This window comes from Vipera berus (genome assembly GCF_964194415.1).
Source record: "Vipera berus genome assembly, chromosome: 3".
In the NCBI taxonomy this organism is placed as follows: domain Eukaryota; kingdom Metazoa; phylum Chordata; class Lepidosauria; order Squamata; family Viperidae; genus Vipera; species Vipera berus.
The window spans coordinates 122,407,104-122,551,282 of record NC_138204.1 but is presented as its reverse complement, the minus strand read 5'-3'; the positions used below and the strand labels follow the sequence as shown (position 1 = coordinate 122,551,282).

Sequence of the window (144,179 nt, the reverse complement as noted above, 5' to 3'; positions counted from 1 at the left end):
TCTAGCACGGACCTGTTCACCCTCAGGGGTGCCCCCCTCTCCTGGGTGCGACCCGCCTTTTTTACTACCTCCAACCTCGATGAAGGGCCCGACTATTGGGACCCTGAGAGATGGCCGGGCAGGGGCAGGGGCCTCCAGCATAAATTTAATAAGAGGCCCCTGGTTAATTTTTTAGTAAATTTTTTTGTGGGGTTAGGGAGGGGGGTGGGAGTGGGCTGTGGTTGTTTGGCTAAGGGGGGTGGTCCAACAACCGTTGCTCAGGCCAGGCCTGGGATTGATCGCGAAGGGGGAGAGCGGGGTGCAGTTGCCTCTGGGGCTCGGGAGCGGGTTGTGGGACTACCGATTCCCAGGACGTTGGGGAATGGCAGCAGGTGTATGAACAGAGGGCCATATCGATACCGGGAGGGTCATCTCCGCTATCTACAAGCGGTGAGGCGCTCCGACCCATTGTCTCTTCCCCGAGGTCCCGGGAGCGAGTATGTGCAGCCTCCTGAGCTCCAGCTGGTCTACCTGAATGCCAGGTCCGTTGCTAATAAGGCTCCCCTTGTTCGGGATCTAGTTGAGGGTGAGCATGCGGACCTGGCTTGCATCACGGAGACTTGGTTGGGCCCAGAGGGTGGTGTTCCTTTGGTTGATCTTTGCCCACCAGGTTTCCGGGTGCTACACCAGCCCCGGGCTCATGGTAGGGGCGGGGGAGTGGCGGTAGTTATTAGGGAGACCCTATGTCCGCGGGAGACCACCATTCCTCAGATAGTCGGGTGTGAGTCTCTCTTTTTGAGATGTGGTCCTGGGGCACAGTTGGGCTTGCTGCTGGTGTACCTTTCGCCTAGTCGCGCAGCGGCAGCCCTGCCTGAGCTACTCGATGTCCTCTCGGGGTTGGTGATTGAGTTCCCCAAACTTATAGTTTTGGGTGACTTCAATCTACCATCCCTAGGAGGATCATCTGAGTTAGCTCGGGAGTTCATGGCTTCCATGACGGCCATGGACCTGACGCAAGTAATTCTTGGACCGACTCATGAGGGAGGCCACACCCTTGACTTGGTTTTCTTATCTGGACGGTGGTTTGATGATCTTGGTGGGGGCTCTCCAACTGTTATGCCCCTGTCATGGACCGATCATCACCTCCTGCGGCTGGTCTTCCGTTTTGCCACCCCCCGCCGTGGGTGTACGGAGCCAACTAGATGGTACCGCCCCAGGCGCTTAATGGATCCTGACAGGTTCCAGGCAGCGCTTGGGGCCCCACCTGCCTCCCCTGCTCACAACTCGGCGGATGCCTTAGTGGAAGCCTGGGAAAGGGTGGCCACGGAGGCACTTGACCGAGTTGTACCCTTGCGGCCCCTGACCGGGTGCAGATCCCAGCGAGCTCCATGGTTCTCTGCGGAGCTCCGGGAGATGAAGCGTCGGAGACGGGGCCTAGAGAGCCGTTGGAGGTCCAGCCAATCCGAATCCGACCGGTTGCGACTAAGAACCCATATTAGGTCTTATCTCGCAGCGATGAGAGCGGCGAGGTCTAATTACTTCTCCGCCCTCATCGCGTCCGCAGATAATCGCCCGGCCGCCCTGTTTAGGGTGACCCGCTCCCTCCTCAATCAGGAGGTGAGGGAGGAGCCCTTGCAGGGTCGTGCTGAGGAATTTGGTCAATATCTGTTGGATAAAATCGCTCGGATTCGGACTGGCCTGGACTCCAACTGGGCAGAGTCTGACGAACAGGACACGGGCGGTCTTGTCGATGTTATCTGGGAGGAGTTTGATTCTGTGACCCCTGAGGAAGTGGACAGGATTATGGGGAGATTGAGCTCCACCACATGTTTATTGGACCCGTGCCCTTCCTGGCTGGTTTATGCAGCTCGGGAGGGGACACGAGGCTGGTTCCAGGTGGTTATATCTGCTTCTTTGAGTGAGGGTAATTTCCCCGCCGCCTTGAAGGAGGCGGTGGTGAGACCTCTCCTCAAGAAGCCCGCCTTGGACCCAGCTGTGTTAAATAACTTTCGTCCGGTCTCCAACCTTCACTTTCTTGAGAAGGTTGTTGAGAGTGTGGTGGCGCATCAGCTCCCTCTGGTCCTGGATGAAGCGGATTATCTAGACCCGTGCCAATCGGGTTTCAGGCCCGGGTACAGCACGGAGACGGCATTGGTCGCTCTGGTGAATGATCTCTGGAGGGCCCGGGACAGGGGATATTCCTCTGTCCTAGTCCTATTAGACCTCTCAGCGGCTTTCGATACCATCGACCATGGTATCCTGCTGCGGCGTCTCAGGGGATTGGGAGTGGGAGGCACAGTTCTTCGGTGGTTCTCCTCCTATCTCCTGGGACGTTCGCAGTCGGTGTTGGCAGGAGGGCAGAGGTCGACCCCAAGGGTCTCTCGTTTGTGGAGTTCCTCAGGGGTCAGTCCTCTCGCCTCTCCTGTTCAACATCTACATGAAACCGCTGGGTGAGATCATTCGTGGTTTTGGAGTGGGTTATCATCAGTATGCTGATGACACCCAGCTTTTCATCTCGACCCCAAACCACATCAGTGATGCCCTCAACGTGATGTCCTGTTGCCTGGAAGCGGTCCGGGAATGGATGGGGAGGAACAGGCTTCAACTCAACCCGGACAAGACTGAATGGCTGTACATACCGGCATGTCAGGATATTCAGAGTATTCCATCTCTTAATATCGGGGGCGAGTTATTACCCCCCGTAGATAAGGCTCGCAATCTGGGTGTCCTCTTAGATTCACAGCTCTCCTTAGAAGATCATATAGGAGCTGTGACTAGAGGGGCCTTCGCTCAGGTTCGTCTGGTGCGCCAGCTGCGACCCTATCTGGACCTGGATGCCTTGCGTAAAGTCACCCATGCACTTGTCACCTCTCGTCTTGACTACTGCAACGCTCTTTACATGGGGCTGCCCTTGAGAACCACTCGGAAGCTTCAGCTGGTGCAGAGTGCAGCTGCACGAGTGCTTTTGGGGGTCTCCCGATACTCCCATATTACACCTCTGCTCCGTGAGCTGCACTGGCTTCCAGTTGCCTTCCAGGTGAAATTCAAGGTGCTAGTGATGACATACAAAGCCCTACATGGCGTGGGTCCGGATTACCTACGGGAGCACCTACTGCCAGCGTCAACATCCCTCCGTCCTGTGCGCTCCCACAGAGAGGGCCTCCTCAGGGTGCCACCGGTCAGAGAATGTCAGCTGGTGACCCCCAGGGGGAGAGCATTCTCGGTGGGTGCGCCAATCCTTTGGAACCGCTTACCAGCTGAAATCTGGATGGCCCCCGACCTTCGCTCCTTCCGGCGTGATCTAAAAAACGTATCTATTCCAACAAGCCGGCCTGGCCTGATGGATTTGGGTTTTAAAATTTTTTCACTCTATTGCTTTATTGTATTCTTACTTTATTGCTCTGTACACCGCCCTGAGTCCTCCGGGAGAAGGGCGGTATATAAAACAAATAAATTATATATATATATATATATATATATATATATATATATATATATATATATATAGGGACGCGATGGCTCAGTGGGTTAGGACGCTGAGCTTGTCGATCAGAAGGTCGGCAGGTTGGCGGGTCGAATCCCGAGTGCAGCGTAACAGAGTGAGCGCCTGTTACTCGTCCCAGCTTCTGCCAACCTAGCAGTTCGAAAGCACGTAAAAATGCAAGTAGAAAAATAGGGACCACTACGGTGGGAAGGTAACAGCGTTCCGTGCGCCTTTGGTGTCTAGTCATGCCGGCCACATGACCACGGAGACGTCCTCGGACAAGCGCTGGCTCTTCGGCTTTGAAACGGAGATAGCACCGGCCCCTAGAGTCGGAAACGACTAGCACGCATGTGCGGGGGAACCTTTACCTTTATATATATATATATATATATATATATATATATATATATATATATATATATATATATATATATATATATATATATATATATATATATATATATATCCAAAAACACAACATCAAAACAGCATTCTACACAGACAGAAAAATATCCACCATCCTAAGAAACCCCAAGGACATAATTGGGTTAGAAAACCAAGGAGTATACGAAATCCCATGCACCACCTGCCCCACCACATACATCGGACAGACCAACAGAAGAATAAGTGCACGCATTGAAGAGCACAAAAACTCACTCAGAAAGGGAGAACAAACGTCATCCCTGGTCCAACACTTTGAAGCCACGGGACATGAAATTGATTTTAAAAAAACCAAAACTATCGCCAAAATTGAACATTTCAACAACAGAATAATCAGAGAAGCCATTGAGATAGAAAAACGCCCCCACAGCATGAATAAACGAGATGATACCTCTCGCCTTCCAGCCATTTGGAAACCCGCCTTAATTGACAGACGAGGCCCAACCACCAAGAATGATACCAGACCCAAACTCATGATAACATCACATGACATCACTACCACACAACCATTCAAAAAGCAAATCCGAACCCACAATGATAACGAGGCACAACCACAAAACAGAAACCTAACTACAGCTGCAACATCAGCCACTTTAAACCCCTCCAAACCACACAATAAGCAAACTGACACCCACTATAAAAACATGGCACCACCACAAACACGAAGCCGAACAAAAGCAGCACAACTCACCAGCTCAGGTCTGGAGCTGGCAGCTGAGACCAGCCCATCCACTCAGAACACACCCCCACCCAATCAGAACACACCCACCATTCAAAACACACTCCCACCCAATCAGAACACACTTGGTCCCCCACCCAATCAGAGCACACCTCCACAGAACACACCCCCTCTGGCAGTTTAAAAAAGAGGAACAAACAGCCACATGCTTCTCCCAGAAGAAGGAAGCTAAAGCCACCAGCCTGATGATGACGGATGGGATTCCGTCGAAACGTTGCGCCTACAACTTTAGTTCTACGCGGGGAAAAACCCGAATAACCAAAGATCCACATACAAACACCCGCGAAAACCTCAGAAAACATATATATATATATATATATATATATATATACCCCACACATGCGTGCTAGTCGTTTCCAACTCTAGGGGCTGGTGCTCATCTCTGTTTCAAAGCCGAAGAGCCAGTGCTTGTCCGAGGACGACTCCGTGGTCATGTGGCCGGCATGACTAGACGCGGAATGCTGTTACCTTCCCACCGTAGCGGTCCCTATTTTTCTACTTGCATTTTTACGTGCTTTCGAACTGCTAGGTTGGCAGAAGCTGGGACGAGTAACAGACGCTCACTCTGTTATGTGGCACTCAGGATTCGACCCGCCAAACTGCCGACCTTCTGATCGACAAGCTCAGCGTCCTAACCCACTGAGCCACCGCGTCCCTATATATATATATATATATATATAAACAAAACTGTGACTGAATCTGGATGTTCTGCTTCTGAGACTGAATCTGGATGTTCTGCTTCTGATTCCACGAGGCCTCCACCCAGAAGGTAACAAGGAAACCAGGTTGTGAAGAGTATGTGTAGTGTCCCAGACAATCTTGCAGACCCTGCTCAAGCAACGCTTTTGTGCTATGTCCTGGATGGAAGCAAGGGAACTGCCAATAATCTTTTCAGCCATCCTCACCACACTCTGCACTGCCTACCTGTCTGAAGCAGTGATGCTTCCAAACCAGACTGTGATGCTGTGATGCTCTCGATTGTCCCTCTCTAGAAAGTGGTAAGGACAGGGGAAGGAAGATGTGCCTTTCTCATGCGATGCAGAAAATTCAGGCGCTGCTGTGCCCGCTTCACCAGTGTCTCGCTGTTGAGCGACCAAGCCAGCCTACTTGTTAACTGCACACCCAGGAATTTGATGCTGGTAACCATCTCCAAAGGTGAATCATTGATGCACAGAGAAGTGCCTGCCTTTTCTGAAACCAACAATGATCTCTTTGGTTTTTCTAATGTTTAAAACTAGGCTGTTTTCCTTACACCAGTTCACCAAACCTTCAATCTCCTTGCAGTAAGCACCCTCATTGTCATCTTGAATAAGGCCCACTACTGTTGTATCATCTGCAAAGTTCACAATATGTTTGGTGGCAAACCTAGCACAACAGTCATGGCAGAGCTATTGCTGTGGGGGTTTCTGCTTTGTGGCATTCATGCATCCTACTTTGTTTTCAGGGTTAATTAATCAGCTTTCCTGAAGCTGACATTTGTTATTCCATGTCCTGGTTTCTGGAATAATTCAGAAGTATTGTATGGCAACAGGTGAAAGGCTGCTTCATTTATCCAGCTGCAGCTATTGGCTCTTTGGCTGCTCCTAAGCTACAAGAGGAAAATATTTCTTTTCTCCAGTGGGTAAAAAAACAATTACTGGACTGGATATGATTGAACAGAGCTGAAAGATGGAGTATTCTTGTCCCTTCACAGCTTTGATTTGTCACCTCTTATAGCACCATTTAGCTTTTTTATAATGTTTTATAGTCGGCTTGAATTTTCTCTTCACCTTAATATGCTCTCACTTGTTTAATTTTCCTATTCACCTACTTAGGAAGAAACTATTAAAATCTTGCTAATTCTTACTTTAAGTTTAAAAGGTAGTCTTGACATAAGATTTGAAGGGCAGCCTATGAATATTTTAGGAATCTTCATTGCTTGACAAGTCAAGACAATAGTTCTTTGAAAATGACTTTGGCAGACTTTTTCATCTTTTGCTATGAAGGGTGAGATATTGTATTTTTAAAATTATACTCTCTTATGTTTCAAAGGTTTTATTACAATTAATATTTTCAATAGCAACAGTAATGTTTGCCAATGAAAATTGCCTACTTAACAGAAGAGGACACAACGCTTTATAAATGTCTTAATCTTATTTGTTCTAAGGGTCTGTTTAAAATTACTTTTATCTGCCTTTACCTGAGTATTGCCACTGCCATCCACCAGTGAATTGCCTATTGATTCAAGGACTTTATGCAAGCAAAATATGCTAACTCTATTGCCAGCCGTCCTTAGAACTGCTGCCACAAAAATGTGACATACAGAAGTGCTACTGTCAAATGGGTGCATAAAAGATAAAAAAGTGCAGGGATAATAGCTTGTGGGAGACAAAGACAGAAGACTGCATGAGACAGTTCTGTTTATCTACCAAAGTCTATGTGTCTCGTCCACCTGCAAAGGCAAAACTGGATTTTCTTTAAGCTGGCCAATTTCGCCCCAACCTCTCTCTATCCTGAAAGGAAGCCATAGCTTCAGGGTATTGCTTATGACCCACAGTGCTACCACAAAACCATCTTGCTATCCAAATAGCATTGTCCCCTTATTTCATTGGGAACATTTAAGAAGATGACATAAGATGGCCGCGGGAGACAAAGAACAGATTCCAGCAATGGGGCTTTAAGAGCAAGTGCTGGATGGGTCTGCTCTATATTGAGAAAACTGTCAAGGGATGGCCAGATTTGGCTCTGCCTAGGATGGGCTCCATTACTAGGACAGGGAACAGATAATCTTGTTGGGGGACATATTTTGGGAAGGTCTTGCCTGAAGAATATAGAAAAAGAGATGCCAAATATGCACCTGCTCTCCCACAAAATCATACAGGGGGTGATAATTTTATACTAGGTATAATGCCAGAAAAGATTAACAAACAAAGCCTATATTTGATTTAACACATTACAACAGCGGCAAGAATAATATTTGCACAATATTGGAAAAATGAAGGAATACCACCAGATGAAGAAATAATTAAAGAAAAATACTGGAATTCACAGAGATGGTCAGACTGACTATGAGATTGAAAGAAAAAGAAAGAGCCTTGGTGGAGCAGTGGGCTAATGCCTCCTTAAGTAACACCAGCTGCCTGCAATTAGTGCAGGTTCGAGTCCCACCAGGCTCAAGGTTGACTCAGCCTTCCATCCTTCCGAGGTAGGTAAAATGAGGACCCAGATTGTTGGGGGCAATAAGCTGACTTTGTAATAATGCCGCTTGGGGTGTGTGTGAAAGCCCTAATAAGCAGGCATATACATAGAATGAAGGCTACTGCTAAGCTTGTAAGCCGCCCTGAGTCTTCGGAGAAGGGCGGGATATAAATGGAATTAAAATAAATAAATAAAATAAATAAATAAAAAGAAGAAACAGAATATTATCAAACATGGGACTTACTTTACCAATGGTTAGAGGAAAGAATAAAGGATTAGGAATTAAACATGTGTTAGCGTTTTTAAATTCAGCACGTTGGTTGAAAAATTACTATTGCATGTAAAGAAAAATGGATAAAATCTTATCCATTACGGCTACTGCTAAGCTTGTAAGCCGCCCTGAGTCTTCGGAGAAGGGCGGGATATAAATGTAATAAAAATAAATAAATAAAAATAAATAAATATAAAAAAGGAAAGAGGTGGAATTTGGTGGCAAAATAGGCTCTTTTCAATTCAGGAGGACTTCTGCTGGCACTGTTTCTGAAAACACACCTGGTATTGTTGTGAAGTTGCCTCATTGTTCCAGTGCAATAACTTGGGTTTTGTTTTATTAATTCAAAGCAGGAGATGTAAGATAAGCTTTGCATGGCTTAGATGCTTTGCCTTCTTGGTCACCTGAGGAAATGAGCAGAGATGGGTTTATTCAGAGAAAGGCCAGGAACAGAGAAATCTCTGTAAAAAAAGGACACTGTTGAAAAAAATTGAATATAAGTCTCAATGTTCTACACCAGGGGTGTCAAACTCAATTTCATTGAGTGCCACATCAGCATTGCGGTTGCCCTCAGGGGGCTGGTTGGGTATGGCCAGGGTGGGCGTGGCCTACTAGGTGGGCGTGGCTAGAGTGCATATTGCCTACTGGGTGGGCGTGGCCAGCTCTACATCGTTCGCATCAAGGGTGCCTGTGGGGGCCTGGGCAGGAGTGGGACAGATCTGAGGGTCTCTGGCAGAAGGAGGGTCTCTGGGCCAGGACCAAGGCAGTGGGGGCCGTTCCCTCACTGTTTCCAGGATGGCTTCGTGGGCCACATGAAACCACTTCGTGGGCCGGATCCGGCCCCCGGGCCTTGTGTTTGACATGTCTGTTCTACACAACACAATACCAACCACTCATTCAGCAACTGTTCAGAGTTGCAATGGTGCTGAATGAGTGCATTTACAACCAGTCCTCAAAGTTCCAGCCACTCCAGTGTTCCTGCAGTTAGGTGCTCACAATTCAGGGACTAGGTAACCACTCCACTTATGAAGGTTGCAGTATCTTATAATCGCCATTTGCAACCTTCTCTGCTGTCTTCCCGCAAGCAAAGGCAATGGAGAAGCCATCAGGGGAAAGTTGCACGTTGCGCTGGTAAGTCCCCTCTGCTTCCTGTGTGCTGTGTTACGCCTTCCCATCCCTCGGTCTCCCTGCACACCAATCTTCCCTCAACCTCCCTGGGCTCACAGAGACCCTCACCTTCTTTCCCTTGGCCTTCCTGCACTCACTCCAATGTGTATCATCCTTTCCTTGGCCTGTCTGTCTTCACACTAACCCCTATGATTGTACCAACCCACGTTCTCCTTCCTTCAGCCTTCTTGCTCATGTCACAGGGCTTTTCTTCTTAACCTTTGAATTTTAAACCTCACATAGCTTTTATCTTCTGTTATTGGGTGTTTTATTAGTTTTGTTACGCAAAAAGGTACAGGCCATTCTTGCTTAACAACCACGATCCATCACTAAATGATGCAATTAACCGAAAAAAATCATGTGATCGCATCTTGCAGTTTTACTGCCACCTTCTCCCCTGACCCTGCTTGTTCGAAAGCTGGCTGTTCCAATATCTCAGGGGCTGCTACAAAGAAGAGGGAGTCAAGCTGTTTTCCAGGGCACCTGAGGGCAGGACAAGAAGCAACGGATGGAAACTATCAAGGAGAGAAGCAACCTAGAACTAAGGAGAAACTTCCTGACAGTTAGAACAACTAACCAGTGGAACAATGTGCCTCCAGAAGTGGTGAATGCTCCAACACTGGACGTTTTTAAGAAGAGACTGGACAGCCATTTGCCTGAAATGGTATAGGGTTTCCTACCTGAGCAGGGGGTTGGACTAGATGACCTCCAAGGTCCCTTCCAACTTCTTCTTCTTCTTCTTCTTCTTCTTCTTCTTCTTCTTCTTATTATTATTATTATTATTATTATTATTATTATTATTATTATTATTATTATTATTATTATTATTACATGCAAATGGCAATGGTGTGACTACAGGATGCTGTGTCAGTTGTAACTGCAAGGACTGGTCATAAAATTTCAACACCATTGTAATTTTTAATGGTTACTAAACAGGGCAGTCATTAAGCAATACTTCTAATGAAATCTTTACAAAACGTAAAACAGAGGAAAGTGTGCTAGAAATATGAAACTCAGATAAATCCCACCCAAAGGATCAACAATGGCAGCAATTGTCCAATGAGTCTGAAGTCAGCTTTAACCCCTTTTTAGACAGTCAGTTTTTAAGCCCACAAACTGTTGGAATTTCTCCATTGTTGAAGCAGAAACATCTTTAGCTCCTAACTTTTTCCTACATGTTATACTTTGGATTAGATGGATTTCTAGCTTTTCAATGTTGTTCCATTCCAAAATGACTGAGCAGCATACAAGGCAAAACACATAATGTATTAAAAGCAAACAAAAACAGACAATCAACAAAAAAGAACAATTACATTTTATCTCATCGCCATTCAGAGCAGCTGTCTGAACTTGCAGAAATCTGCCAGTATTTTCGTGAGTTGGAAGAGAATACTTAACCTTGCTGTGTGTTCCACTTTTCCTCTGTATAATCCAAGGGTCTGAATGAGATGGTATTCCTGCTTCTGAGCTGCTGGCATTCTGGAATCGAACCCTCCAATTAAGCTTCAAGGTCCTACTGTTGGCATATGGGCAACAATGGTATCATGCAGGGGTGAGCAATTTGAGGTCACATGCAACAACTGAACCTTCTTTTGCTAGCTCTCAGGCTATCTGATCAAAATTGTCACTGCATGATGCTTTGCACATTTGAGGAGAGGGGAGAAGCCCTGGAAAACTGTAATGTAGGAAATAAAATACTACATTTGACACTGTTTTTAAATGAAAAATAAATCTGAGCTGATATAAACAACTTTGGTCCTTTCCATAACAGCCTGCATAATTTCTAAGTGACCCAATCAATATTAGAAATCTGATTCATGAAATTCAATGTAGAGAAAAGTAAGGTTTCACACTTACAGTAGACCAGAAAAATCAAAGGTACAGATTGGGTGAGACATAAGAGAGGGATAGAATCAAGGTCACATGAAGTATTAGTATCACTTTATAAAAAACTTAGTTAGACCAGACTTAGAACATTTCATTCAATTTTGGTCACCACAAAATAAAAGAGTGGAAAGAGGTCAGAAAAGAAGAACAAAGATGATTAGGGGGCTGGAGGCTAAAGCACATAAAGAATGGTTGCAGGAATTAGGTATGTCTAGTCTAATGAAAAGAAGGACTGGGGTGACATGTTCCAATATTTGAGCGGTTGTCACAAAGAAGAGAAAGTCAATTTATTTCCCAAAGCACCAGAAGGCAAGACAAGAAACAATAGATGGAAACTAATCAAGGAGAGAAACAACCTAGAACTAAGGAGAAATTTCCTGACAGTGAGAACAATTAACCAGGGGAACGGCTTATCTTCAGAAGCTGTGAGTGCTCCAACACTGGAGGCTTTTAAGAAGAGACTGGACAGACTGTCTGGAATAGTATAGAGCAGGGGTAGGCAACCTTGGCTCTTTTATGACTCGTGGACTTCAACTCCCAGAATTCCTGAGCCAGCATGGCTCAGCTTAGAAATCTCTCCCTTTCCCCTCAGCATGGCTGGCTCAGGAATTCTGGGAGTTGAAGTCCACGAGTCATAAAAGAGCCACGGTTGCCTACCCCTGGTATAGAGTCTCCTGCATGAGCAGGGGGTTGAACTAGAAGACCACCAAGGTCCATTCCAATTATGTTATTCTGTTATTGTGTTATCTGTTGATACTGGATTGTTTTTCCTTAAGAGAATTCAGCATTTTTTTAGCACAGTCACTTACCATTTTATATAAGAATTACAGCATCCTAAAGTAGAGATGAGTAATGCGCCAGTTTTAATGTTGAGAAAGCTGCTTCTGTAGGTGGCCTATAATTAGCATGTACCACATGCAATGCAAGAAGATTTAATAAAGTTTTGAATCTCTGCCATATAAAAATCAAGTCTCTTTTAAGTCATGCTCAAGTCCTGCTTGAAGTCACAGGTACAACAATATAATATCCTTGGAATCGAAAAATGGCTTGCTACTGAAGCATTCTGGAATGTTTCTTCTACTTATCTGAAAGATTTTCTTTCAAGACCCAACTTTCCCAGCTTGGCAAAGTCAACCACAGGGACAACCTTCAGCAGTAGCCAAACAACTACTTTGCGCTCATACTGAAGTCTCCTGGCTAAAGTAACATCGCCATATACTAAATAAATAAACTGTGACAGCCTACACAAATGCCAAGAGGAAAGCTGTCCACTTGTAACTTATCCTTCTTTTGAAATACTCTTCAGTGGGCAAAGCAGAAATTGTTCTTGGCGGCTCATTGCAATCTGTCAAACTTTCATCTAGCATTCTAGCTCATTTAATTTCATCTTGGAATCACATATGTGATATGGGTAAACAAATAAATTAATAAAATATTCCTGTGTTGTTCCTTAACATTACATTCTTCTTAGATTTGTGGGGTATTTGTTTTAAGTGCTGACTCAGGTTTCAGATTTTGTGAGGCAAAATACAGGGCTTTTGTGATTGTTAGAAGAGCGGGCTATGTCGATGCTAATTGTCATAACAATGCTCTTTCATGTTTTATAGAAATATAGTGTTGGATTGATCATCAGCTTAATATTACTCATCAAGCTACCCTTCAAACACAAATAACATAGGCTGTTTCTTCTGATGAATTATGTGACATTGTCAAACTTATTTAAAAAAATGCCAAAAAATGTTCAAGACACTTCCTGATTGTACTTGAGAGCAGATGGAGATGGCTTCCTGATATGACTGGGGGTTTTTTTCCTCACTTTTTAAAATCTTGGTATGCTTACAGCAATTACAGACTTTTCCTAGATGCTTCTTCCCAAGTGGTTCCTGGAATAGCCTGTGACCACACAGTGTCCCAAACAAAATGTTACATTTGGCCTGCTTTTGGCTTCTTAGCCCGACTATTTTTATTCTTTCTATTCTAAGACCAAAAGGACTTGTCAAGAACAAATAAGTGTATGCTGAAATGAAGGATATGTTTAAAATAAAGATACCTATAAATAGGATCAGTTTCTGAAAAAGAGCATTTATCCAGAAAGAGTTGGAAAAGTGAAAAATTCATCAAAATGTGTTGGAAAGAGACTTTACAGTGCAGTCCTCTTTAGAAGCAGTCTGCATTGTGTTTCACCGAAGGTCATTCCAAGTTAAATGGTTAAAGAATTGTAACTTACTGGTATTACTGTCATTAAAATATAACTTCCAAAACTTAATTTTAGTTATAGTACAATGCACATGCACAATTACTCAGAAGTGAGTTTACTACATCCCAATAAGCTTACCCATAGATCACTTATTTATTAAGCAAATTTGTATAGGAGAGTCTGGACGGTTTACAAATTTTTAAAAATCCACCATATAATAAAACCCATTTAAGAAATTCACCCACCCCCATGGCAGTAATAATGCAATCAAATCAGCCACTTGGAGGTTTCCTCTCCATTTATGGTTCCCAGGTCCACTGACGAAAAAATGTTTTAGGACCTTTCAGTAAAGCAACAGGATGAAGGTCAACCATACCTCAGAAGGAATGATGTTCCATAAGGGGGCCATCACTGAGAAAGCTCTTTTCGTGGTCCCACCAAGTGATTTCAGCTATGTAGTTAATATATGTGTCTACAAATAGGGAGAAATTAATGCCAATTTTGCAACAGCATTTTTTGGAAAAGTTCTTTATTCAGTATAGTAGCCACCGATCAGTACAAAATTAATGAATGTGCGGAACTGAGGAGCAATACACTGGAGTTGTGGCTGTCCAGACAGGTTTGTTTTTCTGCTTCAGCGTGGGAGTAATGTGTTTGCAACACAGAGTCTGCATATTCAAGAGCTGCAGCATGTACCTTTCAAAAAAAAATTATTTCATCTTCCTATTTTCATTAAGCCAAAAAGGTTTTGCAGGAAAGACCAAATAACTTTAAAAATGTTTCTTTATACTTGGTCAAGGGGAGGAGAAATTGTGAATGCTACTTGATCCTATTAAATATCTCAGCTTAACATCTCTAGAGGTGACTTTTTTTCCCAGAGGGAGAAAACTCCTATGGTGCTGCTACAGAAATTTTACATGAAAGCTTAAATAATGCCTTCTTCACATCTAAAAGTGAAAAACTCTGTGGGAAGTCAGCCCCCCCAGAGAAGGAAATATTTAAAGGGCAGAAAAATATATTTCCTCAAAGGATCTTAAAGAGGCAGAAAAGCATGCCCAGTTTTTCTTAATAGCCCCAAGTCTCCCTCCCCCAAGCAGAAACCAGCTCTATAGAAATGCAGATGTAAACCATCCAGGAAGGTTGGAAGCCCCCAGCTAGAAGATTAAGAAGACAAAGACACCTAAAATCTACATACCCCACCCAGTCTAGGTAGGACATAATAGGATTTAACCCACAGATGCCAAAGGACACACCCAGACTCAGGTCAGAATACATGACACAGGAAATACAAAGCCTCAAACAGGAACAGGAAAGAACCTCAAGAGCCCCAGAGGGTATAAAAACCCACTCCCTACATGTGCTGGTCTCTCTTTTCTTCCAGAGCCATCTTTCTGTCTGGCTCTCCTCTTCAATAAACTGCAACCTTCTTTCTAAAGCAGTCGCCATGTTGTTTATCCCCAGCTTGGACTGAACCATGAGGAAGACTTTTCCCTCAACAACTCTTTTGCATTTGGTCCTCTTAAAGCATTTTTCCATTGCCATCCCAGTTGCTTAGAGCAAGGCTTTTAAACTTCAACATTTTATGGACTGAGGAACACGCTAGTTAAAAATAATTGTCAGAAAATGGCAAATATAACATTTTTTCCCTGCTGGAACAACTTTAACCCTTTTTTTTTTAGATGGACACTCCACCTCGATTCGAGAGACCCAGTTTGATGCAGTGGTTAAGACATTGGGATAGAAACCAGCAGACTGTGAGTCCTAGTCCTGCCGTGGGTCCAAAGACAGCTGGGCAACCTTGGGCCAGTCATTTTCTTTAAGCCCTAGGAAGGAGGCAATGGCAAACCACTTTTAAGACTAAAATATTTTGCATGTTACTTGCAGGGATCCTACTTAGGCACTCAAAGCCTGCCTGTGGAACTCCGGACCGCCCCCGACCTTCGTTCGTTTCGCCGGGACCTGAAAACCAGGTTCTTTGATCTATCTGGCCTGGACTGAGGGGTTTTAAGTTTTTAAACTTTGTTTTAATTTGTTGGGCTATTAATAAATGTAATTCATTTTAATTCTATTCTATTTCAACTTTTATATTGTTCTTTTAAATTTTGCCCTGTTAACCGCCCTGAGTCCTTCGGGAATAGGGCAGTATAAATAAATAATAAATAAATAAATAAATAAATAAATAAATAAATAAATAAATAAATAAATAAATAAATAAATAATAAATGTCCCATTCTCTCATATCTGCCTAGGAGCCCATCCTCATGTTCCCCTAACTGCAGCATAAAGATATTCACTGACTGTATATAGAGGGCACATACTTATTAGATCATCTTCAACTATGGAAGAAGCTTTTACTTGTACTCACTTGTTCCAGTTTCAAAATATGTAGCATTTTCTGTCTTCCTCCCATGCAAGTCTTGCTGGGTGAATGATCTGCAGTGCTTCATTAACTATTTGGGCAATGACACAGTGAGTGGCTGGGACATGCCCAGTTGCCTGTGTAATTCTGATCAAACATTATGCACTCTCCTGGTATACATGGATGTTGTGGTATTCTAGACAGGAAGTGGCCCTCTTTTGAAACATATAATTAATAGTTTTTTTGAAAGAATATTAAACTGATCTTTTAAAAAGGTCTGGCACTGGGATCATTGAACAGGAAAGAGATTTTCCTAGTCTAGATTCTGTTTCTGCACTGCAGGTTTTCTGCTGTTTCTGCTGATAAGGATGTTTCCACGGTTCTATTTTTTATTGGTATTATGACACTAGGGAAACATCATGTTGCCTATCACAGATGTTCCTTTGCACCACATGCTGGTTTGAGGATATTCAGAATCTTTGATGAAATTGATAGGCAGTGCTGGGTGAAATGGGCTACCGGAAGAATCCATCAGTTCATTTTTTTTGTATTAAAATTGTAAAAAGCTACCAGTTTTATCACTGGGGCAAAGTAGAGCTTGACTATGGGAGGAGCACAAATTGTACCAGGGATGGGAGGAATGCATGATAACGTGGGCCAGGTACAGGTGAAAAAACTAGTTGTAAATTCCCACCATACAAGAGAATAGTGGAGAGAGTACAATTTTATTTTAAATTACTGAAAGAGGAGGGGGAGGATTGTCTGGCCTTTCTGAAACTAACTAAATCGTATATAGTTCCTTTTGCCTGTATTTATACTGAATCACTGCAGATTCCATGTATGGTTCTGTACAGAAAGTACTTTGTATTCTTTATGTGATCATTCAGGACTGCTTCTGATTTATGACAACTTCCCATCTGATAAATAGTTCTTGTACTCTGCCTGATAGACTTGCAAAGAAGCCTTCCAAAGTATCACAGGACTGGGCCTTAATACCATAAATCAAGGTGGATAATAATCAATGATTTTTTAAAAAAAAAAATAAAAATTAGGATTTTTTCTATTTTTATCAAATTTATTTTAATAAAATGCTTTTGGAATAAAAATCTATCTAAATGTAGTTTTCTATTTAAGATACATTAGTAATTTAGTTTATTCAGCATAAAATGGAGCTTAGTTACTGTATGTAGCATGAGGCTATATATCCTGCACTATTTACATTTTTGGTAAACTCATTCAATGAATCCAAGCTCTGCAAACTGAAATAACATGCACTGCATTGATCCATTCACACAATTTCACAGTATCCGTGAGATAAATCATAAAGCAAAGTTCAGGAATATTCCTTTATCCTATTGTTTTGCAAATCTATGTACGCTACAAACAGCATGATTGTTTGAAGAGAAATGCATCTGTACCAGGCTCTAAGTGTTTTAATTAAATAAATGAATTTGAGTAGTCCTCCAAGTATGTGTGATTAACCTATTAACCTAAAATCGCTTCTGATATTGCTGTTTTACTAACCTGACAGCTTATTATTCTAAATAGGAAATCTTCATTCTGTTTCCAAATAATAATATTAAAGGTTCTAACTACCAGCAAGAATGAGTCCTTACATTTAAAGAGCACCTGTCATTTTAGATCCATTATGGCAGCGCCTGTTAGCGGGCATCCCCTCACCACCACGTCCCTCACCTTGTTGTGTCACTGCCGCATCAACAGCTGCTCCATTAAAGTCAATGGGGCTGTTGGTGACTTAACAGCGGGTCAGAGGAGGAGCTGCTGCAGGACAGAGATGACAGTTGCTCCTTAAAAATTGATTTAAATTGAGTTGATTTAAATCAAGCCTTTTTACTAGTGATTTAAATTGACTTGATTTAAATAAAATCCACCCTGTCATAAATCAGTGATATCTGCAGCTGATTAATTCAGAGCCAGTGTTTCTTAGTCCTAAAAAAGTTAGCTTTAAAAGTTTACATTTTGTTTTCTGATCATACATTCTATTTTCCCCAATGTGTTTGTTATTTTATTGGTCCATATTGGTTTGTGTTGGTGCCCATTTTAAAATTATTTTTATACGATTTTTTAAAAAATGGATCTTTTATGTTGATGTTGGAAATTACTCTCCACATTTTGATTATGTGCCACCAAATTGGTATTGACTTTTAGAAACCACATACATTTCCCAAGATGATCTGCCCCCAACCTGGCCCTTTAGATCTTCCAATAACGCACCCTTCATTTCTGCAGCTGAATCTATCACCTTGCTCTTAATTGTCCTCTTCCCTCCACTTCCCTCAGCTTTTTGGACTTCTTAAGGAAGTTGATTTTTTACATTATGTGCCCAAAATATAAACATTTGAGGCTGGTAATTTGTACTTCAAGTGAGAACTCTGGATTCATTTGTTGTATGATCCATTTTTTCTTCTTCTAGTGTTCTTAAGAGCCTTTTCCAAATCCAAATCTCAAAAGCTTCAATACTAGAGAGGGCCTCCTCAGGGTGCCGCCGATCAAAGAATGCCGATTGGTGACCCCCAGGGGGAAAGCGTTCTCTGTGGGTGCGCCAGACCTTTGGAACCGCTTACCGGTTGAGCTCCGGATGGCCCCCGACCTTCGCTCCTTCCGGCGCGATCTCAAAACTTTCTTTTTCGAACAAGCTGGCCTGGTCTGACGGGATGGGGTTGGGTTTTTATAAATAGTTTTAATTTTAATATGTATTAATTTTATGGGCATAATGTTTAATGGCTTTTTAATTTTTGTATTCTATTTTTATTGTGTATTGCCCTGTTCACCGCCCTGAGTCCTTCGGGAGAAGGGTGGTATACAAATTAAATTATTAAATTAAATTAAATTATTTCTGTCCTGCTTCTCTGAAGTCCACAGAAAATCATAGGAAAACCACTGCCTGTACAATTCTGGTTTTTGTAGATATAGACGTATCATGGCATCAGAATACCATGGCCTTCATTGTTATCCTACTAAGTATCAGTCTATTGGTTCCTTTAATGTGGAAGGTTAATTCTAAAAGACAGAAGCAACCCACAACTTGTCAATCTTAAGGCTGGTTGCCGTAACTGTGGGGTCCCCAACCTTGTTGGTTCTGCAGACTGACGGCAGCTTCGGCTGCAGGGGGAGTGGTTTCGCACACACAACTTAAATCCCATGCATGTACAAATTGCACACTTGACCTGCTGCTTTAGCGGTCCAGTTCCCAAAAGGCTGTGGCTCAGTAGTGGGCCACGGCCCAGAGGTTGGGGACCCCTGCTGTAACTATTGTCATTAGTTCATTCTTTATATTTAATGGTAGTCCCTTTTTTATTATGATGGTCCTTGACTTTCCTTACAAAAGTTTGTACTTACATATTTCCATTATCAGAATAGTGCCATCAACACAGCACGTTGTTGATGTTTCATTGGAGGAAAAAAAACATGAATTGTTTTTCTTTCTAAATCCAAGTTCATCTTCTACAAATCTAGCCACTATCAATATATATTCAGCATAATAAACAAATAAGAAGACAGTATACAGCTTTGCTTCACTTTTTTGTTATGTCTAGACTAGGGGTAGGCAACCTCGGCTCTTTTATGACTCATGGACTTCAACTCCCAGAATTCCTGAGTCAGCATAACTGATTCAGGAATTCTGGGAGTTGAAGTCCATGAATCATAAAAGAGCCGAGGTTGCCTACCCCTGGTTTAGACAATGGCTTTCAGTCCTGTATATACGTTTTGCATACGGATGGTGAGATGTTCTGGGATTCCCCTTTTCCTAAGCTTGACATGGTTGACACATTGAAAGGCTTGGTAAAATACATGCCGACATTCTTTTTGGTATTCCTTGGTTTTCTCAGTTATAAACATGGATCAGCATTATGTCTTGTTTCTCAGCCTTTTCTAAAATCAACTTAAACATCTGGCATTTCCCTTTACATGTAGGGCTCTAACCTGCATTCCATGTTTCTAAGTATTAATTTGCTATCATGTTAAATTAAAGCTACTTTATGATAGTCTGCATTTTGTTAATTCTTCTTCCTTTCGCATTGATACATAGACTGACCTCTTCTAAAGTTGACCATTATATCATTCCTGAGATTTGCTGGCACAGTTTGGTTAGAACTTTTACTGATACATTTTCTGTTACTTATATTTCTGTAGATATTCTTGTAATCAGTTCTTGTAATCTTCTAATCTCGTAATAACTGGAGGATTGATCTAACTTCATCATTTAGGACAACAACAAAAAAACATTAAGTTATCCTGGATGATGACATTTCTATTGTACAGAATTTCAGTGTACTCCTTCCATCTCTATGATCTTAAAATCATTTACTATTTGTCCATTGATTGTCTTTAGCATAACAGACTGAGGTTGGACCCTTCCCCCTTCTGAATTCAGAGATCTTTTGGAAATCTTTCTTTACTCTTATATTAGTTTCATATCTTTAGAGATGTCATAATGCTGATCCTTGTGTCTTTTAATAGGTTTTTGAAATTCGCGGAAGTTTCTTTCTGAGATTTTTTTTCTTGGCTTTCGCTTCTTGTCTCAGCAGTTTCCACAGTCTATTCTGAGGGTTTGTTTTCTTTTGTTTTTTGGTGGTTGACAGTCTCTTTTCTCATTCATCCTTTAATTTCACATCACAGTTCCTCTATTTCCCTACAGTGAGATCCAGGACTTCAATGCGGTCCATGATTATCTCTCTGAAAATGGTGGATATACGGTGAAGATCATGTCACGAAGACTGTCTTGTTCTTCTTTACCTTGACTTGGAACTTGCAAATGAGTAATTTATGATCTGGGGCTTATAAACCTATGGTGTTGTTTTTATGATTATTATATCATGTGATTTGCCATGCACCTCCTCTTTGCTTGACAAAAATGTTGAATCAAAATTATATATATTATCTTACTTCATGGTGTTGTGGGAATAATGATTATAATTTGATCGGCTCAGCATGTCCCTGTACAGCATTGTTTCCACAATATGCTAATGTCAATTTCTAATTATACTCAGCCAACAGCTGTTAGAAACTTCCAGCCATCTGTAGTATAGGAGCAGCATTACTTTTAAGGTGACTATGGAAGCAGTGCAGTTCTTCCTCAACAGGGGTCTTCAAACTCGGCCCTTTTATGACTCATGGACTTCAACTCCCAGAATTCCTCAGCCAGCATGCCTGGCTGAGAAATTCTGGGAGTTGAAGTCCATGAGTCATAAAAGGGCCGAGTTTGAAGACCTCTGTTCCTCAATCACAGATCACTGAAGAAGCACAACATGATAGCTACAGTGTCAGTAACCAGTAGTGTTACTAGTATTAAAAGTTACCATTACCAGTCAGAGGTCTTAAGGGCAGCCACTGTCTGACTTTCCTTCATCTGTTTGGCCCATCCCCAGTAGAATCTGTAACTATATGAACGGGCAAATCCAACCAAGGTATTTTCATTAGTTGAGTTCAAGAACTGATACCAAACAATGTATAGAAGAGTGGGAAAAAGCTATAGTTAATTAAACCAAGCTTGTTAGTAAAGCCCAGATTTTGAAAAGAACTTATATTGGTACCTTTTGACTTGATTTGGTATTTGAACAAGATTTCCTTGAAACCTCAACCAACCACTTTGCTTTTCCCAATCTAAACTACCATTGAATGGCAGTTTGGACTCGCAGGCTTAGCAGCATTTACAGAGAATATATTAATCCCAAAGTAAACAAATTTTAAACAGCCTCCAGTGTTGAAAATACCTTGGATTAATGATGTTGATAAAAAATCAAGACAGATACCATATCTCATTGCAACGAATGGTTTTATAAGATTCTGTAAAATGCCACGTGAAAAGATTGCTTCAAGACAGCAAAAAGACCATTAGAAGAGATATGTAGCAGATTCATGATTTTTAGACAATTTTTAATATTAAATACATTCTTTGCAATATGACCATTGCTTATTCAGGTTTTGTACCAAGAGACGTATTCCAACATATTCCAGCTTTGCTCAGATGTGAGTCTGTAAGCTGAGAAAACATTTTTGTGCCGGTAGGCTGGTTTCTCAGTGGTAGATACTTCATGCTTTGCCATCACATTTATGCATGGGTTTCTTATTACGGTATTTACTTGCTGAAAAATATCCTCTCCGGAAAAGAGATGCTGCCAGAAAGAATAGCATGCTTTGCAAGCAAGTTTTTTTCAGAATAGGAGCAGGGCCAATTAGCACAAGATGCTTTGACTTCAAAGATGTTCAGTGAAATCATTTATGAACAATCCGTGTAGTAATTATCTGTGTAAGCTACACTGAGGCAAAGAACCACTGTTTTATGTGTTGTACAGCTTCTGTGTATTCCAGAGCAGTTTATGCAAAGTATGTAACAACTTTATACTATAACTGGAACCCTCACTTTACCATTCTGCTGTTCCTTACAATAACAAAATCTGCCCCCTCAGCTACTGCATTTCATTTGGCTCAGGGTTGGCCCTTTTCTGATTATGATTGAATAAAAGAACTGACAGTCCCTTGCTATCCCTACATTACATTGATTCTGCAGCTTTGTTTGTATTTTGGTTATGGATAAGCACTAAGCCAGTTACTAGTTCTTAGTCATCCAAAATCCAGAATTAGCCTTTCTGGAATAGCAAAACAACTTTCAGATTCTCCACCTTTATTAGTTTTTTTCCTTCCAATGTCTCCTACTATTTGACCGATGATCCCAAATTTGGAGCTGAGTCTAATTTAGACCAGAAACAAATTATAAACAAGGTCCGAAGCGAACTTTTGATATTTGGAAATGTCCATGGCTTTCTTGGGTTTCTTGCAATAACAGTTTTGCCAATACTAAAAATAAATCAGAAAAGTAAAAAAAAAGAAAGAAAGAAAAGATCCAGAACGTTTCTCTCGGAATTCAGATTGTACAAATTTATGGCAGCCCTTCTCACTTTCAAAACTGTTTATATTTGAAAGGTACAATATCATTCCTCTGTAGCTTTCTGTAGCAGTCTAATTTGTCAGCTTTCATATGTGGTTGTTTTTGGACAGATATGCTATGAGTGCAACAGCAACTCCTACATAAATGCCTGTTCCAATGGTGATGGATAGCACAGCCAAGAAGAGAGCTCTCCGAGAACTGGAACTTGCTTGGTGGAAATCCCCTTTAGCAATGGCTTTGTTTGTCTGCAAGAATGGATAAGGTTTGCATTAGTCAGTGTGGATATGGCAGCCAGTTAACAGGAAATAACATGAAGAAATTTGAAAAAAACCAAACATAGGATTTGGGGTTTTAATGGGCATTATTTTGTCTGAAAGACACATTTTTTTTCTGCAATTCATGGACAAAACTGTCTTTCATGTACTTCACGGATATAAGTATTTGCGTTTAAGTCCAACATTTTCAATGGGCATAACATCGGTGATTGGCACTCCTATCTTAGAGACAATAACAGCTGACCTTTTGTGAGTACAACCAGAAATGTGTTTTGGCCATACTGGATGGCACGGGCACATCTCCTTTCTTGTGATCACTGCCTGGACCCCACATCAGCTGTTTTTCTTCCAGCATTGGTCCTCTAAGGCAGACATGTCAAACACAAGGCCTGGGGGCCGGATGCGGCCCGCAAAGTGGTTTCATGTGGCCCGCAAAGCCATCCTGGAAACAGTGAGGGAACAGCCCCCACTGCCTTGGCCCTGGCCCAGAGACCCTCCTTCTGCCAGAGACCCTCAGATCTGTCCCACTCCTGCCCAGGCCCCCATAGGCACCCTTGATGCGAACGATGTGGAGCTGGCCACGCCCACCCAGTAGGCCATACGCACTCTAGCCACGCCCACCCTGGCCATACCCACCCGGCCCCTTGAGGGCAACCGCAATGCTGATGCAGCCCTCAATGAAATTGAGTTTGACACCCCTGCGGTAATTCTTTATTAATTCTTTTCTTATTTATCACCCCCCTCCAATACAATTATTATTAAAATCAACATCATTTCACATTTTCAGAATCAAAAAGGCCACTATTGTTATCAAATAGCAATAGAAAAGCTCACAGAGACCACAGTATAGTGGACTTGAGGCCATGAATTTAAAAAATATTTTACAGTTTATCCCAACAGAATACAATTGTAGATATCTTTTGAATAGCGCTTTATGGCTAAGTTAGAGAAATTTGTGATTAGGGTCCTTCTTTTTCCCCTAGTAGCAGCTTGGTTGAAATTACAGGACTACAGAACAGGACTAACATTTTTATCCCATACTATTTGATCAACAGAAATCATTGTTCTGAAATTTGGCATTGATAAAAAAAGTATGATTCCAAAAGGAAGTGATCTTCCTTAAAATATATTATAGTCACCAGAAAACCCTTGTGCACTTTTTTGCATAAAACAGAAAAAGTGAACTTATGATTTATAATTTTGATGACTAGACAGGATAAATTATAGAAAGAAAAGAGTCGTGTTACAAAAGCCCAGAGTAAAAGGTGAATTTATAATTGCATTTATAACTACTGTAAAAAAGATCAGAAGTCGCTTCTTTGTGGGGGGGGGGTTCTTTCTTTACTATTGTATATTTCCCCTTTCTTGCACTTTTTGCTTTCTTTTTGATTTTTTCTCTTTCTTTTTTCCTTTGGATTTTATTTAGTTTGAGTTTATATATTAGCCAATACAACCAAATTAGCCCTAAAAAGCGCACACTGAAATGCTGAGTCCTTTCTTAAGAACTGGCAAGGGAGACAATCCTTCAGAAAACTCTTCATAATGCTCTCCATCTGAAAAGACCATGGGCGAAGAGGGTTGGTAGAACAAATAAATTATTCGCCTAATTAGCCAGTGATATTTGAGGAAAGGGTGTGTGTGTGTGAATTTTGAATAAAAAATCTAGGTGAGCAAAGCAAATGGAGCCTTGGTGGAGCCTTGGTGGAGCAGTGGGCTGATGCCTCCTTAAGTAACACCAGCTGCCTGCAATTAGTGCAGGTTCGCATCCCACCAGGCTCAAGGTTGACTCAGCCTTCCATCCTTCCGAGGTAGGTAAAATGAGGACCCAGATTGTGGGGGGCAATAAGCTGACTTTGTAATAATGCCGCTTGGGGGGGGGGGCGAAAGCCCTAATAATCAGGCATATACATAGAATGAAGGCTATTGCTAAGCACATTGTGCTTTAGATTGTAAGCCGCCCTGAGTCCTCGGAGAAGGGCGGGATATAAATGAGATTAAAATAAATAAAAATAAATAAAAAATAAATAAATGTTGAAACTGAAAACAAATCTTAAGATTAGAATATGTCCAGCTAAATAAAATTAATGAGTAATGTGGCTTCAGTGAATGTTAACATTTTGTTATTAAAAATAAATCCTTTCTGAGAAATTCAAGGGCAGCAAAATCTTGATACAGAATATGCTCTAACACTGAAGCAGCCAAGCTTAATGCAAATTCTCCCACCAGAGACATGCATTTCATACGAATGAAGTAAAACCCCCAGTTCTCTTTTCTTTGCTGTTCTGAAGGGCATTTCTGCAATAACTATGCGTTTCAACTCTTTCCTCTTTAAAAAAAAACATAGTGAGGCTATGGTTGGCATCGAAATGACTGATGAGCCAATTTAAAAACCTCTCCAGGCCCGAAATGTTTTCAATGGCAGACTAAGAACTTTAATAAACAAAAGTCACAGCAAGCACAAGAATGCTAAGTTGAGACCGCTTCACAGCGCAGGGCAAGCTAGCTTGTTCAGCAGGAGATATTAGTAGAGAGAACAGTGCAATTCCCTTGTAAAACTCCTGGATCCTTCAGCACCAATCATTCTTCATCGTCTTTGTTATTCTCATCTATCTGCAGAGGATGTCTCTGTGGTTCTATAGGTTTCTCTGCACTACTACACTATACACTGTATTTGCAGTGTACAGAAAATATATTCTGCTCTGAAATCATAATATCAAGGGTGAATGCAATTCAGAAAAAAAATAAGTGTTAAGTGCTTGTACAGGCTAAATGAGTGAATTTCTGCAGTGCATTAGCAGAAAGAAGCTAATTGATTAACAAGTAGCAAGAATGTACTGTATATTTGAATTGTATTCCTATTTATTTATTTCAAACACATCTAAATAGCCTTTCCACGCTTGCTGAAAAAGTATGGAAACTGTAACCCAATACCTTTGAGGACAACTGGGGAGGCTGGTCCAAGTACGCATTCTTCAGTTATATAATCAAGGTACAAATCATAGTTTGGATACACATATCACGCCATATCATTATTTGAATCATAGTTTGCTGAAGAAATTACAGTGGCCTGGTTCACATTGCATGCTGCGTCTTTCACACCTCAAAGGCCAGGTTTACTTCCCAAGCCAGAAGTGAATGAGCCACCTTGTAAATAAACAAAGTGAATATTTCTGGAGTAATATGAAAATTGCTTGAGATTCATGCATTCCTATGAGATGAAAATGTATATGTCAATCCAATTTTAACAGATAGCTTCATTCATCCCGTTCCATAAATATATTTTTTTAAAATCAAGGACAAGCAAAAGGGATTGATTCACATATAGTAGAAATGAAAATAAAGATCCAGTCAATTTAAAACAGATGCAGGTTACATAGAGAGTGAGAAAGGATGATCAACTGATAAGAAAAAGTAAACATGGTAAGGTAAAAGAAGTTCTAATTTTGCTTTGCTGATCTCTGACAATCATATCTTCTACTGGAGGAGCCCTGGGACAACTGGTCTTTGCAGGGAACTCAGAATATTTTGGATCAAATTGTATTCAATAGCTAAGCATCACAACATTTTAGAATGTATGCAACTGTGAAACAAATGGTTAATGACACCAGCATGACTAGGGCAACCAAACTAGATCTGGGAAGATGCTGTAAAACAGACCTATTTCCCCTTATTGAATATACAAGGGTGTTTACTTTGTAGACCACAGCATACTGTAGATAGCCTTTAAATTTCTGGTAATCAACAATTACAAAAGAATATGTAACAACTAAACATTGGTCCAAAAATGAAAAAAAGAACAGTGCACTAAGACTGCATACTGTCACCTTGTGTTTTAATTTATATGCAGAATATATCATAAGAAAAAATGGACCAGAAGACAGAAAATAGAATTAAAATTGCTGGGAAAAACATTAACAACTTCAAATATGCTGATGATTCTTTGATAGATGTTTTAGAGAATGTCTTGCTGAAAATAAAAGAATGCAAAAATTGATTGCTGCTTAAAAAGATTATTTCAGCAGACAATTGAACGCTTTTATCCTGCTGGGCTTAAAAATTTACCGGGATTGTTGCTACAACCATTAAATAAAGAGGTATCTACTATTTGGAAGAAGGTCTGTAACAACTTTAGACAAAATATTAAAGACATTACATTGACAGCAACTGTATGCACTATTAAGGCTAATTTCCTATTTGTAACATACAGCTGTGAAAGCTGGATCATGAGAAAGGTTGAACAAAGAAAAATTATGACTTTGTATCATGGTGCTAGGAAAATATCCTGCACTGTAGAAGAATAAATCATTCAATTTTAGATGAAATAAACTAGGTCCCTCATTGGAAATTAATAAAGAAGCAAACACTTAGATAAGTTGGAACATAATGTGAGAAGACCTTGATGTTTAGAAAAAGCCAGTTGAACAAGATGCTGACAGAAAACAAGGTAAATAGATACTATCACCAATGACAGAAGCTTAAACCTATGAGATGATTCTTTGATTATATGAAGAATTCAAGGAAATAATACCCATTCGGTCAAAAAGATTAAAAAGTGACTGAATAATAATAATTTTAGGATGCAAAAAACTTCAGTGTAAGAGGAAAGGTAAGTCAATTACCAATTCACTCATATACCAACAAGGATGGAAAATACATTATCAAAACACTCATGTATGTGATGCGTATTTTGTTAAACCTTAACTGAATTCTACAGCTATTCCTTCTTGTTTCATATTCCCCAAATGTGTTAAGACCAATTCTCAGAATTACCTGGGAACTGCTGAAGTTTTGTTCCCAACACATCAGATCAGATCATATTGGGAAAGCTATTTTTCGATCTTGTACACCACAGGTTAGCCCCCAGGGGGACGACAATTTTGCTGGTGCATTCTTGTGCACATTTAATCAGACGTAAAGTTAGCAATGTATATCAATGTTTATGACGGTTTTGTGATCTGCTCAGATTTGTGACATATAAAATGGGTGGCCATACAGGTATTTTACATTCACACAGTACATAGAAGCATGCAAATTTCTCACTTTGTGAATATCTGGCATTTTGATTAGTAATAAAAGGATTGTTCAACGGTGACTGGGTTTTTTCTCATGGACCAGCATGTTTAAATAACTTTTGTTATTAAAAAAATATTTTTTATTTTATCATATCCCTATACCAGGGGTAGGCAACCTTGGTTCCAACCAAGCTGGCTCAGGAATTCTGGGAGTTGAAGTCCACGAGTCATAAAAGAGCCAAGGTTGCCTACCCCTGCCCTATACTAATGGAATACTGCCTATCTGCCATAGGAATAATAACATTGAATAAATACCTCATGTGAAAGATAGAAAGCAGCTATTCCCAATGGCCAGAAACAACAGAGCATGGAGAACACACTAAGTCCAAGATGATCCCTGGGAGGCATCATAAGGAAATGGTCTTCACTGTCAGTGTCACTTGAGTAATCGCTCTGAAACAGCAAGAGAAAAAGACCATGAAGTAGATACGTCACTGGCAAGACCAGCCCTTTCTCTCTGCCTCAGGCATACCTATGATCCGTTTTCTTCAAAAGGCAACACAGAATTTTCTGGCTGAAATTACGCATGAAAGATATTTGTACTCTTCTGCAATGAAAGAACGTTTTAGAAGAATCATATTTTTTTAAAAAATTTTTTTTGATAGGACGATATTGTTAGGAATTACTTTAGAACAGCTAACTTTTCATTTCTTAAAATTATGATGGAGGGTCATCCTGTTCTGCAACGTAGTGACCACAGGGAGAACACAAAATCTTGCAGCAACAGCTTTTAAAAAGAAGGAAATCACCACAAGTGCCGTAACAGTAAAAAGTTATCCTACTCTATTTAAGAATGCTGAAACCTATCCCCACTACTGGCATTATGGGGCGATTTGTGATGGTTGTGACATTTTTGCTTATCTTAATCAGCATGTGACCAGGGCTATGTGGGTTCACATCAAGGAACACATCTACATGTATGTATGCCTTGGCACACACACTTGTATGTGTGAAGCCTTCCATTCTGCAAGCATTCTCTGTATATACAAAAGCAATAAAGTGGGCCAAGCCAAGAGATATATGCCTTTGTCATTAGAATTACTTACTCGGCTCTGCTCACATTTTAAGTCTGAATGGATCTTCTGAAGATAGTTAAAGTACCACTCATAAGAAAAGGCCAAATGCCAAACAACATTTAATTTGCTAGGGGAAAGATTACAATACCAGATGCCTCTCATCTACCAAATAAATTTTTTCCCCAGCTTTGTCAGCTGGCAACTACAAAAAAGGAATCCATTAAAAATCAAATAGACTAAATGAGTAAAACATAAAATATATGTTGGCCAACAGCCCAAACACTTGAAATAGTAAACTTATGTGGGGTTAAGATAATAATTCATCTATGTAACATGGAATACTCTTGCATTCAAAAGAATGTTTTAACGAGATCCTTGCACTGTGGCTATAACAGTATTTGACCAACTATTGAGGTAGATGAGATTGGAAGCAGATGATAGTGAGACACCGAGATGCTCAGATATTTGAATTCAATTCAACCTGACCGATGATTAGTAGCGAAAGGTAAAGGTAAACGTAAAGGTTCCCCCGCACATGCATGCTAGTCGTTTCCGACTCTAGGGGCCGGTGCTCATCTCCGTTTCAAAGCCGAAGAGCCAGCGCTTGTCCAAGGACGTCTCCGTGGTCATGTGGCCGGCATGACTAGACGCCAAAGGCGCACGGAACGCTGTTACCTTCCCACCGGAGTGGTCCCTATTTTTCTACTTGCATTTTTACGTGCTTTCAAACTGCTAGGTTGGCAGAAAGTAGCAAAAGAGACACTAGCAAAACAACAAGGCTAGGGAAAAGTCAGAAGCTAGATCTAAACTAGAAATACAGCAGTCTACCCTCGTTTAAGGGAAAAGCAGTAATATAAAATAGTGGTATGGTACAAATCCAACCACCATCTAGACCAGGGCTTTTCAAACTTTTCACCCATTGTACCACTTTTAGGATATGGCAACATCCAAGTACCACCAGTCGCCTAGCAAGGTGTCAAAAACTTGATGACCAAAAAAAGAAAAGAAAAAAGTGATGAAGTACAGGAAGTCCTCGACTTACAACAGTTCGCTTAGTGACTGTTCAAAGTTACAATGGCACTGAAAAAAGTGCCCCCCAAGCCACAGCTGAGCAAGACACCTGACTGCCCGCCCAGAGGCGCTCTTCCTCCTGTCCGAGGTTTTCAATGTTGTGAGCATTTCTGTTGAGGATTGGCAGCGGGGGTGGGGTGGGGTGAGTTTGGTTTTTATTCCTCCCCCCTCCATCTGCTGGGTGGTTGCAGCAGATTTTGGTCACTTCACATGACCCTGGGACACTGTGACCGTCATAAATATGAATTAGTTGCCAAGCATCTGAATGTAAACCACAAGACCCTGGAGATGCTGAAACATTCCAGCTGATTGGCGCTTCTTCTGGGCTCAGCAGAAGCGCCGGGATCAGTGCCGAGCTCCAGCTGGACCCTGGCACCGATCCTGCTGCTTCTGCTGAGCCTTGACAGCCCCGAAGAAGCGCTGATCCTGGCACTTTCGCTGAGCCCTGATAGCCCTGCAGCTCCAGCCATCTTTCGCTCAGGCTTGTGCGGTGCTGCCACCGGTTCAGCTCATTCCCCTCCCCTGCTACCACTTTTCTAGGATGGTCGCGTACCACCTGCCGGGTGCCAATGTACCACAGATGGTACCCGTACCACTGGTTGAAAAGCCCTGATCTAGACTACATATACTCTTATCTCTACTTCTATGTTTATTGGCCGAGTACACAATTGCACTCGGTGTATTCAATTTCATTTCACTTTAAGGAGCCTCCGGAAGGAACACCTTGAGTTTAATATTCTTACAACTCCACAAAACTGTCAGACTCCAGGCTCTTTACAATAATAAATATACAATAATAATAATAATACTAATATAATTAAAATATTCTAATGTCAATGTTGGTAGCTCTGTAATCAACTCAAAAGGTCCTTCGGAAGAGCCAGGTCTTTTACCAATTTCTGTAATGCAGTAAAAAATGGAAACCAGAGGGCAGGTTGTTACATAGGAGGGGAGCCCTCAATAAAGAGAGCCCACCATCAGCCCCCCTCCTATAGTACCTTTGTTAGCTGGCAACATTTATATGTGAACTCAGGCCATCCCAGCCAGGAAAGCAAAATTTATTTGGGAAAGGTTCTTTTATGTCTGACGATCCAAGCCATATAGTTTTAAAGGTCAGCGGATTTTATACTGAACTTGGACTGGAACCCAGTTCCTATCCCCAATCTAGGCTCAAAAATATCAAGTAATTTCGCTTATTCCTTATTATGCTTATGCATTATAAATCTTGACAAAATGCCTTGGACTGCATAGAACAGCTTTGCTTTCAATTTCAACAGCTTTGCTTGCAATTGCTTTCAATTTCAACAGCTTTGCTTGCAATTGCCCTATACCTCCCATAATTCCAAGTGTTAAGGTTAATTGATTTGATTAGGATCATGGGCTCTGCATTGGGGATACCAAATTGGGGAAGGCTAACGAAGAACAATCTGCAAGATTTTGGTTTAGATTGATAAACCACGGGAACATCTAATGGACTTGCCAAGAGGGAACTGTAGAACAGGGCTTTTCAACCTTTTCACTGATTGTACCACTTTTAGGATATGGTAATATTCGAGTACCATTAGTCGCCTAGCAAGGTATCAAAAACTTGATGACCAAAAAAAAGGAAAAAAGTGATAAAGTAGAGGTAGTCCTCGATTTACAACAGTTCGCTTAGTGACTGTTCGAAGTTACAACGGCACTGAAAAATGTGACTTATGACCATTTTTCACACTTATGACCAGTGCAACATCCCCAGGCTCACGTGATTTACATTTGGATGCTTGGCAACTGATTCATATTTCTGATGGTCACAGTGCCCCAGGGTCATGTGATCACCTTTTGCAACCTTTTGACAAGCAAAGGCAATGGCCGGGGGGGGCCTGGCCAGCTCAACGCCACTCAGGTTTGGGGGTGCCTGGGGGGGCAGGGAGGATCTGGGGGGGATCTGATGAAGGAGGATGGGACTGGGGTGGGCACCGGGGTATGGTCCACCTAAGGAGCCTCGCAGTCCCGCTTGGGCCACCGCAGGGGACTCCCGGATGGTGGGGCAGGCTGCCCAGAGCCCTGGGCAGCAGAGAGCAAACACCCAGCCCAACCCTTAAGCTCCCAGGCACTAAGACCCTGCAGCAAAACCCCACTTCCCTGAGGGGGTGCCCGGCTGCATTTACCTCCTCCTCAAGGGTGCCGCTGCTGCTGCTGTGCTCACTCTCCTCGGCCAGGTTATTTTTGGTGGATGCAGGAGGGCAAGGTGCGTGGGTCAGAGGGAGGCCCACTCCCTCTCCATGCGAGGAGATTCGGCTTTTTTAACCAAAGCTTCCTTCTCAATAGGATAGGAGACTACCAGGAGGCCAGGTGGAGGGGGCAAGGGGATGGCGAAAGGGCAGTAGGGCTGCTGGTGGCCAAGTGCTAAGGCAGGACTCTGGACTTCCCTCAGAGCCTCCCTCTCTCTCATTATAATCTCTTTCCTTCCTCCCTCCCCCTCCTCCCCCGCTTCTCATTCCCATCTCCTTCCTTCCCTTTTCCCTCCCTGCCTCCCTCCTTCTCATTCCTATCTCCTTCCTTCCTTCCTTCCTTTTTCCTCTCTGCTTCTCATTCCCATCTCCTTTCCTTTTCCCTCCCTCCCTGCCTCCCTCCTTCTCATTCCCATCTCCTTCCTTCGTTCCTTCGTTCCTTCCTCCCGCTTCTCATTCCCATCTCCTTCCTTCCCTTTTCCCTCCCTGCCTCCCTTCTTTTCATTTCCATCTCCTTCCTTCCTTCCTTCCTTGGTTCTCATTCCCATCTCTTTCCTTTCCTTCCCCCTCACTCCCTGCCTCTCTCCTTCTCATTCCCATCTCCTTCCTTCCTTCCTTCCTTCCTTCCTTCCCTGCTTCTCATTCCCATCTCCTTCCTTCCTTCCTTCCTTCCCTGCTTCTCATTCCCATCTCTTTCCTTCCTCCACGCTCAGGAAGGGATGATGGGAGGGGGGAAGAGATTGCCAGTGTTGCCAGTGGCCATGCTGCTGCCGGGCATAGCTATTCCAAATGGGCAGGGGCAGTTATGGGGAAAGGGAAGCCTCGTGGCTGGGACGCTAGGTCAGCAAGCGGGCGCGGTGCTGATCTACAACCTGGTGGCAGCCATCGAAGGTGGGACGCACTCAGCCTTAGATCCACAGAGCAGCCCTGGAGTCAGCAGGGGGCCGTCCCGCCATCTCTGCCCTGCTCCCTGGGTGTGCACACAGGAGGCAGCGAGTGTGGAGCGCTGGCATCCTGGGGGAAAGGGAAGTGCTTCTCCTGCCTCTTTTCTTTCTGAGCGGTCAGCAGGGACAGTCAGCAAGAATGCCAGGCACTTGCCACCTCCTGTGCGCGCGTCCAGGGGCTGAGGCGGGGGCAGCCCCTCGCTGGCTCTTTCCCGCCAAGACCTTCTTTTAGATCCTCTCCCCTCTCCCCCCCCTCCTCTTTTCTCTTCAGGACACCTTCAGCTTCCGGAAGCACCAATCAGCTGGAGCCTGGTGCTGATCCTGGGGATTCTGCCCAGACCCATAGCCCTGCAAAAGTACCGATCAGCTTGTAGCCACACGCACAAATCCTGGGGCTACTGCTGCTGCAACTCCAGCTCTTTCTCCATCAGGCTTCTGCGATGCTGCCGCCACTTCAGCTAATTCCCCTCCCCTGCTACCACTTGTCTAGGATGGTCGCGTACCAACAGCCACGTCTGAAAAGCCCTGCCATAGAAGTTATCTGAGTGATACTAAGAAAAAACTCTTTTCTTGACCCTGTAATCCCTTGGAGTACAGTCAGGGTGACTGAATGCAGCTGAGCATTTACTGGCTGGATGCCTTTCCTGATGCCACGTGGAGTTTGCAGTAGATATTTTCTCTTTGCTCCCTCTCCCAGAGAAATATCTGCCACTACCTAGGATTGAACTCTCAACCTTAAAAGTGGAAGGCTAGCATCTTCTCCTCTAGGCCACCACATCACTAGAATAGGAGCAAAAATAATGTAAAACAAGTGTATCAGATAAATCCCAATCAGGAAGGAAATTTGGAGCACAAATTAAAGAGTTCTGATCAATATTTCAAAATGATACAGCTCCTGGGACACGCTGCTGACAATGACAATGTCAAACCCAGCATCTTTTTTAAAAAAAGTAACTTGGAGCTATACATCAGTTGCCAACAGACTGAAAAAACATTATTTAAAAAATGTCCTTAGACTCCAGAATGAAATTAATGATAGTATTGCCAAATAGGCATTTGAGTGACAGCCAAATAGAGAAACTTGAGTATTTTCTTAATTTGAAGTGAACTGAAATTGAGTTGCAAGGGATTATTTTTTTGTTTTTGAAAAAGTGAAACTACAGACAGGGACAATGGAAAAGGAAAGCAATTTCATTATCTGACCATTTGATTACTTCAGTTCAAGTAAACAAGCAATAACTGCATCCAGTTTGAATGTACTGGTTACTAGCATTTCAGCAATACCTGTGACCCTTCAAAATATATTCAACAATTGACTTATCACAAGTTAACCACCTCTCCCATAGACATCCAATACAATCATTTTTTATTACAGTCATAGATTAGCATTACACAAATAAAAGCATTATAAACAACAATAATAATAGTAAATAAAAATAAATAAAAGACAAAATAATACATCATGACTGGTGATGGATTATCAGTGAGCATTAGAGTCTGCCTAATTTTGCACATAGCCTAACAGAATTTGGCCACATTCAGAGAAATTACTTTGTACTGACCTGATAACAGTTGTATGTAGAAGAGATCGGTATTTCCCGGATATTTTATTAGGCGAGTATTATAGAGTCTGTAAGTCCTTAAAGAGCCAATACAAGCCACAATGAGCCACACCTTTATTGCTGCAATCAATATTCCAGCACAAAGCCCAGCCTTTTATACTTGTTCCAACATACAATGAAGTATGTAAGTTATATGGTTTCCATCAAGAAGTCATCACCCTTTTGTGAACACTTATCCTTTTATTAAACAGCTGTCAGGAACCATCAATGCATCTTATTTCTTTATTTTCATTTACATTTTTAAAATATTATTTGATTGTATCTCCCACATAGAGACAAAGCTGGTTTCCACTTGGGGTGCCTCCCCGCAACATTTTAAGCTCTTTAAAGACAAACCCTTAAGTGATAGTGATGTCTTTGTATGCTTGAATGCAAATTTCCTAATCAATGAAGAACTAGAACAGAGTACTTTTCAATTTCATGTGAATTTCATTTGTTTTCTTTTAATTATAACATTAGCAGGATTGCATCCACAGAATGTATATTATCTTTGTATTAGTAAAAAAAGTAATTTGGGGGTATATTTTTGCTACTGAAAAAATATTAAAATTGAAATCCAGAAAGCACACAGATCTACAGTATTTATTTTTGTTTTGCTACATATTATAAATTGCTCCTTTTTTGGTATTGAACTTTTTATTGGTTGGGTACTACAGTAAATGTATTGCTGAAACAGAAAAAGATCCTTGGAGCAGCTGTATAACAAAATTATGGATCAAGAAATTTGCATCTGAATAATGTTCTGGAAGCAAACATTTTGGTAAGAATATTTTGGTAAGAATATCAAAGAATATTTTGGTAAGAATATCAAATCTGAAATCAACTATGGACACCAGATATTCATTCAGGTATTATTGAATAACATCATGCCTACCCATTATGGTTAATGGTAAGGGACCATAAGAATTGCAATGCATCAATACAACTATCAATTTACAGATAAGAATCCCGCAAAGTAAGATGCTAATCAAGCATTTAAATTTTCCTGTTAACCCATTATAAGAAAAATAATATTTTTATCATACCTTAAAGTCCAATGTAGCATATCTTTCATAAGCATCACAAAAACATGCAGGTTTATATCACAATAAATATTTTAGGAATAATACATAAATTTATTTACTAAATGCCCTCAACTGAAATCAATTGATTTCTATGGAATTAACTTACTTGGATTATTATTTAAAAGCAGGAGAGGACAAAAAAAATCAGGACAAAATGATAAATGATTTTTTAAGCTCACATTTACTATCTATAATCTTGTCAAGATGGAATAAATCTATTAGAACAGAGCCAATACGCTGTTCTGGAAAGCACAATCCTTCAGAATATGCTGGCAATGATAGAACCAAACTCAACAGTGGGCATGGCCAGAATCTAAAGTAAGAAAGCCACTTCTGTTTATTTAATCCTAACACATCAGACCGCTGGGGTTGAGATTAATTCCTCCTGCTAGAATATTTGACATAAGGCCAACAAGCATGCTTAACACTAGAATTGTTTCCCACTCCTAATTTAGGTATACAGTATTTCATAAACAGGTCGACAGACAATGCCATACCTACTGCTCTACACTCTGTAGCAAGCCATCTAGAGAAACCTGGAAGCTATGTCAGGATGCTTTTTGTTGATTACAGCTCGGCTTTCAACACCATTTTGCCAAGCACTCTCATTGAAAAGCTGACTGACTTGAATTTTTCCCCCTCCATCTGCGATTGGATTAAAGACTTTCTCAGGGACTGGTTACAAACAGTGAGGGTCAGGTCTGTTTTATCCACCCCCCTGAAGCTTTTGCACCGGCTTGCCACAGGGCTGCGTGCGTAGCCCCTACCTGTACTCATTGTACTTTACTTACTTTACTTTACTTTTATTAAATTTGTATACCGCCCTTCTCCCGAAGGACTCAGGGCGGTGAACAGGGAATATATAAATAGTAAATAGAAAAATTAAAAAGGAATTAAACAAGTGCCCAGTTAAAAAATACAATAACAATATAAAAAACCCATTAAAAAACCCTAACGTCCCCCATCAGGCCAGACCAGCTAGTTCAAATAAATGGGTCGTACACATATGATTGTGTATCGTCCGACTCATCTACTGCGATAATTAAGTTCACAGATACCACCGTAGTGGGTCTTATTACAGGTGGAGATGAAACAGCATACAGGGGGGAGGTACAAAAACTATCCATATGGTGTTCCAAGAACTACTTGCACCTGAACATCGGTAAGATAAAAGAGATGGTGCTAGACTTCCGGAGGAAAAAAGAGGAACCTGCCCCACTTTACATCGGGGGGGGGGGCTCCTTTAAATTTCTGAGTCTACCTCTGTGAAGATCTTACCTGGAAAGTTAATACAACCCAGGTGACCAGAAAGGCCCAGCAGGGACTCCACTTTCTCAGAGTTTTCCGGAAGAACAGGGTAGAACAACGGCTAATGACCCTCTTTTACTGGTCTACTATAGAGAGTGTCCTCTCATACTCTATTGTGGTTTGGTATGCTGGTCTGACAGCCGTGGATAGGAAAGTATTACAGAGGGTAGTGAGCACAGCACAAGACATTGTGGGCTGTCCCCTGACACCACTGGATGACATCGCCAGGGCTCGCTGCCTTGGAAGAGTGAGGAAAATTCTCAGGGACGACTCACACCCTGGTCGGTACCTCTTTACTCTCCTACCATTGGTTAGGAGATATAGGAGTATAGCCAGCCGTACCAACAGGCTGAAGAACAGCTTTTATCCATGGGCTGGTAGGCTTTTGAACGGGAAATAATTTTATGTGTGACTGACTTGCGAGGCCGGTGTGTTGTGCAATTAGCTCACATGGTGTAACAAGATGGAGGGTTTGTTGTCACTGTGAGTTGTGGGGGTGGGCACGAAGGGAGGCTCAGCCAATCTCAATGTATACATGGTTGTACTTTGACAATAAAGGTTCATTCATTTATAAACCCAAATAAAGGATTTAGATTTTAAAAAGCAGCTGTTAGAGAAATACCGGTATCTAATGATATTTTACTTTACAGTATACACAATATTAATTACTCACATCCTATAGATTTGCTTTAATAGTTGTGTTGGAACTGAGCTTTTCAATATAGCACAATGAATATAAAGCTGCATTTTGTCACAAAAGCAACATGGCACTTCTTATGCTGCTTCAGTAATGTCTGAATCTTTCTATTCTATTCCATATTGTGCTCTGAATTATACAATTTATTCTTTTTACATTTTTGGACTTTATTTTGGTATATAATTTTTGCAGTTTTAAGAGGCAAACCAACTAAATAAACCAACAGTTTTGGATATCTTAAAGGCTGATTCACACTTATGAGCACATCAGCTGATGGTTAATTTCTTCTATTAGTTGCAGAAATCTCCTAAAATCTTGATCCCAGGAAGCATTTCTTATGTTCTAAGTATCTGTATATCTCAGAATTATCTCAGAGATTTGCCCTATCTATACTGATTTTGTACATTTCCATGAAAAAACATACAAGAAACCTATCCAAATACAGTTTTTAGAGGATGAAAGGTATATAGCTTGTAGCTTATTATGAAACATGGTGACGCAATGTTTAAAATACAATACTGCAGGCTACTTTTGCCAGCTGCCTACAGTTTGGCAGTTCAATTCACAGGCTCAAGGTTGACTCAACCTTCCATCCTTCTGAGGTCAGTAAAATGAGGACCCAGATTGTTGGGGGCAATATGCTGACTCTGTAAAACCGCCTTAGAGAGGGCTGTAAAAGCATTGTGAAGTGGAATATAAGTGCTATATTGCTATCGTGTAAACCATACCTGATGCAACTTTTTTATATACAAAGGTACAGGAGCTCTGCACTTTTGGTCACTACATGTGCTAAAAACAACTTTCTCACCTTTATTTCTGTCCCAACCATCAGTCCAGCAAATAGGGCAGTATTTCCTGAACTTCTACAATCAGAAGAACCCTTTCTTTCTGAATTAACACTGTCTCTACACAATAGTCTTGCATCCTAAAATGTTCAGCCTGGACAGAAACACCTCATTAATTAGAGTTTCCTGCCCACGCCTCCCAATTCTGAATTTGGCTTCTGATGAAAATGAAGTCAAACAGGCAAAGTTGGAATCATCTCTGTATATAGATCCTCTTTCTCTCTGCTTTGGGACTACTTGAATGGTGCTGTTACACCTGTTGCAACCAAGGAAATGAAGAGTGACAGTGATTTATCTAATTTAACAAGCCGTTTCTGTGGGTGGGCATCATTTCATTATCTACATAATGCTAACACCGTTAGCAAGTTTTAAAACAGATTGCATCCTACCACAATTTATCCTATCGTATTATTTGCAATTGACGATATACCAAGAAAACTTCCCTGACCTCTAGTTCTTGGAAGTCCTCGTCTTCGTCATCTTCTTCTTCCACATCATAGGAGAGGGTCTGGATCTTAATCTCATCTGTGGACAGACTGACAAATTTGCCTTCAGGATAATCCAGGCAGCCTTTGGTGGGTGACTTGTTTTCAATAAAGGTTGTTTCACAGCATTCTGCACTCAGGCTTTCTCCCCATGATCGAAGCATGCTTTCTGAATAGAGGATGATGTTTGGATGATAGCGGGGTTCTACTATCTGTGGTAGAGTACTGGGGTCAAGAAGCTGTTGTATTGGGTCATTTGGGGGATAGAGAGTCCCAACTGGCCGACCCTGATACTGAGCAGTTGGATACACAGATACCAACCTCTCCCTGTTTTCAGCCATTAAGTTCCTTGTGTTAATCAACCCATTCTTCTTCTGGGTGTCAATTGCCTTATTATTCTTTCTAAGTACATCTTTCTGCTTAACTAAGCCATCCATCCTGGATTCCTTTTCCTCTATTGCCTCAATAAATTGCCATTCCTCATTCGTCTGATCACATAGAAAAAAATTATTCCATTTTCCTGAGGGAGGGAGAGAGAGAGAGAGAGAGAGAGAGAGAGAGAGAGAGAGAGAAGACTCATTAGAGAAGAGAAATAAGCATCGCCCTTTATGCTGCTCTTAAGATCTCTTAAGAGCTGAAAATAAATTAAGCACTTGGTACAAATGTTTGTTGTTAATGAACTGAAGATAGTGCTGAACATTATTTCACAACAGAGACATTTTTTACATCATTGGACAGTTAATGCAGCGTAAGGTCTAAGAGTCAGAGAGGTGACCCATGAAGCATCTGGCTCAAATCACCCCTCTGAACCAGGCCTTAGATAAGCTAATATCTTTCAGGCATTCCTATATATACAAAATAATACTCGCATTTAGAGATATTATAAGATATAAAATAAATTGGAAAGCAATATATTTGCAAAAGGTAGAATACAAACATTCCATCAAATGCTATCTCATATATATATATATATATATATATATATATATATATATATATATATATATATATATATATATATATATATATATATATATATATATATATATATATATATATATATATGTTTTATGTTTATGTTTTATTTAATTTATATATACACACACACACACACACACATATATACACATATACACATATATATACATATATACACATATACACATATATACACATATATACACATATATATATACACATATATAGAGGAACAAACAGCCACTACCACATGCTTCTCCCAGAAGAAGGAAGCTGAAGCCACCAGCCTGAGGATGACGGATGGGATTCCGTCGAAACGTTGCTCCTACACCTTCAATTCTACATGGGAAAAAACCCGAATGACCAAGGATCCACATATATATACAAATATATACATATATATACATATACATACATACATGCATACATATATATATGTATGTATGTATGTATGTATATAAAGATAAAGGTTCCCCCGCACATGCATGCTAGTCGTTTCCAAGTCTAGGGGCTGGTGCTCATCTCCGTTTCAAAGCTGAACAGCCAGCGCTTGTCCGAGGACGTCTCCGTGATCATGTGGCCAGCATGACTAGACGCCAAAGGCGCACGGAACGCTGTTACTTTCCCACCTTAGTGGTCCTTATTTTTCTACTTGCATTTTTACGTGCTTTCAAACTGCTAGGTTGGCAGAAGCTGGGACAAATAACAGGCGCTCACTCTGTTATGCGGCACTCGGGATTTGACCCGCCAAACTGCCAACCATCTGATCGACAAGCTCAGTGTCCTAACCCACTGAGCCACCGCGTCCCTATATATATACATATATATATATAAAGCATTCTACTTTAGAAATCCCAGTCTCAGGTATTGGCTAGTGATTTTTTCTCAGTCCCGTTTCCATCATAATCTCTTCTTAAAAACTTCCAGTGTTAGAGCATTCACAGCTTCTGGAGGCAGGTTGTTCCACTGGTTAATTGTTCTAACTGTCAGGAAGTTTCTCCTTAGTACTAGGTTGCTTGTCTCCTAGATTAGTTTCCATCCATTGTTTCTTGTCCTGCCTTCGGGCGCTTTGGAGAATAGCTTGCCTCCCTCTTCTTTGTCACAGCCCCTGAGATATTGGAACACTGCTATCATGTCTCCCCTAGTCCTTTTCTTCATTAAACTAGAGATACCCAATTCCAGCAGCTGTTCCTTATATGTTTTAGCCTCCAGACCTCTAGTCATCTTTGTTGCTCTTCTCTGTACTCTTTCCAGAGTCTCAACAACTTTCTTACATCGTGGTAACCAAAACTGGATGCAGTATTCCAAGTGTGGCCTTACCAAGGCATTGTAAAGTGGTATTAATACTTCACGTGATCTTGATTCTATCCCTGTTAATGCAGCCTAGCACCGTGTTGGCTTTTTTGGCAGCTGCAGCACACTGCTGGCTCATATTTAAGTGATTGTCCACTAGGACTCCGAGATCCCTCTCACAGTTACTACTATCGAGCAAGGTACCACCTATACTATACCTGTGCATTTGATTTTTCCTGCCTAAATGCAGAACCTTACTTTTTTCACAATTGAATTTCATTTTGTTAGATAGTGCCCAGTGTTCGAGTCTGTCCAAATCCTCCTGTATCTTAAGCCTGTCTCCTGGACTGTTGGCTACTCCTGCCAGCTTGGTGTTTTCTGCAAATTTGATGAGTTCCCCATCTATCCCCTCATCCAAATCATTGATGAAGATGTTGAAGAGCACTGGGCCCAGAACAGAGCCCTGGGGCACCCCACTACACACTTCCCTCCATGTAGATGCGGTTCCATTGAGGACCACATGCTGAGTACAGCCAGTCAGCCAGCTACAAATCCATCTGGTGGTGATGCTGTCTAACCCACATTTTTCTATCTTATGAAGTAGTAGTTTGTGAGCTACTTTATCAAATGCCTTACTGAAGTCCAAATATATATCCATAGCATTCCTCTGATCCACCTTGCAGTAATACTTTCCACAAACGTATATGTCATGAAGAAAAACATTATTGTCTGTTCTGTATTTACTACTAAAGTAGATAATGAAAGACAGAAATAATAGTATAATTTGAACATCACTCTCTATCCTACACAGAAAAATGAAGAACAAATTGGAGATTATACTTAGATATTGGGGGAGCTATTTCCAATTTATAAATATAAATATTTTCAAAAATGTTCTTTTTGAATATTTTAAAATTGCCCAAGGCACTGAGATCAAGGAAAGACAGAAGCCAAAGAATTTTACTAGGCTACAACCTGTCTTTCGTTTTCTTCCATGCTAGAAGAAAACCTTTAAAACAAGAAATCAAAGAACAGGAAGCTAAGACTTGGTCCAACCCACCCTACTAGATCTTATTGAGTAAGAAATGGTACAATGTTTTGTTGTATAATAATTTACCTAAATGATTTACCTAATACACATTGTTTTCTTGTTTTAAAGGTTTTCTTCTAGCCATTAATGCCATTAAAATGTCTCATTTTATTTTTATGTCTCACCAAGTAGATGCTGCCAGGTATTTCTAAAAAGTATCATCCACACATCACCCAATATCAATAACATTTCATATATTTGTTGTCAATCATTCATTTTTGGTGAACTTCAAATTTAGATACATTTACATTAATTTAACATCTTATTTGTCTCTTGAGAAACCTATATGCGGGCCAAGAAGCAACAGTGAGAACTGGACACGGAACCACTGATTGGTTCCAAATTGGGAAAGGAGTCCGGCAAGGCTGTATACTGTCGCCTTGCCTATTTAACTTATATGCAGAGCACATCATGAGAAAGGCAGGGCTAGATGAATCAAAAGTTGGAATTAAGATTGCTGGAAGAAATATCAACAACCTAAGATATGCAGATGATACCACTCTAATGGCAGAAAGTGAAGAGGAACTGAAGAGTCTCTTGTTGCGAGTGAAGAAGGAGAGTGCAAAAGTTGGGTTGAAACTAAACATTAAGAAAACCAAGATCATGGCATCCGGCCCTCTCAATTCCTGGCAAATAGATGGGGAAGAAATGGAGGTAGTGACAGATTTTATTTTCCTGGGCTCCAAGATCACTGCAGATGGGGACTGTAGTCAAGAAATTAAAAGACGCTTGCTCCTGGGGAGGAAAGCCATGGCAAATCTAGACAGCACACTAAAAAGCAGAGACATCACCCTGTCAACAAAAGTGCGTATAGTCAAGGCTATGGTCTTCCCAGTTGCAATGTATGGCAGTGAAAGTTGGACCATAAGAAAGGCTGAGCGCCAAAGAATTGAGGCCTTTGAACTCTGGTGCTGGAGAAGACTCCTGCGAGTCCCTTGGACTGCAAGGCGATCAAACCGGTCAGTCCTAGAGGAGATCAACCCTGACTGCTCTTTAGAAGGCCAGATCCTGAAGCTAAAACTCAAATACTTTGGCCACCTAATGAGGAGGAAGGACTCACTGGAGAAGAGCCTAATGCTGGGAAAGATTGAGGGCAATAGAAGAAGAGGACGACAGAGAATGAGGTGGCTGGATGGAGTCACTGAAGCAGTAGGCGTGAGCTTAAATGGACTCCAGAAGATGGTAGAGGACAGGAAAGCCTGGAGGAACATTGTCCATAGGGTCGCGATGGGTCGGACACGACTTCGCAACTAACAACAACAACAACATTAATTTAATTTGAATGATTAGAGGGACGCGGTGGCTCAGTGGGTTAGGACGCTGAACTTGTCGATCGGAAGGTCGGCAGTTTGGCGGGTCGAATCCCGAGTGCCGCGTAACAGAGTGAGCGCCTGTTACTCGTCCCAGCTTCTGCCCACCTAGCAGTTTGAAAGCACGTAAAAATGCAAGTAGACAAATAGGGACCACTACGGTGGGAAGGTAACAGCGTTCCGTGTGCCTTTGGCGTCTAAGTCATGCCGGCCACATGACCACGGAGACGTCCTCGGACAAGCGCTGGCTCTTCGGCTATGAAACGGAGATGAGCACCGGCCCCTAGAGTCGGAAACGACTAGCACACATGTGCGGGGGAACCTTTACCTTTACCTAATTTGAATGATAAGGATTCCATGTTAAATAACTGGTCAACCACAAATTATCAATTTCTGTTCTATTTATGCAAGAATTTTTTTAAAAAAAATGCTCGACTGTTAATTCTGCATAGAAGAATATGTACATGACTGTGAACCATTCAGGAGCTGCTGAAATCTACCTCTCACTCTTTTTCTTTTTGAATATGTCTTTTTCATGTACCCAAGGTATATTTATGCAGAATATAGTAGGTTGGTTTCAAATAAAGATGTTTAAATTCTCAGTATATTTGCAACAGAATCTGAACTATTCCTTCATTTGTACATGGCATGGGTTACTTGAGGAACATCCTGTCTCTCGTAAGGTTTACCTTGTGGATTTGATTCTGCAGAGTTGGCGTGATCCAGGTTCCTTTGATTAAACAATATCATCTCTCAGGATCTCAGAAACTTGCCTTCTGCCCTCAGGGACAAGGTCTGCCTCCCCCCCTCCCCCCCACTCTGTTGTTGTTTAAAAGAGCCAGAAAAACCTGGCTCTCCACCCAGGGCTTTGGGAAGAGAGAGTGAAAGCCCTCATTTCATTGTGCTTGGCATCTTTATTTTTTAAGTTTTTATTGCAATTTTTTGTTGTTTTATTATTATGAGCCATCCAGGGTCGTTGAGACTTGGGCAGCATACAAGTTTAATAAATCATCTTCACCATTATCATCCAATCGGCTTATGTAGTAATCCTAGGGCTCATGATTTTTGTTTAATTATCCGAAAGGGAAATTATCAAAACATTTGATTTGCCTATTGAGGAAAGTCATTTCTGAGTCCAGGGTTGTTCTGAATTCTGTAGAAGAGTTTGTATTTCACTTACAGCCAATAAAAGCAGAAGCCTCTCCACATCATTTTTTTTAAAAAGAAGAACCTATCCTTTTAAGGCATTTTCCTTTTATTTACCACACTGACAACCATACATATACAGACTGTGTATGCCAACAATCCTCTTCTAAGAGAGAGAGGACTTTTTGGAAAGGCCTAAGTGTACAAAAATTCACTACTGGACTTTCCCCCTTTTCATCCCCCCCCCCAATTCCATATTTGTAGAGCTCTTCTGGGACATAGGGGTTTAGATGACTGCTATATATACGGTAATTTCCTTTATGCAAATATCCTTGTGTTAATACTACATCGATGACATCCCAATAACACTTCTTATTAAGCTACAGAAAAGGAACAAGTGAAGAAAGGACAATTACTTTTCTTAAGAAGCCCAGATCATAGCAGAGATAAGATCTGAATGCACTATTTCTCATTTACAGTTAGATTTGTCACTAAGTAAACCATGCTGATTCCCATGCACTAAAAAGCAGTGTCATATTTTCTTTACTAATCAACTACTATAACCCAGTAAATAAAGGGGAGAAAAGAGATTGATACTGACATCAGAATCAATAGGCAAATTATCACTTTGAATAGTTTTACCAAATCTGAGTACTATTTTTAAGTTTCTCTTATGGGCCAAAACATGCAAAACTGTTTGCATTTATAAAAAAATAAGCATTAATAAAAACAAGTATTAAAATTAACATACTAAAAATTAAAATATTCCTCCCATATCAATTTGGGGCTATAATATTAAAATACTGTAATATTGAACCCAATACTGTTGCCCGCATTAATTCCCTAACCAACTATATCAGAAGTATTATCTCAAACCCTGACTTCCCCACCTCAAAACAAATAAAGCAATCCAGATATGCAGTAAACACAGTAAAATAGGAATTAAAAGCCTCCAGTTTGGAAGTTAGTCCCTGAATGTTAAGAATTCAGTTCTAATAACACAGCTATCTTTACAGAAATCTAGAAATAACAGAGAGGTCCCTCATTTAAACTTACATCAAAAACGTCTATGTTTCAGCATTTGTTTCATCTAAAACATACTTACCAAGTTACCACAGTCTTGCCATATACCCACAATAAATACCCTCCCTTCCCCAGGAATGCAATGAAGCTCCAGAGCCTATTGAAAAATTGCTAACTGAGGTAAATTTCAATTTGAGAGACATCGTTTAAATTTATGGGATGAATAATATTAAGTATATTGAATTTTTTAATTCAATTCAGTTTAACCGGTTTTGCTTTTCTTTCTGGAATGGTCCCCCAGACAAAAGTTACGTGTGTTTTCTTCAGCCAGCCCTCAAGCCACGCCACCTTTCTTTCTTATATTGCTTCAGCTACGGTATGAACGGCTTCCGAAATGTACGCTGTGTGAATTATTTGGATAAACTGCTGTGACATATTGAGGGCCAAGAAGGAAGGAAGGAACCTAAGGTGCATCTCCTGTATTGTTTCTCTAAGGCAGGGGTCTTCAAACTTGGCCCTTTTATGACTTGCGGACTTCAACTCCCAGAATTCCTCAGCCAGGCATGCTGGCTGAGGAATTCTGGGAGTTGAAGTCCACAAGTCATAAAAGGGCCAAGTTTGAAGACCCCTGCTCTAAGGCTAAGCAACGCAGCGCAGAATTGGCGCATCTCGGCAACAAAGTCTTGTGCGTAGGAAAGACCACAAGCGCAAGCAACTTTCTCTGACTGGACGAGCGCTCGGGGGTCCAGAAGCTCACAGTCGCTCTTACGCGAGGAGAAGCAAGACGGGACCGAGAATCCGGAACTCCGACGGGCGAGCACGTGCCTGGCATTGCAGAGTCCCAGGTATGACGATCCCCGAAAGATCGAGGGCGAAGCCCAACTGGGGGGCAGCCTCTTTTTCTCCGAAAATCTGGCGCTGGGCTACAAATCGAAGGTGGGCAGCTCCCTAACACCCTGTCGAAAGGCAGGCGAGTCCGCGCTTTTATCCCGCCCCATTTCCGACGACATTCAAGTCCCAGGCTATAAAGGTCTACCCGGGGAACGACCTCTCGGCCACGCCTCCGGTGCTTGCTTACGGTCCTGCGCCATTTACAAATCGCTCCGACGTGCGAGAAAACAGCTCCTTCCCCGCGTTTGGAGACCTTTGGCGGACTGTGCCTGGTCGCCTCTTATCTTGCCCTCCCCTCCGCCACAATTCTACGCTGGGACTCACCTTCGGACGACGCAGCAGCAGCAGCATCATAGGCGGGGGTGGTGGGTGGTGGGGGGGGGAAAGGTGACCTCAGGCGTCCCCGTCGAATTTGGGACGGCGGCAGCCGGCAGGACCTCCGGAGAGAGGCTGTTTTTCCAAGTCCGACTGGCCTCTTACCTAAAACGCCCTAAGATACGAATCAAAAGCGGCGAGTTTTGGGGCGCGACGGGAAGAGGAGCCGAAGCAACAGACGGCGGTACCACGGAGGGGGTGGGCTCTAGCCGGCGAGGTCTCGCCTCGTGGTGGCGGGGGAAATACACGGAAGGTCGGCAAAAGCGGCGGAGAGAAGGAACCGTACCGTCTGCGGTTGCGGCCGCTGTTGCCGACGCCGACGCCCGTCCACCATAGTGCGGACCTGGACTGGGAGCCGACGCCGGGCGCTGCAGCCCTAGGCGATGGAGCAGCCGCGGGTTTTCCCCAGCTTCTGCTGCTACTGCAATCGCGGCTGGGCTTGCCTTGACAGAAGGAATTTACAACCCTGCACAGAGAACGGGGGGGGGGAACACCAACACAAAGCTCCCCCCAGGTCCTAAAGAGAGCTGAGACTCGCTGCTGCGTATTGCGGAAGAGAGGAGACGGCATTTTTGGCGCTCAATTAAGAGGCAATCCTCCTCCTCCTCAGACCGAGGCGGAGAACAGTGGACTTTTCTGAATCGGTACCGAGTAGTGGCGACGCTCGACGTACTTGTCGTCTTCAGTGTTTACTCCTTTTTATTATTGTTATTATTCACTGCCTTATGACGATTAGAAGCAAGCAAACGTCCTTATAATCATTATCAAACGATTGTTTATATTAAATTTACAGCATTTTCAAAACCTCTAAGGTCGAATCCAACAAGCCAGAGTCGAAACTAGGAAACAAATGGACAACCAATGTAAGAGAGAGAATAAGGATGCAACAAAAACGAAAGGCTTATGAACAAAGTAGAGTTCTTCTTCCCACTCGTGGCATTGAAACAGCCTGAATGTACTTCCTTGTCTACAGACTGGGTCATCCCAGAAGGGCTAATTCAGCTGAAATGTTATACTGCATACCAAAGCAACCTGCTTTGATTTTTAAATAGGTTTAATTAGGACCTGTAAGTTGCCCCTTTTCTGCTGCCATCAAGTTACCCACGCCTAAGTACTGTATGAATCAGGTGTGTCCCACTACAGCCCACAGGCTGTATGGCCCTGGACAGCTAGTAATGCAGCTCCACAAGATTGTAAACTTTTAACATTATCTGTTAAATTACAGAATAAAAGAGTTGGAAGGGACTTTGGAGTTCTAGTTCAACCCCCAAGCAGGAGACTTTTACCATTCTGGACAAATGGTTGTCCAGTCTCTCTTTAAAAACCTTCAGTGATGGAGCACTCACAACTTCTGGAGGCAAGCCGTTCCACTGGTTGATTGTTCTCACTGATAGGAAACTTCTCCTTAGTTCTAGGTTGGATCTCTCCTTGATAAGCTTCTATCTGTTTTGTTTTTTTTGTCATGCCCTCAGGTGCTTTGGAGACTAGATCGACCCCCTGTATTCTGTGACAACCTCTCAAATATTGGAAGACTGCTATCATGTCACCTCTGGTCCTTCTCTTCTAGGCTAGATAAACCTAATTCCTGCAACCGTTCTTCATATGCTTCAACCGCCAGTCCCCCAATCATTTTTGTGGCTCTTCTCTGCAACTCTTTCTAGAGTTTCAACATCTTTTTTGTATTGTGGTTACCAAAAATGGATACAGGATTCCAAGCTTGGTCTTATCGGTGCAGTATAAAGCGGTATTAGCTACATACATACATACACACACACACACACACACACACATTAACTGTGTTACATATTTTATATGCAACCCAAAACAATTCCTTTTCACTCAATGTGGACCCTGGCAAGCCAAAAGGTTGGACATGCCTGATATAAATCCACCCTTCACCTCTTTTCATATTATGTGAGAGGTAGTGAATAGGAGAAAGGTAGCGTAGCAGGGCTGACCGAAAGGCTTTGTGGGAGCCTGGCAGGAGAGAGGAAGCTTGGACAGCTGCTGCTGGTCTGGGTGCGGTGGGTGTGGATTGGGCAGAAGGAAAGAAAAGGGGAAGGAGAAAGAGGATGGGTGGTTGTTGTCGGGGAGAGACCAGGTGAAGTCAGAGAGGAGTTCGGAGTTTTGTGTGAGTCTTTTCCTCTGAAACAGAGGGATGGAGAGAGAGAGAGAGAGAAAGCAGAGTTTATTGCTTTTTTTCACAGGGGGATATCCCGAGCGAAGGGAAGAGCGAGAGTGAGAAGAGGGAAAGCTTGGTGGGGTTTTAAATTCAGATTTAATTAGAAAGGAAGGGGGGGGGATTTGGCATAGAGAGACCTGGGACTACAAGTGCCAAAAGAAGAGAAGGAGAGGCTGGTCGCTACTGCTTCAGAGATCAGTGGCCATCCGAACTTTGATCATTATCACCTGTGCAAGCTGTAGACATTGTGGGGAGCTGCCCTTGTGGGGCGAGCTGTTGCTGCAGAGCACTGACTATCTTCGCTCGTGCTTTCCGTTGCTGCCCGAAGCCAGAGGGCCTCCCCCCCCAGTTTTCCCAAGCAGCTACTGCAAGCCGTTGACTATTATTGTCACGACTGCTAGGGGGTTGATAAACACTGTCACACACTGCTGTGGCTAAGGGTTGGTCATTGTTCCTGTAAACCCCTTTGACGAGGAGAACCTGCCACCCCTTCACTTTGCATGAGGACATTCTATCAACGCCTTGAGAGCGCAGCTGCTGAGCATAACTGAAGGGAGGAGGGTCTGGGCTTTGGCGGCCTCTGAGGGGGTTACGCTACAGTAGTATGTAAGGATCTTGCTGTTGCTGTGCTCTGCCTTCTAACCATCATCACAGGACAGTGTCAGACTGGAATGGGCCAAGTTGGAGCATGCAGTTTTAAAATGCAAACTAATGCTAAAAAGACTGAAATGGTCGGGATGGAGAACTGTAACCCTCTAAATCAGACATGTCAAACACAAGGCCCGGGGGCCGGATCCAGCCCGCAAAGTGGTTTCATGTGGCCCACGAAGCCATCCTGGAAACAGTGAGGGAACGGCCCCCACTGCCTTGGCCCTGGCCCAGAGACCCTCCTTCTGCCAGAGACCCTCAGATCTGTCCCACTCCTGCCCAGGCCCCATAGGCACCCTTGATGCAAACGATGTAGAGCTGGCCATGCCCACCCAGTAGGCCATACGCATTCTAACCACGCCCACCCAGTAGGCCACGCCCACCCTGGCCATACTCACCCGGCCCCCTGAGGGCAACCGCAATGCTGATGCGGCCCTCAAAGAAATTGACACCCCTGCTCTAAATCAATGGTTCTCAACTTGTGGTCTGTGGAGCCATGGGGTCCATGGTGTCATCACAGGGGGTCTGCGAAAGCTTGAAGAAATATTATGACTTAAATCTAGAGTTAAGTCTTAGAAGTCTGTGGCCGTGGTCGGTGGCCACAAAATATATTTAAAGGGGATGCACGATAAAGAAAAGGTGGAAAACCACTGCTTTAAACAGTATGTATACCTAAGCCATATGGAACAAGGCAGAACTGCCCATACAATATTTTCTATTCTCCAGTCAGCCTGCACCCAAAATTATTAGTCATGTAGTAGATTAAGAAGCCTGAAAAACTTGCACCATTGCTACCTTCTACCACTGATTCAATTATAGTTCTGCTAAAGACCTTCCCAAATCAATGTATAGTAATCTACATGTAATGTTTATATTCACTCTTGCTACCTTCCCCTTTCTATAGACTTCCTTCAAATGTCGTATATAGATATAGCCTCCGTGTACATAAGATGTCACCTTGCAACTCCAGAAGCAAACTATATCAAAATATTATAACATTTGCACTATATATACTTGTAGCCATTCTTGAACGATGTGTATTCTCACAGAATTTTTACTTATTTTATGTATATGCAGTACAGTATTGCTATCATCATAATTAGTAATTTTGCTAACATTACTAATATTAGAGCATTTATTTTAGTTTTATTCTTCATGATGTCACTATTATTCTCATACAGTCTAAAAGACTTTCTTCACAATTTCTGCAGTTTTGTTTCATCCGAAACCATTTTGTATCTAATCTAATCCACTCGTAATGTATTTTTAATTCCATTGTATTCTCCTGGAAGCTTCTTGTTTAGCCCTATCCCCTTACTTCTGAAATAATGTTTATTTCCATCAAAAAAAAAACACAACTCTGTAGAAGGAGAGTGAAATTTGACTCGTGAAATTAGCTGGGCTCATCAGTCATACAAGGCTAAACGATCTTGATGAGACAAAACTGAAATATTCTACAGAAACCTTATTTCGGTGTGCATTTCAGGGAAAATGCAATATTTGGAGATTTGGCCAATAGGTTATTTGCCAGCAAATCAGACCAACTTCTCTTGTCAAGTCAGACAAGAAGGACTTGATTAAATAACACTGAAGCCCTTCGTGATTATCACGCTCTATTAGTCATTTCAGGCGGAAGTCAGTCTAACGGGCACCTCTGTTAATACAAGCTCCAACTGTGGCTCCTGGAGCAGGTATGCAGTTAGCCTGTGGAGTAGTCCTCTCTGTCTCTCCCAAGAGAGGTGACTGGAACACTGAGGGAAGGGCCAGCTTGGCATTTTTCCTTTCCCTTTTTGCCCTTGAATTCCTGGAAAGCAACAGCTGGTTTCAACTCAAAAGAGTGTATGCACATACCAGGTTATGAGGTGTTAACTTGCAGAAGGATTTTAATAAATCCAAATTTCTAGATATAGTGAAAATCACATGTAGTGCGCTTGAATGTTCATTTTATGCTCATTGTGATCAAAGCTTTGTCTAACCTCTTTTAAAGCTATTTTCCAATGAGGCTGGCCCCATTTTAGATGAGCATGCCCATTATTCCTTTTATACTTTATTTTTATTTTTTTAAAAAAATATCCTAATTCTTTTTTCTGAGCCTAGCACTCACCCATTTCTTTGTTGTTACGTGCTTTTAACGTTCTAATTCTAACAGACATTTTAGTGAAGCTTGTATCTTGAATATAATATGATAACCTTGCATATAATGTGATAACCAAATTGACTACCAGACACTGGTCTAAGGATTTTTCAATTAACAGAAAGGGAAAGGTATTTTCCTTCTTTTGGCCCTGCTCTAATAGCCTTGGTTGAGGGGAAGAAAACATGAATGGCACTGTGGCATTGAATACCAGTGGAAGGCAATAACAGCTGCATCATCTTGAGTTGTTCTGCTTGAAGGCAGAAGATATTTATGAATTTCAAAACTGTGCCAAAAACTCACATCTTTCTCACCAGCCAAGCCAACCAAACACCTGAATCAATTTAAACTGGAGAGAAAATCCACACAAAATTAATGCACATACAAATCTTCAGAAAGGAGACAAAAATTAATTGTTTTTTATTCCTTTGACTCCATGGTGAATTTCAGTACGCAAATGCTCAGAGCATGCACTTTATTTTTTAAAACTAAATCACATTTACAACATGCTTTTTTCATATCTGATAAACTACATATTTTAACAAGTGCGAATAATTTATATTTCTGTATCAGGATGTAATGACTGTAGTCTTCCCATATAGTACTCTGAAATATATTTAAATAAATTAACATGTCTAAATACAAACATTGTATATACTGTTCATCTTCTCTAGGATTATTTGTCCCCTAGCTGGACCTTCAGATTTCCCAACAGAGCATCTATTTTTGCTACAGTTGAATCCATGAAATTTGCTGCTCCTCATCCTATTTTCAGGGGAGGTAGGACTTGATTTAATGTGTCCAAAATATGATAGTTTGAGTCTAGTGATTTGTGCTTCAAATGAGAATTCTGGACTGGTGAGAACTCTTCGCTACCTATGCTAATCTTAGGAGCCCTTTCCATTATCAAAGTTCAAAAGCATCAGTACTTTTCTATTCTGGCTCTTCAAAATCCAATTTTTGTTTCCATAGCATGTCACAGGGTAAAACCATTGCAATGCACGATTCTAATCTTTGTACATAGTACAAAGATAAAGCACAATTTCTGAATATCTTTTTCAGAGACCATTGTTGCTACCTTACCAGGTTTCTTTATTGCTTTATAAGCTTTTCTTACAGCTAATGGTTCATCCACAGCTACCAGTTCATTAGTCCTAATAGTGGTGGCTGTATATCTGGTCATTAATTTGACCTTCTTAATTATATCCAATTATTTCACGGTGCTTTTGCCTTTCATTACTAGAGCTTGCAGGTTCTTTGCACCTTCAGCTATCAGAGTAATGTCATCAGCATTGTGCAGGTTATTCAAGCTTTTTCCTCCAGTTTTAAAATCATACTCGTATTCCAATCTAGCATCCCTCAGTGTAAATTCAGCGGAAAGGTTGAGTAAAAAAAAAGAAGAGATTACAGGCAATCCTCAATTTAATTATTACAAATTTCTGTTGCTAAGTGTGACATTTGTTAAGTGAATTTGGCCCCATTTTATGACTTTTCTTACCACAGGTTACGAAAGGCTGTTAAGTGAATCGCTGCAGTTAGTAACCCGCTTGTTAAGTGACTCTGTCTTCCCCATTGATTTTGCTTGTCAGAAGGTCGTGAAAGATTATCGTGCAAGCGTCATAAATATGAGTGGAGTTGCCAAGCGTTTAAATTTTGATCACGTGACCACGGGGATGCTGCAAGGCTCGTAAGTGTGAAAAATGATCCTAAGTCACTTTTTCAGTGCCATTGTAACTTCAAACAGTCACCAAATTAACTGTTGTAAGTCAAGGACTACCTGTATATGGCCTTATTTCACTCCCTTGCTGACCTGGAGTCAGTGTGTGGCTGGGGAATTCTAAGCCCACCCATTTTAAAGTTGCCAAGTTTGAAAAACACTGGTGTGAATTGATCTCTTCCGATCTGTTGGTCACTATGTTAGTCTCCATATTTGTTGGCATAATTTGGTTAGAATCTTGACTGATTCTTCTGCGGCTTGCCATGCATCTGAAGTCATTCAATTTTTGTAGCCTTTGACCAGAAAGCTTCATCTTCAAATAGATGTTTTTGTATACCATGTTTCCCCGAAAGTAAGGTCTACCCTGAAAATAAGCCCTAGCTTGATTTTGGGGGGTGGGCCTAATATAAGCCCTAGCCCCAAAATAAGCCCTAGTTTTGGGGTGAGGCACATGCTTAAAAATCAAGCTAGGGTACAGGTGGTGGTGTGGAGCTGCCCCACATGCCCCGCACCCACTTACCTTGCAGCCAGGCCTCTCCTCACTGGCCCACTTCTGCGGTGTCTTCTGCAGCCAGGCCTGCATTTCTTAGTCATAGGCCTTTCCAGAAGGCCACTGCATCCGAGAACCGAGCTATGGATTGAATCCATAGTTCGGTACTCAGCTGCAGAGACTTTCCGGAAAGGCCTGACTGCAAAATGCAGAGCGGAATGCAGCTGCAGAATGAAGTTGCTCCTTTGGCCGCAGAAGAAGTAGACCGGCTGGGCGGGGCTGTTGGTGCCAGAGGTGAGTATAAAAGACACCCCTTGAAAAAAAGACCTGATGCCTCTTTTGGAGGCAAAAAAAGACCAGCTGTTATTTTTGGGAAAATACGGTAGTAAATAGAGAAAATGTTAGTTGTTGACATCTTTACTGTGTAGAATTTCAATATATTCCTTCTATCTCTATTTGAACTTTTGAATCAGCTTCTGTTTGTTCATTAAGTAAATGCCTTTATGGATGTTGTTCTAATACTGTTTCTTGCATCTTCTAACAATTCTCAGACTTTGTTAAGATTGTTGCTGGGATCTTTGTCTTACTTCTTGATAATTGTCACCTTTTGTTTTGACATCCAGCATGTGTTTTCCCCCCTATGTTTTGGTCATTGACAGTCTCTCTTCAAATTAATTCTTAAGAACATTTGTAATTTCATTCCACTATTCCTCTGGTTCCCTTTGAATAAGATTCAGGATTCCAAAGCAATTCATAATGTTCTCCTTAACTTTTTTTCACTTACTATCTTCAAAGTGATTGTTTTACATTATACAAGAGCATACAATCACATTAATCGCTTTATCAAAATCTCTTTTTGTTTTTAATAATGAAAATATTCTGGTCTTTCACAAATTCTTCATTTGCCACAAATCTTTGGCAATTTGAATATGTCACATGGAAATTCATTTATAGTGCCAGGCAGGATAAATTAGTCTTATCAAAACAGTGGCACAGAATCGCTAAGTCCTTGTTGACTTTTCTGTCCATAGAATCTATTAAGTACAAAGCCAAGATGAAGTGTCATATTCTTGCATTGTGTAGCAGAGAATAATCCTTCTGGGGCATTTCAGGAAAGTATACTACTGAATTTTTAAAAGACTTTCTGATTTATTTGTCTGTATGTTGTCCACGAGTTAAACTTGATTATAAAGTCTTTTTTCCTCTCTCTCTCTCTTTTCCCCAGTGAAGTTCAATAGCAATCCAATACTGTTTTGGAGTAATGCCTGTTGGGTAAAGGAAAACTCCTTCATCTAAATTGTATGTTAAATGCTGCATATGTTAACAGTGAAATTGGACAACATTTCTTTAAATGTTTGCAGCATTTAATGCATATGCTGCATTTAGAATTGAGATAAAGTAGGCATAAAAGGGACGTGGTGGCTCAGTGGATTAGGACGCTGAGCTTGTCGATCAGAAGGTCGGCAGTTTGGCGGGTCGAATCCCGAGTGCCGCGTAACAGAGTGAGTGCCTGTTACTCGTCCCAGCTTCTGCCAACCTAGCAGTTTGAAAGCACGTAAAAATGCAAGTAGAAAAATAGGGACCACTACGGTGGGAAGGTAACAGCGTTCCGTGCGCCTTTGGTGTCTAGTCATGCCGGCCACATGACCGCGGAGATGTCCTCGGACAAGCGCTGGCTCTTCGGCTTTGAAACGGAGATGAGCACCGTCCCCTAGAGTCGGAAACGACTAGCATGCATGTGCGGGGGAACCTTTACCTTTACCTTAGGCATTCTCTAATTATGACATAGGATTTTTTGGCGGATCTTGAACTACTTAGAGGTGGGTGCTATTTCTTTTAAATTTTATCAGGCTTGTGCAGGCCAAATGGAAGCATGGTCAATACTTGTTCTGGACTCTGCTTCCTGCTCTCTCCCTGTAATCTGGCTGCGGTCTTATCCAGATAATAGGAACAAATTTATATCTTGACTTTGCCAAACCTCATCCTGTGCTTTGGGTGCGCTTTCGGCATGATGCAGCCGGCCCACGGGCTGGCAGCTTGACACCCCTGGACTACATATTGAGAAAGATAGCATTGCATATTGCATATGAAGGTAAAAATCATGCCTGGACCAGCATATTGATGTAAACATACCAAAGGATAAGAATTAAAATGCAACCCTATTTCACCCCATATAACCATGAATTATGGCAAAATGGTACCCTAAAGCACAAAACTGAAGTAGCATCACATTGTTTTCATATTATTTCATAATAGCAACAGTAGGTATCAGTCATTTTCCCCAGAACCTAGTTCTAGGGATTGCCTTAAAGCTCCCCTTTAAATCAATAAAAAACATACATAGTTTTGCATAGGCAACTAATATATTTTTTTTTAATCAGATGATGGAGACTCAAGCACTATCCACTGAGTTTACTAGCTTTTTACAGAGGTGCCTATCATTGAACTTGCTAATTACACTTAACAGGCTGATGGGCAAATCCTTCCTATCTCCTTTTTTGCAATTACTGGAGTCAATACAGTAGTAATTGGAATAATGAATCTATTTTGGTTTTCAGGGATCTGGAAAAAAGAGGCTATAAATGAAAACATCAATATCATGTGTCCATATTTATCTTCAGCATTTCTGCTGGGATCAGGTTATTGTCAACTGCTTTACTATTTAAGAATTGTGAGGTAAACTGGGCCATCTCAAGAGAAAACACCAGGGCATCAGGCCAGTGGTATTTTATTATATACTTTGACAAAATCCTCTGAAGAGAAAATAATCTGATTGTGCTTATAATAACATTCTCCAAATCACCTGAAAGCAGGACAAGAAGCAATGGATGGAAACTAGTCAAGGAGAGAAGCAACCTAGAACTAAGGAGAAACTTCCTGACAGTTAGAACAATTAACCAGTGGAACAACCTGCCTCCAGAGGTGGTGAATGCTCCAACACTGGAGGTTTTTAAGAAGAGACTGGACAGCCATTTGCCTGAAATGGTATAATTAATATATAATGAAGTAGGGGAAATGTGGGTTACCCAAAAACTAAGTCTTTTAGATACTATAGGCTAATTTGGAGCACTGTATTGAAATTAGATAAAAGTTAAAACCAGGATATTTTTATTGGACTTTTGACTACCCAGTCACCACATTGCTTCATAAATATTTGGATGTAAAATTAGAAAATTAATAAAAGTTAAAAAAAAGACCGTAGACTTCTCAGCTTGATAATTGAAGTGAGAAAACTTGGCAAACTTAATTATTAGTGGTATTGTTACCTCTAATCAAGAACAGATATCAATGTAGAGTATATTTTTCTACAACAGTGGATAGTTTTTAAAATATACTTTATTGGGAGAATTTGTGCTTAAATGCATTCAAATAACTAAATATTTTATTATGTTACTGTTTGAAAACAGAATAAGATAGCATAACCTACCAAGTGGCTTTGTATGGGGAAAAAAACAGTAAGGAATAAGAATGGAGCCCTGAAGCACCCAGCAAAGCTATATTCACCATCACCACCATTGACTGGAACCAATTTTGAAGAATAAAAGAAAACCACTACAATACAGTAGCGTACTTTCTGCTCCAAACCCCATGAGGTGTTCCAGAAATATGCTAGAATCAATGGCATTGAAAACTACTGAGGGAACAGCATGATGTATTTCCCCATCCCATGCTTGCCATTGTTCATCAAGTATGACTGTCTCGGGATTGTGTTGTGGTCTGAACTTAGACTGAAAGAGGTCCAGACAATTAGTTTCTTCCAGGCCCCTTTGGAGTTACAAGGTGGCCACTTTCTCTGCAAAACCTTCTTTTAAAAATGTCCAATTCTGTTGGATGCAGCAATGGCTTCTTAAGGAGAAGATGGATTTCAAGGACCCTGCCCCCTTCCTCAGGACTATCTGTCTCAAACTCATCCCAGCTAACCGGGCAAAATCATACCTCAATCAACTCCATAGGACTTGCATAGTTGGAATTCAATGCAGAATTTGTTCACCTGACATCAAGAATAATTCTCACAGTGGCCCTGAAATTACTTTCCTGGAAGGAACTGGGGCTCCCCAAATAAGGTCCCTGACTGGCAGAAGGAAGGTTGCAGGTTCAAAACCCAATAAAAATAAGAATTTTATTCATTTTTGAATTATGATCTTTTTGGAGTAAGTAATTCCCCTCCCCTCCTTTTATTGATACAGTAACCACTGCTTATGTTTTTACTGTATTTTGTTCTAAATGAAATTTGAAAATTACATCTAGATGTTTATTTCTGGAGTCCCCCTCCCCTGCATTGATTAGATATGTTGGAGCTGTTTAATTAAAAAGTAGCTAAATCATTAGCAAATTCAAGATCTGTTTTATCAAGTTGCTACTTAGGTCTTCTCGAAGTGCCTCACTTGACATGCTGCTGAATAATTTAGGTGCTTCTCCCGCAGTGCAAAACATCTCATCAACTCCTGTCAGCTCTTAATGTTAGGATATTCTTTTCATTTGGAGTTTTGGAAACAATGTTCCCACTGCCAGCAAATAACACTTTAGCCCCAGGGAGTAAAGATTTGTCCATTTGGATCAAATTTTTTAGGGTGCAAGATACAGGATGTAGTGATCCAGCAGAAAGAAAGGGAATACGGTAGGTAAATAAAATTTGCACAACACATTTTAAAAAACCTTGCCCACTGAAATATAAACCCTGGAATATTTATAATATTGTTTGCTAAAGAGAAAATCCTTACCTTCCTGCTTTTGGAGTGTAGTTCTCCCTTCACAAAGCACATACGCAATATTTTCTTAAGAGAGGAGTCTTGGGGATTGTTCCAATGCCTGCTGTCACATATTGTGTATATGCATAATTCGTTGCCGTTATTTTGAACTTTTGTAAGGGGTGCAAGAATATATCAGAAGCATTCTAGTGATGCGGGGTATAGAAAAGGTTGGGAAACACTGGCCTATAGTATCCAAAATAGTCACTTTACATCAAGCTATCCAAAAATAAATGGGCCAGTAAAAAAAAAAAGTTGAGGGAAATGTTAAGTGGTCAGTTATCTTCAGAATTCTTAGAGATTATTCAATACTAAAATAATAGTTCATCTAAAAAGTAAACCTCTGATCACAAAATGTGTAGCTATGCCCAAAGTACAGCAGAATTAACAGGATCAAATACACTGATGGTATTTGAAGGAAAAATAATAACAGAAGTTCCATCAAATCAGGTGAGCAAAAAAGAATTGGAAAAATGGCAAAAGAATTGAAGAGAGCTATATACACAATGGAATATGAAAAAGAATACAGTACAGCAACAAAAATTAAATATAAAACAAACAGAGAAGACTCTGGAACATTGGATGGCAAGCATGAAAGGTCGGCTAAGGGAGGAAAAGGAAATTGGAGAAAAAATTAATTCTTCTCATCTGACTTTTTTGTGGTAGATGTAATACAGATGCTGATGACTGAGTTTGCCCTAGAACAGGGGTGTCAAACTGCTGGGCCATGGGCCGGATGCGTTATGGCGAAACCGTGCCCACCCCATTGCTGGCAATGGAAAAAAAGTCGCGATATGTCACGACACGTCACGTGACGTTGCGAGTTTGACACCTTGGTAAAGCAGATTGTGTGGGTAAGAGCTCACTGAAAGTGTCAGGACAAGGAGCAGTTGCTTTTAAAAAGGAATGGTTAGGAAGGAAACTGAAAATCTTCCCCGTAAGTGCAACTGCAGCTGAAATGCTATATGCATAGCCTAATCACTGTACTTCAAAAAGGACATTATAATGTTGGGAATACTGCAAAAGTGCAACAAAAGAAATTAAAGAGCCAAAGATCTCTATGAAAAAAACAGTACAGCACCTTTAAAGTGAAGGTGAATAAAAGGAAGTGCAAAAAACCCCCCACAGATAAAATTATGATGCAAAAAATATATACCGGTAGATAAGCTTTTCTCACTGGGATGTTTTGCTTCTTTTGAAATGGAGAAAAGTCTTTGCTTTTTTTTTTAAAGAGGGGTTTCTGGTAGTTTCAATCCAGCCTTCCTTTCAATGATAAATTTGAATTTTCAGAAAGATTGCCTTCCTTCAATGTCAATATGGCCCCCATAAGCCTCTTCAGTCTTTGCTTCACTTGCCCTTTTCAAGTGAAATGATACAAAAGCTTGCTTCTGACAATGACTGAATGAGCAACCTTTTTTATTCCCCCACTACTTGCTTTTAAAAAATATGTAAGGAAACTCTCATGGTCTGAAATAAAAAAATATTTTAAGCTTCATTTTGTTATTATATTTTAAACAAGAAATATTTCATTCTTCTATTCTCAATTCTGTCAGCCATGTTGATGATTCCTGTTGATGGCTACAAATATTTAAAATCAAGTGTTTATAATTCCAGTGGAGACATTTACACAGAGAGTACAAGATAAAAATTGGGTGTGGAATATTTCCATAACAGTTAACAGTTTTGAGAGAATAATTAAACATTATTTTAAAATGTTGTGAAACAAAATGTGGGCATTGCTCCGATGTGATTGGTAAACAACTGCACAGGAAGCTTGCCGTATGTCTAGGGAACCCCCTTATCTCATCTCTACAATTCTTTGGGAGCCACATAGAAAGACAGAGCAACTTCTATACCAGGAGTAGGCAACCTTGGCTCTTTTATGACTCATGGACTTCAAGTCCCAGAATTCCTGAGCCAGCATGGCTCAGCATGGAAACCTCTCCCTTCCCCTCAGCATGGCTGGCTCAGGAATTCTGGGAGTTGAAGTCCACGAGTCATAAAAGAGCCAAGGTTGCCTACCCCTGTTCTATACAATCATTCATCACGGTCCCATTGTTGATATAAACTGCAGCAACATGGCAGCCATCCAGGAAATACCTAAACCTCTATACCAGTGGAATGAAAACAATTACTATACATGGAGAATGGTCCTGCCAATGTTATCTGCTACTACTCTGATTGGCCCTTTTAATTGTGTACCAGTGGCAGCGCTGAACTTGGAAAGTCCACTCACAGCCATGAGAGTTTAGCGGGAGACATAGGGTCAGCCGCGCTATCTCAGGGCTGTTGTGAGGAGAAATTTCAGAATAGAATGCAATGTATCCCTCCTTGAACTCCTGGAGGGAAGGTGGAATATAAAGCTTATAAATGTTGTAGTGAACAAAATAATTCAGAGAATGCTCTTAAGTGAATTATAAACATATTCCAACAGTCATGCTTCACAAAAGCAGATTAGGGCAACTCTTGCCATCATCAAGGTCCACTCGATGAGACAAGGAGTAGCCACAGGGAGATGGGAACATTTCCCTCTGGGTAGGAGTACCCCTGGAGGAAAAGATTAAACAAATTAAAGTAGAAGAACAAGAGGGAGAGTTAAGGAAACAGGGAAGTAAAACATAGGATGAAAGAAACGCTCAGAGAAATGTGTGCCTTACTGAATGGTATCTTACTGAACAATGCAGGGTAAATTGGATCTCTGGCCACCTGAAGAATCCAGTGTTACATCCCTTTTTAAATGTACTTGTAAAAACAAATGGGAAGCAGTAAGAAGAAGCATCTAAAGGCTTCAGTCAAGGGCCTATCACCCACCTGTTCCATTCACAGCCTCCCAGTAAATTACTAGTCTGTAGTAACAATATTGGATGAAGCCATGCAGAGCAAATCAGACTTCAGCAAGAGGCTCTACAGATCTGCTGGAGTTGCTTCAATTCATCTGGCCCTGCCTAAATGATTAGCAAATGAAAAACAGGTAGATGTGGGATATCTAGTGTAAAGGCCAGCGCTTGGGACCATGATCAGTTTTAGAATTGAAACTGAACCTGCACAGCCCTCCAATCATGTTAAGCTGACATCTTTCCTTTTATCCTAAGCAATAATTATGTGAGACCCTACAGTATGTACATATTCCCCAGGAGATTGGATTACCAAAATCCTAGCAAGGATCAAAAGCTAGCTCGTTGAACACTAAAGCAGACATTAATGGGGAAAAAGCAAAAACAGCCATCAAGGACCACATATCTACCTGCCAAACTTGATCTGAATTTGTTTGCAAATAAAGCTACTTCTTGATTGTATTTAGAATTTATAACTGCAGAACCTTCTACCTGAAATATTGAGCTTAACCTTTAACCTTATTATCCCTTAAATAGCACTATGTTTGTTATGAAGATCAATGTATCTTGTGTTTGAAGATCATTCTTTGGTTAATCGTGCCTTGTTTCCTTCTCCGGAACAGCACAAAATAAACAAGATGCTAGACCACAGGTCTGCAACCCGCGGCTCCTACTGATTTATCCCTTTACTCATATCTGGTTGGAATTCAGGGCGTCTCTACTCTTTTGTACAATTGCCCCAGTTTTACTGAATTCTTTTTAGAGACAGGGAGCGATGGCAAGAGGGAATGTCATATCTGTACACTCCAGATTAGGAAACATAGAAAGCAATGGAAGAAAGGATTTGTTTGAGAGGAAGGGGTAACTGGACAGCATGCTCTTAATAAGCCTTTTTTGGCTGCCACCAATTCACTTACCTCTTCTATAATAGGAATAGAATAGAATAGAATAGAATAGAATAGAATAGAATAGAATAGAATAGAATAGAATAGAATAGAATAGAATAGAATAGAATAGAATAGAATAGAAGCTGGAAGGGACCTTGGAGGTCTTCTAGTCCAGCCCCCTGAGGACCTATATCATTTCAGACAAGTGACTGTCCAGTCTCTTCTTTAAAACCTCCAGTGATGGAGCACCCACAATTTCTGAAGGCAAGCTGTTCCACTGGTTAATTGTCCTCACTGTTAGGAAATTTTTTTCTTAATTCCAGGTTGCTTCTCTCTTTGATCAGCTTCCAACCATTGTTTCTTGTCCTGCCCTCTGGTGCTTTGGAGAATAGTTTGACGCCCTCTTCTTTGTGGCAGCTCCTCAAATACTGGAATACAGCTATCCCCTATTTCTTCTTTTCTTTAGACTAGCCAAACCCAAGTCCTGCAGCCATTCTTTGTATGTTTTAGTCTCCAGCCTTTGATCATATTAGTTGCTCTTCTCTGAATTTTTTCCAAACTCTCAACATCTTTTTTGTGATATGGTAGCCAAAATTGGCTGCAGTTTTCCAGGTATGGTCTTACTAGGGTTTTATAAAGTGGTACTAATACCTCGTGTGATCTTGCTTCTATGCCTCTGTTTAAACAACCCAGGATTGTATTAGCTTTTTTAGCTGCTGCTGCACACTGCTGGTTCATGGTTATGTGATCATCCACTAGGACTCCAAGGTCCCTCTCACAGTTACTGTTTTTAAGCCAGGTCTTACCCAATCTGTACTTGTACCTTTGATTTTTCCTGCGTAAATGTAAAACTTTGCTTTTCTCCACATTGAAACTCATTTTGTTGGATAGGGCCCATTGTTCAAGTTTGTCAAGATCCTTTTGGATCCTGAGTTTGTCTTGTGGGGTGTGGCAACTCTTGCCAGTTTGGTGTCATCTGCAAATTTGATGAGTTCCCCTTCAATTCCCTCATCTAAGTCATCGATGTAGATATTGAAGAGTACTGGGCCTAAGACAGAACTTTGTGGTACCCCACTGCTTACCTCTCTCCATGTGGATGTAGTGCCATTAAGGACTACTCATTGAGTATGGTTTGCCAGCCAGCTACAGATCCATCTGGTGGTGATGTTGTCTATTCCACCTTTTTCTAGCTTACCAAGGGTTGTGGTCTACTTTATCAATGCCTTACTGAAGTCTACGTATACTACATCCACAGTATTTTTCTGGTCTATTAGTTTAGTCACTTTGTTGAAGAATGAAATAAGATTGGTTTGGCATGTTCTATTTTTAACAAAAGGGACGCGGTGGCTCAGTGGGTTAGGACGCTGAGCTTGTCGATCAGAAGGTCGGCAGTTTGGCGGGTCGAATCCCGCATGCTGCGTAACAGAGTGAGCGCCTGTTACTCATCCCAGCTTCTGCCAACCTAGCAGTTCGAAAGCACGTAAAAATGCAAGTAGAAAAATAGGGACCACTACGGTGAGAAGGTAACAGCGTTCCATGCGCCTTTGGCATCTAGTCATGCCGGCCACATGACCACGGAGACGTCCTTGGACAAGCGCTGGCTCTTCGGCTTTGAAACGGAGATGAGCACCGGCCCCTAGAGTCGGAAACGACTAGCACGCATGTGTGGGGGAACCTTTACCTTTACCTTTTATTTTTAACAAACCCATACTGACTACTAGTTATAACTTTGTTTGCTTCTAGTCGTTCGCAGATCTGTTTTTTGACTATCTTTTCTAGGATCTTCCCAGGTATTGATGTTAAACTGATTAGTCTGTAGTTTCCCGGGTCTGTTTTTTCCCTCCTTTCTTGAAGATGGGAACCACATCAGCCCTTTTTCAATCTTCAAGTACTTCCCCGGTGCTTCAGGATTTTTGAAAGATGTGGTGCAATAGTTCTGAGATAACATCTGTCAGCTCCTTCATGTTCTGAACCAGCCCTCTTCTCGCAACCCCTATTCAAAAAGAAGAGACTGGAAAGCGTCCAAGGCTAAAAGGCTTCTGCCAAGATTTAATTACGCAGTTAACAAAAACACTAGAGCTTGTCTTCTCAAGCGGAAAAGTTGCTTTCAGCAACCAGCCCCTCCCCAAACACTCCTTTTATAGAGAGCTCAGGGCGTGGTCTCCCTGTGCCTCCTCCCGAGGAGTCCTGCAGCCTTTCTTTGTTTGTTCCTGCTTGACTGCCTCCTGCGTCGGGCGTCCTTGAACAGGGCCAGCTGTGGGTCATCATCCTCCGCACTCTCGGGCTCACGCAGCTGAGAAGAGGTCCCCGGCTGAGGACTCTGCAAAGCCTCCAAACCATCATCAGCCGGTTCGTTTCCCTCCTCCAAACCATCATCAGCCGGTTCGTTTCCCTCCTCCCCCTCAGAGTCATCCGATACATCAGAGCCGGCTGTCGGACCCACAGGCTGGCCCTGAGTCACAACACTTCAGAACTCTGGGATGTAATCTATCAGGCCCCAGTGATTTATATTCCACAAGGTCGGATAGGTGTTCTCTTACCATTTTCTTGCTTATTTAAAGGTTTGTTTCTAATTTGTCTTTTGCAGTGGTTTTTTTTTTGGTATGTTGGGCTATAGTTTCTTTTTGTGTGAAGACTGATGCAAAGTATGAGTTAAGCAGCTCTGCTTTCTCCCTGTTGCCTGTTATTTCCTTGCCATCTTCTCTCTTTAGTGAACCTATAGTTTCCTTGACTTTTTTCTTGTTGTTAATATGTTGGAAGAAACCTTTTTTTATTATCCATGATTTCTGTTGCAAGTCTTTGTTCGTTCTGAGCCTTTGCTTTCCTGACTTCATCTTTGCACGTTCTGGCTCTCTGCTGATAGAGGAAAGAACAAGAATCACCCTAGCTGCTACATACATTTATTTTCCTCAGTATTATTTTAATTTTCCTGTTTAGATACCCTCATCCACTCAATGTCAAGTATTTGAGACTTACTATGAAAGAGTGGCTCAGTGGGTTAGGACGCTGAGCTTGTCGATCAGAAGGTCGGCAGTTTGGCGGGTCGAATCCCGAGTGCCGCATAGCAGAGTGAGCGCCTGTTACTCGTCCCAGCTTCTGCCAACCTAGCAGTTCGAAAGCACGTAAAAATGCAAGTAGAAAAATAGGGACCACTACGGTGGGAAGGTAACAGCGTTCCGTGCACCTTTGGTGTCTAGTCATGCCGGCCACATGACCACGGAGACGTCCTCGGACAAGCGCTGGCTCTTCGGCTTTGAAACGGAGATGAGCACCGGCCCCTAGAGTTGGAAACGACTAGCACACATGTGCGGGGGAACCTTTACCTTTACCTTTACCTATGAAAGAGAAAGAATCTTTCAGCAAATTTTCTGAACAGAGACACTTTACCTAGAATCCAAGCTCAGTTTACCTGAGCAGACTTCAAGAAAGAGTTATTTTGGTTTATATACTGTAAATATAATTATGGTGGCCAAGCACATCTTCTTTCCCACCAAAGAGTTCCTGGGAGAACAGAAGGATTGGACTAAATATCCAGTTGTATTTTATGTTTGATATAAGGACATTCTAAAAACATTTAAGAAAGCTGAGGCTGCAGAGCAATTTCTCTCTGGCATGGATCCAGTTCTATCTGAAAAATTAAGAGAGTACAGAAATGTATATTGCAGCACAGGGGAAATGTAGCGTTCAATTTTAATTAAATAACTGGCAGGAGGTTTTGGAAAGAACACAGCTCTGCTCATAGTTATCCAGTTGGAACAAAAGCATTTTAATGAGGGGGATAAATTTTAGATTTCTTGATCTTTGCTTCATATATCCTGAGTGTTGTTGCTATATTGCATATGCCTCTTAGTGGATGGGATATTGGCAACAAAATGTTGGTTTGCAAAGAAAGCTCTAGAGTAGATATTCTAGCTCCCATAGAACAAATTGAAAACGCTTGAGGTAAAACTGAGCTTTAGTTATACTTCTGTGTTTTAGAAAATATGTCAAACCTGAACAGCATCATCCTTACTCTTAGCAGGATATTCTGTTTGAGACAAGTATAAGAAGATCCATGCTAGTTAATGATAGCCCACAAAAGCTTAGTTTCTTCTGTGTAACATGTGAAATGTTATGTATGTCCTTTCCCCTCATGTTACATAAATTAAACAATACAGAAAAAGAAGATGTGTATTAGTGAATCTAGGGGAATGGGGTAGGATTAACAGCTCTGAATGAAGGTGACTTGATCCTGTAGAGCAGACTTGTCAAACTCAAGGCCCACAGGCCAGATGCGGCCTGCGATGGATTTAGATCTGGCCCGTGGGACCACCCTTGAGATGGTGAGGGGCCAGCCCCCATGACTTCAGCCCTGGCTCACCCCAGCCTGGCACTCCGCCTGGGAGCACGCACAGGAGATAGCCAGCGTATGGGGGATGGCAGTGCCTGGCAACAGCTGCAGCTCATTGGCCCATTGGCTGATCATTGGTTGGCAGCAACAGGCAGCTGGATGTGAGCCGAGGCATCCACTAAGCCGTGCTCAGCCCTGCCCCACATGCACCACACTTGTGCACCTCGGGGCCCTGCAGCCCACAAAGTGCAGGTGGATTTTAGCACTGTGGCCGTCAGGCCAGCCCTTTAAGTGGCATGTGGAGGCAGAAGTGAAGGGGGGAGACACTCAATCCATTTCATTGGATGTGTTGGGTGGCTGCCCACTCTGTCCCAGCTGTGGCGGCCATGGGCAAGTAAAGACAGACACTGGGGCCACAGCAATGGGATCTAGCTGTGGGATGAAAGGTGAGGAGATGGAAATGTGGGACGGCATGAACCAAGTGTTGGCTGGGACCGGCTCTGGGACACCCTTTCTGCCGCATGGCAGGGCCGGAGAGGAGAATGCAGCACACACTGGATGGGGAGCCATGGCTTGGAACAGCCGGGTACCCAGCGATGTGCAAGCCATTCCTATGGAAAAGGACAACTGTACCCCGAGCCCTGGGGGACGGGGCCAATGGAATGCCAAGGCCAGAGTAGAGAGGAGGCCGAGTGGTGACCCACCCAGAGGAGGATCTGGGTGCCCAGTTGGTGTTGACAGTCCCCCCAGGCTGCCCAGAGCCCTGGGCAGTGGAGGGCAAGTGCTCAGCCCATACTTTGAGCTCCCGGGGCACTGAGACCCGACAGCCCAGGCCAGCCCCGCTTCCCAGAGCCAGGCCGGGCTTACCTCCTTGTCAATGCTGCTACTGTTGTGCTTACTCTTCTTTGGTGCTTGCCCTGGTCTCACCTTCTTCTGCTGGAGACCTCTGGATCCTCCCTCCCAGTCTTACCTGGTCCCCCACAGGTGCCCCTCCATGTGAGCCGGCCACATCAAGCTGGCCATGCCCACCCTGCCACACTCACTTGGCCCTTTGAGGGCAACCATAACGTTTGACACCCCTGCTGTACAGTGAAACTGATGAATATATGTGGAAAAGAAAAATAGGTTTCATTATGAATAAAAAGGACCAGAATGTATGGTAGAACTGTTGTACAAATTGGTGTCACGTAGGCTGTCGTGGATATATATGAGAGTTGGAATTCATGGTTATGTTATGCTTCAGTGAATGATGAAAATGTAAGAACCCAATATATATTTTGGGATGATTTGTGCAACATTCTGAATGAATGTGATGTGTGTGTGTTTGTGTATTATTTTGTTAGCTAACAGATGGATTGAGGAGAACAGGACTGAAGAGAAAGTGATAGGGACAATTAAAGACCTAAGAATGAATGGAAATGGTGACAAAGGATCATCTACACACACACAAAAATGATTTGTCTAGATTAGAATACATTGTTTAAACATGAATCAATTTTTGCTTTCATCTGAAAAACAAATAAAGAAACTTTAAATTATGGTCAATGTTGCAAGACAATACCTCCAGTGTTGCTAGTTGCAAATGGAAGATGGGACTGATGGGCTAAAAGCTCTGAGGTTTTCTTTAGCGTCTGTTCTTTCATTTCAGTTGGTGGGAAGTTATATACATATAACTGAGGCAAATATACAGTATATACAGTATAAAGTTGGTGAGCAAGAAATAACTGATTTTGGGGGAAGTGACCATCAAGAGGTTTGGGCAAGAGACTGGAGAGAGACTGGGCAAACTTTTATTGTATTGAATTAAAGCAACTTAAATTTTATTCCAATGATTCAGTATGATCTGTCTGTCTGTCTGTCTGTCTGTCTGTCTGTCTGTATGTCTATCTATCTATCTATCTATCTATCTATCTATCTATCTATCTATCTATCTATCTATCTATCTATCTATCATCTATCTATGTTATGATCCTCACTCAAATACTTCTCTTAGGCCATATGGAAGTTGCTGTGGATTGAGGAAAATCTATCTATCTGAATAATATTATAAATTTAATAATTCAATTTAACCCTCAGGATTTGGTAGTAAATAATTAAAATGTTTTTTTTCAACTTCGTGGTTTTTCATTCCGTTATTCTGCTGCCCTCTGCTGAGCAAATGATATAATCATATTCATTTAATTTTTTAAAATCATCTGCTGAAAGAAATAACATAGCTAAGTATTTCCAAATCTTTCCTAGCTATTTCATTTCTCTTTTTTAAGAAATTGTAAGAAATTTAAGAAATTTGTATTACCCTGTCCCCAAAGGCAACTGACTGTTTTATTGCCCGGAATGGCATCACAAATTTTGGTGGAATATAATCTATTTTATGAGATGCTTTACAAGCCAAGGTAAATGTTTTCATCTGTAGAACTGAAAACCGAAAAAGCTTCAAAACATTATTTTTTATTTATTATAATGTCTCTTTCCTTAAATTTATTCTCAGAGCAAGCCTCACAAGGCTTGAAAGTCTCAAAAGCAGAGAAATGTCTAAGACTTCCATTTAGTTTTACTAAAACTTAGTAAACAGGAAATAAATATTTAGCTGGCTGTATATCTCAGCTTGGAGAAAGTTAGATTTTGTAGATATCTTTCTGATTTCGAACAGCCCTTATTTATCCAATTTCTGTTACATCAGGCAGTCCATTAACTTCAATCTGAAACTGTATATCCCTTATTCTTTGAGTGAGCAGTTGTTTGGCTTAAAAATATCAACAACAAAAAACAACAAGAAACTTAGGAATGGCACAGGAAGGCCACTTCTGCCCTACAGCCTGTTTCCAGGGAGAATTTTCTATTAAAACTAAAAGAGTCAGTCCAACTGGGAAGAATTGGATTTTCAAACAGTAATTTGTAATCCTCTTCCAAGTCCTTACCTGAATTGGAGGCATTATTGTGTCAAGCCTTAACTGGGTGTTTGCTGTTCCATTGGGTGCAACAAGGTTTGATCTGAAAAATGTTTTTGTACTGTTTCCAGTACTGTACTGTTCTTCACACAAATTCCTGCTTGTGGCCCGTAAAGAATCTGGGCCAGTGGTTTGGCTTCAAAATTTTTTAATACCAGTGGGATTAATTGTCCTCTGCTTGTATAAAGGAAGCAATTAATAGCAATTAATAGTCCTAAGAGCTAAATGCAGTACATCATTCTTGTGCATTTTCCACATGCTTTTAGAATAGAATACCATCCCAAGGTATTTAAATGCAGTAATCTGCACTAATTTGTGTCCTTCCACTCTCCCGGACCATTGGTTGATTCTCTTAACAAAGGCCAGAATTTTAGATTTATCAAAAGAACCAGATGATTTTGTCTGCAGTACCAAAATATATTGCTGCTATTGTTTTTTTTTCAGCCATACAGAGATTTATGAAATTATGGCAGTATCATCTGTGTAAAAGAGTATAAGGAGTTTGCATCCTGCTAGTTTAGGTGAATTGAAATCCAGATTATGAAATGAATTTTGCAACTGTATATGTCATTTTAGGGACTCAGATAATGGATATAAAATCCATCATAGTGACCTGGTCAGTTTTTAAATAGAGCTGAATTAATCTTATCTAACTTAACTTAAAAGATCACGTTGCATAGTTTCAACTTCCCCACTTTACAAGAACGTATTATTTGAGGAGCTGACACATCATTATACCTACTTTCTAAAATTGCTGAGGAAAGAACATTGAAATAGGCTGTGGTGAATGCTCAGAGAAATTTGTAATAAACAAGTATACTTTGCAGGCAAGTATCTTAGGGGATCTGTTAAGGACCTGTAAATCCTTGTCTGTCTTAGCTCATTTTGGATTTTCCTCAATCCACTGCAACTTCCACATGGCCTAGGACATGGGTGTTAAACTTGCGTGCCATGTGACGTGACGTGACATGACGTGTCGTGACGTGTCATGCAGTTTTGGTGTGAGGCATCCAGCCCATGGGCTGGCAGTTTGACACCCCTGGCCTAGGACAAGTATTTATAATTGAGTGGGGATCATGACATCAGACAGAGACATAAGCAGCCACTGTTCAATCAAGTGGATGTATGCTTTATTGTCTATGTAGGTCAGACATGTCAAACACAAGGCCCGGGGGCCAGATCCGGCCCACGAAGTGGTTTCATGTGGCCCGCAAAGCCATCCTGGAAACAGTGAGGGAACGGCCCCCGCTGCCTTGGCTCCGGCCCAGGCCGGCCAGGAGCCAATGTACAATTTTGTGGTGGTCATCTATGCTGAAATACATTCAGTTTTAGCTCCACAAGGCCATCTGGAAACAGTGAGGGACCGGTGCCTGCCGCATCGGCCCCGACCCCTGGATGCACGCTAGGGAGGTATCACCCTTTGTGAGGAATGAAGAAATGCACCATCACCTGGAAGTGGCCAGCACATAGCCCTGCCTACTTCGGGCAGGCTAGGGGCTAGGCAGTGTTGTGCTTCTCTTCAAATTTGTGCCACCGGCTTAGCTTCTCGGCGCTGTGAGGAGAGGGCCATATGCTGGCCACTTCCAGGCGATGGTGCATTTCTTCATTCCTCATGAAGGATGACACTTCCCCAGCTGCGTTTCTTCCCTGTTTTTCTCCCTCCCTCATCTCAAATATTTTCCCATCACTGTTGGAAGGAAGGAAGGAAGGAAGGAAGGAAGGAAGGAAGGAAGGAAGGAAGGAAGGAAGGAAGGAAGGAAGGAAGGAGGGTCTGAGGGAAGTCCTGCCTTAGTCCTTCCCTGCTGCCCTTTCACCATCCCCTTGCCCCCTCCTCCTGGCCTAACCTGGGTGGTCTCCCATCCTATTGCTAAGGAAGCTTTGGATACAAAGCCAGGTCTCCTCACATGGAGAGGAAGTGGGCCTCCCTCTTGACGTTGCCCTCATACCCATCATGAGCAACCTGGCTAAGGGGAGCAAGCACAGCAGCTGGGCACCCTCTTGGGGAAGTGGGGGTGGGCTTAGTGCTGCGGGTGCTTGAGGGCTAGGCTGGGCATTTGACCTCTGCACCACCGTCCAGCCCCCACACACACACACGCATGGCCTGAGAGGATCAGTGAGGCTCCTCCAGTGGACCATGCCTTGGCACTTGCCCCAGTCCCATCTCCTTCTGCCAGAGACCCTCAGATCTGTCCCACTCCTGCCCAGCCCCCAAATGCACCCTTGACGCGAACAATGTAGAGCTGGCCATGCCCACCCAGTAGGCCACACCCACTCCAGCCATGCCCACCCAGTAGGCCACGCCCACCCTGGCCACACCCACCTGGCCCCTCAAGGGTAACCACAATGCTGATGCAGCCCTCAATGAAATTGAGTTTGACACCCCTGTAGGTCAACAACAATGCCTGCCCTTGTACCTATCAGATTATACTGGTCTTTAATCTCTCTATGGAATATAATTATTACCAGATGCCTTGGTTTAACTTGGTTTAATTCTCTTCATAGTGGCCCAGAAATTAAGACATTTAGCTAAAAGTTCTAAGGAAGGGTGATCTGCACAAGGTTCCCCATACATTATACATCCTTGCAGGAATACACTAAGTCTTATGAGACAGAGTGGCCTTTGCTTAATCCACTAGAAAGATGAGGACTCTTTGGCTTTTACAGTATAAACATCTCTTGTCAAGTGGATTCAGAATAACAATAATAGAGTTGATATGGATCATGGAGGTATTCTAGTTTAACCCCGCTACTCAAGCAGGAAACCCTATACTATTTCAGACAAATGGTTGTCCAATATCTTCAGTGATGGAGACCCCACAACTTCTAAAGAATAGGGTTTGAGACACAACAGGGGACTTAAAGTATGTTCCTGAGAAAATTGGTCTTAAGCTTTTCTAGGGGACCAAAGAGTTACATAGACCTAAATTGGGCACCGTGTAGCAGTTGAAGTAAAACTACTCCTTTTACGACAGTACAGTGAGAATATATTAGCAATGTATTATTTTTACTCAGAGATTTCAGGCTCATAAATTATTGGTTGCCAGTTCCAAGTCTTTATTTATTTAAAGGATGTATTCTTTCCCAAATATGTATTACTACTATAATTTAAGACAGGATATTTGGTATGGTTAAAGTAAGGAAGGAAAGAAGGAATAGAATAATAGTTACACTTGTGAACTGTTTTGTGATCCCCAGCTCAACCTACTCAATTTCCTTTGTGCTTATGAGAAACATTCTTGAGACATTTACAAGTTTATCAGCTACTTGCATCCCACAAAAAGAATGTTTGCTGGCAGTAGCTATGTGGCTGATTTCATTAGATCACTGTGGATAAAATGTTTTGCAAAGCTGGACCAATACATTCAGAAAATGCAAGGACTATCCAATTAAACAGATACCTCTCCCTATTAGTTCTTCTTTAAAAATATGGGAGTTCACATTTTTTGATAAATAAGACAATGATTTGTATGTATTCCTTCCAATCCACTCCATAGTCTTTACTTGCTGTTACCAAAAGATTTCACCAGAGGCCGCTGTGCATCTTTGTCAGCCAATTTACCAGAGGCCAACAATCATTCTGCTCTGAGGTTCCCATGGACGCTGGCTGCTAGGCTTGGGTCACATCTGGCAGACACAGGAAACTGAGTTCTTGCAGATGTTCCTGGAGTGGACAGAACATGACAGGCTGTGACCTAAACTACCAGTCCTTGTGGTTCCATGTCATGGGGAAGATGTGTGTGGCTAGTGGGAGATAACATTAGGAGGTGTTTTGCTTGGCTGGTCTATCTCTCTCATGTCCCGTTCTCACGACTGTGTGTTGCTATTCCAGTTTATACACTTCCCACCCCTTATGCCGCACCAGAGTAGCTGTGGTTATGGCACTGAAGCATGAATCAAAGGACCCGAAATATCATCCTCCTTTTGATACAGAAAGTGAAAGGATGACGTTGAACCATTCATACTCACCTGGCCTGATATTAGTATGCTTTGGTAGGGGCAAAAAATGGGGGGGGGAAGGTGGAGAAGTATTTAATGCCAGCCAGAGCCAAGGATTAAAAGGTAAGAAATTGGGCAAGCAAGTTAAAAACCTGTTGTGTGAAAGTGTGGTGTATACTCTGGAAGCACATGAAATACAATTCATCTCAGTGCAGAGGGTGCATTTCTCTCACTAATGTAGTTCTGGATTGTACATATAAACTGTCTGCACTCCAGGTAATTCCTGGCCGTTAATATATCTGGGGGTTGGGCAGCTGCTAGTACTGTAATCAAGCAAAGCGTATAAAGTAACTCAGATACAATTCTGTACTCTGAAAATCTGTTGACCCGCCTGGAGGGTACAGTGAAGAAGGGATTTTAAGAGTCACGAATTGCACGGGTGCCCTTTGAAAATAGCCAAATGGGTTCTAGGTGTGGACAAAGGGAGAGCCACTCTTCCCCACTTAGACGCAGCCATGTGTGAGAAGTTTGGGTGACCAACAACCATTGTCTCTTGACGTAGACATGGAATTGCACGATCCAATGCTCTTGTTGCCCTTGGCCAGGAAAAGATGCACATCACACACTTCAGCGTCATCTTGATCGTGCAGAATCCGTTGAAACTGATGAAAGTAGGAGCACAAGGCAGGGTTGTTTAAGGGAGCTGTATGGGCAACAGTTTATTTTCAGAAAGAAAGGGCCTTGTTTTGGTCACAACCAGGGCTTTTTATGTCATAGAACGCTGAGAACGGAGTTCCGGCACCTTTTTTGAACGGAACCTTGTAGGGTAGGCAAGGTGGGTTGTATGACATGTGTGAGTTCCGGCACCTTTTTCTTTTACAAAAAAAGCACTGGTCATAACCCTTAGCCCTGAACTCTGCAAAAACATAGGTATTTCTATAACTGTAGTAGAACCCTTTCAGGAGTTCTCTTTCATCCTGGATTTCAAGAGGAGTGACTGCCTTGTTCCTTCTCCACATAATGCTCCACCGCTGCTTCAGCCCTTCTTTAAAGCCAGTGGACAGAAGACTAAACAACTACAGGGAGGGATCCAAAACCAAGACTGGTTTCAGATCCATGTTGGAAGCTGGAATGGGAAGTACACAACCTTCCAGGGACAACAAACGTAGGATGAAAAAGAGTGAAAAAGGAAAGCAAGGGGAGAGTTTGGTTGCATAATATTCCCAATCATATAACTCAGTGAAATAGCCGGTTGCCATGGAATTTCCTCTTTCAGATTCCCTCTCAGGAGAGGAGAGTTGGGTGAGGAATTTAAAGTTGAAGGTTCAGTTGGCTATCTAGGGTTATCCTCCTGTGAGAGAGTGAGGCGTATGTTTGAAGAAAACCCCACAAGAGCCATTCTCAAGGATGCCTCTATTGTAGGCTAACTCTGGGATGACTGAGAGGTTTTCCAGATCTGTGTTCTTGAAATGGAAGATGAATTACGGCATGGTCATTGCATGGATTAGGCTTCTCTCAAGTGAAATTAGAGGAGCTTTGTGGCTGTTTACATCTAATTGGGTATGTGTAGTTTAATGAAGAGAAGGGTGAGGGGGGACATGATAGCAGTGTTCCAATATCTCAGGGGCCGCCACAAAGAAGAGGGAGCCAAGCTATTCTCCAAGGCACCTGAAAGTAGGACAAGAAGCAACGGATGGAAACTAGTCAAGGAGAGAAGCAACCTAGAACTAAGGAGAAACTTCCTGACAGTTAGAACAACTAACCAGTGGAACAACCTGCCTCCAGAGGTGGTGAATGCTCCAACACTGGAGGTTTTTAAGAAGAGACTGGACAGCCATTTGCCTGAAATGGTATAGGGTTTCCTGCCTGAGCAGGGGGTTGGACTAGATGACCTCCAAGGTCCCTTCCAACTTATTATTATTATTATTATTATTATTATTATTATTATTATTATTATTATTATTATTATTATTATTATCTTTAGGTCCTATCTCACTGTTCAGCTCACTGTTACATTATGCATATTTCTGTGATCTCCCCTCACCTCAATCTTAGAACTTCCATTTTCTTTTCATCCTAAAATCTCCACTATTGATGAGTTATCAAAATGCCTACTTTTATTATACTTTCTGCAGTATGCAAAAGAATGCTTTTTATACTAAAATTCCTCTTTTATACGCCAGCTGTCTTTCTAGCCAACTTTATATATTTATTGGAGTCATATTCTACTCTTAAGCTCCTTAACTTTTTTTCTAGGATATATCAAGTCATATTTCATCTGAAATTCGTAGCATGAAGGTACATTGACAGCTCCTATTGGCAGAGCTACAGGTTCATGTTTCACTAACATATTCAGCATCTTTAGAAGATACAGGACCTGAATTGCAGAGGTTGCTATTCTGTTGATGGCAACAGAACAGAACAGAACAGAACAACCCTGCTCATTCTTGCTTAGCCTAAGGCTTTTTAGCCAGCCATTTCCACACTAGGGTACAATTTATCAAAAAATGTAGTTTTAATGATGGTGGGTAAACAGGGCAGGGGAACTGGAAAGTAGCTGCTAGTGGGGAAATCCTTTGTTTTACCTAACTTCCTCAGGCAGGAACATAAAAATCTTTAAAAAAAAAAATTCAAGCCATTCTGCCTAAAGGAGGCCTTGTGCAATCAGGAAAATCCCAAGACACATTTAAATCAAGGAGGGGTTATGATAAGTTGTGTAGTAGGTGAAAGGGGGCAGATGCGCAACCCCCCATCCGAGAACAAGTTTGGAAGCCTTGGACAAATAAAGATGCGGCAGATGAGTGGCTTGGAATAGTTTTCCCGATTTTTTACATTACTCCTGTCATCTCGCGACCTCTTCTCCCAAACATACGCTCTGGTTGGATTTCCGGCTCCCATCTCACTTTCGGGTCATGCTGCAAGTCAAGGCAGCCCAGCAGCTTCTAACTAACTAAGCCAAAACCACTGGAGACGTCAGGACTTCCTGAGTTGAGGAGCCACGCTCGTGTCTCGCTCCCGGCTTCCTGGGCCCTTTGCAGGGGTTATGAGCCCCCCCCGCTTCCCTCCGTTTTGGGGGAAGGGGCGCCGCGCCGCGGCGGCCGCATCCCAGGCAAAGTCCAGCGCTTCCAGGGCGTCTCCAGTCCCTGTGTGGCTCGGAGGAAGGCTGTGCCCATATAGACCCACCACCACTTTTTCTTCAGGGCTGCCCCCTCCCTCCTTTGTTCTCTCGGCCCCGCCCCTCCCTCACTTTTTGCTTGCCCATTGGCTCATGCAGCTTTCACTCGGGCTGGGGGACCCGCTCGGTCCCGCTCCCGGAGCCTGGCTGAGATTGCCGAGGCAAGGGAACCCCGGCGTTGCCTCCGTTCCGTTCCTGCCTCGTCCCGGGCTACGGCTGCGGCGCGAGGCCGGCACCAGGTAAGCCTTGCTCGCGCGCTTGCCAACCCCGGGCGCGTCCGCTCTTTCCAGAAGTCATGGCCGAGCAGGAGGAAGGAGGGAGCTGCTATACAGCCCGGGAGCCTTCAAGCCCGGAGACAAAAGGCGGCTTCTCATGGCCACGGCCGGGGGTTGCCTTCCTTTCTGAATGGCTTGGCGAGAGACTCCGAGGTCGAAGGCTGCGGCGCTTGTGGCGCCGAGTCTTATGGCGGTGGGCTGAAAGCAAGACGGGGGGGGGCGCGTCTGCCCAAAAGCTTGCCTCTCGGCCTGCCAGGGGAGATTGCATCATGTCAAAAGAGTTCCAGCCTGGGCGCGGAACGCTCTTTTGCTAAATTCTCCAGGCCTAAGAAAGCCTCCCGCCTCTTGCCCTGGTACAGGGGTCTTCAAACTCGGCCCTTTTATGACTCGTGGACTTCAACTCCCAGAATTCCTCAGCCAGGCATGCCTGGCTGAGGAATTCTGGGAGTTGAAGTCCACGAGTCATAAAAGGGCCGAGTTTGAAGACCCCTGCGCCTGGTAGGTTGGATTGGCTGGCGGGGGATTTGGAAAGCTGAGCGGCGAGGAAATACGGATGGGCTGCCGCAGGGATTAGTCCTCCCGAGCGGCCGGGAAGACCGGGTTGCGAGGCGGGGAGAGGTGTTTTTTTTTAGGGAGAAACTTGTTTGCAAGCAGCGGTCTCCAGACTTCAGTTAGGATGGTACCGATGCTCCGGCTTTGTGTGCCGCGTCCAAAAGGTTATAGGCTACGTTGCACGAATCTGTGCGTTACACGTTTGCACAGCAATGTAGCGGAGTCAGATTCGTAATTAAGACCCGCAAAATATAGGTCTCCTACATCTGTTTACGGCAAATGCTGAACAGAGAAGCAAAAGATTGCTGTCAATTAAATTGGTAGACTTGGAAAAGAGCGTATTTCCGACTGAAGTTGCAGAGACTTCAGTGAGTCAAACAGTGTATGTGCATGTTGGAAGTAAGCAAGAATTCAGCATGTTACAATAAAAAAAATAACGTAACTTCTTTTAAAAACTGGTTGAAAACCTTAACAATTATTTTAATTAAGGTACTTTCAAAGAATTGCTAAAGACTGCACATGTTGTTGTAGTCATTGTTCTAATCAAAAATTAGCCTTCATAATGTAGTATGGTAAAAATAATTGTTAATCTTTTCTGGGAAAATTTATTTTAATCTTTGGCTTTAATAATATGATATGCTATATTAACATTTTGTAAAAAATAGTTGAATAACAAAGTAACACTAGGCTAATGGATAAATATAAATATTAGTTCATCAGGTGCAGGAATGGACAGAATCAAGGTAGGCAGATATAGAGCAAACATTCCACACTCATAGTTTTAAAAAAACTAGAAAATAGCAACAAAAGGTATGTGTCTTTTTAGTGTGCAAAGTATCTGCAATATCTGAGATTACTGTAATAGAGTAAAATTTTAGTGGGATTTCTTATTCCTCAAATTCCATTCAATTTGTATTGATTCCCAACTAAGGGGAATAATTTCCACCCAAAGGAACAAATGAATTTCCATTTCAAAAGGCAATAATAAACTGAGTAATTCAAGATAACATTGCCAGTAAAAACAATTGTGTAAAAATATTACAATGAATAAAACTTCAAATGAAGAGAGAAGTCTAATAAGCAGAAAACTGTTACAATCATTTCACTTACATTATCTGCTCAAAATTCAATTGTTGATTCCAACTTTCACATATGATACCTTTGAAATTGAACTTTCTTTATTACAGGTAGTCCTCAACTTACAACCATTTGTTTAGTAACCCTTGAAATTACAATAGCACTGACGTAAGTGACTTATGACCGGTCCTCAAACTTACAACTTTCACAGCACCCCCACCGTCACCTGAGCAAAATTTGAGTGCTTGGGAACCTGCATCTATTTAAAATGGTTGCAATGTCCTGGGATCAGGTGATCACCATCTGTGACCTTCCCTGCAGTGATTCACTTAACAATCATGGCAAAAAAGGTCATAAAACTGGGAGCAACTCATTTAACAAACATCTTGCTCAGAAATGAAAATTCTGGTCTCAGTTGGAGTCATACGTTGAGGATTACCTGTATAGACTTTGACCTCCATTACAAATAAAAGGAAAATAAATTGCTATAAAAAGGTAAAGGTTCCCCCGCACATGCGTGTTAGTCGTTTCCAACTCTAGGGGCCGGTGCTCATCTCCGTTTCAAAGCCGAAGAGCCAGTGCTTGTCTGAGGACGTCTCCGTGGTCATGTGGCCGGCATGACTAGATGCCAAAGGCACACGGAACGCTGTTACCTTCCCACCGTAGTGGTCCCTATTTTTCTACTTGCATTTTTACGTGCTTTCGAACTGCTAGGTTGGCAGAAGCTGGGACGAGTAACAGGCGCTCACTCTGTTACGTGGCACTCGGGATTCGACCTGCCAAACTGCCGACCTTCTGATCGACAAGCTCAGCATCCTAACCCACTGAGCCACCGCGTCCCTCTAAATTGCTATAGAAAACCTTATTACTCCAGAAAATATCATGCAACAATAGAATAGCAAGCTAAGTCAAACTTTTGCCCATTTGTATGGCTTAATGAAGGTATTTTGTAACCCAGAATGTGTGTGAAGAGTTAACACCCTTTAAAAAATACAGGAATATAAAATGTACCTGTATGACCCCCAAATCTGGAAACAATTGTGGAGAGCAAATGAGTGAAATAATTGTGAATTGGGATATCATTTAAGGGTCGTGTAGGAATACATGGGCAAGAGTTTCTACCTCCCAAGAACCTGATTTTATCCTCTCTTAAATATTCTTAGGCTGCAATTTTATCATTTCCCCCCGCCCCTACTTTTAGCCAGACTGGTCAGATTAGATTTCTTTTTAGTCAAGCAAAAGTAAATCAGTAGTCGAGATTATTCAACTTAATGTTATAAGTTGCTATAATGTTATATTCATTTGTAACTGAAAAGTATACTTGCTGTCGCAGGTTGAATACATGTAGGTTATCTTTTGTTTACAGTGGCAAATGTGATTGGAATTACTCTGAATTACTCTTGCTAAGCGATGCACTCATAATGCCATATCAAATGGCCATTTTGCTTAGCAACAGCCCTGATTACCATTGTTAAGTACTGTTTGGGTTGTTATGTGAGGATCTTGTGATACTGACTTCCTGCTGGCTTCCACCTTGACACTGCTTGACATCCTTCAATTCTAAGTTTGATTTTTTTCCTTTTCTGATCCAAGCTCTGTAGTGTCAAACTATCAGTCTGTAGTCTTCCTTTATTAACCTGACAATCAGAATTGCTATATAGTCTTACTGGCAGGTAATTCTGAAACCCTGGGTGCCAATGAGGACAGTGTAGGTAGCACAGATGGACCAAAGCAAAACCTTGTAAATAAAACAGTCAAAAAACAGTTAAAGTATCTACTGTTTGACCACGTATTACTGAGTTAATGCACTAAAAAAAAAGTGAGGATTCAATGAATATCTGTTTTATTTAACTGTGACTGAACTTCATAATGTAAGATAGTAAAACTTTTAATTTTAAGGTATTTGAAGTATTGCATGCTATTATGTGAAATGTTACATCAGATCAATTATTCAGAGAGTTCTGGAAACAGTTGGGTTTGTTGTTGTTAGTTGCGAAGTCGTGTCCGACCCATCGCGACCCTATGGACAACGTTCCTCCAGGCCTTCCTGTCCTCTACCATCTTCTGGAGTCCATTTAAGCTCACGCCTACTGCTTCAGTGAGTGGGTTTGTTATTTAGGGGTAAAATTGGAATTACTGACTGAAGAAGGAGTTCCAGTTATCTGTAATCATCATAGCAATTATATTTTTGTTCTTTTATGGGAATACCCCTAGTAACTTCAGAATCCCATTCAAAATCTATGACCAGAAAAGACACAGTCCTTGGAAAAAAGGAACAATGATGATCAAGGATTATTTACCGACATTCAGCACCTTCAAAATCAAAGCAGTTCTGTCAGTGATGCTTCCTTTTGGCAATAAGAACTTCATTTCTTTATCACACCATTTTCACCTTTAATCTTGGCTGTTCTACATACAAGTATGGAAACTTCATTAAAATGTTCCTGTGCAGGATCTTTTATATTTGGTGGCCACTGTGAGGTTTAGCCAACAAAAAGAAGAATACTTTTAATATACTGGCAGTGTTTGAACTGTTATTTGATGGTTGTGAGGGTTTTGTCTCTCTTTCTCTCTGTGTGTGTATGCCTTCTAGTCAGTCTTGACTCCAGGTGATTGTCTGGACAAGTCCCCGCAGTTTTCTTAGCAAAATTTCAAAAGTGCCATTCCCTCTTTCCTGGGGCTGAGAGAGATTGACTGGTCCCAGGTCACCCAACTGGCTTTGTACTTATGTCAGGACTAGAACTTACAGCCTCTTGGTTTCTAGCCTGATTCCTAATCACACCACCAAACAGTTGCTTTATAATTGTCTATTATCTTGTAATTTTGGTTATGTTTTTATTTATTTCTATGGAGAACACTTTCTTAAGTAACATTAGGGAAGCAAAAAATATCTACCCTTTGTAAAAAGAACAGAACCCCCCCCCCTGACAAAACAGTTTTTTTGTGTTTGTTTTTAAATAAAGGGTCAATAATTTTTCTTCCACAGTGCTATTTAAGAAAGTGTTCTCTGTAGAAATAAATAAAAAATATAGACAGAAATAGTATCATACATTGTACTGTGAGACAAATTATTTACCGTACTTACCAGTTTTATGGCTTTTATAATCTGAGATTATGTATTAATTCTGATGATTTCCAAAAGTGCTGCTTTGCTGCTTTAATCCCATGCATACTAAGTGTTCGTCTATTTTCATCATTAGTATCTGAAAATGGGTAGCTTTTTAAAATATATATCTCTTAGTTGGATTAGATTCAATATAGCAAATCTGAGGGCTACCTCAGAAGGGCTACCGCAAATAACAATTATCTCCGTCAGTAAAAAAGGAAGAAGAGCTTTGCATTATTGCTTTTCCTTTCCAGTATCCCTTTTTAATTTATCCTACATTTTCCTATCATCTGAGAAAGAAGATATAATTATTAATCCTGCTTGTTAATTAGAAGTATACATGTTCCAGAAATGCTTAGGAAAATGTGCTTCAGCCCTTAGAGAGGGCTAGCACATCTGTGCTGTTTGTTAAAACGGTCTGTTTTTTTTCCTTAGTTTTGTGATTGAAAAAAGGATGCGGGTGCTTTAAGAGTCACTTTAATTAGTTAAAGTCTTAATGCTATCACATCTTTTTATAGACTCACAGGGGGAAAAAGGTAGGTTGTTTCTAAATGAAAGCGGATGTGCAGCAAATTCCAAAGTACTTATTTCAAATTATTTTTGGAGCATGTACAGTCTTAACAATTACAACAGCATTTTGCTGAAAAACAAAAGTGACATTTTTAGAATGAGTTCTGCTTAAATAACTATATTTGAAAACAATTTTTCTAAACTCAGGGTTGAGATATTTTATTTTCAGGAGAGTTTGTTTCCACTGAAGTGTTAACTGCGTCAAAGACAATTTTGTCAAAAAAAATTAAGAGCTGAACTTAGTTTTTAATAGAATTAATGTTCATTTGCTCAGCTGTGAGCTGGGTAAGTTATGTCTTTGGTCTATTGGTAAGAGTAAGTTAAATCTGAAGAGGAACTGTGTCCAAAGAAGATACATTTCCAGCTGGGATCTGTAATTGAAATTTTAAAAGAGGGGGCAGTCCTTATTAGGTCATTCACATTTATGAACAATACAGATAAAATCCCTAATGAATTGGCAGGAATATTCAATTTTGCTTGTACTTGGCAAGCATGCTTATTCTGGCAGAAGCCTCTGCCTTTCTCTTGAGTCTGAAAAAGGCCCAGGCTATTTCTCTGACCTCACACTTAGTTGTGGTTACAGTTGTTTAAACAATAGGACTTTTTTCAGCTCCCCAAGGGATTCCAAAGTAAGCACAGGATCAGAGACAGACACACCCTTCTATGGGTTTCGAAAAAGGCAGACATATTTGTGCTGAATCTGTCTTTTAGTCTGCCATGTCCTACATTTTAAATGGAAAATATCATTTACACAACACATATTTAGCAAAATAATTTCCATATATAAAAATGGCTCAAAATGCTTAAACTTTTGAAGAGGTGCACCTAGTACGCTATTTCAAACCATGAAAAGGGACTTATCTAGGAATGCAAAGCAATCAGCCTGCTTGCTATCAGAATACATGCACCCGTTATTTTTATTTAAGATGTAGGATTGAGCAGTGGGCTGGCAAATAGCAAGGGGGATTTCTGAAGAGAAATCTCTAACAGTTCCCTCTCTGTACGTGTGTGTGTGTGTGTGTGTGTGCGCACACACACATATACATATATATATATATATATATACACATATACATATATATGTCTGTACTTTTGCTGTCTGTACTTTTCGAAACCTCATTCATGCTTTGGGAAGCCATTCCTGGCTTAGCAGGAAGAACCTGATAAGATAGTAGGGATTGACAGTCATTTTCTACTGTGAATTTTACTATTGCCTTTAAAAAAAAGATTTATGGATTTTGGCACCAGAATGCTCAGACAGCATCTGCCAAATAGATAATTCTTCTATAGGTGTGAGCCTCAAATCTGTACAGGTAGTCCTCAACTTACAACACTTCGTGTAGTGACCATTCAAAATTGCAACGGCATTGAAAAAGGTGACTTACGACCATTTTCGTACTTATGACCTATATTGGCCCACCCCTACAGTCACATATGATTTACATTCGGATGCTTGACATCTAGTTCATATTTATGGCGGTTACAATGTCATCTGATCATCTTTTGTGACCTTCTGACAAGCAAAGTCAACAGGGAAGCCAGATTCATTTAACAACTGTGTTACTAATTTAACAACTGCACTGATTCACTTAACAGCTTTGGCAAGAAAAGTCGTAAAGTGGGGCTAAACACACTTAACAAATTTCTCACTTGGCAACATAAATTCTGTGCTCAGTTGTACTGCTAAATGTATTTATATCTCTTTGGAGATAGAAATAAATTAAAAATTGCTGTCATCTGTTTTTGGAGTGGACACAAGAGACCAGTTTCCACTGGGATTGATTGGTTAGAATTGGTCAAGAGTACTGTATGTGAAGCTAACTTATGATTTAATCACCACACTTGAATGACACTAAATAAACAAAACATTACACAACAATTAACATTTGAATGACATTAACAATGTGTATATATATATTTACTTTGATTCAGTGTCTGTGCTGTTATATTTAATGTTTATCTTGGAAGGGCTTCCACTATTTAGGGCAGGGGTGTCAAACTCAATTTCATTGAGGGCCGCGTCAGCATTGCGGTTGCCCTCAGGGGGCCGGGTGGGTATGGCCAGGGTGGGCGTGGCCTACTGGGTGGGCGTGGCTAGAGTGCGTATGGCCTACTGGGTGAGCATGGCCAGCTATACATCGTTCGCATCAAGGGTGCCTATGGGGGCCTGGGCAGGAGTGGGACAGATCTGAGGGTCTCTGGCAGAAGGAGGGTCTCTGGGCCAAGGCAGTGGGGGCCGTTCCCTCACTGTTTCCAGGATGGCTTCATGGGCCGCATGAAACCACTTCACGGGCCGGATCTGGCCCCCGGGCCTTGTGTTTGACATGTCTGATTTAGGGCTTTGGTTGGGTGGCACTGATTTCTTTTCTGTAGTTCTTGAAGAACCTTTACTCGCATCAGAATGAGCCCACTTAGGGGAGGTCTTTCCCAAATTAAAACTGTAAGGAGAAAAAAAAACGAAGGTACAGATATTTTAAAAAAGAAAACTAAACTTAATTTTAGAACAACATATTTTAAAATGTATGGATTTTTTTCCTGAATTTCTGTAGGGTATCCTTACTTTTTAATATTTATTGGTCTTATATTTTAAGACCAATTGACTTATTAAAGAACATAATTCACCTACCGCTTTGTGAGTTTTTTTAAATGTTGATGTTGAGTATGTGGGGAGTTGATCTGATCACATCTACATGTGCAGATGGGCTACAACAAAACCTTTCAGATGTTTATGACATTTTCTTTCTTTTTGATGGTATGAGTTGTTCAGAGTAGCGATGTTTCCTCAGAAGTTTGCAAGAAGGGGCTGGATAGCCAGTTCTCAGGAATGTTAAATAGTAGATTTCTTATAACTGCAAACTAGATGACCTTTAGCACACATTCCTCTTCTTTGATTAACAATTTTTTATTTACTTAGTCAGATGACTAATTCTGATTGATTTTATGGCATCCAATTGTTGTTGGCTCTTAACAGCCCCATAGATTGCGGTAGGGGGCTGTTTCTGAGTCGTATCAGCAAAGAACATCAAGTGTGCAGGCTAAAAATATGTATATCTCCCAGGAGGATCACATAAGTTGTGAAGGTCATCTCATTGCCTAGTTCAGACTGCCGGCTCACGGGCCGGATGCATCATAGCGAAACTGCGCCCACCCCATTGCCGGCAATGGCAAAAAAAGTCATGATACGTCGCGACACATCACGTGACTTTGCAAGTTTGGCACCCCTGGCCTAGTTAAAGCAAGCAGAAATCTATTCTTGGGCAGTAGTGATATAGGAAGATGCCGGATGCAGCAAAGGCTTACTATTCATACTAAATAGAAGAAGAAGGCAACGGTAAATAACTCTTGGATTTTTACCAAGAAGACCACATAGATAGACCAAACGTAGTCACATAAATGAATTATAATCTCCTTTTCAAGAATTAGCTGGGCTTGATTGTGCTTAACAGCTGAATCCTGATGTGGCCAGGCAGATGCTGCCACCTGCTGAAAAGCTCTGTGAAAGCTATAACTAAGCATTAAATGAAACTGTTTCCAAAGTCAGTGAGATTCCCATCTGGGATATATGGCCACACGCTGATCTTAAAAAAATTAAATAGCATCTCATCTGGTTAGAATGTGAATCCAAGACCACTAGGTAAACCCAGGGTTATAGGTTAGCCTGGGAAATAAAAAAAATACACAAAAATACATTAGCAAACAAATTCTGTAATCTTGATGGGAAAATTTCATGAACGTGGTATCAGGATTCAACCTTGACTCAGAGGAATGTTTGTCTTATAAGAGTGAAGGGAGGAGCTAGGCTTGGTAACAAATGTAGACATTTGGTGATATATGGAATTATGCAAACATTTTTGTGATGGAAAAGAAAAAGGATATTTGGTCTTGATTAAGTTGACTGATGTAATGTTCTGTTCAAGTTGTTCACTATATAAACTACACCTGATTGCATTTGGCATACAAGCGATAGGTCAACTTGGTTCAGTTGGGTGTGGCTTTCATATTTGAAATACTGTGCCAAAGAACTTCTAAGCATCTGATTTATTTTATATGTTGTAAATGAATGCAGAAAAGGAACATTGTACAGAGGTTTTTATGATACTTCAAACACTTCAGAATTCTGAAGCATTTTTTATTTTACAGAGTATTGAAAAATTTGGTAAATAAACATTTTCAGTTAAAAAACATGAATATAACTGAAGACTAGCTTCATGAATTTTATATATATATTTCGTAAACAGAAAGTCTCAGTCTGAAAATTTATGTTATAATAACTTTAAATAAAATAGTTACTTAATTTCTCGGTAACAAATCAAGATACTTCTCTCTGTATATTGCATATACTTTTGATAAATGAACTTGGAGAAGAAGAAATTTTAATTTCAATAAAAGCACTTTTTATTTAAAAAAAAAACCTTATGTGAAACAGATTCCTTGGGCCTGTTGTATGTTGGTGTTGTGGGTAACATGTTGTGGACTGAAGTAATAGGATGTGACAAATCCTACCTTGACTATTCCTAGGCATATCTTGATTAAACCTTGATAATAATGTGGAAACTTCTTTTTCTTATCTTCAGGGTTAGAAGAATTATATGGATAACTTTTTGCTGTGTATATTCTGACATATTTTATTGTCACTAGATGTAAAAACACTTAAATACAGTATTTAACAATGAAGTTAAGTATGTGATAGATTAAAAATAAAACAAATTAGTACTAAACATTTCAAACTGAAAACACATGATAATTGAAGTCTTTATTTATGAAGCATTCTGTTGGGATAAAACAGTTTCCATGTTGGCAATATATGGCATGTTGTGAGATTATTAAATTTACATGACTTTGTCTTAAACAGATGGTGGCAGTAGCTACTTAATTCTGAAAGAAATATTTTTTTAATTTACTAGTTATTAATGGCAAGATAAGTAAAGCATTCTCAGTTTTCCTCATGAAGCTTATGTGAGTGAATGATGTTTATTAGTTGATCCAAAGGTTCAGCAGATTAGAGCCTTCATGACAAACTTGTATCTGGGTATGAAGTTTGCATTCAGAAGTAAGATGCCAGAAACATGAAAATCTGCTCCAATGATCTCATGAGTCTTTAATGAATGCTTCATCATTTGTAAACTTGCCAGCAGGACGTAGAGATAATTCTCCTTACTAGCAAATGGTCTTTTGAAGAAGCAAGCAGCCAGAAGTTTTTCCTCCCTTAATATTTTAAATTTTGTTAAAAGCATCTGAAGCTGACTGAGGGTTATCAGAATTCATACACTTTAATTGAAGAATATATAATTACCATTTTATTTCAGTTTATAAAATACAACATGTAAATAATCTGTAGAGCATAGGTATCTCTTCATATAAATATATATAATATATAATTGCCAAGCATAAAGAAATTACGGTATGCTTCTGAAATTCAGCAGCACACATTTCTCCCATGTTTAACTTCTTTTGCTTACTAAGCCTATTCTTTTTTTGGCATCTTGTATAATGTTGTGTACTTCAAAAAACAATACTATGATGGATTTTTATGTGTATGTGTATGATTAGGCAGCTATTAATGATAATTTTAATACATTGCAATATATATATATACATATATACATATATATATATATATATACATATATACATATATATATATATATATACATATATATATATACATATATATACATATATATATATATATATATATATATATATATATATGTGTGTGTGTGTGTGTGTGTGTGTGTGTGTGTGTATGTATGTGTATGTGTATATGTATATGTATATGTATATTTGTTTATAGAGCTCCTAGGTTATGTGTTATAAAAATGTTTTAGGTTCAATTTAGATGCTTTATTTTTACCTTTCAGCCATGGAAGAATTAATAGTTGAACTCCAGCTGTTTCTTCAACTTCTGGACCATGAATACTTGACATCTACGGTCAGGGAAAAGAAAGCAGTTTTAAATAACATTCTTCTAAGGATACAGGCAACAAAAGGTCAGTGTCATTCTCATACTGTTTACATTCATGATGCTCTAAAGCAACATGCAGAGATAGAAAGAAAGCAATCGAAATCCTTACCTCTGCCATCAGATATAGTGTTTCTGTATTTATGCAAAACACCTTAGAACTTTTTTGGGCTGTTTTACTGTCTCCCTATGAGGAGGTTCAGTGAGAGCTGCCTGAAAGATAGAGGAATGTCTTCATTACCATTTCATTCTTTTCTGTTTAAAGTATTGAACTAGGCGCAGGGAGAAACCCATTGCCTTTCTCTCAGGCCAACCTATTTCATAAGATCCTTGTGGGAAAAATGTGGAGGGGGGAAAACTATATATACACTGCCTTAGAATTTGGGCAGAAAGGCAAGATACATAACTAACACACACACCCAAACAAATGCACTGGACCTTGTACTAGCTGGGAATTTGAGGAGCTATACCCAACAGCTCTGGTGGACATTAGACTGGGAAAGGCTGCCTTCTAATATAGATTAATGGTTTTGTGTATTGTGGAATAGTCCTTTCCAGCTCTTGCTTTTCATTTGATGAGATATTCTGTTTTCTTTTTTTCATTTTCATATGTACATATGTTTGCCTCATCAAATATTGTGGAAAGTTTTTCACTCCATCTAATATTTTCTGTTGTAAATGCATTTTTCCCTTTGCGTTAGACTTTGAGGTAAAAGAAAACGTACAGAGACAAGAGATTGCCATCAATTTACCTGCACCACCTCAGATGCCTTTGCCAGAAATCCCACAGCAATGGCTGGTAAGTCTTTCATAAGAGACCTCATTTCTCCTTTCCTCAGTTATTAAACCAAGCTACACATTCATCTGAGTTGGTTCCTTCTAAATTATGGTATAAAGAATGTTTCATTTATTTCAAGTAATTATTTAATTACAACCAAATATTAAGTTTAAGTTTATTGAATTTATATACCGCCCTTTTCCCGTAGGACTCAGGGCGGTTTACAAGGTATTTAAAAACGTCAATACAATACAAAAGTTAAAAACAATTAAAAATAATTAAATTTGATCCCTGAAAAATATAAAACCCCCAATTAAAAACTCTCAGCCTGGGCCGGAAAGCTCAAAGAGCCAGGGTCTTCAGGTCCCGGCGTAATGAACGAAGGTCGGGGGCAGTCCTAAGCTCCACGGGCAGCTGGTTCCAAAGGGCAGGCGCACCCACTGAGAAGGCCCTCCCCCTGGGTGTTATCCGCCGGCAGTCTTTTTATTCCATCACCAATTGATGTACTCATTCCAAATTCATTTAAGATCTCATTTAAATATTTAATATTTTGTTTATTTTATGAAAGGTTTCCGCAGATAAGTAGTTTTCTTTACAGAGTATTTACACAGGTTATTCATCTGGTGTGTTAGCTAGTCTCACTGAAATAAATTTGCATGCAAAATGTTTTTCAAATTATAACTGGGTATGAGGTGATTATTTGTATTTATGTAGTTAGTAGTTATGTAAAGAAAGGTGAAGGTTTCCCCTATCCAGTCATGTCTGACTTTAGGGAACGGTGCTCATCTCTGTTTTTTTACCTGACAGCCAGCATTCTCTGAAGACATTTCCGTGGTCATGTAGCCAGCATGACTATACACCAAGGTGCACAGAACACTGTTACCTTCCCACTTCCCTTGAAGTGGTACCTATTTATCTATTCGCATTTGCATGCTTTCGAACAGCTAGGTGAACAGAAGCTCACCCTGTTGTACAGCACTCAGATTTTGAACAAGGGCTGTCAGCTTTCCAGCTGACAAGCTCTGCCTCTCTAAACGCTGAGCCATCACGCTCCCAGCAGTTATGTATTATATGACATATCTGAGATTGATGCAAAATAATTATGTTTTATTTCCATTAGTTTATAATTGATAATTATTAGAATATAACTGATGATAGTTTGCAGTATTTTAACAGTTAATATGAAATTATAAAAAAAGGTGATTTTCAGATTTTTCTACTTTTCAGGAATAATCTGTATATCATATACCAAAGGGCTTTTAGCTATCTTCCAATACTGTAAAACAAACAAACAAGGAAGAATGATGGGCTCATTCTAAACGTGCAAAGGTTCTCATTAGCAGAAGGTGGTGGCAGCGCGGACGTTTGTGCTTTTAGAATGATTCAGAAAGAGAGGAAATGCTTTGACACCCTCAGCTGGTGTCTACTTGGGTTTAGTCTAAAAGTGGCCCTGTCCTAGGATACTGTGTAAAAAACACAATGAATCATAATTATTAAAATTGTTATTTTTTGTTGTTGTTAGCTGCGAAGTCGTGTCCGACCCATCGCGACCCTATGGACAACGTTCCTCCAGGCCTTCCTGTCCTCTACCATCTTCTGGAGTCCATTTAAGCTCACGCCTACTGCTTCAGTGACTCCATCCAGCCACCTCATTCTCTGTCGTCCCCTTCTTCTATTGCCCTCAATCTTTCCCAGCATTAGGCTCTTCTCCAGTGAGTCCTCCCTTCTCATTAGGTGGCCAAAGTATTAGCGTTTTAGCTTCAGGATCTGGCCTTCTAAAGAGCAGTCAGGGTTGATCTCCTCTAGGACTGACCGGTTTGATCGCCTTGCAGTCCAAGGGACTCGCAGGAGTCTTCTCCAGCACCATAGCTCAAAGGCCTTAATTCTTTGGCGCTCAGCCTTTCTTATGGTCCAACTTTCACTGCCATACATTGCAACTGGGAAGACCATAGCCTTGACTATACGCACTTTTGTTGACAGGGTGATGTCTCTGCTTTTTAGTGTGCTGTCTAGATTTGTCATGGCTTTCCTCCCAAGGAGCAAGCGTCTTTTAATTTCTTGACTACAGTCCCCATCTGCAGTGATCTTGGAGCCCAGGAAAATAAAATCTGTCACTACCTCCATTTCTTCCCCATCTATTTGCCAGGAATTGAGAGGGCCGGATGCCATGATCTTGGTTTTCTTAATGTTAAGTTTCAACCCAAGTTTTGCACTCTCCTTCTTCACCCGCAACATGAGGCTCTTTAGTTCTTCTTCACTTTCTGCCATTAGAGTGGTATCATCTGCATATCTTAGGTTGTTGATATTTCTTCCGGCAATCTTAATTCCAACTTTTGATTCATCTAGTCCTGCCTTTCTCATGATGATTATTATTATTTCTCACGATTATTATTTTTAATTACTATTAAAATCTGGCCATTAGATCAGGGACAGGCAGCCTGTGATCTCTGTCTTAATGGTATGTGTGCCAAAACATGTTTCCCTTCATGCAACATCCTGGTTTGGAGGGAAAAAGAGAATCCAAAAGAGAAAGAAAGAAAAAGATAAAGGGGGAAAAATGTAAGAGGAGGGAATGGTGTTTCTTAACCTCTTCTGAGTCTTGAAGCACCCAACTTTTATTTCATCCCTATCTATTACACACCCTCCCCAAAAGATTACCTTAATGAATGTGGACCTTGATAATATATACTCATGTTTTGAAATCACGTATTATTTGTAAATATTTTACATATATTTTCTTGGTCCCAGCCCTTTAATAAGTTTGTATGTATGCACGCACACACATACACACACATACAGTAACAGCTCCTGGTATGCTAATCTTAATGTACAAATGAGGGAGCAATATGTTTTGTTTGCATTATAATGTAAATGTATCCAGCTTGCATTTCATGGACCTGTATGTGAACAACAGCACAATTTCCCATAAATTTTGTGCTGCATTATACAACCCAGAAATGTTTGTAGAAATGCATGTACAGGTGTTTTCAGAACAACCACAACCAGAAATTGATATGATGCAGATGATGAATAAAATCTGAAAAATATAAATGAAGCAAATTTACTCTTGATAGATTTTTCCCATCTCTATCTCTACAAAGCCAAACGAAAATACAAGATTGCAGAAATGGAGAAAAAAATCATTAGAAGATGTGGGAACTCACAAATAGCCTAATCCAGGGGTCCCCAACCCCCAGTCTGTGGACCAGCACCGGGTCACGGCCTGCCAGCAACTGGGCCACGCGAACAAGCGAAGCCCCATCCACGGGATGCAGGCAGCATGGGAAACCACGCCCCCTCCAGTCCGTGGAAAAACCTTTCTCGATGGAATGTGGTGCCCAAAAGGTTGGGGGCCACTGCCCTAATCAGTATCATCACTGATTTTAAAATATCAATAGATGAGTAAGGGGAAGTTCAGTGAGAGATTGTAGGTAGCCCACCTTAACAATTGGTAGCTTAACAACCCCTTGAAATTACAGTGGCCTTGGAAAGGGTACTTTACGACTTGTGAAACATTTCTGACTATTGCAAAATGCCACACCAACCCACCATGTCACATGATTGCAGTCTGGTGCCTTGGCAACTTGTTCATGTGTATGACCTGTTCCAAAATGCCCCGTAATTACACACGATCGCCATTGGAACTATTCTTTGCCAGCTTCAGAAAGTCAATGGAGAAGTTGGCAGGGAAAGTTGCAAGCTGCTGTTGCTTGCTGAAAGGACTTCCTCTTGTTTCTAGGGTCTGGCTGAAAGAGCTCCCTTCTGATCCATGCCTGCTTGGAACTTGGCTGCTGAAATCAAAGCAGGCATGGAGTTTAAAATCCTCTTCCCACCTCGGAGAAGCTCTCTGCAGAGGCAAGGAGAGAAGGACCCAAGCTCTTTGAATGTTTGGACCTTGGCTGCTGAAATTCAAGCAAGCGTGGAGCTCAAAATCCCTCTCTTTATATATCTGATCAAGCTAAGAATTGCTGTCAAAATTCACTGCCACTTTGCTTGGGCAGGAGTGCAATTGGCTTGTACCAGGACTGTCAAGTGAAAACTGGAGTGAATTTTGATAGTAGTCGTGCTTTGGGTGAACGGACCTGCAGCAGGTTTCTGTAACCATGTAAGAAGCAAAACTGAGTTTTGAAGAATGGCAACATTTGTGAGCCCAAACACAGGCCAACTTTTAACCACAATCTTTTTATTTATTATTTACTTTTATGTAAAGGGGGAGTCACAAAAATTTTGTATAATTTGGGCGGGAAATGGTATTGCAGATTTTGAGATTGCCTTTTACTGAATTAGAAAAGGTTTTGGATAATTGCCTCCCCAAATATTTAATAGCTCACTATTTACAATTACAAATCCTAAATAGTAATATATTAAAAAAGTAATATATTAATAGTCTCTAATAGTCTCCATGCCTTATTGGTATGAGTGCATTATAACTCTGTGCGCCTAGCTTTTTAAGAGACTCTTTGATTTATACATATTTAGGTTGCGTTTTGAATGGTTTTATTATTTTATCTGTGGTTTTGGAGGACGGTTTATTGTTGCCTGCTTGTACTTTTATGGTAGATGCTTTATTGCTAAGATTGTAACCTGCCAAGAGTCATTCAGTTGCAGTAGCCCAAAAATTGATCGAGTGAATTAATAAACTGAATGAACGTATGAATGAATAAATATAGCGGTACGTAGAACACTTTAAACACATTTCAGCTTAATTAATGTTGATGCATTAAAAAATGAAAAAGATTTGTTTTGGGAATGATATCTGTTAAGCTGTATGGAATTGCATTGAAGAATCAAGGTTTTATAACAAATCAATAAGTTTTGAATAAAAGATCAAACAACTGTTCTTTATATTAATGGTGAATTTGCTTAATTCCCCCCCCCATTTAGCCCCCAGATGATGGTCCTCCTCCATTGCCTTCCTCTTCTCTTCCTGAAGGTTACTATGAAGAGGCTGTGCCACTCAGCCCAGGGAAAGCTCCTGAATACATTACATCCAGTAAGTAAAATATACCTTTAAAGGGATGCAAGTATATTATCTTGTTTAGTGATTTTCATTTATGAATATAAAATTCAGTTGTAATTTTTTAAAGAAGACTATTCGCATCCCACCAGGCTCAAGGTTGACTCAGCCTTCCATCCTTCCGAGGTAGGTAAAATGAGGACCCAGATTGTTTGGGGGCAATAAGCTGACTTTGTAATAATGCCGCTGGGGGGGGGGGTGAAAGCCCTAATAAGCAGGCATATACATAGAATGAAGGCTATTGCTCAGCACATTTGATTTGTGCTTAGATTGTAAGCCGCCCTGAGTCTTTGGAGAAGGGCGGGATATAAATGGGATTAAAATAAAAAAAAAATAAAAAAATATTCGCAAGTATCTCCGACTATAGCAGGGGTAGGCAACCTTGGCTATTTTATGACTCGTGGACTTCAACTCCCAGAATTCCTGAGCCAGCTACGCTGAGGGAAAAGGGAGAGGTTTCCAAGCTGAGCCATGCTGGTTCAGGAATTCTGGGAGTTGAAGTCCACGAGTCATAAAAGAGCCAAGGTTGCCTACCCCTGGACTATAGCATACTTTATTAAAATGGTATTCTTAACCAGCTCCCAATGAACCTGTGACTGTTTCTAAATAACATTAAGATACTGCAGAACGTGCCAGGAATAGTGCTATTGGTTTGTGACACATTTCTTGTGTATTTAGTCTGCTTTTATTGTCACTAAATAATGTTCATCTTCTCGGGAATATATTCCTAAATACAGTCAGAATGGATGAGATAATGCTGGTCTAAGATAGGTAACAGGTGAAGGGTCAAGGAGATATTATGAATTTGAAGCAGAAATCAGTGAAGTAAAAGACTAAAATATCAGAGCCACGATTCCTATACAGGACTTTTTGCTGAATTCTTCAAGAAAGAATTGGATTCCCTTGTCTGGGGAACTGTCATCACAGTGGCAGAGTTAACTTGTGGGGAGACAAGTGGACCAACTCTCCAGGGCCGCAAAGTTTAGGGTCTCCAAAACCCTGCATCTTTCTTTATGGGTGAAGATGTAACAACCTGTAATGAAACATGTTTAAATATTATTGCTTGCAATTTCCTTTGCATTCATAAAGTTTACTTTTCATTTCTGAAAGAGAAGATCTTATTACTGTATTCATATATAGAACATTGCTTAAACATTTTTGTAACTTTCAGGAGAAAGCATGTTCCCACAACCACTTGTCAGGCAATAATGAGAATTAGTTACAAGTAGTCTTTGACTTAATGACCTTAAGTAAACCCAGAATTATAGTCATAGGTTGTACTGGTTGTTAAACAGGTTATCATGTGATTGATCTGATTTTATGATGTTCTTTCAGCAGTTAAGTGAATCACCATGGTTGTTAAGCAAAATTGTGGTCATTAAACAAATGCCACAGTCATTAAGCAAACCTAATGGTCACAATGGCTGTTTTTTTTGCTGGAAACTGGAAGTGGCCATAAATGCAGGTTGATTGCCGAGCTCCCAAAATGAAATCATGTGACTGCAGGACAGGCCTGGTTATTGGACCTTTGAACCTGGGTTGTAATTTCCATTTGGGGATCTGTTAATAACTTTGAATGGTTGCTAAGCGACCAGTCATAAGTCAAGGACCACTTGTAGTTAACTTTTCAGCTGCCAACTTCTAGGTTTATATAGTTAATGTTTTTATGTGTAAAGAAAATTTTGCCAGTTAAATGTTTTATCATTCATGTTAAAAGATTATACAATCATAAGAAAAGATCAGCCACACTTGCTTTATTATTTACCCTTTTTTTAGCTTTGGTATTATTTATGACTCCAAGGTTAGCTAATTTTGCTCGTAAAAGTAATTTTTTATATAAATATCCATATAATTAAATCTATGGAGTATATAATTCCCTGCTGTTAAGACACAAGTGCATTTTATTAAATTATGCTGTTATAATGTTATACAGCACCAACTGGTTAATTCCAGATGTGACTTGGTTGGTCTGTTATATGCAGATTTTATTTTAATAGAACTTTTTTTGCCTCTTCAGATTATGATTCTGATGCAATGAGTAGTTCATATGAATCTTATGATGAAGAAGATGAAGATGGAAAAGGGAAAAAAATGAGACATCAATGGCCTTCTGAGGAAGCATCAATGGACCTTGTTAAGGATGCTAAAATTTGTGCCTTCCTTTTACGAAAAAAACGATTTGGACAGTGGACCAAACTATTGTGTGTGATCAAAGAAAACAAACTGTTGGTAACTAAACCTTATGGATTTTATTGAAATGCCAGTTGCAGTGTATTTAAGTTCAGAATTATGGTGGAAAGTAATCTGTATGGCTCAGGAACATTTGCTTAAGTATCATGATTTAATTTGTCCTTTCATGGCTTAGTTCTCCTACACAGAAAAGCAGGTAGCTAGTACCTAGTTTCTGCAATATATCTTTGTGTTTTTTCTGAAGTATGATTACTTACTGGAATAGCATGGGCAGCCAAGACCCAAATAATATTTGAATTCTGATTGAGTTAAAATTCATGATAAAATTTTGCAGAAGATTTAGGCAGGTTGAAAAAGACATACAGAATAATTAGACTGAACAATATTTAAGAATGTTGTGCAGTCCTGGTACTTGGAAGGCATCTTGACATTCAGACATGCAAGTCTTGATTTTGCCCTTTTTTCCAAAATCCAGCCCCAATTTAGAATAATTTAAATAATGATACTCTAATAATAGATAGTGCTACACTGGGAGAACAATATAATTATTTCAGCATCAGTTTCTGACACTGGCTGCTTTTGACAATTGGTTGCAAAAAATTAATCTTGAAGAAATTCTCTATATTGAGAACCTTGACACTGTTGGCTTGTTCATTAAAGAAGTGTTGGAAAAGCATAATCCTGGAACATGTCAGAAATCATTTTTATTTATATATTAAATTTACATAGCCACCCAACTCACACTTGTCTATGGGCAGTGTGCAACAAAACAAGCAATTAAAAACAAAGCTAATATAACCATTACAAACAATTCCACATAAAATATAAATAAAACTGTGGGAGAATAGACCAACATCCTACATGCAATACAACCATATTGCAGACTCCAGAGGATCCTAGAACCAGCTGGTTTTTAATGATTTATGGAAGGCCAATAGGGTTGGGATTAATCTCAGCTGGGCAGGAATTATGTTTCAGAGGGTGGGTGCCAAAGGCTCATCTTTTGAATCACATCAGTTGAAACTCTTTACCAACTAAGACCCATAACTCTTTACCCTGCTGGACTTGATGGGATGAGGAGATGTAACTAGGGAGAATAATCTCATCCCATGCCCTGTGGAGCTTTAAAGGTCAAATACAGCACCTTGAATTGAACCAGGAAGCAAACTAGCAACCAATGCATGGAGCAGAGGTATAACGTGCCATTCTAGGAGCACATACAATAACTGCCTGCACTACCACATTTTTCTCCAGTTGAAGTCTCCAGATGCTTCAAGGTAGCCCCATGGAGAGTGCATTACTGTAATCCATTCGGGAGGTGACTAGGTCATGAGTAACTGTGAGTAGGATCTTATGGTACACAATATGAAGTTGTGCAAAATCCTTCCTACTCGGGTTTGCGCCTTGAGCAGGAATCATGAGCACAGAAGGCTCCCCCAGATTGTGTACTGGGGATCTTTGTGGCTTTGCAACTCCATCTAATACCAAAGATGGTAAAGCCCCAGAACTGGAAGGCCCTAAAACAAAAGCCCAACAGTCTTGCCACAGTTTATTTGAAACTTGTTCTTCATCCAAACCCAACAGTCTCCAGATACAGACACAGGGCATCAAAAACATAATTTACTTTGCCAGGAGAAGAGAGATATAATCAAGTTTCATCAGAATATTGAGGATACCTCACCTCAGATGATCTCATCCAGGGGTTTCATGTAGATGTTAAACCAGCGTGGGGAGAGCACCAAACCATATGAAACTGCACATAGAAAGGGGCCGAGAGTGGGGTCTCACCCTCAATCGATATTGATCAGTATCAATCTCGTAGAAAAGAAAACAACCCACCCAATTAAGTGCTGCCCACTCTCACTTTATGGAGCAGATCCAGAAGAATACCATGGTCAATGATTTTGAAGGCTGCTGTGAAATAAAGACAGGATGGATGCACTATCTACATCCTGCTCCTGCCAGAGATCATCCAAAACCACGACCAATGCCCAGATCTCAATCCTGGCAGAAGGGTCTCTAGATAATCTGCTTCATAGAGGGCCTATGGAAGCTGCTGTGTAACCACATTCTTCATAGCCGTTCCTTAAATAGGAGAAATTGGAATTGGATGAAAATTGTCCAGTGATATTGTTAATATTTCAAGCTGAGATTCATGCTGGTTTTTAACAACAATTTTTGTCATTTATTGTAATTATATTATTGTCAAAGGGTTTTTTTGCCATTGTTAATTTGTGAATAATGGAAAGATGATGTGAATGGAATTGTTTATGTAATGTGAAGTTGATGTTTGCTCAGTGAAGTTTAATTCTCAACATTCTTATTTTTGCCTCTAGTGCTATAAAAGTTCCAAGGAGCAACAGCCTCAGATGGAACTGTTATTGTGTGACTGCAGTATTACATATATTCCCAAAGACAGCAAAAAGAAGAAGCATGAACTGAAAATTGCACACCAAGGTCAGGATGCTCTAGTTCTTGCTGTACAAAGCAAGGAACAGGCAGATCAGTGGCTGAAGGTATGTCATGTTATTATCAATTCCGATGCTCACCCTTCCGTTGATTAAAGTAATACAAAGTAGTGATTGATAAAAATGTATTTAAAAGGTGTGAAACCTTAGCATAAAATCAAATATGTAAAATATTAATTTCACCCCATTAAATTCACAGTGATATAGGAATTCAGCCAATCCACATGTTAAGTAATAAGTTAGGGTTGGACAAATAAACATTGCTCCCTTCTGACACTAGCATGATTATTTAATTCCAATAAACTAAGCATGTGGGAGAGGACAATTTCTCTTTTACAAGTATTCAAGTTTGGAAACAGCAGTGGATTTGCTGACAATTGCACGTCTAGATGTGGCCTAAATTTATGTGGCTTAAATTAATTATTGGGTAGCTAGAGATACAATTTAGCACAATTATATCTTGTTCAATTCCAGTTAATTTAGATTTTGAAAATAAAACAATACTGAATTTAAAAATCGTACCTAGGCATGTGTTGCATATCTGCTTATTTTAAAGGAATTGACCTTCCAACTCCAAAGTATTTATTCCTTACAGGTGTCTGCTGTTTTAAAGCACCTGTCCCAAATATTTAGGTCACAAAACCTAACACTATTAAGACCTGGTCTTGGGGAGATGCCAGCAGACTACTTTTGATCCAAATTAATCCAATCTTGCTGTCTTGCATGGAGAAAAGTGGTGCAATATCCCATTGCCCTTAGATCTGTTTGTTTTTGTTTTTATGGCTGGCATGCCCTTTCATTTCATAATACAGAACATAGCCAGGTGGACCATATTATTTTCCCCCTGAGGATGGTTTTTCAGAGCATGTGTAGTTGCTTTCTCTCTAGCCAGGGACTGAGGGTCAGCTGACCTTCCCTTTAACATTTTCATCTTTTAGAGAATTAGTAGTCTTAGGCTTTTTCCTCTCATCTGCAAAAGTCTTTGTGTGTTCTGTACCAGCCTGCTACCGGCCCTGCAGAAAAGGCAGGGACAACCCCTTTACAAACGGCAAGAGGCTGGAATTAAGCCTGCCAAATTTATTAACATAAAACAGAGCAAAACAAGACACCAACCATGAAACAGGAGCTATGAAACAGGAACTAATCAAGCGGTTGCCTTCAGCAAACCAGCCCTCCCACGCATTCCCCTTTTATACAGTTCAGGGCGTGGCTTCTCTCTGCCTCCTTCCGAGGTGCCCCATTGCCTTCCTCTGTTTACTCCTGATTGACTGCCTCCTGCGTCGGGCGTCCTTGAACAGGGCCAGCTGTGGGTCATCTTCATCCATGCTGTCAGGCTCACACAGCTGGGTCTCCGTCGTGACCAGGTGGGAGGGGCCTGGCTGAGGGCTCTCATCAGCAAGCTCTTCAACCCCCTCAGCAAGCTCTTCAACACCCCCCTCCTCCTCTGAGTCGTCCGACCCAACTGCCGAACCCACAGGCTGACCCTGAATCACAACATTGTGGTGTACTGATAGTGCCTTGATACTTACTGCTCCTGTGTTCATGTTTTCTTCTGCTCATCTTCAGACCCTGTACCTTAGACCTGGGAACAAGAAGAGAGACAGGCAATATTTTCAGGAGCTATATTTCCAAAATTTAATAGATTCTTTTTCATATAAGACATATTTCATATGAGATACTGTACAGATTTAACAAAGAAAAAAACAAGATTGTGCTTATCTATAACCGCCTGCGCTTACAAGCATAGGCCAAGCTCACCTTATGTGCCAGTTTATGAAAAAGCACAATAGGAGACTTGCATGCAGATATCAAAGATGTCTTCATAAAAGAAGTTAATACCCAGAACAAATCTTTTTCACTCCAACGTATTATTTATTTGTTTTGATTGGTTGCCAGTTAGTATTATTGGGAAGAAAATAAAACATACAGGGGGAAAAAACAACCCACTACAGAATTAAATTATTCTGCCTTAATTCATCTTTTAGAAATCAATCCAAATAAGATTCATCTAGAAAACATTCTAAACCCAAACCTCTCCAGAACACAAGAAAATTTCACAACTTTTGAGGGAAGCAACTCTAGAGATTTTCTTTTGGTGCCTTTGGGCTGCACAATAGTAGAAAAAAAATAACATAAATCATACTTAAGGACAATAATATGATATCCTGAAAAAGTAACCACAAAGTTCTGCAGAATTCAAGCTCTATAGGCACTTGAAGCTCAGACTGGGACTTGGGATTAGGTAGGAAACTATTGCTATAGAGCAGACATGTCAAACAAGGCCCGGGGGCTGGATCCGGCCCGCGAAGCCATCCTGGAAACAGTGAGGGAATGGCCCCCACTGCCTTGGCCCTGGCCCAGAGACCCTCCTTCTGCCAGAGACCCTCAGATCTGTCCCACTCCTGCCCAGGCCCCCATAGGCACCCTTGATGCGAACCATGTAGAGCTGGCCACGCCCACCTACTAGGCCATATGCACTCTAGACCCGCCCACCCAGTGGGCCACGCCCACCCAGGCCACACCCACCTGGCCCCTTGAGGGCAACCGCTTATCCGGCCCTCAATGAAATTGAGTTTGACACCCCTGCTATAGAGCTAGATTAATACTACTTTCAGAATATAAAGGTTTTATTCTTGCATTTAATTTGACAGTTTGCAACTCTTAAATCTTCCCTTTGGGGACTGAACAGAAGGGAAGACTGGCAGCAGACACATATCTCTCCTTGCTCTCTTAAAACATCCCTAGTTCTTAATTTTGTAGCAAACAGTTTGGGATGGAAACAGCTGTCCTGATAACAGTGGGGGGCCTGAGTTCTGCCTTGCTGGAACGATGAATCTATCTTTTGAAAGAATGCATGATTTCATAGGCCCAGCTCATGGCCAAATTATTCTCTTTGTCCTCTCTCTGACATCTGTATTTTTTGTAGCCAAAACTAATTGCCTTTGGGATGAACAGATACTGAAAACATGAGCAATATCCTAAGGGTCACTGAAGAGGCAGAAGCAAAAATACAGAATACAGAAACACTTGCACAACTAAAAGGGATACTTAAATTGAAATACAAATCACATACGTTTGGTTTTTTTTTAAAGAAAAATCCATATAGTTATGCTGTTTAATGTATTAAAGCAACAGCGTTTTCTTTAGCTTATCGTACAGAAGGGGGAGAATAAGCAGGTTAGGATTTTTTGATAAAGGAAAAACAGGAAGAAGCAACTTAAATGTTTCAGTCATATTCTGTAATAAAAGAAATATTTTGGTATTGTAGAAATTATACATTTTATCTTACTAATAGTCCAAGAACTGCAATCTAGAAATTAGGGGTAAGCATATTGTTCTGCTTAAGCTGCAGAGCAGTATATTTTGTTCCAGGCCTGAAGCAAATCTCTTGGAACGTGCATTCTTGTCCTACAGAACAATTTCCAAATATCTCAGAAGAGGACCTGGAAGAGGAAGCTTTTTGCTTACAGTTTGTCCCAGAATTAGTACTGCATATAGCAGTGATGGCAAACCTTTTAGAGACCATGTGCCCCAAAACCGCCCCGCCCCTGATCCACCCTTGCTCCACCCCTTCCACCCACCCACTTGTCTGCCCACAGGATCACCCACCACCTCCATGGCCTGCCGTAGCAAATCGCCCAGGCAGCCCTGCAGCGCCATGACGGACACGCCCTCCACCTGTGCTCAACAACATCATCTGTGCACGATGGGGCATGAGGGCGGAGTCTTGTCCCTGCTGCCTGGCTGCCATGTGCTTGGCTGCGCTTCTCCGCGTAGGCTGCACTGGGGGTCAACTCTCCTCGGGGGGGGGACTGCTGGTGAGGGGGCCATGGGGGGAGGCGGGGCTGGGGCGACGCCGCTTGTGCCCACAGAGAGGGCTCTGAGTGCCGCTTCTGGCACACGTGCCATAGTTTTGCCGCCACTGGCTTATAGAATTCCCACAGGGAGTGTGTGATAGCAATTTTCAAAAGAATTTTTGAAACATTGTAACAATAATAGGCACATGTTGGAAGAATAACTAATCCCGTTATGCTTTTGAGGAGAAGGGTAAAGGTTTTTTTTAACCACTACCATCAGCTTTATTTGAACTGCCTCTCTTATTCAGAGTTTTTGTGCAGTCAATGGAGGGGAGGTGGGGATAGCATTACCTGGCGTTATATTTTTTGTTTTACAAGAATTTACTGCCTTTCAGTAGACCCAAAGAATTTTGCATGAAGTTAACTCCTTGCTGCTGTTACCTATAAAGAACTCTCATTGTGGCGGAGTTTTGTGCTAAGATTTGCTACATTCGTTAAATAATGGTTATATGAAACTATGGAAGTTAAGTAAAAATGGGTATGTGGAAAGGCTGGTTCCAAATAAGGTTGTTAAGCAAGGACTAACCTATACAGCAGCATCCCATTGTCCGAGAGGAAGCGATTCAGTCCATCAATAAGATCAGTTGCAAGTAAAATAAGAATAAATATCCATCTCTTTCTTTTCTTTTTTTCTCTCAATACAACGATAGTTTTTATAGTAAAATTAAATTCTTGGTATTCCATTATTTACACACCTTACAATATTATATGCAAAAAAATACATATTCTATCCATATTCATTACAATTTAGGATAACAGTGTTAGAAGCAGTATAACATTGATTATAACAGGATTTATTTCAGACGAAGTTAAATTTAACACTGAAAAGGAAGGGATAAAAGAAGAACACACTGTGACCTACATAGGTGTATTTGTTATTTAATAAATGTTTCAGTGTTAAGCTAAGTTATTTTTAAGTTAATTTTGCCCATCTTTTAATTTATAGTAATGTACTTCCATTGTTTATTTTTATTGTTTCATTGTTTCGCTATTGTTATGTTTACATTTTTTAATCATTATTTTTCAGTTTTACTGTTGTAAGCCGCGCCATAGCAGGATGGGGTGACAAATAAATTTAAGCAAACAAATAAATAAATACTTGACATTGAAGCTCCATTGTATTGTTACTTGATGTATTTATTTATTTATTTATTTTAATTCCATTTATATCCCGCCCTTCTCCGAAGACTCAGGGCGGCTTACAAGCTTAGCAGTATGTGAATGTGACTGTATGTGTGTAATGTTTATACCTGTAGTCCTCAACTTACAACAATTTGTTTAATGACCGTTTGAAGTTACAACAGCACTGAAAAAAGTAACTTAAGATGGTTTTTCAAACTTATGACCATTACAGTATCCGCATGATCAAAATTCAGATGCTTGACAACTGACTCATTTTTATGATCGCTGCAGTGTCCCGGGTTCATGTGATCCCCTTTTGCTACATTCTGACAAACAAAGTCATTGGGGAAGCCATATTCACTTAACAACCATGTTACTACCTTAACTGCAGTGATTTACTTAAGAACTGGCAAGAAAGGTTTTAAAATGGGGGCAAAATGGAAATTTTGGGCTCAATTGCGGTTGTAAGTTGAGGACTACCTGTATATGTTGATAGAAAGAAAACATAAATAGACAAAGTACATTCATAAAATTAAAATGCTAAGAGTAAACAAGATAAAATAATTGTATTTTTTAAAACAACTATTGTATCTCTTTACCGTTTAAACTTGAGCTGAAAAGTTCAATTTGCATTTAAGCTGCCTAGCAATTTTCTAGGTGCCTATGTATATAAAAGGGGAGGAACCAGATAAAAAGAAGGAATGTTAAATCTAATTAAAATCTAAATCTAAATGACAATTGACTATTAAATCTAATAAGAAACAGAAGGACAACTACGGCCATATGACATAAGCATTCCTCTGTCCAGAATGAGAAGCCTCAGATATGGAATTGAATCTTTAATCTGTAGCTTCAATGCCATCTTCATGTCAGGCATAAAATGCTAACAGAGTAAATGGCAGGTATTTATAAGATACTTTCTGATTTACTACTCTAGCAAATTCTCATTCTCTAACTATCAAAATTATAACTGGTCATTCATTTTCTTAATACTATCGTTTCCTTTCAGTATAAGCTTTTGTAAGTTTTTTTAAAAGTTTCAAGCAACATACCAATGAACATATTTTTCTATTCTTTAAAGGTAATAAAAGAAGTTTGCAGCACCTACATTAGCACAATAGATTCAGATGGACCATCATCTAATTCTGTATATAAGACTGATCTTGAAAAGGTAATTAAATTTCAAATAACAAATTACAATATGGTGGTTTCAGGTTGTTCAGAAATCATCATGAACCAGGAGTCCTGAATTATTAATTCTCCAAGGAGATGAACAAGTAGTCTGCTGTTTCTTGCAGCCCATTCATCTTTGCTTTAGTCTTCTGTCCATGTGAGTTCCCAAACAAATTTAGCAGGAGTGAAGTTGGGATGGTGGTTTGTTTATTTTAATATGTAAGGAAAGCAAGATTGTAAACTAAATACGAACTAGAGTTTATGGTGTAACCCATAAATATACATTATACTGTGCTGTCTCCTCAGATTATATATATTCACCATGGCTTAATAAAGTATGAGCTGTAGGATCAAATGATGTGCTGACATGGCCAAAGAGTCAAATGTGACTAGTTTCTATAACATTTAAAGTAAAATGCTAAATTTCATTGTCACTATTAGAAATCAAGATTTATCAATGTTGCTGATTTCTGTGCCTACATATAATTTTCCTATTTTATATTATAGAGATAGCAATAAATGCTTTTTCTTCAAAATAGGCTTAGTGCATTTGATCTCTTTACATTTTTTGTTGGCTTATACCAGACATGTCAAACACAAGGCCCGGGGGCCGGATCCGGCCCACGAAATGGTTTCATGTGGCCCGCAAAGCCATCCTGGAAACAGTGAGGGAACAGCCCCCACTGCCTTGGCACTTGCCCCGGTCCCATCTCCTTCTGCCAGAGACCCTCAGATCTGTCCCACTCCTGCCCAAGCCCCCATAGGTACCCTTGATGCAAACGATGTCGAGCTAGCCATGCCCACCCAGTAGGCCATGCCCACCCTGGCCACACCTACCCGGCCCCCTGAGGGCAACTGCAGTGCTGATGCGGCCCTCAATGAAATTGAGTTTGACACCCCTGGCTTATACTGTATATATCAAAAGAAATAACATATGATACATTTATTTGTGGATTAAATCTAAATAACAAATGTCATGCTGTGTGTCAGAGCATAAAGTACAGGGTAGATTGATTGTGGTAGTATGGGATATGGAAAATACAGTACTGCTGAAAATTAAAATTATACACTATGATGTATTGCATTGGAAAAAAGTTGCCCATGCCATTGCTGTTTCTTGCAAAATAAAAATGGGGATGAAGATGTCTAGGTTACAGACTTTGGAGAGTTATTTAGAACAGTAAGAATTGCAAGGACACCTGTGAGCCTTGTCTTCTCTCAGAGGTTTTATTTATTTATTTTTAAATGTTATTGAAATTCTGCTCTCTCTTAGGAATGTCTTAAATATTCACAGGCAGTTACTGTCAGCTCTGTAAGGTAGATCAGTTTAAGAAATACATAGAAATACAGGGCGGACCTAAAGCTACTTTTATCAGAACAGCTTTAGGTACAGAATTTTGCAGTTCTGAACTTTCTCTCCCCCCCCCCTTTTAACTTAAGGAGGGAGGCTGCCTGAGGCATTTTTGCACTTGCTTGATCTAGGCCAGGGGTAGGCAACCTTGGCTCTTTTATGACTCGTGGACTTCAACTCCCAGAATTCCTGAGCCAGCATGGAATTCTGGGAGCTGAAGTCCACGAGTCATAAAAGAGCCAAGGTTGCCTACCCCTGATCTAGGCTCACTTATCTGACCATTGCTATGGCAGCAGATGTTCCCTATGCCCTTGAAGGCTATCCTCTATTTCCACTGCACTTATATTTTAAAACCACAGGGGATGATGATGGCGCTGATAGTGATGATGATTTTTTTAAATTTCTAATCCACTCAATAACTAACATTTTCTGAGGGATTAAAAACAATAAAAGAAGAAAATACAACTAATAAGATGTTTAAATTTAGCATGCTTACTCTTCTCTATTACTATTACTTTCTTTTTACTGTATGACTATTTATAGGAGTGCGTGTGGGGATGCTAAAAAAATGATGGTAACCACAACTATGTAATCAAAAGATAGAGATAGATTAGAATAATGCAAACCTATTACTCAACTATATACCATTCCCTTTATATAGGCTGGTTAATGTTTAAAAACATATTTTCATACTACCATGACCAGAAGGAACATTTCTTTTTAAAAAAGAACTAAACAAAAATAAAAGACATTTTTAAAACTGCTACTGTGATTGTGATTTCTGGCCTAATGTTTGCCAAAGGGATCTCTGCCTATTTGTGAATGCAAGTATTTTAAGAACAGGCAGCTCCATTAATCAAACATTATTTGGAATTGAGTACAGTGAAGGAAAGCTAATTTTTTCTTGAATAAAGGAATAGATGATTAAACCATTTTAAAACAAAAAAGGATGTACAGGTAGTCCTTGACTTACAACCACAATTGAGCCCAAAATTTCTGTTAATAAGCAAGGCAGCTGTGCGTTTTGTCTTATTTTACAACCTTTTTTTACTCAAGTTGTTAAATGAATCAATGCAGTTGTTAAGCGAATCATGTGGTTATTAAGCGAATCAGGCTTCCCTTTCAGCTTCACTTGTCAAGAGCTGGCTGGGACAGTACAACTGTCATAAATACATACCAGCTAACAAGCGCCCAAATTTGGATCATGTGACCAATAGTCGTAAATTGAAAACCAGTCATAATTCTTTTTTTTGTTCAGTGCCAATGAACAGTCACTAAACAAATGGTTGTAAGTGAAGGAATACCTGTATGCATTTCTATACTGGGTGGAATGAAATAGAGGCTAGTTAGAGAAACAACTTTTTATTTACTTTGTAAATAAATTGCTATTGTTACATATCGTATCATAAATGCATAAAATAAATCTGCCATTTTCTTTAGCATACTTTGGATATTACAGACAAATTGTACATATGCTGCATGGTCATGTACAAAATTATTTTTGCTCTTTTACACATGCTTAAAATTCAGTTTGGATTTAATAGATGATCTCATTGAACAGATATTTCTTTAGTCAGTTAAATGGGGAGTTTACGTAATGTTACAGTAAAAATGACCCCGAGCCTTTAAAGTTACAATGGTAGCAGAATGCCAAGAAGTGATTACAATCTTCACACATTATTCCTTGTGAACATTGTGTGAACATCAGCTTTATGTTGAGCATAAGATGAAACACTTGAATGGTAAAAAACATAATTCCTGACAAAGATAATTCTTGGATATGTTGTGTTTGCCTCATGGTAGATGATGTTTTGTCATTTGATTCACGACAGATTATTTCCACTGTACCTACATTAATAATTCTTTTTCCATCCAGAAACTGTCCTTAGAAAGACCAAGTTCTGATGGAGAAGGTGTGGTAGAAAATGGCATAATCAATGTTTGTAATGGGAAAGAACATGGTAAGATGCTGCTAATAGTGCTCAAGTCAAATCACAATATTCACAAGCATTGTATGCTGAGAAAATGTCAATAATACATTTTCATAGGCATAGCCTTAGAAGGAAATGAAAACGTCAGTTCACTGAATGTAAAACCTCTTACTGTCAACAGGAATAGTAATGGTTGTATCAAGATAGTAGGGAAACCTAAGGATACTTTTAAAAAATGAAGACTTTTTTTTAAAAAAATATATAATTTAAATTTAATTTTCTTAATTAACTTTTAATTTTCTAGACCTTACCAGAAATTTAGAAGGAAATGAAAACGTGTAAAAATCAACATTGAGTTGATCTGGAAAAAACTGGAAAACATTATAGGAAGGGGGAAAAAGGAAAAAAATCAAGCTGCTTAGCACTTCTTAGAACACTAATAGGTATAGTCTTGACCTTTTAATTGTGGTGAGAGTATGAATAATGAATAGAAGCTTAACGTTTTAATAACATTAAAAAAATAGGGTGAAAAAATGGAAATTAGAAAGGATTACTTTAAAGTGTCAACTTCTTAAATAGTGGTACGTGAAAGGAAATCACAAATAGGAGAGGATAAGAAAATTTTGAAAATAAAAGGAAAGAGAAAATGAAGCTAATTACAAAGTCAATCCAAAGATTTAAAAGACACTTAATTGATTATATTGTCTTAAAGTACTTCATTAGCAGCTTTCTTTTCAAAACTCAAAAATTCCTGACCAGTCTAAAAACCCACAATTCATATATATGAGAGAATTCCCTGCAAGTCATTAAAAGTGGAATTAGGATGCTCGTGAGTACCTTTTGCCACAACAAATTTTGTGATTTAATTAATGCTTTATTGGAGGATAATAGGGATTGGATACTATAGACTTCCTGGTGTTACCATTATCCTTAATAGCAGCAGTCAACATTGCCAGCAAGATCAAGAGGCTCAGAATTCAGTTCTGAGTAGTTTTTTGAGCCATAAAAGACCATAAGGCTGGGATCAATTTTCAGTTTCTGAGTATTTTGTTGAATAATAAAAAAGTAATGCTTTGGAATTCAAGTAGACCCTGTTATGCAAAATAAAACATATTGCAAGGATTGCCCAGGTGGTGCTCTGAATGGATACTCTATATTGAGAATATAATTGCTTTAAGTTTGGTCAATTTTGTGAAATAGCCAGTTGGACAGCCAGCTTTGCCTCCAATTCATTGCTTTTGTTCCTAATATACTACTGAGCCTTTTGCTCTTTCATTTCTAAACCAAAATGGACTTTAAGAGAAGATGTGAAGTTGATGTAATTAAGAATATCAGGTACAAATGTGCAGAAAGTCAAATTGTCATAAACAACTCTTAATATTTGTTAGGTTAAATGTGTGTGCAAATTTTGCATTTACCTAACTTAATTTAGAAAATGTAGAAAAAAGGGTGGGCTTCAATCACACAGTCACGACATCATCATGACTCCGTCCTCTGGGACTTCACTGAGATGGGCCATTAACAGAATTTCCAAGAAAGAAATTCATGAACTTCTATCAACAGTATCTTCCATTACTGCTAGGCTCAAAGATTGCCTAGCACAGGGATAGGCAACCTCGGCTCTTTTATGACTCATAGCTGACTCAGGAATTCTGGGAGTTGAAGTCCATGAGTCATAAAAGAGCCGAGGTTGCCTACCCCTGGCCTAGCACCACAAGTAATACCAGAGGCTGGGTTAAATTATTTTTTTAAAAAAACTCACAATTCCCAGACCTCATGTTGTCTGGGGTATGGCTAGAAGACTTGAAAGGTATCTTCCTGAAGTTATCTAACTTTGCTTGGAAAATTATAATCTCAGACAGTTGGAACTGCCAGTACTGCTTTTCCCTGAGACACTTTATCCAGGACATCCTTAAAACTAGAAAGGAAGATCCTGGTCTCCTATAGAGAAATTGGCATGAAGCTGCAATAAACTCTTACACAATTTATGTAGTATAAGCACAGGTTAGACATACTTTTTGTCTGGACAGTCTGTTTTTTTCCCACAGTTGGGAAAGACTGTATTGAGCAGAAGTATAGTTGCAATGAACGGCAACATAACCACTTCAGTTAATAACAGTTAACCCTGTGATTCTGCTTTTCTGAAGGTCTACAGTAAGATGGTTTCATTAATTTCAAGTAGGTTGTCTATATCAGGGGTCTCCAACCTCCTGTCTGTGGACCGGTACTGAGCCGTGACATGCCAGCAACCGGTCCACACAGACAAGCAAAGCCCCATTCGTGGGATGCACGTAGCACACAAAACCACTCCCCCTCCGGTCCGCGGAAAAACCTCTCTCCACATAACCGGTCCCTGGTGCCCAAAAGGTTGGGGATCTCTGGCCTATATCACATCTTTTCTAGCACATTTTGGGAGGGTGCCATTTTTAGAAGGTAATGGATGTATAATAATGAGATTTGGGCTGCACATGATTTTTTCACATGATTTCCAATCTTTACTCACTTTTATAAGTGCCCCGACAACGTTGTCTGCATAATACATTCTAGCGCCGTTGCCTTTGCATGTTTTTAAAATCTGGCTTGGAGTTACTTTTATAAGTAACTTATTTACCTGAGTTTATACAATATGCATAGGAAAAAAAACATTACTGTTTATGCCCTTCTTTCAAAAAATCCTGGCATTTGACATATTTTTATTATTCCAATAAACATGGGCACGGGACATAAACTTACATTGCCAATTATTGTGTTCTTTTTCATTTTTACATGGTGAAATAATGTCAAATACAAGAAAGTAAACTTTATTACAATCTTATACCAGAATAGCAATAACACTTCAACTGATATACCGCTTCACGGTGCTTTACAGCCCTCTCTTAAGTGGTTTACAGAGTCAGCATATTGCCCCCGACAATCCTGGGTCCTCATTTTACCATTTCTCAGTATACAACCACAGTTGCAAAGAATAAAAAACAAGTATAAAAAGTCATGATTTCAACTTCGCTCAATAAAATAGCCTATTTAAGTTCTAATTAAGATGCACTGATTCATTAAATACTCATTGCCAAAAGGCAGAATTTAGCAGCTGTCTATCACTTCAGGGAAGTCTGTCTACCAGTAAATAGTTTTTATAAAATTCCTCAGGATAACATCATTTATTTTCAATACAGGCAGAATTGATCATTTTAGAACATCAGAATAATGCTTATATGGTTATAGAGTAGGCCCCTCTAACTCAACCTTCCTTCCATTACATTGACATAATTTTGAGGGATCTGAATGTTACTATATCTACAGTGCACATAAAAAGTCTACATACTCCTGTTAAAATGCCATATTTTTGAGATGTAAAATAATCAGACCAAGATAAATCACTTCAAATGCTTTCCATCTTCAATATAATGTATAAGCTGTACAATTCAATTAAAAACGAACTGAAATATTTTAGGGGAAAAATAACAATAAAAAATTAACAATAAATTGTTTGCATAAGCACGTACACCCTTAAACTAAAACTTGTTGGAACACATTTTGATTTTATATAAGAGCATTCAGACCTTTTTTGGGGGGAAGCCTGCAGCATGGCACATCTTGGAAATTTTTGCCTACTTTTCCTTGCAAAAATGCTCCAAATCTGTCCGATTGCAAGGTCATCTTGCATCGTTCACTTCAGGTTACCCCACAGATTCAATTGGATTCAGGTTCAAGCTTTGCCTGTGCCATTCCAAAACTTTGGTCTTCTTCTGGTGAAGCCATTCTTTTCTCGATTTGAAGGTATGCTTTAGGTCAGGGGTGTCAAACTGCCGGCCTGCAGGCCGGATACGTCACGACGAAACCGTGCCCACCCCATTGCCAGCAATGGGGAAAAAGCTCCAATACGTCGCACGACGTCACGTGACATCGTGAGTTTGACATGCCTGCTTTAGGTTATTGTCATGTTGGAAAGTGAAATTCCTCTTCATCTTCCACATTTTAGCAGAGACTTGAAGGTTTTGTGCCAAAATCGACTGATATTTGAAACTGTTCATAATTCTCTGCACTTTGACTAAAGCCCCATTTCCAGCTGAAGAAATGCAAACCCAAAGCATAATGCTGCCACCACCATACTTCATACTGGGCACGGTGTACTTTTTGTGACTCAGTGTTGTTTTTGTACCAGACATATTTTTTGGAATTATGGCCCAAAAGTTCAAACTTGGTCTCATCAGACCAAAATAATTTTCTCACATGCTTTTGTCAGACACCATATAGGCTTTTGCAAAACTGTAGCTGGGCTTGGGTTTTTCTTTGTCAGAAAAGGCTTCCATCTTGTTACCCAACCTTACAGCCCAGACATAAAGAATGCGGGAAATTGTTGTCACATGACCTGTACTTGCCAGAAATTCCTGAAGTTTCTTTAATGTTGCTACAGACCTCTTGGCAGCCTCTTGAAACCAGTTTTCTTCTTGTTTTTTTTCATTAACTTTGGAGAGGCATCCAGTTATTTTCTCCACTTGTTGATGACCATCTTCACTGTATTCCATGGCATATCCAATACTTGTATAAAATTTTGGACCCTTTAGACCAGACATGTCAAACACAAGGCCCGGGGGCCAGGTCCGGCCCACAAAGTGGTTTCATGTGGCCCGCGAAGCCATCCTGGAAACAGTGAGGGAACAGCCCCCACTGCCTTGGCCCTGGCCCAGAGACCCTCCTTCCGCCAAAGACCCTCAGATCTGTCCCGCTCCTGCCCAGGCCCCCATAGGCACCCTTGATGCGAATGATGTAGAGCTGGCCATGCCCACCCAGTAGGCCATACGCACTCTAGCCACGCCCACCCAGTAGGCCACGCCCACCCTGGCCATACCCACCTGGCCCCTTGAGGGCAACCGCAATGCTTATCCGGCCCTCAATGAAATTGAGTTTGACATCCCTGCTTTAGACATATCTTCTAGTAATGAGATCCCTTTGATGCTTTGTAAGTTCTTTGCAGGCCATGGCTTTTGCTCTAAGTGGCAACTGAATAAATGTCAGAAAAATCCTACTAGAATAGCTGAACTTTATATGGACTTGATGAGAGTAGCTTTAATTGATGGCAGGTACGTAGTGACTACTATTTAACACCAGTTTGAATGTGATTGCTTAATTTTGATCACAGTCACAACCCTACTTATAAGAGAGTGTGCACACTTATGCAACCACATTGTTGTACATTTTTATTGTTATTTTTCCCCTCAAATGATTTCAATTGATTGTTCAGTTTTGTTGTATTGTACAGCTTATTTGATATATTAAAGGTGAAATAATTATCTTGGACTGATTTTTTTACATCTCAAAAACCTGGCATTTTAATAGGATATAAATTTTGTATATCCACTGTACCTCCTAAAGTTGCCAAGAGGAGGGAGCTGAAGCAAACTATGGTAAATACCTAGCACAGAAAAGTGTCTCTAGGAAACAGTGAAATACTAGTAAATTCTTGCAGTTCCCATTTTAATATTCTAGATTCTCAACAGGTTTCTTAATAATTCCTACCTTTTTTAACACCTGAAAATAACAAAGAGTGAAGGGCAACAATTTTCTTGCAATGTTTTCCACCAAGTAGATAGATATCAGATGTCATTAATGAAACCAACTCAATTGGAGTCAAGATAAGCCTTAAGCAAGCTAAATAAAATTGCTTCACAGAGTCAGCTTGTTAAAAAAAAACAATCCTCTAGTCTCAAGGATAATTCAAGGTACATCAAGGTATCAAGAGTAAGGAACCTTAAAAAAAATCTGACTGCTTTTTTGCATGGACCAAAATTGGTAAAAAAAATTATAGTTGTGCCATATATAGATGTTACATAACTATTTTTGCAACAAATGATACCGTAATGTTTGGGATAAAGTTCCTGCACCAACTGATGAAATCTTAAATGGCTGCTGTACTCTTTTAGATTGAGGAAGAAGCACAGTTATCATGGGCTATTTGTTTTCTAGGTATTGGAAAAACACTCAGATATTTAAAGTATTTTACATGTTTTGTGGTTTGCCTGCCTATGTAGCATCTGTGAAGTTTAGTGTTGTTGGAGAAGACAATCAGTTTTGAATGTTAGTTATTTATAACCAGCTGGTTTTTTTTCTTTTCAGGGTTGGGTGAGGGTGTTAAAAATCTTTCCTAAGAGCAACTTGAGTTAGTGACAGAACAGAGGTATCCTCTATGTAAAACAGGTTAGCTAGTAGTTTAGTTGCCAGGCTCTTGCCAATGTGTAATTACCATATAAAAATAAAAAAGAATAGTGCCAGGAGATAGTCTTGATTCATTGTTTAAATAATAGATAGATAGATAGATAGATAGATAGATAGATAGATAGATAGATAGATAGATAGATAGTCCTCCATCAAACAACAAAATGAGTCATTCAAATGATTAAAAGTCTATTATAAGAGCACATACATTCATAATTTTTAGCCATGATCAACTGAGAGTAGATATGGTAATACATGAAGATTGAAAGGCTCAATTAAATTAAGCACTCTAAGCAAATTGCAAACATAGGAGATATACAGTAGGGAAATCAACACAGAGCACTTTTAATTAAAACTGGAAATGTTTGCTACGTGAAAATATAAGTAAGTAGAGACCAAGTTCATTCACAAAGAAGGATACTGGTATATTACATGTAGGGAACCTACCTTTAATTTTATGTCCTGCGATTCTTCAGCATTGTTGAAGAGCTGTAGTGTAAAATAGAACTGTTCTATGTCTGCATTAAATGAAGAACAAGCATTGCACTGCCACAAGCCATTTGGCACTTTTACTGCTTGTTGCTGTTTAAAAAACAAGAGTTGGCTCAGTGGGTTAGGACGCTGAGCTTGTCAATCAGAAGGTCGGCAGTTTGGTGGGTCGAATCCCGAGTGCCGCGTAACAGAGTGAGCGCCTGTTACTCGTCCCAGCTTCTGCCAACCTAGCAGTTCGAAAGCATGTAAAAATGCAAGTAGAAAAATAGGGACCACTACGGTGGGAAGGTAACAGCATTCCGTGCACCTTTGGTGTCTAGTCATGCCGGCCACATGACCACGGAGACGTCCTCGGACAAGCGCTGGCTCTTCGGCTTTGAAACGGAGATGAGCACCGGCCCCTAGAGTTGGAAACGACTAGCACGCATGTGCGGGGGAACCTTTACCTTTACCTTTACCTTTATTATCCTTATACTAGATTCCAAAAGTGACATTCAAACTAAGAAGTCAAGTTCAAGTTAGATTTTTTTTTTTTAAAAAAAGTGACATGCCACCTCAATGATTTGTCATGAGTGAGACTATGAATCCCATTTGGATTTCTGAATTGATTTTCAGTAAAGGCAACTCAGCTGCTTCTGAGGTGAATTTTTTTTTTTTGGTGCCATAGTTTCAGCTATTTGATAAAAGTTTCTTTTAAAATCTTAGAAGGCTTAGCTGTCTGTGTGTATGTGTTTGGTTGATAGTAAAGAGGAAAAAGAGCTCAAAAGTGGACTCCAAAGGCACTGTACCTAAAGTAACAGGAAAGAAGATAACAAAGATAATTGGGCTGGGGAAAAAAAAGCCATCTACTGATGAACAGACCTCATCTGCTGAAGAAGATATACCAACTTGTGGTAAGTGACTTCTTATGATCACTTATAGAAACAATTTTGTTGGTGGAAAACGTTGATTTCACTATACAAATATGTTGTCAGACTGCTTTAAACACTGTAGTCCACTAAAGAATTCCATTCAAATTACCTGGTTTTCCATTTTTTTAAATCTGAACTATTTAAACTATGCCTTATGGCTCCAGTTACTGTCTGGAGGATATTTACCCACATGCCAATGGGTCAGTGATAAACAACTAGTCGTTTCCTAGCGACTCTCCTCAGGTTAACATTGCCAATGTTTCCACTTTACTGATCTCACACTCCCTGTAACCTACCCCCCCACACACACACGCACACAGCCAGAGATTTCAAATGATCTGAACAATTTTATGATTCAGGATTATGCAGTATCGTGTATCTGTGCAAACACCGTTTTAAGCATCTCTGGTTCTGATTTTTCACCACCCCAGTTGGCAACTTTACTCCCACGGCTTTCAGTTTTCTCCATTTTTTCTGTTAGAGTTCCACCTATCTCCTAGAGTACCTCCTGTTCAGCATATACCCGCCTCCTATCCTGCTTCATAATGCTCTCTAATGTTGCTATATTCGTCTTTGCTCTTTTGGCAGTAGTGAATGGTCACTTATCTAGTGTCCCAAGGTTGTGTGATTTCCCCCCCTCCCTATAAAATAGTTGTACAGGCAATCCTCAATTTAGCAACTTGGCGCTTGCTAACTGTTTGAAGTTCCAACAGACCCACAAAAAGGTACTTATGACTTGGATTTGAAGTTACAATGTACCCCTCCCACCCCTCCCGTCACATGATTGCATTTTGGGCGCTTGGCAACCCGCTCACATTTATGGCTATTTGCAGTATTCTATGGTCATTTGACTGCAGTTTGTGTTGTTGTTTTTTTTGCTGGAAACCAGACAATGGGTTCACTTAACAACTACTGGGAAAAAAAGTCAAGTCAGTAATGTGATGAATCACTTAACAAACTGCATGATTTACAGCTGTAATTCTGGGCTTATTTATGGTCAGGAATGAAGGCAAATATACATGTCCCAGGGTAATATTGCAGGATTCAATCAGTTCAGTCACCAGGACCAGAGGTTTTAGTTTTCCGAGCTTTCAGACTTCTGCTGGAGCTCATCCTTAGGGAATCAGTTATGATCATAAGTTGAGGACTACCTGGTAAATATGGCTGTGAAAGTTGGACTATAAGAAAGGCTGAGTGCCAAAGAATTGAGGCCTTTGAACTATGGTGCTGGAGAAGACCCCTGTGAGTCCCTTGGACTGCAAGGCGATCAAACTGGTCAGTCCTAGAGGAGATCAACCCTGACTGCTCTTTAGAAGGCCAGATCCTGAAGTTCAAACTCAAATACTTTGGCCACCTAATGAGAAGGAAGGACTCACTGGAGAAGAGTCTAATGCTGGGAAAGGTTGTGGGCAAGAGAAGAATGGGACGACAGAGAATGAGGTGGCTGGATGGAGTCACTGAAGCAATAGACGTGAGCCTAAATGGACTCCAGAAGATGGTAGAGGACAGGAAGGCCTGGAGGAACGTTGTCCATGGGGTCGCGATGGGTCAGACAGAACTTTGCAGCTAACAACAACCTGGTAAATCCTTCCATAACAAGTTTCTTTTGCATTACCAATACAGTAACTAATAGGATTTCTAATCTACTATTTTAAATAAAAATAAGAAAATTCTGAAAATTAAATTTTTTCCACTATGTGGTAGAGAGGTAATTTGTGTTCTTATCATTAAAACTTGTAAGACAACCATTGCCCTGTATCTTAACTGTTAACCAGGTGTTGACTGTTAGCTGTGAGAATTCCTATACACAGGCTTGAGCATTAAATCAGTTTAATTGACCCTTGTATGGACCTGGCCTGACAATAAATTGTGAATACACATTAGAAAACTTCATAAGAAATTTGTTTTTATGTTTTGCAGGATATCTTAATGTGCTGTCAAATAGCCGTTGGCGTGAGCGCTGGTGCAGAGTGAAAGATAATAAGCTGATACTCCACAAAGACAGGACAGATCTAAAGACTCATATTGTTTCTATTCCTCTCCGTGGCTGTGAAGTTATTCCAGGATTGGATTCCAAACATCCCCTCACATTCCGGTTGCTTCGAAATGCTCAGGAGGTTGCAGTATTAGAGGTATATTGTAAAGAAATAACATAAGCAGAATCTAAGAATCCTGCTTCTAAAATAAGAAATCTATTATGTAATTAATACCTTGAATCCATAATATTTCCTTGTTCTTACCCATGACAGGAGCCCTTAGCTAGATAGCTAATAATATATATCAATATTAACTTGTTAATTACGCTATTTTGAAAAACTTTAAAACTCTATTTCTAGAAATTCTCAAACTCAGGACATTTAAAAAGGCAGCAGACAATGCTATTAAACTGAAATCAGTATCAGGCCACAAACCAGTTTCAGTGAATATTCGTTCTTAATTCATATTCTCTTCCTCCCTACCTCCCCTCCCCTCTCTCTCACACACACACACACACTGAAGTCCATAGAAAAGAGACATTTGAAATGTGTGATAACGGCATTACCAACTGGGAATAGAATCCACGTCTGGAGGGTACAAGTGTGGAGCAGCCTCTTCTGTTGCCACCGTGAGCCTGCCCATATCCTCAGGGCAGATTTGGAAGTGCCATATATCTCAGGCAGGGGTGCAGAATTTATGTCTCCTTAAGGATCACTCTAGGCTTGACATAATGCATCAAGGGCTATACTCCAAAAGTGTGTCTGGACAGAGTGCTTTTGGAAGAAGGAAAAAGCATTTTAGGCATCAAAACCTAAGGTATTCATGTTATCTCTTAATGACATGAGAGAGAGAGCCCAAATGTTGGGCTCCAGAATGTGGCTAGAAATGGGGGATATCTCTGGGCACTACAAAAAAAAAATCTGGAATGGGCATCTGGAACTTCTGTATTCATCAGAATGCTAAGAGCCGTGTTGTGGTGTCGTGCTACAAGTTCCATGTGAAACATGCAGACGCTTTGTCACAATGCTGCTTTTGTCATTTTGCCTCCATCTCTGCCCTCACATAGGAACTGATGAAAGCTGATCTTCGCTGTCTTTGCATCCTAAAGGAGTAGGGTTATTTGTTTTAGCAAGATTTTTGACAGCCATCATGGAAATGTTTTAAAAATGAAATCCAAGAACTCCTTCACTGAATAAGTAAATGTATACTTGAACTAAAAATATATATATATTAGTGAAAGTTTCAGTGTTCACCTGTGATTTTCTTCTGTTCTCTGTAGGCTTCATCTTCAGAAGATATGGGCAGGTGGATTGGGATTCTGCTGGCTGAGAGTGGGTCATCTGCAGATCCTGGCACTCTGCACTATGACTACATAGATGTGGATGTGACAGCCAGTGTCATTCAAGCTGCAAAGCAAACCTTCTGGTAGGAGGAGTTAATCAGTTAGAACATTTTCAAGAACTTTGGCCTTTTCACTGTTTTTGTTTTGGAGTTGAGAAATCTGAATCCTTACTTATTAATAAACCAGGAATCTGAGATGGTGAGAGGCAGCATGCGATATGCTTCATGTATTGTATAGTACCATGTGTCCCAAGAATGGATATGCTAGCTCAAAGTTGAAAGGCAAAATATATCAACAAATGCTCCTACTTACAAATACATCATTTAGCAATTCTTCAAGTAGTTTTGCTAGACGTGCATGAGTAGGGAATCTGTGACCAATCTGTGGTACAACCCTGTATTTTCCTCAGTTCCTTCATGATCATAGTTGGGGATAATCAAATTTAAAATCTAGCAACATCTGGGGAACTAGACTCTTTATAAACATACATATTTCTTCTGGTTTGATCTGCGCTTGGAATGAAATGGTGGTTTTTTTTTGATCTGGGCAGAAATGACTCAGAATGGGGTTTGGAACAATAGCAGCAAAGGGGAGACAGGGAGGCCTCTAATGTCACAACTGCTTTGTTTTCTGTTGATTCAAATAATAATAATAATAATAATAATAATAATAATAATAATAAAAATAATAATAATAATAATAATAATAATAAAGTTGGAAGGGACCTTGGAGGCAGTGGCGTAGCGTGGGGGGTGCAGGGGGGGCCGGCCGCACCGGGCGCAACATCTGGGGGGGCGCGCTCGCACTCGGGAGGGATGGAAGACGCGCCGAAGCGCCCTTCGCGCGGCTGGAGTCCCGCGGGGGGGATCCGGGGCTGAGGCGCACTCGGGGAAGCAGCAACTCACAACCAGCTACTCTTGGGGGACGGAGGCACAAAGCCGGCCAGACAGGGCTCGGAGCCATCCCAGACCACAGCTGCACTTCCACCTTTCCCAGGGCGGCCCCCGCAGACGGAGCACAGTGCAGGGCACCAGCATGCCCCACTGCCAGAGAAGCGCCCGCCGGTGCGGCCCCGACTCCCTCACCCCGCGGCAGGTGGCGGCGGCGTAGCGGGGCTTGCGAAAAGCGGGGTGGTCGGCGGCGGCTGCTCCCGGCGCCGGGCAAGGGCAAGCAGGGCAAGGTCGCTCCTGCTCAAAAGCCAGAGTTCAGCGGCTGGCGAGGCGCTCGCGCGGGGCTCTCCCGGGGCTGGCGGGCCGAACGGGGACCGGCCTCCCCCTCTCCGCGCTAGAGCGGCCCCCGCGGTGGCGGCCCAGCGCACGTGGCTGAGGGGGCGGCGGTGGCGGGAGGGGGTCAGAGGAGCGAGCCGAGCTCTCCCGGGGCAGCAGGTGCGGGCCGGTGTGGCTCCAGGCTCGGCCACAGCTCCGGCCAAGGGCCGCCAAGCTCTCGGGGCGTCGTGCCGGCCCCCTCCCTCGCTCCCCGCGCCCGGATGCGCCCCCGGCGGAAGCCCCGGCCAGCCGCGGTGCATGCCTGAGCGAGACGGGCAGCTGCGCTGGCGGGTCCCGCTCTCTTCCAGGCATCAGAGGTAAGAAAGGGACGGCGGCGCCCCCAGCCGCCCCCCCCGCCGGCTCCGAAGCGGAGGCTCCGCTGCGCCGCCCGCCTCCTGGCACGGCCTCGGGTCCCGGCGCTTCTGCCGCACGTGAGGGAGGGGATGCCGGACCTTCCCCCTTTTCCCGGGGGAGGCGTGGGTGGGGGGTGCGGCGGACGCCCAGGATGCGGGACTCCCTGCGGCAGACTCGAGTGCTAAAATCCACGGGTTAGGGGGCGCAAATTACTTGCCTTGCCCCGGGTGCTGACAACCCACGCTACGCCACTGCTTGGAGGTCATCTAGTCGGACCCCCTGCTCAGGCAGGAAACCTTATACCATTTCAGGCAAATGGCTGTCCAGTCTCTTCTTAAAAACCTCCAGTGTTGGAGCATTCACCACCTCTGGAGGCAGGTTGTTCCACTGGTTAATTGTTCTAACTGTCAGGAAGTTTCTCCTTAGTTCTAGGTTGCTTCTCTCCTTGACTAATTTCCATCTGTTGCTTCTTGTCCTGCCTTCAGGCGCTTTGGAGAATAGCTTGACTCCCTCTTCTTTGTGGCAGCCCCTGAGATATTGGAACACTGCTATCATGTCACCCCTCACCCTTCTCTTCATTAAACTACACATACCCAATTCCAGCAACCGTTCCCTATATGTTTTAGCCTCCAGCCCCCTAATCATCTTTGTTGCTCTTCTCTGTACCCTTTCTAGAGTCTCGACATCTTTTTTACATCGTGGTGACCAAAACTGGATGCAGTATTCCAGGTGTGGCCTTACCAAAGCATTGTAAAGTGGTATTAGTACTTCACTTGATCTTGATTCTATCCCTCTGTTAATGCAGCCTAGCACTGTGTTGGCTTTTTTGGCAGCTGCAGCACACTGCTGGCTCATATTGAAGTGATTGTCTACTAAGACTCCGAGATCTCTCTCACAGTTACTACTATTGAGCAAGGTACCACCTATACTATACCTATGCATTTGATTTTTCCTGCCTAAATGTAGAACCTTACTTTTTTCACCATTGAATTTCATTTTGTTAGATAGTGCCCAGTGTTCGAGTCTGTCCAGATCCTTCTGTATCTTAAGCCTATCTTCTGGAGTATTGGCTATTCCTGCCAGCTTGGTGTCGTCTGCAAATTTGATGAGTTCCCCATCTATCCCCTCAGTTCCCCATCTATCCCCTCATAATAATATAATAAACATAATAATACGGGCATGTAGGAAATAGATAAGAATATTTAGCATGGCATTCTGGAAGACCTGATGGACCAACCACAAGTTCTACAAAAGTGAAACCTGTAAAGCTTTTGACTTTTCTGTGGTTTGGATAACACAAGATCTCCACAAGGACAAGACTGGAACATGTTCCAGCACTCTCAGCCACACCATAGCAAATCCTAGCATGGCATAACCCCCTGGAATCCTAATCCATTTCCCATGGTTTCCCTTCCTTGCCTCCCTGCCTCTCCTTGCAGTGGCAGTTCCAGCAGTATTGGTTGCCATTGTTAAGCAAGGAGTGCAAAGGCAATTAGGGATGGATTTCGCAAGGCTGCAATTTCTGAATTCCTGCTGGCTTCCCCATTGACTTTGCTTATGGGAAATGGCAGGGAATGTTGGAAATCGTGATCATGTGACCGCAGCTCACTGTGATTTTATAATTGCAACCTGGGTGCTAAATGCCTGGCTTACCATCCCATGGCCATAGGAACATTGATGGCTGGAATTCCAAGGGCTAGTGGTAACTATCACTTGTTTAGCACTGTTGTAAGTTTGAATGAGTGGTTGTAACTCGATGACTATCTGTAGTTCTGCTGCAACCAGAGAAAGGAATTAATTGCAGCAATAGGACTGACATTAAGATATGCAGAGGACATGGAGAATTTAAGATTCTGTGATCAAGGGTGCTGCTTGATTTAGCTCTGTGATGCCATCTTTCTTTCTAGTGGCAGAGACACTATGATAATGGAGATTTTTACTACAGATGGAACTTCTCCATAAAACTCACTCCCATGGTGTTATCCCTCTAATCAGGGACCAAAGAATTGCAGCCTTTATAATGAGTTTGTCTAATCAATTAATTCAAGGCTGAAGCTCTTCAGTAACTTATGGCCCATTTAAATGCCCATTACATTTTCCCAGTTTGTTAAGAAAGTTGTGTTAGAAAGTACAGAGAGTAATAATCTTTCAGTAGTAGCTTTTCAAGCAATATAATGATATACAATATAAGAAAATGCATTGTTGTATTCAGTATCTCAGGAAAACTAAAAACTAGATACAAAAACAGATCTTGCACTTATCTTAAGATTGTGTTACTTAAATAATTGGATTTGGTTATCACTGCCAAAATAACATTTTGGAAATGTGCCTACAAAATATAATGCCTCTGAAAGTTTAATTTTCAAATCTTTACGTAGATATTTGTTGGAGCATTTAATAATAGTTCAGAATAGTTATTTATCATATTCAACTGGTAATTCTTATATGAGTTTTTTGAACAATGTGATTTGCCCAAGGCAGCACTAAATGAGAATTTTAAAATATGGATACTGAGGGAAGGGCAGTCTTCCTAAAAGAAAACACAAGTGGATTTAAAGTTGTTTAGCTTTCTTACCACAGATAGAAACAGGCAATGCCAGTCCTAAAACATTACAAAATCCCTCAAGAATTAGGAAAACATTTAAAGTCTCCTCTGCCAAACTCCTCTGTTTTCTTTTGCCAAATTCAAGCTATATATCTTCTTTTCTTCTCAGCAAAAAGCTAAAGTCTGACTTTTATGCTGTCTCAGACTAATCAAACAAAGCTCTTGGCTCCAGGAAAAGATTGCTTGTGTAAAATCAAAGGGAAGTCTGTGCATTACTGTGCTTTTATACTGTGATTGTCCCATTTCCTATTCTGTGTGGTTTGTCTCTCTTTGCAGTTATAAATTGTGATTTGAACACCCAGTGCTTTTTTTCTAAAAAAAAAAAAAAGGTGCCGGAACTCTCATCTTGGCAGGGGGTGGGGGGGCGGTGCTGCTGCAGTCACAGGTGCGAAGGGTATTGGCGGCGGGCTCCCCTCCCTGGGGCCGGAGCTGGCACGGCTGGTGCTGTGGGAGCAGCAGAGCCCACTCTATATGGCGGGGCTGCGCAATGCGGGCAGCGGAGGCGGTGCGGGCCAGGCGATGTTTTAATCTTATGATTTTTAAAATATATTTTTTCTATTGTAAGTTTCCCCAAACCTCGCCATGTGGATTGCATACAAATATTATATAATTGGTAAATAAAGGTAGAACATATGTTAAATATACATCAAATGATAATATGCTTCCCTACAAAGTCAATTCTTGCTCAATGACAGACCAAGGAGTTAACTCGGAAAGGCAAGAGGAAAATCTAGAAGAGGTCTGTACAGCTCTTCAACATCTTCATCAACGATTTGGATGAGGGGATAGATGGGGAACTCATCAAATTTGCAGACAACACCAAGCTGGCAAGAATAGCCAATACTCCAGAAGATAGGCTTAAGATACAGGAGGATCTGGACAGACTCGAACACTGGGCACTATCTAACAAAATGAAATTCAATGGTGAAAAAAGTAAGGTTCTACATTTAGGCAGGAAAAAATCAAATGCACATGTATAGTATAGGTGGTACCTTGCTCAATAGTAGTAACTGTGAGAGAGATCTCGGAGTCCTAGTGGACAATCACTTAAATATGAGCCCGCAGTGTGCTGCAGCTGCCAAAAAAGCCAACACAGTGCTAGGCTGCATTAACAGAGGGATAGAATCAAGATCACGTGAAGTACTAATACCACTTTACAATGCCTTGGTAAGGCCTCACCTGGAATATTGCATCCAGTTTTGGTCACCACGATGTAAAAAAGATGTCGAGACTCTAGAAAGAGTACAGAGAAGAGCAACAAAGATGATTGGGGGACTGGAGGCTAAAACATATAGGGAACGGTTGCTGGAATTGGGTATGTCTAGTTTAATGAAGAGAAGGGTGAGGGGTGACATGATAGCAGTGTTCCAATATCTCAGGGGCTGCCACAAAGAAGAGGGAGTCAAGCTATTCTCCAAAGCACCTGAAAGCAGGACAAGAAGCAATGGATGGAAACTAGTCAAGGAGAGAAGCAACCTAGAACTAAGGAGAAAATTCCTGACGGTTAGAACAACTAACCAGTGGAACAACCTGCCTCCAGAAGTGGTGAATGCTCCAACACTGGAAGTTTTTAAGAAGAGACTGGCCAGCCATTTGTCTGAAATGGTATAGGGTTTCCTGCCTGAGCAGGGGGTTGGACTAGATGACCTCCAAGGTCCCTTCCAACTACTTCTTCTTCTTCTTCTTCTTCTTCTTCTTCTTCTTCTTCTTCTTCTTCTTCTTCTTCTTATTATTATTATTATTATTATTATTATTATTATTATTATTATTATTATTATTATTATTATCTTGTAGAAAGGAAAGGCCCACACTGATAAATTAAAAATCTTTGTGGTCTGCAAAGGAATGCTGGTGGGCTAATCAATGATTTGGTGACTAGAGGAGCATCTACAGTGTTGGAGCTTGTGGTCATGGTCAGCCATGGTGGCACTAGGCAACATGACTTTCAGGGCAGTGGTGGTGATTTTATTACTTTAAAAAAAAGTCTATGCTCTGTCCAAGGGTGCTTGGTAGGCTGCATGTACAGGCCTGGTCTAGAATTTATTTTGGAGCATTCAACTATCTAGAGCAGGCATGTCAAACTCATTTTGTTTGAGGCAACTTTTTATAAAAGAATTGCCATTAATTTGTTTTAATAAAATAATTTAAATCAATTTTTCACTTGATTTCAAATTAAATGAATGAGATTTTTTAGTACAATTGCCAAATGCAATAAACTGGTTTTAGGTATATGTTACTGGAAGGAAAAAGCAAACCCTGTTGCGTTACTGATCCCAGAGAAACATTTGCATGTATGCAGGTATCCTTAGGGTGCCATAGTTATGGATAAGAAATATTAGTTGCAAAGTTGGCATTTCTGGATGTAATACAGATATTTTGGACTTATTTTTGTTTCTTTGCATGTTTGATATTTTTAAAAAGGCATATGCTACTGACTACGCTTATGTACATACGTAACATGATCACTGCTTGTCCAAAATTTTACTATACAGGTAATACCCCCAGAAATTATTTTAGCCTTTTTAATAAATGTTGTTATTGATGTTAAGCTCACCAGGGAAAACATCATATATTGTTATGTATATACTAGGTTAATTATTTAAAGTCTGAAGTTCAAGATAACTAGATTCTAAATAATCTATTTTTCAAAACACACAACAGTCCAAACACTAAAGGCAAAGTCCAAATTAAGAATATTTCATTCTTAAGAATTGTTTAGATTCAAAATAGTTTTTAAGAGTGTACAAAAGATACTATTTTTTCTAGCATCAGCTAAATTAGACATATTACATTGAGAAAAATGTTTCTCATTTCTTTCCTGTTACCTTTGATTTCATTGCAGAGATGTTAACATAAGAAATAGATTATTTTGTTATCTAATTTTACCTTCCAAAAGACAGAAGCAGATGAAAAATGTGAGGTTCTTTCCTGTTGGCTTTTCTGAATTAGCTGTTTTAGATTCTAAAAGTTTAGTTCCTAAAGAAGTAATCCTGTAAATAATTTTAATGTCCTCCTCTAGTGCAGGCTCTTTTATGACTCAAGGACTTCAACTCCCACAATTCCTGAGCCAGCATGGCTCAGCTTGGAAACCTCTCCCTTTCCCCTCAGCATGGCTGGCTCAGGATTTCTGGGAGTTGAAATCCACAAGTCATAAAAAAGAGCCAAGATTGCTAGCCCTGCAATAGGCTTAGGAAAACCAATAAGGGAGCTGGGTTGTTGTTGGGTTTTTTTTGCAAAAGAAAAGGTTCCGGAACGCCATTCTGAGCGTTCTATGAAGAAAAAAGCCCTGTGAACACCTAAAGCCATTTCCTGATAGGTCTTGAAGGAACAGATTCATTTCCATTATTACAAGTTCTTTCCAGAGAAGTTTTTCTATTGAGCAATCTAAATCTTCAGCTTTGCCCTTTAAAACAATTGTCTGTCTTTTGACTTAACAATGTATGCCCCTCCCCACATACAAGTAAGTAAAAATGGAAGCTTTCTGACAACACATCAGGCTGTAGTGCCATTCAGTGTGTATATTCTAGATAGAACATGCAATCTCTTAAAAGACAGAGACTTGTAAAACAATTATTTTATGAAAAGACATGAACTTTCAAAGTGAACTCATTATTTGTTGTCCTGCTTGTTTTTGTATTTCAGTTTTATGAACAGACGGGTTCTTTCTACTAATCCTTACAGAGGAAATGCTGCTAATGGCTATGCATGTCCCAGTGGGATGGCACTTCATTATGATGATGTTCCTTGCATAAATGGATCAGTAAGAATTGACTTTTGTGTAGGTCAAATAATTTATATCTGTTGAACCTCTAAAAAACTTACGAAGCTTCTGAAATTAAATATCACTGGATATTATCACAACGTTTTGTTGTGTCTCAACCAGAGAAGGCGGGGAAATTAGTTCAGTATATCTCATATGTAAGCCAACACAAATATGTCTGTCTCTGTATTCCTTTGTTCATGAAGTTACACCTAAACATAATAGAACACTCTGGAGAAAAATAAAAACAAGGGTTTGATTAAGCGTGTTCTATGGCTAAAATACGGAGGTGGGGGGGAGAGAGTAATGAAAAACGTGCATGAATTTGTCTTCATGCAATTTTTATCCTATATATCTCCTAGCTATTGACAGATAGACCTCACTTAACGACTTCCTTGTTTAGCTACAATGGCACTGAAAAAGTAACTTCAGAACCAGTTGCTGCATTTACAACTATCACTGTATCCCGCGATCGTATGACCGTCATTTGCATACTTTACAAACAGTTTCTGAAAAGCAGACTCAATGGAGAAGATGGTGGTAAAATCACCAATCAAGGTCACATGATGTCTCACCTAATGATCCACAGTGACTTGCTTAATGCTGTTGCAGTCACACTTAGCAACTGTGTCATTGAGACAGAATTGATGGTCCCATTCATTTAGGAGTTTTCTCCAGCCAGTCCCTGAAATTGATTGACTGTGATTACCCATGTGTATCCTATAAGTGTAACTTTACCATATGATAGTTTCCTCTTTTGAATATAATTACATTTCTTACAGTACTTATCTATCCATCCTTAGGAGATGGTAAAAATTTTAAAATATCAACAATATATTGTTACGTGTAGTTACCATAAATACTGGCTGAAATTGCTTCCGATTGCTTTCTAACTCTGTATATTATATACAGCTCTATATTTTATCTTTCAGTGAATGCATTAGATCCTAAAAATTATTAGAAGCTGGATCCATTTTCAGATAATTCTTGACAAAGAAATTAATGTTACTAACACACATTGATCATTCTGGTACATTGACACAGGAATAAGAAGTTCCCCAACAACACTTGTGGGGCTATGCACATTTGCTTCTTGATTTCTTAGCTTGCATTCTTCTGTTGGGCAATCACCTGTAGTTATGGTTTCTTGGTTTCTAAATCTCTGTTTTTTGTGATGTCCAAATGAAGGTCCCAAAAATTGGTTATGAATCAGTATAAGAGGGTCACCTAGTTTAAAATTCTAATTTGTAGGAACTTCTTAAATCAAAATGATAAAAATTAAAGCAAGGAATCAAAAGGCTGTTTTGCATCAAGACATGTTTAAAAAGAGGAGGAACGCTCTATCAAAATTTTAGTATAGGGAAGGTCAAAATTTGCCTCGTGTTAATTTGTGGTTTCAACTCAATAGTCAGATGTTTGGCATATTTCATTGAAACTTATCTGATAGACTATAAGACAGACGACATATGGATATTGAGTGGCATTATTTCTTACTATCCTTTTCAGCAATGTGTTTAGAAATCTTAACCTTGGAGTTTGCAAGGTTTCCATTTTGATATAGTTATTGTGAACTAAAAGCAAATTTTAGAATAAAAATACAGTAGTACCTCGGTACTCGTTGTTAACTCATTCCGGGAGATGTAACAAGTATTAAAAACAAGTACCAAACAAACCACCGACTTAACCGTGTGACCCTTTGTTTTGGCCCGGAAGAACTTTCTATCCATCCCTTTTCCTATGCCAGTGATCTTCCCAGCACGGCCGACTTCCTGTCCACCTTTTGCGGCCGTTGCCTACTTACTTTTGAGCAATCTTCCTGAAATGACCGATTTCCTGTCCATTCTCCCTGGGTGTTCCCCTCTTCCTATTGCAGTGTGTCGAGTACCAAACAAATGACGAGTACTTCGACAACATTTTCACATCAAAATGCTTCGAGTACCAAATTTGACGAGTTTTGAAGCAATCAAGTATCGAAATACCACTGTATAGAACCGACAGAGAAGGAACTCTTGCTGAGGATTAGAGGGCTTTTCTTAATTGCTCAGTTAACTTTCTGATTATTCCATTTTTTTTCAGTGCATGAAGTTATGCTAATTTACTAAGTATGTGTATTGCAGAGGGAACCAGAAGATGGCTTTCCTACTTCTTCTAGCAAAAACACAGGAGAAGATGGGCTTTATGATAACATGGGCCTGTATGATAATTTGCCATCTCCGAAAATTTTTGCACGTTGTTCACCAGCAGAGCGAAAAGCCAATAGATTACCTACTGACAAACTGTCATCTAACCATTATAAACATCCTATCTCATCCAATCTGTCTTCTGCTCAGTCTGTCACTAATACCTCTGCTGTGGGGAGGGGATCTGTTGCACAGGTACTAAAATGCTTAATTCTTTTAATCATATTTCTTTTCTTGCTTTTGTGTACTGATCATTCAATGCTTACGGTTAGTTAATATAATATTGCAAAAATTGTTACCTTTAATTAAGAAACACTGGATATGAGAATTAACATCTTAGAAACCTATGCACTTTTCTTTTTAAAATTCTTAGCTTAATTTAGCTTGCTCCAACCCCTCCAGACTAACACTACAGCTCAGGACTCCCAATTATCCTTGAAGATTCTGGGAATTCCACCTGTAACATTTCTGAAAGGCATCAATTTAAATCAAACTATCTTGGATTTTACACAGAGCAAGTTTCGGAGGATAGATATACAGTATTATTAATATGATTGCTTCAACAGCTGAAATTAAGTCCTTGGTAATGGTCAACTTCACAGCCTAGAACATTCTGTACTTTTCTGTAGTAACTGTGTGCAATTACGTGTGTATGAGTACTACAGTTAGTGTATCGAGTGTAGATCGTTATTGTGGCTTGGGTGATTCCTACTGTTCTGTGTTGTGCAGATGGTGCTGTTTCATTCTAAAAGAAACAGACTTACTTGAATACAAAATCATTTCAAATAAATATACGTCATTCAATTTTGTATTCACTTTCAAGTCTTTGGGGATGTGATCTTCCCAAATAAACTTATTTCACATTCGGAAGTAATAGAGACGATGCAGTTCCCATAAGTAACGGAGGATGGGAGAAGTTTTTGACAAGTTGGCCATATACTTGTGCCCTGTTATAGTTTACTGCTTTTTCATTTTGAGAGTGGAACAGTCATTCCTCTGCTGTCAGTGATCAGTGTACTGTTTGCTGTATATTTAGAAAACCAATTAGAAATTTGCCTAAAAGATTTGTTCTAAGAATAACAAGATCTGCTAAAGTTTAAAATAATAGTGAAATGAGTTGCTGAGGAATCTTTTCCCCACACACACACACACACCAGTTCATTTTATTGCATGCATTGCAAAATGATTGTTGCTTGTTTCAAAAGAATGTTATGCAACATTGCTTCAAGAGTGTTTTTTATTGAAATGAGTAATTGAAGATTCCAAAAAATCAGATAAGCACAGATATTACCTCCTTAATGACTCATTTTAATGGCTCACAAAAGCCAATGTTATTCTGAGGCAAAACAATATAAAATATAAATCCAAACATTTCTTCACATTTCAACTTCCCATATCTGAACCATAAACAAATAACTAGTAAATAATGTAAGTCTAAATGTTGAAGTTCTACTCTTGTCTAATTAAAAACAGATGTCTTTTCACTCTTTGCAAAATGGTCCATTGCCCCAGTCATTACAACGTAGTTCTGAACATGTTGCAGTTCCAATAAAGGCTGATGTTATAAGATTTTATTGCCAGTTCGTTTCCTGGGCTTAAGAGATCAGTCTATGTTTTCTGGAGATTCTGGGCTAGAATAATCATCCTTCGATGATTATTTTGTGATGTGGCCGTTTCTCAAGCAATATTTTTTTAAATTTTATGTTGTCTTGTATATTTTCGAAAAGCACAATGGATGCCTTTGGTTGCTTCAGAAGCATGGTTTTCTAACTACCTTGATTTTAAACTTTTAACCAAAACTTGCCTCTGTTTGTTCCCACTGTTGTAAGAAAACTGCACTTAATGGTTAGCAATAAATGCATTCTTGATTTTCCTTGCAGTTTAAAGGGAAAAAAATGCCAATAGCTGCAAATGGAATTTCAGGAAAAGGGAGAACGTTAAATAATTCACTAAAAAAATCAGAATTTGCTTCAAATGTGAAACGTAGCAGCTCTAGTGAGTATTCTTTATTTCTTCTGGCTTTGAAATATCTTATTCTTTTAAACTATCTGAAGTTTCGAGGTAAAATAATTCTTTGGGCATGATAGATAAGTATTTGCCCACTGTCTTTATTTATTTATCTATTATTTATGCATCTGTCTATTGTCCATGAAATAAATGACTGCTCACGCAGAAATTTCATTACAAAAACCAAGGTCATTCATCATGATCATCAGTGTTCTAAGGTAAGGGGGGGGGGTTCAAGTTGATAGATTATAAGTAATTTCTGAAGAACTGTCTTCTTGTTGTCTTCTATTTCTACTTTGCTTAATATCTAGTCACATTTTCCTACTCCATTATTATAATTTATTTTAGAAATAAAATAAAAAATTGGATCACATTTGTATCATATGCCTAAAATATATGGGTTTCTCTATGCAGACCATTGTTTCAAGGAAGCAGCCAACATGTAGTTTGTACAAGACCAAGTGACTCATTTTTTTTTGCAGCCTCTGATACTCTCCAAATCTGTAATTCAATGGTGTCTATATTTTTTCACTATTTCTCAATGTCCAGTTTTAGTTGCACATTGACAATGGAAAATAATTGTTTTGATTGTTCTGCTCCCAGTTGTCATAAAAATGCCCTTATCTTTATTTTTTTATAATCGTTTTTTATTATCTTACTATTTTATTTACTTTTCTAGCATAAAAATAAAGGGAGGAACAAATGGAAAATTTATGTTAAATTCTTCCTTCTTTTTCAATGCTACTTCTTAAAGCTTTGGAATTTTTGGACACTTTTTCTGTGTAATTTGGCTGGTATGGTTGCTACCATTATCTCGATAACTGCTCAGGTGCAGTAGGTCATAATCATAATCAAAATAGTAAATGGAAGGGACCTCGGAGGTCATCTAGTCCTGCTCAGGCAGGAAACCCTATACCATTTCAGACAAATGGCTGACCAGTCTCTTCTTAAAAACTTCCAGTGTTGGAGCATTTACACTTTCTGGTGGCAGGTTGTTCCACTGGTTAATTGTTCTAACTGTCAGGAAGTTTCTCCTTAGTTCTAGGTTGCTTCTCTCCTTGATTAGTTTCCATCCGTTGCTTCTTGTCCTGCCTTCGGGCACTTTGGAGAATAGCTTGACTCCCTCTTCTTTGTGGCAGCCCCTGAGGTATTGGAACACTGCTATCATGTCACCCCTCACCCTTCTCTTCGTTAAACTAGACATACCCAATTCCATCAGCTGTTCCTTATATGGTTCGTAAGGTGTATTTTGAACTATTTGAAGAAGTTTTTGTTTGGATTAAAACTGGAGTGATTGAAGATGTAACAGCAACCATAGAGGTAGAGATGTCAGCTCTGCCATCTTCGGCTTGGCACTTCTCTAGCAGCGGCCATTGACCATTAGTGGGGAGGGAAAGAAGAGCAAATGGGGAATAAACATGTATAGGTTAGAGATGGGAATTAGGGAGGAGAGATGACGTTTGAAAGAGACCAGAGATGCATGAAACCAACCTGTGCCAGTCTTCAAGGCCACAAAGCTTTGGAAAAGAATGTGAATTGTTCCAAACATCCAAAGCGGTTCCCAAAACACCTATGCAGCTCGCCATTGGCCGAAGACAATCTGGTCAGGGAGGGGAGGAGAAGGACCAGGATGAAAGGGAAAAGTTTGTAACTGTTGGCGCAAGAACTTTAGTTCTAGCCTGTTTTTACTGCTGCCAGTAACCTTTAGTAAAAGAACCGGTCACTTCATCCAAATGGAGTCGAGGGTCTTTCTTTCCTAAGGGATTTGACCGGGGCGGGTCTGACAAGAGGTATGTCAAATACAGAATAATAGTAAAACAAGTCTTTATTGAAATATTTGACTATAAGCGGACATGCAAGTCAATGGGATGCCCAGGTTTGGTTTAGTCTTTTATTCTGACATAAGTTTCCTAGTTCAAATAATAATTAAACTTTTGTGTAGATGCAGATCAGTATAAGTATGGAAAGAATCGTGTTGAAGCAGATGCAAAGAGATTACAAACAAAAGAGGAGGAACTATTAAAGAAAAAAGAAATCCTGAGGAATCACCTGGCTCAGTTACGAAAGGAAAGGAAAGACCTCCGGGCAGCTCTTGAAATGAATCCTGGTAAGTTAGGCCCTTCTTTTTCTTTATAATCAAAGTAGGTCTCTAGCATCAGAAGTAGCTTTGTTATTGTTATTTTTATATGAAAAGATTCAAACTTAAAAACAGAGTAGTTTTTACAGAGGAAGTCCCCTCCTGTTTACAACTTAAGGGAGTTTGCGTTACAAAGATGAGACCAGTAGACAAACTGCTACTCTATGCCAATTTTCTGTCCCTTTGTAATATTCAATTAAGGGACGCGGTGGCTCAGTGGTTTAGGACGCTGAGCTTGTCGATCAGAAGGTCGGCAGTTTGGCGGGTCGAATCCCGAGTGCCGCGTAACAGAGTGAGCGCCTTTTACTCGTCCCAGCTTCTGCCAACCTAGCAGTTCGAAAGCACGTAAAAATGCAAGTAGAAAAATAGGGACCACTCCGGTGGGAAGGTAACAGCGGTCCGTGCGCCTTTGGCATCTAGTCATGCTGGCCACATGACCACGGAGTTGTCCTCGGACAAGTGCTGGCTCTTCGGCTTTGAAACGGAGATGAGCACCGGCCCCTAGAGTCGGAAACGACTAGCACGCATGTGCGGGGGAACCTTTACCTTTTTACCTTTAATATTCAATTAAATTTGAGGATGCTGAAATAATGAGACATTGTGTTTCCATATTCTTTTCAATGACAGCTAATGTTATGAAGAGGGTGGCAGAGATTCTTATTTGTTTCTTTATTTTATAGCAGTTCTGTTGTAGTTGTGTATATGATGTTACAGAAGAGGAGGCAACTGTTCAAGCATTAAGCTGCCACTTTCAAGGTAGTCCTGTGTTATAGATAGCATTTATACTGTTTTATTTGCCAGGCTGGATCATTTTAATGAAGTTAAATGCTCAAAACTAGTTTATACTGTTGAATAACCATAGCGCTAAATATAACTTACTTTGGCAATAATTTGCTGATGCAGTCTTAACTATTGTATTTTAATTATAGAATATTTTATCCAACCAGAGTGGTGTTCAGGTGGGTGGCTATAACAACTGAAATTATAAGTAAAAAAAGCAAACAAACAACTTGGGTACATTTAATGTGGCTGTTCAGATTAGAGTAACTTCTATTTGATGAATGATGATGACTCCCTTCTGAAGCTATCTTCTGTGAAGTGTCTTCACTTTCCAGTTTAAGAACAGAGTATACAATTTTATCACAGCCTCAAAGCTCACTTCTCTCCTCTGGATTTCAGGCCGGAAATCCCTAATAATCCTTGAAGATAAATTAAAGAAGTTGGAAGAAGAATGTAAGTTGAAAGAGTCTGAGCGTGTGTCTCTGGAACTAGAGTTGACGGAAGTGAAAGAGAATTTGAAAAAGGCTTTGGCTGGAGGCATCACACTAGGATTGGCAATCGAGCCTAAATCACAGAGTTTAACTGCACAGGTATTTTAATTTAAATAAATTTAATTTAATTTAACCTTAAATAGATTCTGCTACAAAATATATTTTATAAATAATTTTAAGTATCTCATTATTTTTAAATAATTACTGTCTGTCATGCTTCACATATGAGATTCAGCACTCAACTCTGTTGTTTGAACACTTTTGCTAGTTTAGATCTGTTACTACTTGGAGAATTATTATGCCATTTTATTATATTAATTATTAAATATCGACATAGAAATATAACAAATGTTATATATTATTATTTATTATACCTTGGCTTCTATGTAGCATATTGAGCACCAGAGTTGAAAAGATTGTATGAAAACATGGAGATAAGACAGAATGTGTTTTAAAAATTAAACACATCTGAGATTCTGGAACTTCTAACTCAAATATGCAGCCTGTTTGTACACTCGCCTCTGTAGTTGAAGATTGGAAGGTAGTGAATGTAATTAATTTTTCAGAAGGAGTCAGAGAGAGATCCAGAAAATCATAGATCTGTCAGATTAATGTTTCTTCTGAGGAAGATAGTAGAGACTGCTGTTAAAGATAATCAAAGACTTCACAGTAAGCTTAACAGCCAAGGGATAAAATGGCAGATCCTCTTATGGGTAAGCAACCTGGTAAAGAACAGAAAACAGAATTGTAACAAATTTACAGTTGAAGTAAATGGACATTGCTCACAATGGAGGGATAAAATTAGTGGGGTCCTCCTAGGACAGGGGTAGGCAACCTCGGCTCTTTTATGACTCATGGACTTCAACTCCCAGAATTCCTGAGCTGACTCAGGAATTCTGTGAGTTGAAGTCCATGAGTCATAAAAGAGCCGAGGTTGCCTACCTCTGTCCTAGGACCAGTGCTTTTTATAAATGATCTGGAATCAGGCAGGATTAGTGGCGTAGCCATGTTTGCTGCTGAGAGATATATGTTTCTTCACTACTCCTAGATTTCTAGTTACATGGCTCTGAAATTATTAACTCATTCAAAGGACTGCAGAGATTCCTGACTATGAATCTGCCAATATTACACTGTTATCTTGTTCTTTCAAACCAATCTTCACATTTGTCCAATAGGATAACACCCTCTTCTTAGAGAGCCAGAATAGTTTAACTGCTGATACAACTATTGGTACTTTTTGATAGCTGTGGTTTCAGGTTGTTTTCTATTTATTATTTAGTCCCCAGTTTTAAAGCATCAGGCACTGGAGAATTCACCCATCTCCAGTTGTGATACAAGTGATACAGAATGTTCTATGCCTGTGAATAGTGCAATTGTCCTGAAAAGACATTCATCCTCAAGCACCTCTCCATGCCGAGGCCACGTGCTTCAGAAGGCAAAGGTGAGGTTCACACGGTTGTTACATATTCTACTACTACTACTACGTAGCTTGGTTTATTTATCCTTTCTCCATAGTAGAGAAGCCAGTTTGCTGCCTTGCTTTGCTTTGAAAGAAGATACTGTTGCTCAGAAAAAAAAGCCCTTAAGCCCTCATATTACCCTTAAAAGTTTGTTCTTTTAGTCAGGGCTTTTTTTCTCATAGAACGCTCAGAACGGAGTTCCGGCACCTTTTTTGGATAGAACCTTGTAGGATAGGCAAGGCGGGTTGTATGACATGTGTGAGTTCCGGCACCTTTTTCTTATACAAAAAAAAGCACTGCTTTTAGTTCAAGTGAGAGAAAAAATGTGGAAAAATAGTTCTCCGGTTGCAATATGATTCTGTAAAAAAAATGTTTGGATTTTCTGCATGTTTGATTAGCTTTGCCATGAGTGTTATCAGAACATTGAGTCTTACCATATTTTCCAGCGTATAAGACGACTTTTTAACCCATGAAAATCATCTCAAAAGTTGGGGGGTCGTCTTATACGCCGGAAAATAGTACACAAATCAATCGAGCGCCCCCATTCTTGGAAAGCAACTTCAAGCCTCCTTAGTCCAGTCCCCCCTCCAACGTGACTCTCCCTTCCCACCCCCAAGAGCCTCTCAGCCCCTTCCCCTCCCCCTTGCAAACGCCAGACCCCGGGAGCTCTTGCATCTATTCCAAAGGGTGGGTGGAAGGAAAAGCCCCTTTTGGCTCCGGCTTGGCTGCAAGTCAGCGAGCCCGGGAAGGCACGCCCCCCCCTCTCACTGTGGAGGAAGCAGGGCAGGCTGGCGTCTGGCGGGAGCCGGCAGGGCAGTCCTGCACACGCGCGCGCTCCCCGGCTCCTAAGGAGTCCTCGGGGAGCCGTGGCAGGCGCCTCACGCTCTTCCCTCTTGAGGCGGCATCGGCGGAGCCGTCGAGCAGGAGCCGGCAGGGCAGTCCTGCACACGTGCGTGCTCCCCGGCTGCTAAGGAGTGCTCGGGGAGCCGTGGCAGACACCTCACGCCCTTCCCTCTCGAGGCGGCACCGGCGAAGCCGTCCAGCGTCGGGCGGGAGCTGGTAGGGCAGTCCTGCGCACACGTGTGCTCCCCGGCTGTTAAGGAGTCCTCGGGGAGCCGTGGCAGGCGCCTCACACCCTTCGCTCTCAAGGCGGCACCAGCGGAGCCGTCCGGCGTCGGACAGAAACCGGCAGGGCTTTGCATTATCTGCATCAGACGGGTCTGAATCGGGCTTGTGTCGGACACTTGGCAACTGGCATGTAAGTATTTTCCGGCGTATAAGACGAAAAATCTTGAAAATCATCTCAAAAGTTGGGGGGTCGTCTTATACGCCCAGTCGTCTTATACGCCGGAAAATACGGTACATAAAAAAGAAAGTCCACCAGAGCAAATGACACTAAAGTTTGGTTCTTGCTTTATTATTTTATAAACAGATTCATCCAACTTATAGTATGTGAGGATAAAAATGTAATCATCCCCCTATTTTAGTCAATTTGATAAAAGAACGTGGGCTATTTGTTCAACAGTAAAAGCTTATTTGGGCCAACCCTGCCTCACATAAACTTCAAACATTGACTGCCCTTATTAAGATAAAAATCTTCCCACATAAGCAGTCAAAAGAAATTTCTGAAGATTTCTGTTAAAAAAAAGGCATTGAAAAGATGTAGAAAAATATTCATGAAGCTCTACACCTACGCTAGTAACCAGTCAGAAACATAGTCTTGAAATGGAGAAAGTTTGGGACATTAAGAAGTTTCCAAAGTATGGGCTGTGCTGTTAAAATCACTACAAATGTGCAGTGTGAAATTATTCAGGTAGTCACAAACAATCCCACAGTAAACAATATCCAGATTTGTAAATATCTCTCACATTAGCTAAAGTCGATGCTCATGATTTTATCATAGCTTGTAGCTGAATTCAATATAGTTTCACTGCCAAACTAACACTATTGATCTGCAGAAGGAAATGAGGAATGGTCTTCCAGAAACCCCCAAACCTTGGGATAGGAGCATATATTGGCCATAAATTGCCTTTCATTGGTTCATATTAAGTGCTTTATGAAGGAGAACAAGCAAGGTTTAGTGTTGGGTCTGGGTGATAATTACATCCACCTTCCAACCACCTATTGTGTTTGTCTGAAGCCAAGTCTCAAAGGAAGCTGTAAGCTTGTCAGATACCCAAATGCAGAATCACATTGTGCTAGATTGCAGTTTAGTTTTTGCTTAGCAACTGCCTCATTAAGCAACCATTCAAAGTTGCAGTGGTGCTGAAAAAACTAATCTTAGAACCAATGTTTGCATTTATGACCTTTACAGCACCTCTCTGTCACAAGATTACCATTATAGTTAGTATATGTTGTCCTGTGCCTGACTTGTTTTTCTTTCCCCACCCCCTTGCAAAGATGAGAAATTGGAAAGAATTACAAAAGAGTAAGCAGGCACACCATAGGAAATATGCAATGAAAAGAATGGGGTGGCAGCAGCAGCCCTGAGTGTGCTATGCAAATAGTCCAGTGTATTCCCCATAGTGTGCCTGCTTACTCTCTTTTAATCCCTTCCTCTCCAATCTTTCCACTCAGGGAGTGGGAGATGGATAAAGCACAGGAGAAATTACATAGCTTTTTCTTCCCCTCTGTAGGCAATCTCTCCTGTGCCTGACCTAGCTCCCCCCTCCTCACAGGAGACTTTGAAAGGGAGGGGTTACAAGAGAGTAAGCAGGCACACAGTGGGGAATACACTGGACAGTTTGCATAGCACTCTCAGGGATGCTGGCATCAGAGCATTGATTTTCATGTGTATTCCCCATTATGTGTCTGCTTACTCTGTCGTAATCCCTTCTTCTCCAATGAATGTAAATACAAACATTAATTCCAGTTTTGCTAATTATCCCCTGCTGGGGGCAGCATTCCAAAGAGGTGGGAGTGGCTAAGAAGCAGACAAAACCTGAAGGTGCAAAACTAATTAGAAGATCCCAAAGGGCAGGGGAAGTGGGAAAGGAAAAGCACAGTTACAGTCACATGATTTCCCAAGACTATTTCACTTAATGACAGAACTGTTAGTCCCGATTGTGGTTACTAAGTGAGGACTACCTGCTTAACAGTTCCCTTTTCCATCTTAACAAGCTGTCCATGTTTACCTTCTTCCTGTTTTGACCTGTAGTTGCAAGATTTTATGAAATCATATATTATACCGGTTATGATTTCATTATTTTTTTGAATCAGTAAGATTCTGAGGTTCTATAATGCGGCATCCCAGCTTTGCTGGATGGCCATGCTGGCTGGGCAATTATGGTAGTTGAAGCCCACACCCTTAGAAGTTACGAGGGTTTAGAATTTCTTTCTGGAATTGTCTTTTTTTTTAAATCTAATCGTAAACAATAAAAATTTTCTAGGTTGGTACATAATATTTGACTTTGCTGATATGAATATATGTGTATTTGTAATTATATTTACATTTTCTTTTTCATTCTTTCTAGGAGTGGGAGATGAAAAATGGAACATAAAAAAGTACAATTGCTACTAGAATTCTGCTTTGGGTCTCTTGACTCAAGATGAACTAAGGAAGATTAATCTGCACAGGGGTATTAATCGGTTGTCAGTTCTGTTTAGTGAATGGACGGTATGCTTAATACAGCTAAAAGGGGGAACCTTCTTGAATGTGTCATTTCAAATGCAGTGATTATTTACTCACTTAAAATATGAAAGAAACTGTTTAAATGGTTACGTAGACGGATCAGGTAAAACTAGCACTAGCAATTGTGTTGGATGGAAATGGAGATTGGCATGTTTCAGTACCCATTTGGAATAGATTTAGATACATTTTAATTATTAGATATGAAATCCAATCTTGACTCCCTAAAACTTTGCTGTATGAATGTGGGGGATTCACAGGCTTGTAATATTAATTCAAGGCTTATGAACTTTATGCAAGAGAAGAATGGAGAGTTGTAGTCTTTGCAGAAATTACACACCTGCTTTTTTCCAGGGTGAGTAGAGATCAGAGAAAGACTAAATTCTTAATGAAGAAGTGAGATTAGAGCAAATAGACATCTTCAAACCCAAGTAAAAATACCGCTCTCTTTTAAACTCTTTTTTAAAAAAATGTATTTATTTGCTTGCTTGTTTTGAAACGGTTTTACAGATATTATTTTCAAAAATCAAATAGCAATGGATGCCACTTTACACATACAAAAAAGCTCCGCAACATTAAAAAATAATGATTTGAAGCAAATTTATGAAAGAATCATAAATTTGGATTCAGAAATCCAAAATATCACCCAACTTAAAAATATTTAAATTCATTAATTTTAAATTAAAAATCCTTAAAATTGCTACTTACTTTCTCTAATAAAAGCAGCAATGAATGTCTCCCCAAAAAATGAAATGGTGTTGTTTATAAAATCTGTTGTCTGTTAAAAAGAGACAGAATATTCTAAGACAACCATGTAAACCTTGTTCTTTTCCTGTTATAACTGTGTTTTAGGGCATGAATCTGAATTGTGAGTTAAGAAGTGCCCACCTGGGAAGCATTAGGGAACACGGTGGCTCTGTCTCTTAGTTTTCAAAGGCCATTTTCAGTACCGGGATAATAGTAACACCACCTTTGCGGACTTACTGAGATAGTATTTGTGAAGTACAGTGCTTGAGATGATCTACATACCTTTTCATTATTGTCTTTCCATCTTCAAATAAAATATAAAATGCCTCTTCAGGCAGAGCTCCACTATTCCCTTCTGTGCATATGGACTGCTCCAATATCATCTGGCATAGGATGCAACACTGCTGGACAAAGAAATCCTCCATTGGATAGTAAATAGATTTGCAGTGTTTTTGCATCTCTTTCTCCCTTTTACAGTTCTGTTTCTTACCCAAGAGCTGTGACAAAAATCATGGCTGGAGAGGCTCAAACGTTTTCTCCTTTGTTCCCCTCCCTGTCATATTGAAGTAGAGCACAGGTGTCAAACTTGCCATGTCATGTGACGTGTCGCAACATATCACGACTCTTTTTGCATTGCCGGCAACGGGGTGGGTGCAGCTTCGGTATGATGAAACCGGCCCATGGGCCGCAGTTTGACACCCCTGAAGTAGAAAGTCTTTACAAGAAGCTGCTGCTGATAGAAAGCTCTGAGTAAATGACAGAATAGCCAGAGTTGGCTCTGTGCCCTCTGCTTCTCCAACCATCTCTATTATGTTTGAGTTAGAGTAGGTACTTTAAAAGTGGCAGGATCTCCAACTAGCATTACTTGTGAAAACAGAGACCAAGGCACTCTAAACTAGTGACTATTTCTTTATGCACCTGTACCTCTCACTTTATCACACAAGTGACAACTTGAAGAGTCAAAGTCTAAAATGCATTTAGTTTTAAAGCACCTAGCTTTTTGCTAACTAGAAAGCCAGGAAGAAAGAATTGTGGTGGGAGAGAAGTGCTTGGAGAAGGCCAAATGCTTTGGGCATCAATCCCTTTTTTTTAGTTTGATCCCCAGCTATGCATTTGGATATAGCATTTATTCTTTGTATTGCCTGCTTTCTTCATGTCCACAAAATGTAGGTCATAGTAGAACTAATGATTTTCAGCTAGCCATGTCCAGCTTCAGGATAGAGGTAGGTTTTTTTTTAACCTTGGAATGATCTTGCTCAGTCTCTAATAAAAGTTGCTTTTTATTATTATTATTCTGAGATACTTGTTCTCTAGAATTCTCTGCCTAGTGTTAGCCTTTGCTGAAGACCTACAAATACATTCAGGCCTTCCTTGTACAAATAGTTATTCTTTAGATGATTATTTTTTAATTTATTATAATTTAATTGTGGAGAGCTACTTTGGTGTAGTAGTGGTTAAGACATCAGACTATGAACTGGGAGACTGTGAATTTTATTTTGCCTTGGGCACAAAGCCTTGGGCCAGTCACTCTCCAATGACTGAACTTGGGTCAGTCGCACTCTCAGCATTAAGAAGGAAGCAGTGAGCAAACCACTTCTGAAAAACTTTGCCTTGGACACTGCAGAGACTAGTCCAGGCAATCACCAGGAGTAAAAAAAAATTACTCAAAGGCACCCAAGCTATGTTGAGAAAATTGCCTGGGAAAACAGCATATAGTTAAAATAAACAAATACTGGGCTGCCACGAAATTCATCTGCCTGAATTTAGGAAAAAGGCATATTAAAAGGCCCTTGGGTGATAACCGCCATGTCTAAAACGATTCATCTTGCCTTTGACAACTGGTGACTTATTAAGGATTAATGTCTGCATTTAAGTTCCAGGTATTACACCCATCCATAAATTGTTCTAGCCTCCATAATGTAAAATGTAAAAATATTACAGATCTTTACACATCTTGATGATAGTTTTTTATTTTCTACAAGAAAGGCTGTGGCAGGAAGATGAATTAGTAACTGATGGTTGGGAGTCCAGTTCTGGGCATAATCAAAGGTGAACAATTTTACACAGTTGTAGGGACAATTGATTTCATGCATGTCAGTTATCTCAAAACCGTTTGCTCACACAGAGAATGACATCAACATGGGATCCACAGCGCAGTGTCAGTAGGCATAGTGTGCTCATACATCACTCCTTTTGTATATTTCCTTGAAAATTTAATTTATAAAGAGACATTTAATTTTAAACGTTATGTACCCAGCTTTATTTCCAAAAATGTACGTGGGCCTTATATGCTCTGTATCTGACTGAAAAATCCATCCAAAGTGTAGCCCTGCTTACTAGTTATTTTGAATCTTCTGAGCAGCCTAGGGTAATTTCCAGTGAATCCTTGTTTCCGTTTTGTGGAAAATTGAGAGCTTCACTTTATTTGGAAAGGAATTGGGATACATGTGTGTATGAAAACAGCCTACATGTGTGTGTGCAGGGAGGAACTCTGTATGCAATTGGTTGTAGCACTACCTTCTTGTTTATGTCAGAAAGATGGAGGATAAGCATTCCATAAATGGGGTATATTTCTGAGGCCCTGAATTTACATGCTTGATAATACAGTTTTTCCACTGCTGCTTCTTCTAATACAGGGAGTGCAGAATTATTAGGCAAGTTGTATTTTTGAGGATTAATTTTATTATTGAACAACAACCATGTTCTCAATGAACCCAAAAAACTCATTAATATCAAAGCTGAATATTTTTGGAAGTAGTTTTTAGTTTGTTTTTAGTTATAGCTATTTTAGGGGGATATCTGTGTGTGCAGGTGACTATTACTGTGCATAATTATTAGGCAACTTAACAAAAAACAAATATATACCCATTTCAATTATTTATTTTTACCAGTGAAACCAATATAACATCTCAACATTCACAAATATACATTTCTGACATTCAAAAACATAACAAAAACAAATCAGTGACCAATATAGCCACCTTTCTTTGCAAGGACACTCAAAAGCCTGCCATCCATGGATTCTGTCAGTGTTTTGATCTGTTCA

General features: G+C 40.6%; 2 protein-coding genes across 5 annotated transcripts; one reads left to right on the top strand and one right to left on the bottom strand.

The window, feature by feature from the left end:
- Positions 1–21,502: 21,502 nt before the first annotated feature.
- SYNDIG1 (synapse differentiation inducing 1) lies at positions 21,503–48,087 on the bottom strand. The gene is made up of 4 exons (XM_081322469.1): positions 47,616–48,087; positions 39,187–39,711; positions 28,214–28,351; positions 21,503–22,856 (listed from the first exon to the last, which is right to left on the bottom strand). Exons 1-4 carry the CDS (start codon positions 47,661–47,663, stop codon positions 22,698–22,700), a joined length of 870 nt encoding a protein of 289 aa, XP_081178595.1. The 5' UTR covers positions 47,664–48,087; the 3' UTR covers positions 21,503–22,697.
- A 29,386-nt stretch (positions 48,088–77,473) lies between these two features.
- On the top strand, positions 77,474–143,760 carry AFAP1 (actin filament associated protein 1). 4 transcript variants are annotated; one of them, XR_014026120.1, is made up of 18 exons: positions 77,474–77,597; positions 88,800–88,928; positions 89,602–89,699; positions 94,563–94,671; positions 96,713–96,924; positions 99,222–99,401; positions 105,414–105,503; positions 108,733–108,817; positions 116,233–116,382; positions 118,321–118,532; positions 119,657–119,802; positions 127,586–127,721; positions 129,821–130,078; positions 131,764–131,878; positions 133,833–133,997; positions 134,708–134,783; positions 135,207–135,397; positions 136,578–136,616. XR_014026120.1 is itself a non-coding variant. In XM_081325251.1 (18 exons), the coding sequence occupies exons 2-18, from the start codon at positions 88,802–88,804 to the stop codon at positions 140,256–140,258; spliced, it is 2,445 nt and encodes an 814-aa protein (XP_081181377.1). In that variant the 5' UTR covers positions 77,474–77,597; positions 88,800–88,801; the 3' UTR covers positions 140,259–143,760. The 4 variants fall into 4 exon arrangements, 3 of the variants coding, with proteins under 3 accessions (XP_081181377.1, XP_081181376.1, XP_081181378.1); XM_081325251.1 differs by lacking the exon at positions 134,708–134,783 and adding an exon at positions 140,232–143,760 and having other exon boundaries at positions 127,586–127,703; positions 136,578–136,739; XM_081325250.1 differs by lacking the exon at positions 134,708–134,783 and adding an exon at positions 140,232–143,760 and having other exon boundaries at positions 136,578–136,739.
- The last annotated feature ends 419 nt before the right edge of the window (positions 143,761–144,179 follow it).

Coding starts and splice junctions, on each gene's coding strand:
- SYNDIG1 (XM_081322469.1), bottom strand. CDS start 47,663: ATGGTGGACGGGCGTCGGCGTCGGCAACAGCGGCCGCAACCGCAGACG. Junction 39,712..47,615: donor AGCGGCCGCAACCGCAGACG/GTACGGTTCCTT, acceptor CTATGTGATCAG/ACGAATGAGGAATGGCAATT. Junction 22,857..28,213: donor CTTTCTATCTTTCACATGAG/GTATTTATTCAA, acceptor CCATTCTTGCAG/ACAAACAAAGCCATTGCTAA.
- AFAP1 (XM_081325250.1), top strand. CDS start 88,802: ATGGAAGAATTAATAGTTGAACTCCAGCTGTTTCTTCAACTTCTGGAC. Junction 96,925..99,221: donor TCAAAGAAAACAAACTGTTG/GTAACTAAACCT, acceptor TTTTGCCTCTAG/TGCTATAAAAGTTCCAAGGA. Junction 108,818..116,232: donor TTGTAATGGGAAAGAACATG/GTAAGATGCTGC, acceptor TTTGGTTGATAG/TAAAGAGGAAAAAGAGCTCA.